The sequence below is a fragment of the Juglans regia genome, chromosome 1, assembly GCF_001411555.2.
Source record: "Juglans regia cultivar Chandler chromosome 1, Walnut 2.0, whole genome shotgun sequence".
Taxonomy (NCBI): domain Eukaryota; kingdom Viridiplantae; phylum Streptophyta; class Magnoliopsida; order Fagales; family Juglandaceae; genus Juglans; species Juglans regia.
Genome location: NC_049901.1, coordinates 5558675 through 5659905, shown reverse-complemented (window position 1 = coordinate 5659905; position 101231 = coordinate 5558675). Strand labels below are relative to the sequence as shown.

Below are 101231 nucleotides of genomic sequence, written 5' to 3'. Positions count from 1 at the left end.
CATGGTGATTTTTGTAAAACCATCACTTTCTTCCGAACAATTTTTAAGCTGTGAATCTGCTTGTATTACGCGTGTCTTTCGGGAGTTACTAGAAAGCTGTAAATCTATTTTTTTCCGACTTTGAAGAAAGTAAAATAAGACTAAGTAAAATAAATTTTGATAGACAATATAAGTGAATAGAAAAATAAGGGAAGAAGATAGACTCCGGCAAAAATAGATTGGCTGCGTTTGGATCATAAAATACTCTCAACTCATCTCAATTCATCATTACAATTTTTTCAAATCTCAACATAAAATATAATAAATAATTCAACTTTTTCAAATCTCAAAATAATAATAATATTAAAAAATAATATTCTAACAATATTTTATTATCTCAACTCAATTAAACTCAACTCACTTCAACATCCAAACTCACGAATCCTTAATTTTTTTATGAGAGAGAGAAGGGAAATGAGGCGCTTAGGATTTTTTTTTAATTGCCCTAATTGAAAAACGATAAACTAATATCTTTTTGACATGTTTTTAGTAGGAGATTATTTTTAGAGCTTGTATTAATTAATGCACAGCTGACAATACCACTTTCAATCGTGATAAATGTAGAGTTGAGGAAATCTGATCCATTATTTTTTTTTAAAAAAAGAAAAGAAGTAAAAATCTAAACAAAATCGAAACGGACTCTTAACTATAGGAAATTCCGAGAATTCTAGTCTATCCCGATGGACAGCATAAATCCATTTTAATTGAGACTCTTACCAAATTCAGATTCCTCGTAATTATATTTGAATCTCTCCTATTACTAAGCAAAATGACGTTGAGTTTTAAAGGACAGCTAGCTAGGGCTAGGCAAGCCGCAATACGTGACCAAAAAGGATATTATTAATAATAATTATTATTATTATGGTAAGAAAACATTAATATTACCGTATGGCATGGAGAACCCATTTTTAATATTACCGTATTGAGAACACAGAAAAAAGGGAAAAGACAAAAATTACTGATAAAGTAAGTAAAATGATATATAGAAATGCAAAAAGAAATTCAAGCTGTGCAATTGACATGTATGGCTGTGCTCGTAAAGGCTAGCTTAAACTTTTCAGCCTCTAAACGACTTTTTCAATATCCTAAAGTGAAAGCGACAATTGATTGATTAATGGGGGAAGGTGTCCAAGTGGTGTACTATGTGAGGGTTTTGCGACCCTTTCATGTCCATACTACGTAAGTCAACAATGGACTTTAATCATTGAGAAAAATGTTGCACTTGCATGGAATTTTCCTTATCCAAATTTATCATACCAAACATGCTTGCTTGGCCCAATCAAGAAAACAAGCACGGAGTCATGTAGGATTTAAAAGCTAATTAAGTCCATTATAATTAAATGAGATGAAAGGTTAAAGTTAAATAAAATATTATTTTTATTTTAAAATTTAAAAAAATTAAATTATTTATTATATTTTATGTTGAAATTTAAAAAAATTATAATTATTAAATGAGATGAAATAATGTGGTTTGTAAAAATAAACAAGGCCAATTTCTTTTGGATGTATGACCAAAAATAAAATAGTTTGGGATGAACCCGAGTTTTTCTTAGATTAATTTTATTTATTTTAGTTATCAATTTATCTTAAATCCAAGAATTTTTTTTTTTTTTTAGAAGAGTAGTACTATATATATTTATAATTTTTACTTACAAAATTCATTTTGTCAATTTTGTTTTTAAATTCAAATTTTAAATTTTAAATTTAGAATTTAAAATTTAATAATTTTTAATATATCAATAATTGATACGTAAAATTTTTTATAAATTATTTTTTTAAATATAAATAGCATTTTGCTTTTGAGAATTATCCTAAATTCACTAAACTCCCGTGCCAAGTGTCAAGTCCAACTAAATAAAAAATAAAAATAAAAATAAAAATAAAAACGTTTTTTCTCAAGTATATCCAAATCAAAACTACCTTATCTTGTAAAACCCCATTAATTACGCCAACCTATACACTATACAGAGCAGGCTTTCACTGTAAACCCTTCAAATTTTCACCACTCCCCTCAGGCTGAGATCCTAAATTGCTTTCTTTCCACAAAAATGGCCACGAAATCACATGGAATAGAAGAAGAACGTACACACGAGATCATAAAGATCGAAGAAGGTGTTCATGTCGAGCCTTCCACCACAGCCAAAACCAAAGCAGACATCTCTTTTTGCTCATCGGCTTCAGTGGTAACAATCACGCAAAAGGTTTGTGCGTGTTTATTAATTTGTATTCAATTAGATATATCATCCATATATCCTCGATATTGATGGGGGACCAAATGAATATGGCTGTGCATATATATCCACTGGAATTTCTTTGAATGCGATTTTCGAAATAAGTATTGTTGGGTACGTTATTTGCAGTTGATAGCAGAAGTCATTGGTACGTATTTCGTGATATTTGCTGGCTGTGGCTCAGTTGCTGTGAATAAGATTTATGGGTCGATCACGTTTCCGGGCATATGTGTGACATGGGGATTGATTGTCACGGTCATGATTTACACTGTTGGTCATATTTCTGGAGCCCACTTCAATCCCGCTGTGACCATTACTTCCTCAATCTTTCGCCGGTTTCCTTACAAACAGGTCGGATTCATGAGCCAACAATAAGACTCATTTTATTTGTTCATCTCTTAGCAATCTTGACCATTACTTTCTCCCATAAATATGATTATACACACACACACACGACACGCATATATATATATATATATATATATAGGAATGATGATAAATGTTATGCCACGAGTGGTCATGATATTTGCTGATTAATGTCTATAACTTGACGCTTTATAAGTATCCATTTTTCCATTAACGTTGCACAGGTTCCTTTGTACGTAGCAGCTCAACTAATGGGATCGATTCTTGCCAGTTGCACGTTAGCTCTAGTGCTTGATGTTACCCCGAATGCTTACTTCGGAACTGTACCGGTTGGATCCAACACCCAATCCTTAGTTCTGGAGATTGTCATCACCTTCCTTTTGATGTTTGTCATCTCCGGCACTGGCACAGATAATAGAGCGGTATGTAATCCAGATCATAAACCTTAAAATTTGTCACTTACACACTTACCTATTTAATTAAGAGCATCGAAAAAAACCATATATTGCTTGTCACTTTCTCATTATAACTCTTTGTATTGATATATCGAATATATGTTTTGTTCGACTGCATCAAGAAAACAATTAATTTGTGGGATATGCACAACTAATGATCAGCACGAAATGTAGTTGAGGACGACACAATAGCACTAGACTCTAGTACTTAGAAAAGGGCTTGATGGATGATCTTTTGGTTTCTGTCAATTAAAATTAGTGACTAGTTGTATAAAAAAATCATATATGATCTTTTATTAATTTATTTGGTATATATATAGGATAATAAATCTGATTTAGTTACCATTTTTTCTATTTTGACAGATTGGAGAACTATCGGGACTTGCCGTTGGAATGACTATACTATTAAATGTCTTTGTTGCTGGGTAGTTCTCTGTTATGTGTCTATGCTAATATTATATATACATGGCATCTCAAGTCGAAGCGCTCGTTATTCTTCTCTGCTAAACACTGTTCAAATATAATACTTAAATACTTACATGATCAATTGCAGGCCGATTTCAGGAGCTTCGATGAATCCGGCAAGGAGCATAGGGCCTGCAATTGTAAAGCATGTCTATAAAGGATTATGGGTGTATATAGTAGGGCCAATTATTGGAGCGATTGCTGGAGCTTTTGCCTATAATCTAATCAGATTCACACACAAACCTCTCAAGGACTTAGCCCGAGGTGGATTATTTCTGAGAGCTTCTGCAGCCTAATATATATAGTACTTGCAGTTACTGGCCAGTTTCGATCAGGAGCCTTCAATTTTCCGCAACAAGCTTGCAATATTGGGCTATCTACTCATGTTTTCAATTTCTTCATTTTTTTTTTTGTTTTGAGATTGCGCTGATCAGTTTAAATTTCAATCTTATCAAAAGAAACATTCATCGGAGATCTTGCTTTGCTTATGAGATATTTTGCTAAGATTGGCGTTAGGTGCAGTACTACAGATTAGTGTACTATATACAGTTCTTTTTTTATTTTATTTTATTATCTATCTAAGCAAGCTTATCATAGATAAATTAAACGGTTACAGTATATAAGATTCAATGAAGTGGGAGTCTTCATTGGCATTGTCCTCTCACAGAATGAAGTACGTATATACGAGGATTTCATTTTTAGGTTTTGTAAAGAGTTTACGTAAACTCATCACTCTTGTCGAAATGTACGCATGCTGCATGAAGCACATATTAATTTGGCTGGCACTTAAATTCGAAGAAGAAGAAGAAAAAAACAAAAAGCTTAGATTAAGGGACGAGGGAGTCGAGGACCTCGCCTTGCAGTTTCGTGCATTAATCGACATATTTTTTTGCTGTCGTTTCTCTTTAATCACAAAAAATTATATAAAAATAAATTTACAAGTTTAGTGAGAATTGTCTTCTCATTATATTGGTTGCCATAATTAGGCGAAGCAAAGGGTGTAAGCAACTTTTCTGTAGTGGGGAAGAAATTTCGATGATTGATTGATACACATGATATGATACTTTATTCAAAGCTTGTTTTGGATTTTAGGTAAAATGCAATGGTCAAAGTCGCGATCAGACCTTGAATCTCGTAAAGGGCCTGCTGCACATGTCACATGAGTCTCCTGGAAAATTATAATTTATGGATCGATTGGCTGCTTCTGGTTTTTTTATTTTTTGGGACCAAGCAATAAGCAGTTACCACCTTTTTTTTTTTTATTACCTGTTATATAACAGTCAGAATGATTTTATTTTAATTTTAAATTTGGGACATTCAAAATTTCGATGGCAAATAGTGTAAAATAGTGATATAAAATCTTTTTTTTTTCTTAAAATGTTCATCATTATGAGCAAATTACTGTAACTTTATTACATTGGATTCCCTTGTCGGGCAAGTTTCTCGAGTACTGGAAAAATATAAGATCTCATTTATTTTTATAAATCATCTCATCAATTATAATTATTATAAGTTTTTAAATTTTTATATAAAATATAATAAATAATTTATTTTTTTAAATATTAAAATAAAAATAATATTCTAATAATATTTTATTTAACTTTTAATTTTTTTATACAAACGAAACTTATTTATTTAAATACAAAAATAAGATAAAATACTTCATCTTATTTCATCTAATTTTAATTAATCATTTTATTATTATTTATAAATCATTTCAACTCATTTATTTTATCTTATAGTAGGGCTATACAAGAAACCGAAGAACCGATCGAGATCGACTCAGACCAGTCAGCCGAGCTCGGAACCGGCCGAAACTGGCAGAGAACCGATCGACGGGTAGTGTAATTTTATCAAAACCGGCGTCGGCCGATTCGGTATCGATTCGAACCAGAAGAAAACTGCTAAACCGGTCGACGTCTTAAACCTATTATATATATAATCCATTCTAAAACGACGTTGTTTCAATTAAATAAGTGAAACGACGTCGTTTTTCTTATGCAGTTTAAAAGAGAGAGAGAGAGAGAGAAAATGTCATCGTTTGTGCCTAAGGTTTAAACAACCCTCCTCTCAATCTCTTCTCATTTAGAGCGGCCCCTCACTCCCTTAGCACTCCTCCCATCCCTTCCAACATTTGCAGCGACGCAACCTTCCTCTCAATCTCCACTCTCCAGCGGTAATGGCATAAGCGACAGCAGCCCAGCTTCCACTCCAGTCTCCAGTCTCCACTCTCTAGTGTCTGCAGCCCTCCTCTAGTCTCCACTCTCCAGCGGCATCAGCATCGCAGTGGTAGCGGCCCAGCCTCCATGACGTCCACATCCCTCCTGCAAACGGTGCATCCCACGCCTACAGCGACGCAACCTTCCTCTCAATCTCCACTCTCCAGCGGTAATGGCATAAGCGACAGCAGCCCAGCTTCCACTCCAGTCTCCAGTCTCCACTCTCTAGTGTCTGCAGCCCTCCTCTAGTCTCCACTCTCCAGCGGCATCAGCATCGCAGTGGTAGCGGCCCAGCCTCCATGACGTCCACATCCCTCCTGCAAACGGTGCATCCCACGCCTACAGAGTTTTGTAATCCATTTTTTTCTTTTTTTTTTTGTTTATTTTCAATCCGAAATTTTTTTTGTTTATTTTCTTGATTCTATTTTTTTTTTTGTCTATGCCCATCCAGTTCTGTAATTCTAGTAATCTAGCTCCTTGGATGTTGCTGGATTCTTAGATGATTATGCTTTTCTAATTTTGGATTTGCTGTATATTTTGAATTTAGTGGTGAGATTGAATGGCTAATTGAATTATTGAACTGCAAGACACACCGTGAAGATCTGATTTCCAACAAACCGATCATGAACCGGCCGACAATTGAGAAGGCCAGTTTTATCCCTTACACGGCCGGTTCCAAAATAGTAGTTTTCGGTCGGTTTCGATTTTTGGACAAAACCGAACCAAGGGGTCGGTTTTTCACCCCTATCTTATAGAGGCCCCTAATTCCCGCATCGACTAGATGGTGCTAGCCCTCCTCCTTTCTCATTTCTCCAAAAGTGAAATAAAAAGTCTTGGTATCAGTCACTGTTTAGCATCAACCAAAGCACACCTTATGTGTAAAGGTGATCCAATTTTTTTTATTTCTTTTTCCTCCTTCTCCTTCTCCCCATAGCCCGTTCCTCTCTCACCCAGTGCATTACTTTGACAGATATGGTGATCTAAAGAGGATTCAGAGGTTGAAATTTTGGCCACTTGATCGATCAAATGAGCAGGACGAAAATGCATCATGTTAATAAATACTTTTCGATTTATTCCATCACTTGAATCCTAACTTGAAGCTTTGCTATTCTATAAAGCACGAATGCAAGCAATTAAATATCTAAATTTACACTCAGTCAGTTCATCTTCATTACAAAGCTTGAAAAGAACTGCTAAAAGTCGACGACCAAGCCCCATCTCCCAACCCCACTCTCATTCTCCCTCTGTCGCTCATAATTACAGTGTAGTTTCACGCACAGACCTTGAAACCATTACTAGTGGCCTTCTGTTTTTAGCCACTCAATTCTTCGCACTAGCAGCTGCCTCCACGTTCAGAAAGCAACCTAAGCCACCTTGACGTGGACCCAAGCCTTCGCCCAAGACCATCATCACCAAGTCACCAGAAACCATTACTAGTGGCCCTCTATTTTTAGCCTCCAAAAACAGAGCAAGTATTTTTATTTTTTATTTTTACTCTGCACCTTCGTCGCCAGTGACGCAAGTTGCCAGCCACTTGCCACCATCCATCTTGCCTCAATCGTGGGACGCTTCCCCACAGACTTGCACCAACCACCATCATTGCAGCTCCTAATCTCTATTGTACCAGCCACCAAAAATTTATAGAGGGAGTGTTATGTGTTTCTCCATCGAAACAGAGAAACATACTCACGTTGCCACCAGTTGATCCTGCTCTAGACCCACGACGGAGCAGTCGTGAATCACTAACGTAACCAGAAGATGCCGTTGGTACACCCTAGGCTCGTCGTTTCTTCTCATGGTAAACTCTCACCAATTGTGTTTCCCGATTTCTCTACCTCTCACGTCGAGGTATAAAAGAAGATGGGTGGATGACAAGGATGTAAGAGAACTGGGCGACGAGCTGTGTAGACAAAAAAACATCGCTCGGTGTTGCTGGATAGAGAGACGGCGTCACTGCCACTCACTGGTGGCAGTGGGCAGAGAAAAGATGCGATGCAGGTGAGGAAGGAGTTTTTTTGTGCGGTGAAAATTGAAATTAGGGAAGAAAACATAATCGTAAAACTAGCAAAACGCATGTTTTATATTTAAAAAAAAATAAAAAACAAAAAAAACGGATTGCCACGTATGGTGTCCAATTTACGGTGGCCGATCCTATCAAAACCCAAAGCGAAAAGCTTCATTGCTCACTCAAAACCAGCCTCGTAGTCAGACTTCAGCCGAACGAAAGCGGAAAGCCCCAACGGACAGACAACACACGCGCGCGCATATTAAATCCTGTCTCTTTCTCCGTCCCCTCCTCTCAACTTCCCCACGCAACTGAAGGCGACTCAAGCAGACTCCTCCCCACGCCCTAAAACCCTAAACTCTCTCACACTTTTCAGAGAAAGCTCCACAAAAAGAAGAATCGGCGAGCGTAATCTTGACTGTGTTAATGGGGGATCCGTTGGAGAGGCTGGGATCGGAGGCGATGGGGCTCGTGGATGGGGCCAGCACCGTGAAGGATGAACTGTGCATGGAGATCGACCCTCCTTTTCGTGAGAACGTGGCCACCGCCGAGGACTGGAGGAAGGCACTTAGCAAGGTGGTCCCTGCCGTGGTCGTTCTCCGCACCACTGCCTGCCGCGCCTTTGACACTGAGTCCGCCGGTGCCAGCTACGCCACCGGCTTCGTCGTCGACAAGCGCCGTGGGATCATTCTTACCAACCGGCATGTTGTCAAGCCCGGTACTCATATATTCCATTTCTTTGCTTAGAAGATTAAAAAAAGGATTTTTGAATATGGTAGCTCTTCTTTTCTTCGTTGGGAAAAATGTGGAAAAAGTAAGAAATTGAAGCACTTTAGACCAGATACCCGTTGCAATTTATATGCGCGGAGACGAAGCAGAATTTTGTGTTTTGTTTACTCAATTGTTCCCATGGCTGGTTTTATTTTTCTATGTTTTTTCACTTCTTATCTATTATTTTTTGTAGGACCTGTAGTTGCAGAGGCCATGTTTGTGAACCGTGAAGAAATCCCGGTGCATCCTATATACAGAGATCCCGTAAGAAGACTCGTTCTTGGATTGCTTCTAATTTCAATTGCACAAATTTTGGTCTGATAGCAGCTTAATTAGAATTTATGGTTGAATATATTGCCTTTGCGATATCTTATCTGGTTGGGATATATCTAAATGATTGCAACAGTTTTCTGGTGGCTGGTTATATTGGTGAGTTCGTTGTTCATGCTTAAATTTCCAGAGATGACCCATGAGGTCTATTTTCTTGAAGCCACGAATGGGATATGGTCTATTTTACAGCAAATGAAGCAATAAGCGAAATATTATGTCTACCAATACGCTCATTAGTCTTGTAACCATTTAGAAGGAGATGACTTTTGTTTTTAATTTCTTGAAGAAAATCGTTAGAATATTAATAAAAAACCACAATGGGACTAAGTATTTTTCTCATGGAAATGAAGAGATCAAGGTTGGAAGATGAAGCACCATACTAGGGAGAAAAGGAACTCTCCTCTCGATGGAACTTATGGAAATTCGTATGGCCGTTATCACTACCCATGGTATTGTCCTTTTGACAGTACTTGAAAACCCCAAGAGGAGTTGGATTTCTCACCGCAACTTTGCTAAAGATTGAAACATTTGTCTGATTGCTCTCTCAAGGGCTTTATAGTGTCTCAAATAGGAGTTATGAGGTGATCTGTAACCCTGCTTTATCCATCTTGTACCAATAATACTAAGTGCTTACTTGGGGAACATACTCACACATTGGTTAAGTCAAAGATACTTGGTCGACATTAACAAGGAATATTGCCACCCAAGTCATGGAAGGAAAAAAAAAAAAAGACTAGTGAATCCCTTCTGTAAATTATATCAATGACTTAGGCCTCGTTTGGATAGCTATCTCAACCCATCTTGTCCTACCCCATTTCATCTCATCTAATCTCATTTCTTTGCCAAACATCACTCAAACTCAAACACTTTTCAATTTCAAATTTTCAAAATTTTTATCTAATCATTACTTAACCATTATAACTTTTCCAAACTTCCAAACAAAACATAAAAAAAAAATTCAAAATTTTAAATTCCAAAACAAAAATAATATTAAAAAATTAAAAAAAAAATTAAAAAAAAATATTCTAATAATATTTTAACTTTATAATATTTTTATTCAACTTTTTTTTCTCTTATTTTTCAAAATCCAATAAAACATCTTAACTCAAACCATTTCACTAATATTCATAGATTTCTCATCTCATCTCAACATCCAAACGGGCCTTAGGGAATTTTTAATGGAAACTAATTTGATCTTTAGGTGTGAAACTTGAGGAGGTAACAGGTTGGTCTGCAAGTTGTTTGTGCTAAAGAAGCTCCTTAGCTTCTTTTTCTATTTTCCTGCTTTCATTTTGTTTATTTTACTGATGTCTTAGAAGCTATATGGCCCACTTCATCTAACATAATAAGAACCTGAGAATCTGATCTCGCCTGGCAAAACTCTAGCCTTTATGCTATATCTTGCTAGTTCGAACCTTTAATCTTCTAGTCTTATTTAATCACCAAATGGAGGGAAGAGGATTCCTTCGTTACTTGGCCAGGATCCATGTTTTTTATGTGATGTCGCCCATATTTTTGTTATAATAATTAAAAATATGCTTTTTTCATTTTCGTATTTGTAGTATTATTTTTTTATGCTCCCTCTCTGGCACTTCTAGCCTGGTTTCTAGTTCCCTGTTATTTTGCCTATACTTTGATGTTTTGTTTTCTCCAAGGCTCCCATGTTTATTAACAGTGATACCACAAACACTTGTAAAAAAAAAAAAAGTTATACCACAAACAGGTGCAGAGCACTTTTGGTTGTTAATATATTTCTGTTTTTTTCTTTCCATACCTTTATTATCATTTCGCATTACTTTTAAAATGGTGTGAGGGTTTAAGTGCTATTACACTTGGAGATTTAAACTTCTTTGGTTTTAACATGATACACACTCTAGTTCTGGTTTGAAGTGTATAGATGATGTATTTTGCCAGGTTTGCGTGAATGTGCATGTCTTCTCTTCCTCATGATGACATAGATTAGAGAGAGATTATTCTAGTTTCAACAATTTATTCTTTCCTCTGTACTTGTCAGTGGTGCTAACTTTGTGTGAATGATCTTCTAGGTGCATGATTTTGGCTTCTTTCGTTATGATCCTGGTGCAATTCAGTTTCTGAATTATGAGGAGATTCCTCTTTCCCCTGAGGCTGCCTGTGTTGGACTGGAGATCAGAGTTGTTGGTAATGACAGTGGTGAAAAGGTATTGCTCATTGGTTGATTATAATAGACTTTAATGGCATGAACGTACATGATTTCCCTGTATCTTTAGACACTCATGCATAGGTTTGCTTTTGTATATTCCCGTGTACTTGGCTTCACCTATAAAATTCTTATTTACTGATAAAAAAAAGAAAAGGTATTCACATCAGATTTGGACTGGACATCACTCGTAGAACCCAATTAGCTTTTTAACATTGGGAGAGTTTAATGCAACAACATGGTTTGACAGACTTCAGTCCTTGATCTATGACATCATCGTTATGCCTGACCATACAAACACACCTGCCAATGTGTGTGTGTGAGTGGTAGAACTAGTCACCCACTAATCCAAGCCTCGATGGCAAGTTGATGTCATGTCCAACTTAACTGCTGCCTTACTGCAAAGTTATCTTTAAAGCCAATGTATACTCAATTTTGCTAGGGCAGGTTTGGGCCATGGGATGAGACGTAAAATTCTCATCTAATCTCATCCCATCTTATTCCAAACATAATTCAAATACAAAATTTTCAAACTAATCATTACAGTCTTTTCAATTTTTCAAATAAAAATAAAAAACAATTTCAACTTTTTCAAATCTCAAACAAAAATAATATTATAAAACTATATTCTTACAATATTTTAACTTTATAATATTTTTTATTTAACTTTTTTTACTCCTTTTCTAAAACCCAAAAATACTCAACTCAAACTCTCATTACTATTCATAAACTATCTTACTACTACTCACAAAATTCTTATCTCATCTCACTCCCCAAACTTGGCTAGTCCTTTCCTTTCACTAAGATGACACAATTATCTTTCATTCCTCTCAAAGCAGTTTTTTAAGGGAGGGGGGGGGGGGGTGTTAAGCTTGTGTTAACGTCAAGAGAAAAGGAACCTACTACAATATTGCCTTTTATTTTGGTGAATCTTCCTTCATTAATTTGGCTTTGTTACAGGTTTCCATTTTGGCTGGCACTCTTGCTCGATTAGATAGAGATGCTCCTCATTATAAAAAGTATGTGTGGCTTTACTAAATTTCTATTTGATTTCCTTTACTCTTTTCGAAGAAATGCATATTTCTACACAGAATTAAATGATATTAACTCCCTATTAATCTTCTGTACTCTTTCGTATCCGCACACATTTGCTCTAGATCTATTACCCATAAAAAATTAAATGACGTTAACTTGTAACAACTTGATCATATTAGAAATTCTTTTCCCTTGGGAAATTCTGGTTTTATTTTATTTTATAAGTAAACGATTGTCTTAATGAGGAATAGGCATAGCCCAGGTACACAATATGGTATACAAGAGGAAACACTTATCTAGGAAAACGAGGCCATTAAAATCTACAGCTATGGTCCATAGAAATAAATTCTGGTTTTGTTTCTCTTATATAATTGTATGCGTGTGCAACTTCTATACATCTATTGCTTATGGGATGATACATAGGTCTGTGAAACTGAGTTAGTGATTTTGATTTTCCTGTTGTCATAAAACTTTTAAAAACGTGATGCTTGCTAGGTGTTGGTCATGGCTTCTTGTCAACCTTATACAGGAACTGTAAATCAAACCAAGCTAGGAGTCACATGTTTGTGTACCTTTGATATTTTGAACAGCTTTCCGTGTTGATCAATGATTCCACAGTCTCACTAGTTACTAGAAAAAAAAGAAGAGATCTGTTCAGTATTGCTATATAATGATTTGTTTTTGGAGCAGGGATGGCTACAATGACTTCAATACATTCTACATGCAAGTAAGTATCTTAATCGTTTGTACTTGCAACATGATAGTTTTGTTTCAAAGTAAACTAGCCTATTATAATGTGATAGTCGTCTAATATGGCATATCCCTTGATGATCTTTAGCAGGGTATGGAGTAACTTGGTTTAAATGAGAAAGCGGAATATAATTTTTAATAATAGTGAAATCTAATAGAAACATAAGTCAAACATGTTTAAAGTTGTTGTGAAGCTATTATAGACACTTGTAGGCATTGATTGCATGGAAATGGCTGATATTCTGATTGGTTTGGTTAGACCAAGTGAATGAATGATAGACAGGGTTCTACTTATGAAATATTAAAGAGTGTCTCCATACACATTCTATTGTTCACCAATATTTCTTACTTATCAATAAAGTTTAACGATCTCATCAAAGAAAAACAATGTCCACTAATATTCCTGTCTCATTTCTCTTAAGAAGATGTACCTATAAAGAATTTTTTTAAAAAAAAAAAAAGGAAAACAATTGTGATACCTCATAATAAGTGAGCATAGGTGGTGAATGAAATCCCACACAACTTGGGAGGGAGAAATTATTGCTCTTTATAATGATTTTAATGAGCTCTAATTATACCATTGCCCAGTCTTTTGGAGTATGGGACCTGATGCGGCTTGGGCCTCCATTGAGGTGTTACAAATAGTATCAAAGCCAATCCTAACCAAAAGTGTGGTACTTGAGCCATGCTATTTAGACAAGAACTTTGGGAGTTTAAAGCGAGAGATTATGATACCTCGCACTGGGGAAGTATAGGTGGTGAATTGGATCCCATATGGCTTGGGAGAGGAAGCTTTTGCTCTTTATAATGATTTCCTATGGGCTCCAATTGTACCATTGATTAGTTCTTTTAGGGTATAAGCCTATATGTGGCTTGGTATGTACCTATAAAAAATTACTCTTGATATGTGTGCCTTGGGGCCTGTCAAATTTTTTACGCATTTGGTCATTTGATGGTCTTGCCAAATAACCAATCTGCTTTGTTGCAGCTTGTACCGAATGTTCTCATTTCTTCTTTATTGAATGTTCCTTTGCCGATCTCCTTAGTTATTGATTTGTTTGCTTACAGGCTGCATCTGGGACTAAAGGTGGTTCTAGTGGTTCCCCTGTTATTGATTGGCAGGGCAGGGCAGTGGCTTTGAATGCTGGGAGCAAGTCATCTAGTGCATCAGCATTTTTTTTGCCTTTAGAACGAGTGAGTGATTCTTATAACTTTGCTGCTTATTCCTTGATGGGCACCGCGGGTTCATATAATTCCTTGCTTCCAGTATTAATTGAGAGCATCTAGTTAAAATGTTGGCAACCCCTAGGGGTTGGCTCAAGCGGTAAAGGCCTTGGTCTTGGTGGTATGCCCCCTCCAGGTCTAAGGTTCAAATCCTCCTAGGTGCAAACAATTTCTAGGGGCCATCGGACTGGGGGAGCTTCCCCTTGAATTACCCGAGGTACACTTGCAGGAAACTCCTTGCCGAGGGCCTGTGGACCCTCGAGATTAGTCGGGACATTGTTTCGGATACTCGGTGCCAATAAAAAAATGTTGGCATAAAAACATGGCATGACTTAATGGCAGGTTGTGAGGGCATTGGAGTTTCTTCAAAGGAGCAATGATTCTTATGTAAATAAATGGGAGGCAGTTTCTATACCTCGTGGTACGCTTCAGGTTTGTTGTTGATATTATCCTTGCAGAACTTCCTCACCTTTGATTTTCTTAATATTACTCTTTTATTGGAACTGCATTAGACAGAAGATTCAACATGTTTTATTGAGTTGGGCAGAATACCTTTATTATGTCATTTTCATGTTAAATTATGGTTTTATGCTGGTCTTCTAAACTATGCTGCAAATGTCACTATTTATTTCAGCACATAACTAGATAGGGTCTTAAGGTTAGGGAGGCTATAATACATCAGATAAAACTTGAGAACATTTATTGTTGAGGTTTGGAACTTAAAGTAACCAGCACCAAGAATATTGATTAGTACTAATGGTACATTAACTAATGCACTAATTGCAATATGCAATTACATCAGGTACTTACCTCACTTCAGTGTCAATGTTTTCTTTTCCTATCTTTGTTTTACTTCTGTTGTTCCTTTAGATTGTTCTTTGTGGGCTGGTTTTTGATTTGGTAGATGGGCTGGTTTTTTATTCGATTGATCAACCAAGTGCGGCTTGGTTGGAGAGACCGTTTGAAGAGGATAAAGTGCTTAGCTTGCTAAAATGGATGGACAAAGACAAAGCCTCGGGCCCAGATGGTTTCACAATGGCTTTCTTCTAGGCTAGTTGGGACATTGTCAAGGAGGACATCATGAAGGTTTTTCTCGAATTTCACTCATTAATGAAATTTGAGAAAAGCCTTAATGCCTCATTTATCACCCTGATTGCAAAAAGGGCGAGGTCAGTGGAGTGCAAGACTTCTGTCCCATAAGTTTGGTGAGTGGAGTTTATAAGATCATCTCAAAAGTTCTAGCCAAGCGGTTGAGCTAAGTTATGGGGAAGACCATCTTGAAGTCACAACCGCCTTTGTAAAAGGAAGGCAAATGCTAGACTCGGTCCTCATTGCTAACGAATGCTTTGAGAGTAGAGTTAGAGCCGGCATCCTAGGTATCTTATGTAAACTGGATATGGAGAAAGTTTTTGATCATATAAATTGGGATTCTTGGTGTATATACTTGGTAGGTATGACTTTGGGGAATGATGGTGTCGGTGGATGAAACTTTGCATTACAATCGTCAAATTCTCAATTTTGGTCAATGGCACTCTTGAAGGCTCTTCTTTAATAGCTCTGGGCTTGAGACAATGGGACCTTTTATCGTCTCTTTTATTCATTTTAGTAATGGATGTATTGAGTAGAATGTTGAAGGGGATGACGGATAGGTGCTTCATCTCGGGTTTCTCGGTGGGTAGTTCCTCTCATGGTAGTCTATCAATCTCTCACCTACTATTTGTCGATGACACGCTGATTTTTTGTGAGCCGGATCCTGATCAGATTTGTTTTTTGAGAGCCCTCCTGCTTTGCTCTTTGCTTTGAGCTGTCTCCGGTCTTAAGGTGAATCTATCAAAATCTGAAATGGTTCTATTTGGCTTGGTTAATAACTTAAGGCTGCCATTTTGGGCTGCAAGGTGTCATCCTTGCCATGAAGTATCTTGGACTTCCTTTGGGGGACCCTCATAAATCCAAGGCAATGTGGGATGGGATTGTTGAGAAGATCGAATGTAAATTGGTGGGTTGTAAGAGAATTTACTTGTCTAAAGGCGGTAGAATCACATTAGTCAAGAGCACATTATCCAATCTCCCAACATACTTTCTATCTTTATTTCCTTTGCCCGCAAGGGTGGTGAATAGACTTGAGAAGCTTTTCGGGGTTTCTTATGGGGAGGTTTAGAGGACGTAAAAAAATTCCATTTGATTGAGTCAGATCAAGTTTGCGCACCTTTGTCTTGTGGTGGATTGGGGGTTAGAAAATTGAGAACCTTCAATATGGCCCTTCAAGGAAAATTGTTATGGCGGTATCATTGGGAAGGCGATGCTCTTTGGAGGAACGTTATCGATGTTAAGTATGGGGGGATGATTGTGCTCTAATGAAGTAAGAGTTGCTTATAGTGTGGGTGTTAGGAAATTTATTCGTAATGGCTGGGAAGATTTACTTGTTAATTGCAGATTTTTGGTGGGTAGGGCTTGCAAATCAGATTTTGGCATGATAGTTGGTGTGGTGATGTTGCTTTGAAGAACGCTTTCCCCTCTCTTTATAGGATTGTGTTAGATAAGGGTGCCTCAGTGGCTGATAACATGGACATCTCTACTGATTCCTCTCAATGGTCCATGAGATTTATTAGAGCTGTACAAGATTGGGAGGTGGGAGACATTGTTGAATTTTACATCGCGTTATACACACTGAATTTACAAGCAGGAGGGGAGGACAAATTGCTTTGGACACCTACGAACAAGAACTTCTTAGTCAAATCCTACTACAAGGTATGGTTGATCCACTCTTCCAATGCCTTCCCTTGGAAGTGCATTTGGAGGAGTAATGCTCCCCTCAAGGTTGCTTTCTTCAGTTGGCTGGCATCTCATGGGAAAATATTGACTATTGATAAGCTGAGAAAGCGTGGCCTCTACATAATAGACTGGTGCTTCATGCGCAAGCACAATAGTGAATTAGCGGATTACCTTCTTCTTTACTGTGAAGTAGTTAAAACTTTATGGGATGAAATATTCACCAGGCTCGGTATTGTATGGCTAATGCCTAGGAGGGTGATAGATTTATTGTCATGTTGGAGAGGAATCCAGGGCAATCGTCAGATTGCAGTTGTTTGGAAGATGGTGCCTCTATGCTTAGGCCCCGTTTGGATTCAAAAAGTGTTTCATCTCATCTTATTTTATCTCATCATTACAACTTTTATACAAAATATAATAAATAATTCAACTTTTTTAAATCTTAATTCAACTTTTTCAAATATCAAAATAATAATAATAATATTAAAAAATAATATTCTAATAATATTTTTTTCAACGTTCATCTTTCATCTAAAACCATCTTATCTCATCTCTGAATCCAAACCAGCTCTTAATGTGGTGCACTTGGAACGAGAGGAATGGTCGTTGTTTTGAGGATAGAGAGCGCTTACTGGAAGGGTTTAGGGATTTTTTCTTTCATACATTGTTGCTTTGGGCATCATCTATTGCATTGAATGGAACGAGTTTTAATGACTTTTATGCTGCATTTCGCAGCGCTTAACTTGTAATTAGGCTTATCTTGTATACTTCCTGTGCACCTGGGCCTTGCCTAATTACGTGGATTAATAAAATCTCTTCTTACTTGTAAAAAAAAAAAGATTGTTCTTTGGTTTCTTATTTTTCACTTTTCTTTAATTTTTTTGGGGAGGGGCGAATGGAGGCGGGGACTGTGAATTTTTGTGCATTCTCTTGCTTTTGATCACTGGTTTAATTTTCTTATTTGGGAACAAGTAAATGGAATATACATGGTGTGGAATGAGGATTTATTGTTGTTTTTCCTTTTACTTGTATAAAAAAAATTTATTGTTCTTTGATTTGGTTTTTGTAACCCTTTTTATAGGCAACTTTTCTCCATAAAGGATTTGACGAGACACGCCGCCTTGGTCTACAGAGTGAAACAGAGCAGGTCTTTAGTTCCCTTCTTTACGTGTCGTTGATAGTGATGATCGTTTTTATAAAATTGGGGTTCCTCAATACTGTGCTTCTGACTTGTTTAGATAGTACGTCATGCATCTCCACTAGGGGAAACTGGAATGCTTGTTGTTGACTCTGTGGTAAGTACAATCATGCAATGTTTTACCTACAAAAGAGAGTACGTTTGTGTTTTTAATGTTATATTGTATGTTAATTTTCTTATTATTTCGAAGGTAATAATATGTTGATTTTTACGACTTCTATGGTCCTTAACTTGTTTTAGGTGCCTGGTGGCCCTGCTCATAAGCATTTGGAGCCAGGAGATGTGCTTGTTCGTGTGAATGGGGAAGTAAGTTATGCTTTGAATTACTCCCGACTTCATTGATATATTTCAGATACTATTATTGTAGGACTTCTATTTTTTACTGTAGTTGTTGGGCTTCAGCTACATCGTAATTTTGAAACAAGTACCATTATTGTAATTCCCTAAAACCCTTCTGGAAGCATTTCTCACTGGAGAACAAGATTTTCAGAAACATGATGTCTCTTAAGGATTTTATTTTTTTCCTGTGCCGGGTGTATAGGTAGAATAGAAAATATCATCTTTTTTTTTTCGTTGGGGATAAGGGGAGGGGGACAGCTTACTGTTTAGTGTTTACTGGGAGTATAGTCGCTGAAAACTGTTTCCATTTCATTCTCGACATCCTGTGATTGCTTTATTCGCACTTTGGTATTAAGCCACACGTACTGGGCAACAATCTGAGTGTGGAGTTGTGCAATATCATTTGGGCATTATCTCCTACAGAACAAATTGTAAAAATGACTTCCAATAATCATCGTCTTAATTTTTACCAAGAATAATCTAGCCTATGTTTTCTACTAGTTGAGCTACTACTTGCATGTGTTTGAACGGAAATCCTAATGCAGGTATTTCTTTAATGAATGGAAAACCTAATGCAGGTAATTACTCAATTCCTGAAGTTGGAGACTTTACTTGATGACAGTGTCAACCAGAACATTGAATTGCAAACTGAGAGGGGTGGCACATCATTGACTGTCAACTTGGTGGTAAGAGTTACTGTTGCTTGATGTTTTGTCTTTCCAATGTTCAAGTAATTCTTGGCTACTGCCTTCTACTTTCTCTAGAGAAAAGTATATGCCAGGTCTTCTGGAATTTAGCTTGCTGCAAGAAAATAATGACCTAGATTCTCTTGAGAGTTGCTTCGAAACCATTTTCTGAATGTTGGGATGGTTTAAAATCTTTGTGAGATCCATTTTCTGCATGGCTATGAAAGTATCGAACCCATATCATAGGGGTTGGAGGTCTTACAGTGAACACCCAGAAAAGCAGTGGTAAGTGACAATTGAAGAGTTGTTTATAGTTGAGCGGCTACAGTGGCGTGGAGAAGATTCCAATGGAGGTTGACAGTAGAAACTATGTACTGAAATCTTTTGCCCAAGGACCAATTTTATCAAATACAACCCAAGATTCAGTCACTTGTCAATGTTCAGAAGTGGGGTTTAGATCCTTGAGCAAGGGCTCAAAAGTGAACCTTGGCACTTTGAAATAAACAAGGAGGGGGGAAAACTTAGTTTGTCCTTCCAAAACTCTAAATTGAATTCCCAGTCACAGTAATATGAATGTGCTTTGCTACGTTTATCCAATATCAGCTCTAGATCTTAGAAAAATATTTGCAAATGAGCTCCATCAATATTGAACTAATTAGATGATGTAAGAATCTCCTTGAGGTAATACTTTAAGAAAACCTACATAAATTATATTGTTAAGTTTTATCTTGGACCACCCTATGTTCACTTGCGTAAAAAAGATTGTCTTGGTTGCATGAAAAGTTCTATGATATAGATGGTTGATGAAGCAATGTTATGACTAGTCGTTTTGAAGTATAGCCTTGATATAAATTGGGGTTTCCTTGGATTTGGTTAAATTCATTACAAATGTTATGTAACAATCCAGAGAAAGCACTAGCTACATTTGCGTGATAACCCAAAAAGACTAATCAATCTGAAGTTTCACTAGGACCACTTATAAAGACCAATTTCATCTTGTAAGTAACCAATGTGGGACTTGGCACCCATGACTACTTTTGTAACTTACCCACTCTATGTGGGTTGATCTGTTCCCAATGTAGGACTGGGGTGTTATATCCAATTCATTAGAGGTCAACCTTGGGTGAAGAAAAATCGCCCAACTGTTCCTTAGGGGCCTAAACCTCAGGTATTTTAGGCCTATTAGTCTGGTGAATGGTATTTATAAAATTATCTCTAAGATGCTGGCAAATCGTTTGAGTAGGGTGATGGAGAGGATTATTTCACCATCTCAAAATGCTTTTGTGAGAGGAAGACAGATCTTAGATTCTGTTTTAATTGCTAATGAATGTTTGGAGAGTAGGTTGAAGGTGGGGAAAGCTGGGATTCTTATTAAATTGGATATGGAAAAGGCTTACGATCATGTAAGCTGGGATTTTCTTGTTTATTTACTGATGAGTTTTGGTTTTGGTGCTAAATGGAGCTCGTGGATTAAGTATTGTGTTTCGACTTCAAAATTTTCTATATTGGTGAATGGTGAACCGGCTGGTTTCTTTTGTAGTTCTCGCGGTTTGAGGCAAGGCTATCCCATTTCCCCCTTTCTTTTTGTTATGGTTATGGAAGCTTTGAGTAGAATGATTGAGAGGGCTGTGGAGGGTAATCTGCTGTCCAGTTTTGTGGTGGGTAATGAGACTAGGAATTTTTTAATGATCTCTCATTTGTTATTTGCTGACGATACCTTGATTTTTTGTGAGCCTGATTCGGATAATTTTTGTGTTTTAAGAGCACTTTTGCTATGTTTCGAAGCTGCTTCGGGGTTAAGAGTTAATTTGTCGAAGTCTGAAATTGTTCCTGTGGGTATGTTCAGAATTTATCAGACCTGGCGAATTTACTGGGGTGCAGAATCTCTTCTTTGCCTTTGAGGTATCTTGGGCTTCCTTTGGGATCCTCTTTTAAAGCTGTCAATATATGGGATGGGGTGATTGAAAAAATTGAAAGGAGGTTAGCGGGTTGGAAGAGGATCTACTTGTCTAGGGGGGAAGACTAACTCTTATAAAAAGTACTTTGTCCAACCTTCCCACCTTTTTCCTTTCTCTGTTTCCTCTTCCGGCAAGTGTGGAAAAGAGGATTGGGAGTTTATTTCGAAATTTCTTATGGGGAGGCTATGGTGAGGAAAAGAAGTTTCACTTGGTTAGTTGGAAGAAGGTTTGTCAACCACTGGATCGTGGTGGTTTGGGGATAAAAGATTTAAGGGTTTATAATAGAGCTTTATTTGGAAAATGGCTTTGGAGATATCATTTGGAGAGTAAAGCCCTGTGAAAAGATGTGATAGAAGTGAAATATGGAAGTTTGTGGGGCGGTTGGTGTTCTAAAGCTGCCAGTGGTGCTTATGGGGTTAGTTTGTGGAAATTTATTAGAAAATGTTGGGATTCCTTCTCCAATAATTTCAGATTGAAGGTGGGAGATGGTAAGAGGATTCTCCTTTGGCATGATTTGTGGTGCGGGGATACTGTTCTCAAGCTGGTTTTTCCTTCAATTTTCAGAATTGCCAGGGATCATAATGCATCTATTTATGATTCTTACTGCAGTAATAATAACTAGGTTGAATGGAATATCACTTTTAAAAGGGATGTCAATGATTGGGAGGTGGATGAAGTTAAGGCTCTGCTGGTTAAACTCTACAGTTCAAAGTTGGTGCTTGAAAGAGAGGATAGTATGGTGTGGATCCCTGCTGGAAATGCTAAGTTTTCAATCTCATCTTATTACAGATTTTTGTCAAGTCATAGTAGTTGTGTTTTTCCTTGGAAAAGTATATGGAAAGTGAAAGTTCCCAGTAAGGTTGCTTTTGGTGGCATCTTTGGATAAAGTATTGACTACTGATAATCTTAGAAGGAGAGGTCTGTTTATAGCTGATTGGTGTGTCATGTGTAAAAGGGCAGGAGAATCTGTAAATCATCTTTTTCTTCACTGCGAAGTGTCAAGATTCTTGTGGACTGAGGTTTTGAGTTGGACATGTTTACATTGGGTAATGCCTAGAGAAGTGGTGGATTTATTGGAAGGGTGGAAGGGTTTGAAGGGCTGTAAGAAGACGGTGAGAGTTTGGAAGATGATACCTCTTTGTCTTATGTGGTGCATATGGATTGAAAGAAATGGGAGATGCTTCGAAGATAAAGAATGCTCATTGGGAGATCTTAGGGATTTTTCTTGAGTACTTTTGAGTTCTTGGGTTAAAGTGTTTGTAATGGAGGATAATTTTCTGCACTTGTTTTAGTTTTCTGGCATTTAGTTTCTTTTCGTTTGTGGAAGTTGTAGGTGTTTCCTTTGTATACGTCCTATGTACTTGGGCTTATGCCTATTTCTTGAATAAATTATTACTTATAAAAGAAAAAAAAAACCTCAGGTATGAGCCTTGAGAGGTTTTGGTTGGTCTGGGCTGGCTTTTAGACCACCCAATCCATGGACACCCCTAAATGCTAGGTATGTGCTAGCTCTCAGATTTAACTGCATGTTAGAAGTTTTTGTTAAGATTTGTTTTATATGCATTGACTACTTGGTTATACTTGGATTCTTTCTATTAGCTTTTGATTTTACTTTAAAAAATTTAAACTTCTTATTACCTATAAACAAAATCTTTTGATTTTACTTTATCTAATTATTGCAATATTTAATATCTTCAATATATATATATCAGGTGCAAGATTTAATATCACCAATTTATATTTCAGGTGCAGGATTTACATTTAATAACTCCTGATCACTTCTTAGAAGTAAGTGGAGCAGTGATTCACCCTCTTTCTTATCAACAGGTAGGCTGGACTCGGCATGTATTGCTTGATTCTTAAGATTGACAACTTTTTAATTTCCATTTTGTTTACTGCTATTGTGCTCTCCATCGTTGCTTCTCTTTGACCATGATTGGATGTGCATTACATGCATTGCATGTTGTTGGAAAGGCAAGCTGCAACCTACTGATCAAAGGGTGGGTTTGGGATGAGTTCTGGGCGTTAACATCTTGGGTTCTAAACTGTGTAAAATGGTAGGCATCACAAGGCTAATATCAAGCAGTGATGATATTACTCGCAGAAAAAAAAAAGTTGTGATATTGACATTCTAAACATTGATTATGTGTGCATGTTACATGCTTAACAATTGTCCCCATTACACTTAACATTCCAATGGTGGTTGCGGGCGTTTGATGGCTTGTTTCTAACTATATTATCCAAGGTGTTTGAGGTGATAAGGGAAGGATGTTATGTGCTTTTAACTGAAAAAAGGATGGAAAGTTGTGAAAGATATGAGCTTGGGGCTAGCTACGGTGTGATGGTTTACTAAAGCTTTGGAGGAGTGTCTGAAGGCTGGGAGAAAGGAGTTTTACATCGCTCATCGGGAAGGGGACAGGGGCTTCATTGCACAGCATTGCTCCAACTCCCAAGGCTTTTACATGGCACTGGTGGATTATGGTGGGGGAGGTCGTAGGAGTTTCACCTTCATACTAGGGGATTGGGATGGCATAGGCTGGAGGAAGCTATGGTGGGGGAGGTCGCCGGAGTTTCATCTTCATACCAGGGGATAGGGATGTCATGGGCTGGAGGAAGCTAGTAGAGGTATTGAAGGAAGCTGAAAGAGAAGGTGGTCTTGCTCATTTGTCACCGCTAGTGACGACGGTAGCCACTTCTGATACTCGGTCGTATAGGAAAGTACTCCAACAACCGTGGGTTTCGGAGCTGGCTCGTGAACATGTCATACTAGGAGCGGTAGGTCTGCAAAGGTCAGGTGGTGCCACCGTTTCTGCAAGTGCCCAGAGACGCGAGGGGGGTGGCAGGGGTGTTGTTGGTCTGAATGAGGAAATGGTGCATCAAGTGTTGACTGTAATGAAGAGCCAGTTGGGTGAAATGACTGATAAAGTTAACTGGCTAATACGGTGCATTAAGGAGAAAAATGGGGTGGGCTTGGGCCTGGGCCTGGGTGGTGGTTTGAATGTAGAAAACAACAGGAGTGTCATTTCAGGCTCTCTTGATCAAACAGGTCAGGGTTAGCCTAAAGGGAAGGAAAAGGTACTAGGCCCAGGTGTTGGGCTTCAGCCCATGGGTATGCAGCCTTCCAAACAACAGGCAGGCTTTGTTTGGAGGAGAAGAATGCTGGTTGGAGCTTGCCCATCGGTGAGTGGGTATGAGCCATCGTCGCCAGCGAAGACTCAGGTGACCTTGCCGAAGGTTGCAAATGCGGAACCATCGACGAATGGTACGCTGGCGACGGTAGAATTCACAGAGCACGAAGGTGCGAGATCGAGCAACACTGACATCCCCCTAGCCCTCGACATGTTGGAACCAACAAAGACTAGCTCGACGGTGGTTGCCAGTGCACCTACGATGACAACCCCGTTGACTAGACTGCTGGGGGTTGAAGTTATAGTAGAAGGGGCTACAAGTATACTTGACTGTCCCATTTCCTTGGTTGGGCAGTCATAGAGAGTAGTGTCGGAGGCCACTGCCCCTACCAATGGTGTCCTAGCACTGGAAATCTAGTCGGAAACTAGAGGAGTGGGCCCTCGAGGTAGTCACATGGAGTTGGACAAGGACTTGAGGAAAGAGGCGCTCTTTTTGGGGGTGCCAGATGGATCGGATCTGCAATTGATTATCTGCGACGAAGAATGCTTTGATGGAGGAGCTACAGGAGTTAGAGGGGTGAGAATTGACGAAAGACACCTCGGAGGAGGCATTGTTGAGGAAGAGTTCGTTTGTGAATGAACTAGAGAGGGTATTGTTGATGGAGGAGATCTCGTGGTAACAAAAATCCAGGGCTCTTTGGTTAAAAGAAGGTGATAAATGCATGAAGTTCTTTCATAAAGTGGCTAATTCACATAGGCGCAACAATGCTATTGAGACACTCCATTCAGGTAATCAAGTGCTCTCTTCCCCCTCCGAAATAGAGAACCATATTGTGCATTATTATGAGAACCTTCTCATGGAGCCAACCTGTTGGAGACCGAAGCTCGATGATTTGTTTTTTGAGTCTATTGATCCGAAGAATGCGAGCTAGTTGGAAAGACCTATTGACGAAGATGAAATTTATAAGGTCATTAGTGGTATGGCTAAAGACAAAGCGCTGGGTCTGGATGGCTTTTTGTTGGGATTCTTTCAAGCTTGTTGGGAGATTGTGAAATGTGATATTATGCAGGTTTTTCTTGAATTCCACTCTTTCAAAAAGTTTGAGAAATACCTTAATGCGATGTTCACTTCTCTCATACTGAAGAAACATGGGGCTATGAAAGTTGAGGATTTTTGCCCTATAAGCTCGGTGAGTGGGGTATACAAGATTATTTCGAAGGTTCTTGCTAATCGGCTAAACTTGGTAATGGAACAAATTATTTCTAAGCCTCAAAATGCTTTTGTTCGGGGGAGACATACTTGATTCAGTTCTCATTGCCAATGAGTGCTTGAATCATAGGTTGAAGGAGGGAGTACCAGGCATTCTATGCAAGCTTAACATGGAAAAAGCATATGACTCTGTGAATTGGGAATCTCTCTTTTATTTGCTCGAGAGGTGTAGCTTTGGTGATAGGTGGATTTCATGGATTCAACATTGTGTTACTACCGCTCGCTTCTCAATGCTAGTTAATGGCACCCGTGGATTGCGATAAGGGGATCCATTGTCTCATTTTCTTTTTCTTTTTGTTATTGGGGCACTTGGTTGGATGGTGAAAGCTGCTATTGAAGGAGGTCTTTTAGCCGGTTTTTCGGTGGGTAATGGTACTAATGGCTCTATCATAATCTCACATCTCTTATTTGCAGATGACACTCACCTCTTTTGTGAAGCGGATCTTGGCCAGATTCAAGTTTTACGTGCATTCTTGTTATGCTTTGAAGCCGCGTTGGGGCTTAAGGTGAACCTTGGTAAGTCCGAGATGGTGGCGGTGGGTGTGGTGCCTAGAATCAACAGTCTGGCAAGTCTCTTGGGTTGTAAAGTGTCTTCTTTGCCTATGAAATATTTGGGTCTTCCGTTGGGGGCAACCTTTAAAGCTAGAGCTATTTGGGATGTGGTTATTAAGAAAGTTGAGAAAATGTTGGCTAGTTGGAAACAGTTGTATTTATCGAAAGGGGGTCAACTCACACTAATTATGGGCACTTTATCTAATATTCTGACCTATTTTTTCTCTATTTCCGTTGTCTACAGAGTTGTCGAATAGGATTGAGAATATATTTCAGCTTTTTTTGAGAGGTGGAGTGGGGGAGGAAACAAAATTCCATATTGTTAATTGGAATAAAGTTTGCTTCCCAATCTCGATTGGCGGATTGGGAGTGCGCAACTTGAGAACTTTCAATAAAGCTCTATTGGGGAAAGACTATGGAGGTACCACTTAGAGGGGGACTTATTGTGGAAGGAAGTTATTGACTTTAGATACGGAAGTGCTTGGGGGGCTGGTGTTCCAATGTAGTGAAGGGGGAGGGGTATGGCGTGGGCTTGTGGAAATTTATTAGGAGGGGTTGGCATTGTTTCGAAAACCATATCTGTTTGTGGTTGGAGTGGGTACCAGAATCAGGTTTTGGCATGATGTTTGGTGTGAAGATCGTGCTTTTGATAAGGCCTTCCCAACTCTCTATAGTATTGCAGTTAACAGGGATGCTTCTGTGGCGGATCTGCTTGCATTTTCTCATGATTCTCACTTGTGGAATGTCCTATTTAATAGGGATATTCATGATTGAGAATTGCATACCGTTTCAGAATTTTTCAGATTGATATACTCCACAAGAAGTATAACAGTACAGGGGGATAGGATACAATGGAGGTCCATTGGCAGCAAGAAGTTTATAATCAAGGCATATTACAAAATATTGGCATCACAAGGTAATGTACCCTTCCCGTGGAGAAGTATTTGGAGGTCTGGCGTGCCTTCCAAAGTAGCTTTTTTGGGATGGACCGCTGCTCTTGTGAATATTCTGACCACGGACAACTTAAGGAAGATGGGATTTATTGTGATGGATTGGTGCTATTTGTGCAAAAAACATGGAGAATCAATGGATCACTTATTATTGCATTGTGAGGTGACGAGTGTTGTGGAATGAGATCTTTAGAAGAGTTGATGTCGCTTGGGTAATGCCATTGAGGGTGGTTGATTTACTTGCTTGCTGGAAGGAAATTCAAGGCTGTCCCCAAGTGGCGGCAATATGGAAGATGATTCCGTTGTGCATTATGTGGTGTACTTGGTCGGAAAGGAATGCGCGGTGCTTTGAAGATAGGGAGCGCACAATGACGAAGCTTGAGAATTTTTTTTGTACTCAATTTAATGCTTTGGTTTTCAGCCATTGTGCTTAATGGAAACAATGTTTATGACTTCTTATCCTTAATTTAGCGATTCTAGAATGTATTTAGGCATTCTTTTGTATATCTCGTGTACATAGGTATGCCTATTTCATTCATATCAATAAAATTTACTTCTTATAACAAAAAACATCTTGGGTTCTGTCACTCTAGGAGTTCCTCTGTATTATCAAATATTATGTGGTTATGGTGGATGATGATGTATATGGATGGGGAGCGGTGCTAGTTTGCCGCCTGAGTAGCACCGCTCTATTTGACCGCTAGGCCAAATTGGTGTATTTATTTTTTTCCAATTTTTTTTTATCATTTTAAAACATTTTTAAAAAATATAAAAAAAAAATCAATACACTAATAGTCGTTTCCTTAACTATCAAGTAAAGAAGAAAATTAAAAAAAAATTAAAATTCATGAGGTGTCAAAATGAGAGGGCAAATTGAGTGGGCAAAGTAGCATTTTTCTATGGATGAGTGACGTCATATGTGGGTGGGTTCGAAGGGTTCTATCATGCTGAGGTTCCATGTCACAAAAAACTTTTACTATTTTTATTATTATATTTAATTTGGGTCTTTGTCAACGAATGGCATTAACTAGGGCATGTTTGGACACTTGGAGTATCTTAGAATTTTACGAATAGTAGTGAAATGATTTGAGTGAAGATGTTTTTATTGAGTTTTGAGAAAGGAGAGAGAAAAAAGTTAGAATAAAAATATTATAAAGTTAAAAAATTGTTTGAATATTATTTTTTAATATATTTTTTTTAAGTTTGTTAAAGTTGTATTGATTTTTGTGTTTGAATAATAATTAAGTAATTATTAGATGAAAATTTTGAAAATTTAAAAATTTGAAATTGAAAATTGTTGTGTTTGAGTGATGTTTAGGAATCAAATTTTGAGTAGGGCTGTAAGTTTACTGGTCCAGACCGGTAAGGTCTGGTCAGGTTTTCTGGACCGGACAGATAAGATATTGGTAATTTTCGGTCCATATAATTTTAGGGTTTCGGCTTTTGGTCTGGTTGCGGAGTGTGTTTTTTTCACCCTAGACCAGATCGATAATTATACTGGTCAGTTTTGGTTCAAATAATTTTAGGATTTCGGTTTTTGGTTTGGTCGCAAGGTGTGGTTTTTTCACCCCAGATTGGACCGACCGAGTAGTATATATAGTTTTTTAAAATATTATTTTATATAGTAGTTGTATAAGTTAATTATATAATTTTCATCTAACCTATCACCATTGACCATATAAAATCTTTTGGTTTTTATTTATTTATTTGGAGTTTGGATGAAAAAATCCTTGTCAAGGGCATGTGCACTCTCGGGATTAGTCGGGACGTTCCTGGACACCCGGTGCCAATTAAAAAAAAAAAACTGTTTACGAGTTTAAAAAAAAAAATCAGCTATTAGCTTGAACTTTTCAAGAATTAACCAACGAGGCTTCACATGTTACATCGAATATCAATTTCTTGTTTTACCGGACACTTTCTTTTCTAGTTTTCTAGTCTCTCTTTTTTTAATCTGAACTCTAATTAATGTGAATCCAGACTTTTTGAATCTAGATGTGTTAAATTATAGTGTACTAAATGTCGCTTTTTGCTAGTTATTTATCTTATGTAACTCTAATTACTATAGCAGACATTGTAATTCTTTTAGTTGACTTAATGCAGGCCAGAAATTTCCGTTTCCATTGTGGTCTTGTATATGTTACGGAACCAGGGTAAGTTTTATTAGATTTAATATGAAGTTCTTACACTTTTTATATGGGAACAAAAATTTTATTGCTAAAATGAGATAATATTGTACAAGAAAATTCTTTAGGAATTTACAGTCTGAAATTCTTGTAATAAGTGAATAATAAAAGTAAAAAAAAGAAAGAAAGAAAGAAGTTAAAAGAAAAAAGACTATAAAGAGCACACACCCCATCATACAATCCTCTCAAAACGTATATTGAAGTGATAAAACTGAGTGCCCTAACCCTCAAGAGCCCAAATATTGGGTTCCTTTTAGTAGTTCACGTAAGGCATAATGGAAAAACCATCCAAATATTAAAACTATTATGTTGTCCATACTTTCCTTTCCAACAACCAAAAAGCTTGAAACCATCTCATTTACAGTCTCCAAATTAAGAGAACACTAGGGACAAAATCTTCAGCAACTGGACAATGCAGAAGTAGATAAGTAACTGTTTCCCGAGTTCTCACAACTCTCAAAATTTTCCTGAGCCTATGACTTTTGGCCTCTCTGAAGCGGGCTCACGGCATAAATTAAACTCTCTCCATTTGTTGTAACATTTTTTATTTGCTACTCCATCGCCATCTGGCACACATTTGGAGATCATCTAAGCCTTACGTGATGAGAACCCAGTTATAATACCTTTTACCTCCTGTCCCACTGTACAAGCAGGTTTTTAAATTTGGTATCATCGTCCCAAAGTCCTTGCCACATTGGCCAACGTTAACTTAATGCTATGTCTTTTTTGCATAAAATTCAATCATTTGATTGACATCGGTTTGATTTGTGTTTGCTATTTGTACTTTGACACTATATGCCTTCTTAACATAAGGGAGTATTGATTTATATTGCAGATATATGCTCTTTCGAGCAGGAGTTCCTCGTCATGCCATCATTAAGAAATTTGCTGGTGAAGAAATATCCTGTCTTGAGGAACTAATTGCCGTTCTGTTCAAGCTGTCCAGGGGTGTTCGGGTGCCATTGGAATATATAAGTTACACGGATCGTCACCGCAGGAAGGTATGTGATTTAAACAACTTGGATAAGGGTTACTAGTGGATCACATCGTATTTTATCAGCATGGTGAACTGGTACTTACCATTGATGTCTCTTTTTGGTTTAGTTTAGTCATGTTATGGACCTGTTGATGCCTACCAGTTCATTAAGCTTGTGTGGGTCTGCAGCCTGTATCCTCCCCCCTTTCTTCATTTCTAGTTTCTTCTGACCCTTTTTGTGGCTGCAGTCTGTACTTGTCACAGTAGATCGCCATGAATGGTATGCCCCTCCACAGATATACACCCGTGATGATAGTACTGGTCTGTGGACTGCAAAGCCTGCTTTTCAACCTGACTCTCATCTTCTATCCACTGGTCTCAATGATGTCGGGGGTCTGGGAGTCCAGGCCTTTTCAGTGAGTGGTGGGGCTAACTGCATGGACCATTTACATCAGAGTAACAACCAGGAGTTGACTGATAGTGTTACTAGTATGGAAACAAATTGTGAAGATGCTTCTGACGATGCACGACCGCAGGATGACTCTGCTGGGTCTAAGAAACGACGAGTTGAAGAGGATTTGTCTGCTGATGGAAATGTTGTTTCTGATTATTCCTTGCATGAAACAAGAGAAGTTAAGTTGGAGGATCCTAATACTGTGCAAAATGCTATTTTAAGAGATTTTCAAGGTGCAACAGCAACAACAGCCAATGCTTCATTTTCTGAACGAGTGATAGAGCCGACTCTTGTAATGTTTGAGGTAATTTTCTTTGAAATATTAAGGACTCGTTTGTTTACACAGATGAGATGAAAATTGAATAAAATATTGTTAGAATATAATTTTTTTAATATTATTTTTGTTTTGAAATTTGAAAAAGTTGAATTGTTTATTGTATATTGTGTGGGAGTTTGAGAAAGTTGTATTGATTAGATCAGATGAGATAAAATGAGATGAGATGATTTGTGAAAACAAACAATGTCAAATCTAATTGTCTTCTATCAACTGTGTATAGTTGACTGACCAGGCGGGCTTTTTCCCAACTAGTTTGTTGTGCATTTTGTTTTATTTTTATCATGTCAAATATCAAATGTTTTCATGCTTTACCCTCCATACCCTTTGAACTTTGTTTTGAAGTATGTTCCTTGTTAAGTTGTACGAGTGTGTCAATGTGGTTCGTTATGATAGCTATCCATAATTTTCTAGGAAGGGAACCACCTTTCATGTGAAAATTTATGTTTATAATGTTATGCATACTGCCCAACATGCTATTGACTACTCACTTTTTTGGCTTAAGCCCACCTCTTGTGGCCCCTCCAATTCAGGGCGCCTCCTTATCTTTATTTGTGTGATTTGTTTAGTTGGTTGCATCAGGGAATGTGGTTGGTCAGTGTTTGGATCATATCTCAGAAATCTATAGTAGTAGGCTTATGTTTTCCTTATTTATTTATTGGTCTTGAAGCCTCTTTTCCATCTTATATCAATGTTGTTGCTATATTTGGTTCACAATCATTTCCCCATGGTTTCACTTTTTATGGAACTATTTGTTTCCAGAGCTTAGATTTTGTTAGCAAGATGGTCTTTATGCTTGCAGGTCCATGTGCCACCATCGTGTATGCTTGATGGTGTCCATTCACAACATTTTTTTGGCACTGGTGTCATCATATATCATTCTCAAAGCATGGGACTTGTGGTGGTTGACAAGAACACAGTTGCAATATCTGCTTCTGACGTGATGCTGTCCTTTGCTGCTTTTCCAATTGAAATTCCTGGGGAGGTGAGTTTTTAGGGTACGTTTGGATAATGTGATGAGATGAGAAATTCTCAAAACTTCATTCCCAGACATCACTCAAACACAGAACACTTTTCAATTTTAAATCTTCAACTTTTTCATTTAATCATTACCTAATTATTACAAATTTTACAAACTTAAAAACAAAACACAAATATCAATACTTTTTCAAACTTCAAAACAAAAATATATTCAAATAATTTTTTAACTGTATAATATTTTTATTCAACTTTTTCTCTCTCATTTTTCAAAACCCAATAAAACATCTTAACTCAAACCATTTCACTACTACAAACCATTTCACTACTATTCACAGACAATTTCACTACTATTCACATAATTATGAGATACTTCAAGTGTCCAAACGAGCCCTTAATGTCAATAGATGTTAGAAAACATTGTCTGTTATTCAGCTTAAGTTGTCCACTTTCTTTATAGGTGGTTTTTCTCCATCCCGTTCACAATTATGCTCTTGTTGCATATGACCCCTCTGCTTTGGGAGCTAATGGTGCCTCAGTTCGTGCTGCTGAGTTACTTCCTGGTAGCTTTGACTTTTTCGCATTAGTTCTTCAACTGCTTTTTGTTGATTTAATTTTACTTTGTTAGATTCCATATTCCACAAGTCTAATTTTGCTGTTTCACACCTTTCACGACTAGTCATATTTTAGTAGGCATATTGCATATATCAGGTCTTCTTTCACATCTGCGAATGATATTTTAATTTTGTTATTCCTAGATTGACGGGTCTTTTACCTAAAAGAGGCATTTTAAGAAGGATTTATGTATATATATATTATTTATTTATTTACTCTATGAGACAGAGCCTGCATTACGTCGTGGTGACTCGGTTTATCTCGTGGGGTTAAGTAGAAGCCTACAAGCAACATCCAGAAAATCCATTGTGACCAATCCCTGCGCTGCATTGAACATTGGCTCAGCTGATTGTCCACGATACAGAGCAACCAATATGGAAGTCATTGAGCTTGATACTGGTAACTGCACTTGCAGTTGTTAAAGCAGATCTTGCTTGTCCAGATTTTTACTTTGACGCATATATGATGTCTTCTGTTGTCAGATTTTGGTAGTTCATTTTCGGGGGTGTTAACTGATGAGCATGGAAGGGTCCAAGCTATCTGGGGAAGCTTTTCAACCCAGGTTTCCATTTTTATATCGCTTCTGATATGCCTCATGCCTTATTATAGCATAGCTCTGATGCATATATTCTTGATTGCAGCTGAAATTTGGTTGCAATACGTCTGAGGATCATCAATTTGTCAGGGGTATTCCAATATATGCAATCAGCCAAGTCCTTGACAAAATCATATCTGGTGCAAAAGGGACACCTCTTCTCATAAATGGTGTCAAAAGGCCAATGCCGCTTGTTAGAATTTTAGAGGTTGAACTTTATCCTACATTGCTATCAAAGGCTCGGAGTTTTGGACTCAGCGACGATTGGGTGCAAGTACATATTCTTCCTAAGAAAATATTTATTGTTCATTTGCCCCTTTTTCATTATAAATGCATTGGTCTCTTGAATAAGCCTTGAGACATTCATTATTTTCATGATGAAGAAAGTGGCTTTGTTTCTTTGTATATGTTTTTATTTTGAGTTTGTATTGCTTATGCTATCTTTAATGGATAGAAAATTCTGATATTGATATAATATTGTGGTTCCTGAAAGATGCAGAGGAAATAGCCTGTATGATGGAGCTTGGTGATAGAAAACGAAGTCTCTCTTTAAGTTTTGGAGATTTCAATAAGGACTTTCTTTACGTGTGTGTTGTTTTTTTCCCTGCTTTACTTTTAGAGTCGGACTATTTTAAAATTCAACTTTGTGGTGTCTGTGGAAACCTATCAGAACTGGAATGAGAGCGTGAAAAAAGAACGTAAACAGATCCGATGAAAAATAAATAGCTCTTGCTGTCCTATCAATGCCCATGCCTTGCAAGTGCATTTAGATTATCTGTTTTAAAGAACCTTATTAACTGATGTTTCAGTGAGTGTAATGTTATGCCTACTTTTGGTAAAAGCATGCTTAAGCACGAAGCATCAAGGTCAAAGCACTTCGCTTGGCACTTTAGTCAGCTTAAAGCTCAAAAAGCACGCTTTTATAGTTTTTAAAAAAAATATTATATATCATATTTAACCATTAATGTTTGTCTGAACAATTTATTTGGGGACAATAAACGAGGATTGTATACTTTAAGATGGCATTTTACTGCCTGTTTTATCATAGAAATCAATACCTACAATTCCATGCTTTTTTGTTCGTTACCTTGTGCGTATATTTTAATTCAACCTTTTTATTGATTTTGGCTATCAAATATCTTGGTTATGCACATTCTTTTAAACACAAGAATTATATAAAATGCTATGTTGAATTTTATGTCATGCTGGATAATTCTCTAACAAACTGAGTTACTAGGCTAAAGATGCTAATATCTTACCTTTTAAAATTTTATTTAAGTTATTAGCTGAAATAGTGCCTACTTTCTCTCTCTAAAACTTTTCTCTCCGTACAACTTCCCTACGTAAACTTTCTGCTTCATCTCAATGGAGTTGGTGGGAGTTTGATAGTTCAAAGGGAAGGAATATGGATCATCGGAGAGTAATAAACATAGAACTAAAGTCTTTTGAGGTGGTAAGGGATGGGTGTAGGATTCTCATTACCGAAAAGGGGTGGAAGCTGGTGAAGAAAATGAGTCTGGAGTTGGTTACAGTGCACTGGTTCACTAAAGCTTTGGAAGATTGTTTAATGGCTGGAAGAAAGGAGTTCTATACAGGGCATAGGGAAGGTGACAGGGGCTTCATAGCACAGAGGTGTTCTAATCTCCAGGGAGTTTTCATGGCTTTGGTGGAATACGGGAGAGGTGGCCGTCGAAACTGCATTTTTATTCCGGAAGATAGGGATGGAAGGGGTTGGAGGCGGATGGTGGAGGTCTTGAAGGAGGCTGGGCGTGGTGGTTACAAAGGGCCGTCGACGACGGGAAGGATGGCAGCTCAGCCTTCATACCTGGAGGCTTTCAAAAACCCGAGGGTTTTGAACCCATCACGTCAACTTGCTGGGGTGGGTGGAGCAGTGCCGTTGCAAAAGTCTGTAAGCAACGTTGTTCATGTAGGGGAGCAGAGCAGTGAGGGTGGTGGCAGAGATTGTGTCGGGCAAATAAGGAAGAAATCTTTCGGGCAGTGATGGATATGCAGAGACAAGTGGATGTTTTACAGCTTAATATAAATGCCTTAAAACGCTGCGTTCAAGAGGATAAAGAGGAGAGGGGCACGGGTCTGGGTGAGGGGGGTATGGGTCAAGGGAATTATGGGTTTAACAATAAACTGAGTAAGGCCTCTGGGCTAGCGGGTTAGGAGCTGTTGGGGCCCAGAAACATCAAGCATGCTGAAGCATTAGAAGGGATGGGCCGTGCTGTTGGGCCTGGGTGTCAAATGCAGCCCACGGGCTCGTATGCATGGAGGAGACGCTCTCCGTCTGTCTCGGTGATGCCGTCGGTTCCATCCCTGCCGGTGACGAATCAGATGGCCCCGGCGAGCTCGGTGAACATGGCGACACCATCGGCGATGGCGATACCACCGGCAGATGGTTTCGGCGAACATGGCAACACCATCATTATGCTACAGCCTACGGTGAAACTGGGTCTCTCTCAACTCACGGTGAGAGATGACGGAGTACACGGCGACACCATTGTTTTGCCGGCGTCCCCTCTGCATCAGGCAGAGGTTCCGAACCTGGAGTCCCCTCTTTGTCCTGCGACGGGGGGGTTACCAGGTATCTCGCGGGGAGTAAACCAGCCACCGAGCGTAGCTGCTGTAGATCTAAACAGTCAGACAGTGCCGAGGAACCTAGGGGGAGGCTCCTCCTCCTTGCCGGAACTTCAGATCCACTCCGAGGATCATATTGAGCTGATAAGAAACGACGATGGTACTGAAGCTAGAGTTTTCGGGGCAGAGGGGACTGGGCTGGAGGTGGTGGATGTTGGGCTCATTGGGAGTGAGGTTGTGTTAGTTCCTGAGACTCAATTTCCATCTAGTGATGCTGTGGTTGAATGGGAGAGTAGAAATTTATTTGGGGAGGAAGAAAAGAGGGAGATACATTCTACGCAGTGGGCTTATAGTGTAGGGGAGCCTATCCCATTGAAACATTTACTTCCAAATGAATCAACTACACCGGATTGGATGCTAAAAAAGGTGAAAGAATTGCAATACTTGATAGGTATGGACTGTGTGGGTTATGAAGAGCAGTTTTTTGCGCTACTTACTGCAATAGAAGCGGGCCACTCACAAGCTAAGAAATCAGGGGCGAAAAAACAGCGGGAGCTCAAGCGCCTTACTTGGTCGTTAAATTATGAAGGAAGTTCAAGCCGAGAAAGATCAAAAGGGAAGGGGCTTGCTTCTCCTTTATGAAGCCAAAAATCATATCTTGGAACGTCCGGGGGTTAAATGAGGCAAATAAGAGGCTTCAAATAAAAAATCTGCTGAGAGAATGGAGGGCGGACATAGTATGTTTACAAGAAACTAAATTGAAAACTATTTCTAGAAGACTAGTTCGAAGTGTTTGGAGCTGTACTTATGCAGATTGGGTGTATCTAGCTTCAAACGGGGCTTCAGGAGGTATTTTAGTAATGTGGGATAAAAGAGTTGTTGACAAAATGGAGGAGTTTGTGGGGGAATATACAGTGGCATGCTCTTTTAAGAGTGTGATAGATGATTTTGCGTGGGCCTTTGCTGGGATGTATGGTCCAAATGTGGACAATGACAGAAGATTGTTATGGGAGGAACTTGCCGGGCTACACAGTTGGTGGGAACTTCCGTGGTGTATAGGAGGGGATTTTAATGTCATTAGATCAACAAGTGAACGGTTGGGTGAGAGTAGGATGCGACCTGCAATGATAGAGTTCTCTGATTGTATTTTTGAGTTAAACTTGTTGGATATACCTCTATTGGGGGGTGCTTTCACTTGGTCGAATAATCAGACATGGTCCCGGCTGGACAGATTTCTCATCTCACCGGAATGGGAGGTGCACTATCCGGAGGTGTGCCAAAAGAGATTGCCTCGTCTTTGCTCAGATCATTTTCTTATCTTATTGGACTGTGGGGGCATTCGAAGTGGGTGCCGTTATTTTAAGTTTGAAAACATTTGGCTGAAAAGTGAAGGTTTTGTGGATAAGGTGAGGCAATGGTGGTCTTCTTATCAGTTTCATGGTAACCCCTCTTTCATTTTAGCCAGTAAACTGAAAGCTTTGAAAAATGACCTTAAGTTTTGGAACATACAATCCTTTGGAGATTTAGGGGAGCGTAAGAAATGCATGGTGGATGAATTACAATAGCTCGAGTATATACTTGAGGTTAGAGCTCTCGCACCGCAGGAAATATCGAGGAAGACTGAGTTGGTTTCAGAATTAGAGAGAGTACTATCATTAGAAGAGATTTCTTGGCGCCAGAAGTCGAGAGCATTGTGGCTGAAAGAAGGGGATCGGAGTACAAAGTTCTTCCATAGAGTTGCCAACTCTCATAGAAGAAATAATACCATTGAAATGTTGAATATAAATGGTATGGTATGTAATGATGCCCCTGTGATTAGTGAACATGTGGTAGATTTCTATGAACAACTACTTACAGAAAGAGAAGGATGGAGGCCAAAGATGGATGGCCTTGGTTTTGATACTATTGAGCCTCTAGAAGCGGCGTGGTTAGAAAGGCCCTTTGAAGAAGGGGAAGTGTATGAAGTAGTGAGACGTATGGTCAAAGATAAAACTCCTGGTCCAGATGGTTTCTCGATGGGCTTTTTTCACTCTTGTTGGGAAGTGGTGAAAGAAGATTTAATGAATGTGTTTCAGGAAGTTTCTTTGGTTGGGAAGTTTGAGAAAAGCATAAATGCCACTTTTATTGCGTTGATCCCTAAGAAGATTGGGGCGGTGGAGATTAAGGATTTTCGACCCATCAGCCTGGTGAATGGAGTGTATAAAATTATCTCAAAGGTTCTGGCTAACAGATTGGGGGTGGTATTGGGGAAGATTATCACGAAAACACAAAATGCTTTTGTTAAGGGGCGACAAATCTTGGATTCAGTTCTTATTGCAAATGAGGGATTAGATAGCAGATTGAAGGCTGGATCCACAGGGATTCTGTGCAAATTAGATATGGAGAAGGCATATGACCATGTAAACTGGGATTTCCTTTGGTATGTGTTGGGTAGATGCGGCTTTGGGGTGAGATGGTGTAGTTGGATCAGGTGGTGTATTTCTACGGCCAGATTTTCAGTCTTGATAAATGGCTGCCCGACTGGCTTCTTTAGCAGCTCTCGTGGTCTCAGACAAGGAGATCCTCTGTCCCCATTTCTTTTCGTTATCGTTATGGAGGCATTGAGTATGATGATATTGGCGGTGGTCACGCATGGGTTGGTGGCTGGTTTTCCGATTGGTGTCCCCAATAGGGGCACTATCATGTTGTCTCACTTACTACTTGCAGATGACACCCTTTTATTTTGCGAGGCGGATCACAACCAGTTGAGGACACTGAAGGCTCTGTTATTATGTTTTGAAGCAGCGTCAGGCCTGAAAATTAATTTTGACAAGTCAGAGTTAGTACCAGTGGGGAATGTGAGCAATACTAGGCAGTTAGCTAGCATTCTTGGGTGTAAGATAGCTTCTCTTCCCATTATCTATTTGGGATTACCTTTGGGGGTTGATGCTAGGGCCTCATCCATTTGGGATTCTGTTATTGAAAAGATAGGAAGGAAATTGGCAGGATGGAAGAGATTGTATTTATCGAAAGGTGGCCGGGTTACTCTCATTAAGAGTACCCTTTCTAACTTACCTACATACTTTCTATCTTTGTTTCAATTGCCTGTCAGTGTAGCAGCTCGGATTGAGAAACTATATCGTGATTTTCTATGGAGTGGGATAGGGGATGAATTCAAATTTCATTTAGTTAGCTGGGACAAGGTATGTAGACCAATCTCGTCAGGTGGGTTGGGCATAAAGAATGTGAGAACATTCAATTGGGCATTGCTTGGGAAGTGGTTATGGCGGTATGATTTGGAAACCGAAGCTCTATGGAAACTGGTGATTGAGTATAAACATGGAAGCTTATGGGGGGGCTGGTGCACAAAAGAGGTAAATGGGGCAAGTGGAGTGGGGATATGGAAACACATTAGGCATGGGTGGGGGGACTTTATTACTCATTCTAAAATGGTGTTGGGGAGGGGATCCCGTATTAAGTTTTGGGAGGACATTTGGTGTGGGAGTGAGGCCCTAAAGGATGCATTTCCAGTTGTTTTTCGTGTGGCTCGCAACCAGGAAGCATCCATTGAGGACCTTATGATTATATCAGGGGATCATGTGCAGTGGAACGTGACATTTAGTAGAGCGGCACAAGATTGGGAAGTAGACATTTTTGAAGCCTTTTTCAGCCTCATATATTCTGTGAAGCCGAATAGACAGCAAGCTGATAGCTTATGGTGGAACCCGACGGGTAAGGGCATCTTCTCAGTTAGATCCTTCTATAAGTCCCTTTCCCACACCACAACCATTCAGTTCCCATGGAAGAGACTTCGGAGAAATAAGGCGCCTCCGAAAGCGGTTTTCTTTACATGGACAGTAGCAAGGGGGAAGATTCTGACCACTGACAACCTGAGGAAGCGACGGTTAGTTGTACTAGACTGGTGTTGCTTGTGTAAGAGATCAGGTGAGACAATGGATCATCTATTGTTACATTGCGAGATAATGAGAGCCTTGTGGGTGGAAGTTTTCAGTCGAGTAGAGCTACCCTTCGTGATGCCAGAAACCGTGGTTGATCTGTTGGCTAGTTGGACACTTCCGAGAGGAGTCCAACAAATTAAGGAGGTGTGGAAAATGATCCCGATCTGTATCATGTGGTGTATTTGGAAAGAGCGCAATGATCGGACTTTTGAAAACAAGGAGCGGTCGCCGGGGGAACTTAGAGCTTTACTTTTCAGTACTTTAATGTTATGGGCCATTGCTATAGATTTTAATGGCTTGAATGTACATGACTTTTTAGCTTCCCTTTCGTTGACCTAGATAGGTTTTATCTCTTGTATTCATCTTGTGTACTTGGGTTTTTGCCTATCTCTATTTATAATATTATCGATTACTTATCAAAAAAAAAAAAAATTATTTATTTATTTTTTACTATTTTTTATTGTACATTATTATTTTTAAAAATTTGTGCTTGTGCTTTGTGCCTAGGCTATATTTGTTGTTTGTGCTTGAGTGCCCCCGATATTTTCACCAACAGTGGTTTTGCCTAGACATCAACTATTTTTCCAGGTTTAGATATTTTTCCAGGTTTTTCCTAGACATCAACATTATGATAAGTTGATCTATATAATGTTGCTTTGGTGCCTTTCTTTGCTGTGCTTCTTCGATGATATTGTTGTAATACGAATATCATGGTTTTAAACTCAGTAATTGGTGAGCTTTCCTTGTAGGCTCTTGTCAATAAAGATCCAATCAGACGGCAGGTTTTACGTGTGAAGGGTTGTTTAGCTGGATCAAAAGCTGAAAATTTATTGGAACAAGGAGACATGATTTTGGCAATCAACAAAGAGCCCGTTACATGTTTCCGTGACATAGAAAATGCTTGCCAAGCATTAGACAAATATGATAACAATGATCAGAAGCTTAACATGACCGTTCTCCGGCAGGTGAGCAAATAATGTCTCCCATGTAGATTTTCAATTTTTTTTCCTTTTAATATTTTCTTTTTGGAGAAGGGATTGAAGAAAGGCCTGCCTCAGTTTATTCATCTGCTTCCATATTCTTGTGCATTAATTTTTTTTTTTTATATAAGAAAGCTCTAGTGAATGAATCATTGCTCATACTTTGATCTGCATGGTTTGCCAGGGACTTGAAATTGAGATTCTTGTGGGGACAGATGTTAGGGATGGGAATGGCACAACTCGTGTGATAAATTGGTGTGGGTGCATTGTTCAGGATCCTCATCCAGCAGTACGTGCTCTTGGATTTCTTCCTGAAGAAGGTCATGGTGTGTATGTGGCAAGGTATGAAATTCAATCGTTACCATATATCTTGTGCTTTTTTTCTTTACATGGAGGTAACAGAAACCTCCGTGCAATACCTGCTCCATTAGCATCATTCTCGCTAACAATTGCACGGCCAAATGTTTTTAAACTGCTAGTTTCTGGATGTTGAGGGAAATTGTACCAACAAAATTTGGGTGGGGAATGATAATATGTCACCAAACATCAACTTTGATTGTGCTTTTTACACTGTTGACACCAGTCCAGGCCAATCCTAGCTTATTGCCTCCCTACTCTTTTTACATTTCTAATAAAACTTCAGTGCTTGCCCTTCCAAAGTTTCAACTTATTATGTTTGGCAATTTGTCAAATTTACCAGGTGGTGCCATGGCAGTCCAGTGCATAGGTATGGTCTATATGCACTTCAGTGGATACTTGAAGTTAATGGAAAACCGACTCCTGATTTAGATGCTTTTGTTAATGTGACAAAGGTATATCTGCTACCTCTCTTCTTCCTCCTCTCTCTTTGTACATGCCTACATGTGCACGCATGTACGCATTAACATGAACTGGCATGCGTTTGTGACTTGAAAATTCAACAAGAATCTCCTACCCCCTTAACTCGCCATTTTCTTTTGTTTCTTGTTTCTTTTTCTTTCCATTTCATTTAGATATTAGATTTTGGTAGCCAATTGGAAAACGTTATGACATGGTTTTCCGGTTTCAAGGGAAGCTACATGCTGAGTATTAAATGCTAAACATGAAGAACAAAAGGAAATAAAAGTATTTCTTTTGAGGTTTCTCTTTTTTTTTTTTTTCTTTTTCTTTTTTAAATGATAAACTGATTTTAACATAATGTGGATTTTTTAAGCCTCACTTTGACTTCAGGGCCTCCAAGATCTTTCATATCTTGTGGCTATATGACCTAACTTAATCATTTGCGAGACTAACAAGAACACCGAACGGACAATCTTGTAGCTGCATTATTACTTTTATATTTTCATAGAGAATGGTCCTTTTTATAAGATGCTATTTTCAGCGCACGTGAATTATCAATCACGATATGCTTGTTTTTGCTTCCAACTTAATCAAGCGCCTCGCCAGCTGTATATGATAGTCAAACAAAGGCATGGTATGCAATTTCAATTTACTTTTGGCTAGTTTTATGATGCAACTCTAAACATTAATTCAGGAAATAGAACATGGGGAGTTTGTCCGCGTGAGGACAGTCCACCTGAATGGGAAGCCTCGGGTGCTAACGTTGAAGCAGGATTTGCACTACTGGCCTACATGGGAGGTGAGATTTGATCCTGACACATCAATATGGAGCCGAAAGACGATCAAGGCTTTGGGCTGCGCTAATGTATGAAAGAAACACGCAGAATCGAACTAGACTCCTGACACTTTCTCCTTGGGGAAATAGCACCTTAAAAGCATAAAAGAATTTCTGGAATTGTTAGTTCGGACACGAATTGGAGCTTCAGGCTTCAGTTTGGACAAAGTCATCATGGGAAATGTCCGGATTTCTTGGGTTTCGACAGGCATTTTGTTTAGGGGATTGAGAATTGGGTATTGAGAGACAGCTAATTTAAAATATATTGAAGCAGTATATGTAAGGTTTCTTTCATTGTAATACTGAAAATATTCATACAAGTGAATTATTAGATGAAAAAGGAAATAAATCTTTTTCTCTCCCTGTATTTTGTTTATTTCCCTGTATTGGAAACATGTATTTTGGCTATTGTGCATGTATGAATGCCGTTTTTATTTTTAGCTGTATATCTTATTTATCGATACATTTTGCATCTCAATTATCCCATCCCCAAGAGAGCAAATGTTTTTCTCTAGCATATTAATTAATTTTTGAGGGGCTGCTTTCGGAATGGGCATCGGCTTTGTATTTAATGGGCTTCAACTACCTCTCTCTCTCTCTCTCTCTCTCGGGCAGAATTGAGAAAACTGGACTTTAGAGGTGGCAAGAATTTCTGCTAGAACCCCAGAAAACATTTTAAAACCAGTAAACTCAACCTCTACTTGGGCATTTTACAAAAATATTTTTATATATAATATGTTGTATGATTACTCTTTTGTGATACTCTGAGCCTGAATCAAGCCATGATGGGGCGGACAGAGCTTCATTTACTACTCTTCATGTGGGAGTTAGCAGTGAGTCACTGACAGCTAGAAACTGCCACGATGGTGTCGTAAGTGAATGAGATTTTAATTTGATTAGGACGGATCAATTTTTGCAGAAATCTGTCAGATCAATATGAACAACGAGAAAGTACAACACGACACACTCGTAAAGGCTGAGGAAGCAACAGGCCGTTCGGTTTTATATCGATGAATGTACGTACGTTGCATCCTCCCTCACTCAGACTATGACACTACTGCATATATAGCTCAATGGGTCCCAGAGACTGACTTCAAGTTTCAAGTCATAAGTTGGCATAAATAATCGAATAATCATAGGTTTATAACCTTATTATTACCTATCTATTATTTTTTTATTTATTTTTTTTTAAGTGAGTATTAATAAAATTATATATATATTTTAATTTTTTCTAAATAATCACGACTTTCTCATAACTAGTGAGCATCACTAATAGAATAAAATCCTACACTACACTTTGAAATAAAAGCATCCTCTCTGCATTTTCTGTCTCACTCGGAATTCAAGCACTCACTTTCTGATCATTTTTAGTCACCCGAGTGTAAGTAGAAAAGCATACCCGAGTGTAAGTAGAAAAGCATACTTTTATCTTTGATGTGCTCCCCAAATGCAGAGTCTATATGGTTTATATATTCTATAGAAAGATACTAATTGCTTTTATTTTTAATAAAACTGGAAGTTCAAAATAAAAAAGATTAACAGCTTATTTCAATCTCCATAATGGACCACCAATTATATATATGTTAGAGAAGAGACAAGTACATGAATAGCATATATAGGAATTAAAACCCGAATATATAGCTCATGTTAGAGCATTAATGAGATAAAAGCTAAGAACGTAACTGATTGATCATGATCCATCTCCTCCAACCCGACGAATTATTTGACAGAGCAGTTATGCTCTACATCTGCCACCCGATCACTATCAGTTCTACAACTCCACAAACAACCAAAAGCAGCAACCTCATGATCCCAATCACGTTCTGTCCAGCACCCGAGTAATACACCCAAGTATTATATGGATCAGTCTCGTACAAATTCCCCGGCACACCTGTGACATAAATGAATCTTGGTGGCGGTGGTGGTAGTGGCGGTGCCAGAGGAGTGCAATACTGTGTGGAAGGATTCTTTGGAGGTGCCGGCGGCGGTGGTGGTGGTGGTAAAGGCATCTGCTGCTGGGCACAGGGGTTCACACAAGGGCATGTTCCGCACTTTATTTCAGCATTTGCTTCCTGAGGCACCGATGTTTGGTCCAACTTCTGTGGAAGGGTAATACTCATTGCTAACGAAAATGACATGAACAGAAAAGGCAGCAGCATGAGAAGTTTCTGAGGGCTCGAGCAATGTGTTGGTGACATCATTTCCCGGGGAAAAGGACGCGCGTGTGACTGATTCTTCGTTTGTTTATGGATGCAGAGGGGTCAGAGAGAAAGAGAGCCGAGCCAGAGAGGGAGATTACATGAAGAGAAAAGGAGAGCTACTGGATGTGAGGAGTGAATCGTAGCTTAATCGGTGTATATGACTATATGGCTTTAGTACCTTTGGTGCATGGGGAATGTTCAACTCCAAAGGGTGTTAATTTAGTTTTGTGCAAAAATGCATAGGTGAGTGCTGAGAGGGACTCGTTATAATGAGCCTGTTTGAAGGGGGATGCAATGGCTTTGAAAACGAATTGCATGTGGCTGCTGTAAATGTTGGGGGACCTTTGTGTCGATGGCCTTTTGATATGGGCATTAGGGCATGGATATGCTGCATTTTCGAGGGTTAATAGGGCTTAGAAAAATGGTAATATATATTGTAGACAGTACTGTTACTACAAGTTGCACAAGAAGATTATCAACAGCCCTTAATCACTACAAAAATACTAAGAATTGTCGGAGTTTATAATATCGGCAATTGCTTATGTACGGGTAAAAATATATTATTGTTGGCGCTTAAATTTTACATCGGTAAATAAATAAATTTTTCGGCATTTATATTAATATGCTAGTAATAATATATAATTTTGGCGGCGATTAAAAAAAATTACCTAGAATAAGTCTTTTCCATCTTGATTTCTTCCAAGCTAGCTTTCGTGAGGCTGCAAGATTGCCTTTAATGAGCCTCTTTAGCTGATGAGACAATAGGTATATATTCCCTTTGCCACATGCGGTACCAATAACTTTCTGCTTAATTTACTGTCTCAGAAAGAATATATACCTTTCAGTAAGAATATATATATATATATATATATATATAAAATATGCGTTTTAATGTCTAGCTATGAACTTATAAAGATGGTGGAGATATTTATTATGAAAAAATTAACATGATGAAAGAGCTAAGTAAGTAGGGAAATAAACCATCCCCAAAAATGATGACCTTATAAGAACGATGGATATCTGCATGATCTATTGTTTTACAATGATTAGCTCCGGTACTGTGTACTCCTTTGTTAAAAGACTAGGACGCAGAAAGATCGGTCTTGACTACTGATCGAATCATCCAGCAGCTAATTATCAATAAAGAAAATGAAGAAACATATCAGATCGAATTGAACTACTTTTGCACCATAATATTATATATAGAGCGAGCGAGCTGGAACCAGCTTCAATTAAACTTGAGGATGTATAAAATTTGTTTTTATTTGCTTGATTCCGAGATCTAGCTAAGAGATTCGGGCACACGGGTTAAGCTTACTTTGCATGGGTCTCATCACCAACTAGATCAGATCAATGCAGCATCCTAGCTAGCTAAGCTAGCCTGCACTTTGCATAAAGTGTAACTCTGGCATTATTCTTCCACTTGGGCTTTCAATAATGTAATGCCAGGCCAATATCACAGTACTGGAATAATTTATAACCGATCTCGATTGAGCATCTTATAATTGCATCATGATCAAGTACGAATACTAGAGGATTGATCGAGCACTTTTTGTTTGTGGTCCTTGATCGTGTTAGATGATCTCTCTCTCTCTCTCAGAGCTCTCTGATCAATTTCTTTTAATCAAATTTTTTTTTTGCTAATCAATGCAATATATTCCTCTGTCGTAGGAATTGCCTGTTAATTAAAGTGCGTGACGACAAATAATTAAATATTTGTGGATGGTTTATTCCTGATGCTATATAGGGTGGAGATCAAATAAAGTTTTAAATTGAAGATATAGTTTCTATACACAGTCATGCAGTCGGCTGACGTGGCATCACATCAACTGATATAAAAAAAAAAAAGAAGGAAAACGAGAGAAAACGGACTTGAAAGCAGATTAAACCCATTTCATTTTGTATTTCTCGCTTTTGCTCTGCATGCGAGACCAAAGCCGATTGAACCCATTTGCCAAGTTTTCTTCTTCAATTGAAACCCATATGCAGATTGAAACCCATCTCTTTGGATTTCTACCTCGATCCAATTCCGTTGGGTGCCCATTTCCTCTCCACCTTGTTCCCATCTGCCTTTCTAGTTTCTTTCGTCTCGAAATTGCTCTCAACTAGTCACAAATTTTTTATGTTAGGTTTTTTTTTTTTTTAAGAGCGTGAATCTGGGTTTGATTGCAAAGAGATTTTCGGACTAGTGAGTTCATTTTTAGTCTAAAAAGCTTGCTATTTGAGGTAAGAATCATGGGTTTTGTTATTCTTAGATATCTGATTTGAGCTTGAGAATTATGGCTTTTTCTCTTTGTTTGATATGAATAAATCTTGAAATTTTTCTATTGTTGAGATTTCAATAAATGAAACAGAAAAATTAATTGAAATTGAAAAGAGATTGGTTCTGTTAAGGTTAATGAATTTGTTAGTTTGAATATTCCAAGATGATCGTAGGAAGAAACCTTTTATACCTAATAGTGAAAAAATGGAAACTTTGGAGTAGGATTCATGGTGTTTTCTGTATTTAGAAGTTGATTCAAAGAAATGTAAGGGCTTCGAATGAGAGAAATTACATTTTGGAAATATAAGAATAGATGGGGCAGCTGGAGAGAAATTTCTTGAGGGTCTTCGAAACACAGTGAGAACGGATGGGGCAGATGGGTAGAGAAAGGGGGAGAGGGGTCGAAGAAATTACACAGAGAAGTCTCAGGGTCTTTAAAAAATAGAGAGAGGTCAAAACACAAAGAGAAGGAGGGAGAGATGGGGAAATGGGGCAAATGAAAAAAAATGAAAACGATGTCGTTTTGTTTTGACCACATCAGTGCCGTTTACCCAGTGCTTGCACCAACCGACCGCCTCTATCATTTTCGAACTATATATATGGTTTCAAAAAAAGAGACATTGATATTGTACAAGTACGTATTCTTTTTACAATAAATCTGATCAATATTCCAAATTAGGATCGAATGGGAATATATATCGGGTTCATGAGTAGTGTGTAAGGAATTACACGTAAATCTTACCATATATTTCATTAATTAATTATCAGAAGATTGTGGTGATATTTGATTAGTAAAGTACTTTGGTGATCCAACGTACTACTAATTAATAACTTAGAAGGAATCATATACCCTGTCCTGCTGGGAAAAAGATAAAAAAAAAAATAATAAAAAAATAAAAAAAATAAAAAAAAAGCATAAGCTATATATCGACCATGCAGGGAGGGATGGCTGGTGGGTATTGAAGGAACAAATTAGAAAAAACAGGACAAAAAGATAGGAATAAGGAGTCCTGCATGCTTATTGATGAGTGATTGAGAAGCTTCACTATATATCCACAACCTCCACTGTCTTGATCCCCACGTACATATTAAATTAACAATATCATCATCATCATCATCTTCGATCCTTTTCTATACTTACTACACCCCCATGCCAGCGATAAAATTAATTAATTAATTAATTAATTAATGCCTTTTATGTTTGTAATTGCCACCTATTATTGGGGCTGTAACTGAACCGACAGTTCCAAAAGTAACCGTCTATAAATATCTTCTTGAAAGAGCATCTGTCCAAAGAGAAACTGTACATAAATATCCTATTGAAAGAAACATCTGTCCAAAGAGTAACTGTACATAAATATCCTCTTCAGAGAAACATCTGTCCAACCCTTCCTCCTCTGGAAACACGTGTGCAACTAACTACCTCCATATGGTGACACGTAGCACCCTTCATGATCACAGCCAATAAAAACCATCTCTCTCGAGCTCCCACAGCTTCACATCGTCCTATAAAACTCAAAGGTCCCAGCACCATTATTTGATCACAGAAATCTCTCTTCATAGATCATATACAAGATATATTCCCTCCTGCAGGTATTGATTCTGTTCCTCACTTTTAACAGTACTAGCTGATTGCAAATTTGGTGCGACCATTAATTATTATATCATGACTGGGATTGGATTTCCGGCGTGCATTCAATGTGGCACGAGAAGCAACCCTTGCCGGTGCAAGGTGGTCGGCCCAACTCTTGGGTTCCTGGCTTTTGTCGTGGCTGGTGTTGTGGAATGGCCGGTGGGGGCTTTGGTCTATTGCTTTCGCCACATGAAGGGCCGCCGCATCATGGCTCATCCTGCCCACGTTGTTTACCCTCGCGTCTCCAATGCCATACCTATTTGATCATTTCTTGAGGCCAAAGCTTGTCATGTTGCTCTTTTCTTTTTCCTTTTTACTAGCAGCTTGTAATAATGTCTTAAACTTATCTGAAAGTTGTGCGTTTTTGTTTTGCTTAATCCGCCTATGAAAAAATATATTATGTTAGTTTTTACTATGTAAATACTGCACGTTTTGATGACAATGTTTTGTATCGTGTTTTACTAATTACATCATGTTAATGAATAAACATCCACTTGTACGTGCAACCTATTACTCAAAATACTAAGAACCTTCTTTTTTTGTCTAGACATCGTGTTAATCTTGCCCATTAAGCTTCAGATTAATGGAAACTCTGAGGCGATCGAGAGACGTGTGGAACTCTTTCAATATTTCTCATGAGTAATATTGAAGACATTCCGCAGACCACTGAAGATCACCAACGGCTACAAAGCCATCCATATATGGCAACCGAGACATAAAATATTCCCATATCCCATTAATCCTTCCTCTGTAACGTTACAATCCAGCTTGTATTTTTCTTACTCATTTATGTACATAGTCTATATATAATGGAAGACTCATGCATGTTCTCACGGTGTGTGAGACATTTACACAAACACTTGGTTCTCAATTGTCTTTGTGGTATTAGAGCCAGGTTTGTGAACGAATTGCCCGAGGCCTTCTCCAAACTCGGCATGTTTCAGCATCACTTCAACTTGCAAATATCTTCACCAAACCTCTTAGGCAACCTACTCTTTCTTCTCTACGTACTAAACTTGGCCTTCTACCTCGGCACAGTTTGCAGGAGAGTATTGAAGACATTCAGCAGACCACTGAAGATCACCCAAAGGCTACAAAGACATATATGGCAACCGAGCCACATAAAGACCAAACGGCTAAAAAGCCATATATGGAAACCGAGACCTAAAATCTTTCCATATTCCGTTAATCCTTCCACTGTAACGTTACAATCCAGCTTGTATTTTCCTTGCTCATTTCTGTACATAGTCTATATATAATGGGAGACTCTCATGCATGTTCTCACGGTGTGTGAGACATTTACACAAACACTTGGTTCTCAATACCATAAAGGCAATTGAGAACCGAGTTGCCCTAGGCCTTCTCCAAACTTGCGGCATCACTTTAACTTGAATTTCAATAAGGATCATGGAGTAAGAGTACGCAAAAGCTATGTCCCCCCAGTGCTTGGAAACTCCTCCATATCTTTTGTGTTTGAGTCACAGTGCCAATGCTTATTCCAGTCAGACTTCCCCTGAACTTCCCAGTTTCTGGTGATTGAGCAAGTAAAGAACAAAATCCAAGTTAATAAATATGTCAAGTGTCTGGAAAATGAAAAAGTGAAAAAATTGATATAAAGGAAGTTAATATGTACCTGCAACTTTGGCCACACCAAGGCCAAGACCAATTGTTGAATAAGTGAATGCCAAGGCCACAATGGAGAGCCACCACAACCGATCGAAGTCTGGAATTTGAGAGGAAAGTATTTCAACAACGTCAAAAGCAATCATGTATGGGTTGCTGTTGATTTGGCATGGATCATTACCTTGACTGTTGTGGAAGCAATTAGACCTTTAGATTGCCGTTTGATCAAAACCAAAATGACCCATTAAACGTGCCCTATAGAGTTCCAAACACCACTATTAACAACAACTGGAAATCCCATTTCCACATGATTTCAAACTTGCATCATGCTTATGGACGATGCTATGGTCTAGCCAATGTTTGGAGTTCAAGTACTGAACTAGCCCACATATCGTGACCTTTGCTCCACCTAGAATATTAAAAAAACTACAAACAGATTAAGATTTAAAACTTCAAAAGCAATCACCTTTGTTAGTTTAAGCCAAAAAGAAAAAGATTAAAACACTGGAAAATTCACCAAGGTTTGATAGCACAGCAGCCATGTAGGTATAGTTTCTCTTGCCAGTGTGAGGATCCTCAGAACGATAACATGAAGAGAGGACTGTGGAAGTGTAGTAAGTACTAAGTGACAAAAGAAAACAAGAACATGACTGCAGGGCAGCAATTCATCCCAGCTGAACAATGGCCCAAGCCAAGGACAAAACCCCAGACCCAATCACAGCTGTTATTATGTGAGCACTGGTAGTCCAAACCGTCCTTGGATGAAAAAATCACATGGAAAACAACAGTGAGATAAAATAAGATGAGATGTGATGAAAGTTAAAAGTTAAATAAAATATTATTTTTTAATATTATCATTGTTTTGAAATTTAAAAAAATTAAATTAGAATTTGAAAAAAATAGAATTATTTATTGTATTTTATGTAAAAATTAAAAAAAATTATAATGATGAGATGAATTGAGATTGTTTCTCAATCAAACGGGCTCTTAGTAACAAACACATTCAAGCTAGAACTATTTTTGGTTAGCATTTATGGGAGGTACTTTTGCTGCTCCAAAGAAAGAGCCCAAATCTTTAAAATTACTGAAGATTGTGCAATGGAAATTTACTCGTTCGCTTGAGACGACCATCGTCGTCGAAGCACTTGGAGCCGTCTTGTGGATTGACGTCGACCGAGACATCGAAAACTTGGTGGTGAGAAAGCTGGTTTTTTGCTGCAATGTTCTGACCCATCTTTGTCTAGGAAAGGAAACCAACACAAAACAAGCCTCTTGTGTGAGATACAAAAGAAGCTCCAACGTCCCTCTTTTTCTTTTATCTCTAAAGTAACCTCAATAAAAGTCCGTGCACTGCTTAATATGCAAGTGTGAGAGAGAGAGAGAGAGAGAGCAGAGACAGTTAGCAGTGTATGTATGAATTTAACTCTTCTCTTGCAGATATCTTCACCAAACCTCTTGGGCGACCTGCTCTTTCTTCTCTAAGTACCAAACTTGGCCTTCTACCTCGGCACAGTTTGCAGGGGAGTATTGAAGACATTCACCAGACTACTGAAGATCACCCAACGGCTACAAAGCCATATATGGCAACCAAGCCACACAAAGACCGATTGGCTACAAACCTAAAGTCTTCCCATATCCCGTTAATCCTTCCTCTGTAACATTACAATCCAGCTTGTATTTTCCTAACTCATTTTTGTACATAGTCTATATATAATGGAAGACTCTCGTGCATTTTCTCACGGTATGTGAGACATTTACACAAACACTTGGTTCTCAATTGTCATTAAATAGTACTGTTAGTTTTCAGTCATGTGCTGCATGCATCCTAACTATGAAATGGAAGTACGCGGGGCAGGTATCTGGTAGTCCAGCCTGCCTAGTACTGTCACAACAACTTAACAACAGAGAGCTCAAATAATTAATTAGACGGTGGCCGAGGTTTAAAATGGCCTCGAATCACAACATGTGCATGCGTATATATGCTTATATGGATGCTTGAATAGTACTGCACAGTAATTTTAAAGTTTAAAAAGAACCAAATAATTCTGTTTTGGGTGCCGCAGCCTCATGAATTTCTCCCTCAAATTTACCACCACTGCAAAATAGCCCCTTTTTTCATTTCCTTTCAAATATTTTTTAAAGATTCTTAACTATAAAGAAAAAAAAAAATCAAAACTCCACTAATATTTATTTTCTTAATTATTAAGAAAAAAAAATCAAAACACTCAAAAGGTAATTTTGAAGGAACAAATTCATAGGACTAAGTATAATTTTACTTCCGTTTTGTGTCAACAATTAATATCGATCCCTCGATAATTTATTAGTGCAATTAAAAATATTCGTTCACGTTTAATTCTCTTGATGATTTCTATTTGATCTTCTAATTATCTCCTTTATTTCTTGGTTTCGGGTTCTACCGTATCAATTGGTGAGCAAGAAAATAAACAGAACTTGTGAGTTTATGAAGACAAGAAAAGATAAATAAATGGCAAGATAGGAATAACGAGTATTGTTAAATATAATCTCAGAGTGTGCAAATTTCATGAGACTTATTTGAATAAAAATATGATCTACTATTAAAAAATAAATTTTTTTATGTAAATTTCAAATTTATTAACTTTTTTTCAAAAGGAATGCGGGAGACGTACCCATTTTAAAACTACAAATATTATTTTCCATTTAAAAATTCTACCGATCATATTGATTTTCCAATTATTGAATCAACACAACTTGGTGCTTTACTTCGTACATACATACATACATATCTATATATATAAAAAAAAATGTTATACATCAGTTACGATTCATTCCCATATTTTATACTTATAACTTTTTTTTTCATAAGATGTGAGATTATTTTTCATAAAATATGGGATGTTGGGACTTGGATAGTAAATAGTGACTGATTAGAAGAATTTTTTAAACAAATATATATTTATGAGAATTAATATGTTTTTAAGTAAGCAGTAGGTACAAGGAAAGGTTGTCTTTCAATAACTAATTGGTGTCTTCTCCAACTTAGGTTTAATTTTATGTGTTGTAACATCCAAGATATATTGTGACTTAATTCTCACAGCTTTTTCCTTATTATAATATACCGATCTCTATTAATCCAACCTTTAATGACGGACGTACGTTGTGTCACGAATTTGTTTGAAAATATATTCTTACGTACAATATACGTTCTACAGAAATTTGTTCAATTCTAAGTTGTATGTGATCCCAAAACAAACACGCGTTCGTTTGGGTCGTCTCGATCAAAAGCTAGCACGCGGAGTACTGCTCCAAGATATGGACGATCGATAAAAGAACGTAAGCTTTGCCCTCGTCTTGAGGGCGTGAAATTAATTCACAACCAAAGAAAAATACAGTATATAGTGGACCGCCCTAAGCAAACCTCCCAATCCCTACACTAACCTGCAGAAACAGTGACCTTTCACGAGCTATCCCAATCCATTAATTAATCAAGTTTTGCTTGCTTATATATACATATATCAGGCAGATCAAATATTAGAAAAACAGAGTTCCATCATAAATAAAATGGTATCAGATATTCACGAGATCATTGTTCTGAAAGTGGTTATAAATTTCAGCCTCGATCAGTTACCATTTTGTCTTTGCTTAGAAGTCTCTCTAATTAATTTTTGGAAAATAATATTTGTAATTTTAGAATATGCAAGTCTCACGTATTCTTTTTAAAAAAAATAAATAAATTTAGAACGGATATGAAAAGAATACAAGAAATTTACAAGGGTGATATTTGTAGTCTTTTAAAATTGTATCTAGTATCATTTTTTTTTAAAAAAAATACACAAAAATTGCACACTTAAAATCTGTAATTTTTTTCAAAATACTTTTATTTTTTTTCACGTTCAAAGCACGCAAAGTTAAGGCTTTAAACAATTTAATGATATATATGTATGTGTATATATATATATATATATATAAGTTTGAATTAGCCGAATTCAATGCTTGATATTTTTCATTGGAATTTTAATATTATTAACAGGACTTAATGATAATTTATTGAAAAAAAAAAAGGAAAGGATTCAAATAAGCTGACGATAGTACTAATGACTATATACTATTGGTAACTGTTAATTAATACTTAATTTCCTTAGCAAATAAGTAATTAAAGGAGAAGAAAACAATGACTTGATAAAGTTGAAAGACGACTCAAGTCAATTAGTCAATTCTATGTAACTGGTCAAACACGGCGATCCAATTGACCCAATAATAGCATGCCACGTTTGCATCCACAGTGTATTCGAATCGAATGAATGTAATCCTGTGGTCCAGTCCTAATATTGACCAATTCTTACCATTGATACCAACTCCACTAGTCCTCTGATTCCATGTCCATAAAATGCAAGGAATTGATTATCATTTAACTGTCCAGCAAAACTCCATTTATAAAGACTCTACTCTCTCTCCCTCCACCTCGCTCTCTTCGATCTCTTCCTCCGAGTCTACAAGTATATATCTTTGCTCAATTCCCCCTTTGTCATGATGGCAAGGCTTCTAGCATTTATATCATGTGGTTCTAGCAGAAACAAGAAATCACTGAGACTGGGGAAAGATACATCTTTCCAGTCCAACGACAAGAAGCTTTTCTCAAAGTTGAACAGTAACATCAGCAGCAAAGCTCTCTCAATGGTCAAGATGATTTCTTGGAGGAAGGTGCAGGCAGAATCTGATGAAGATGTAGATGATGAAGTTGACAGTGATAAAGCAGTTTGGAGGAAGACAATCATGATGGGTGAGCGTTGTCGTCCTTTGGATTTTTCAGGTAAAATTATATACGATTCTCAAGGAAACCTTCTGCCAGATTCAGTAAATCATGACCAGAGAAATCATTATCACGTTCATTAGAAGGAGAAGAAAAAGATTTGAGTTCTTTTACTGTGCTATGTGTATGGGATGGCTAATCTGTTTTCCTTTTATTTTTTCCCTTTCTTTGAGTAGGAGATGGCTATTAGCTATAGCCAAACTCCCGAGTTTTTTTTTTTTTTTTTTGTCCTGTGGGGAAATCAGGAGTTAGTTTTGCACATAAAGTTGTTCAAAATTAAAGACGATGGAGAAAGAAGACAACAAAAAATACAAGAATGATCAAAGTCATGTAAATCCATGGAAAGTTGAGCTGGAATTTTCCTTTTAGACTTGTGAACTTAAAACTAGCCGCAGCAATTTACTATTTTCTTCATCGCATGCTTTAGTTCATGGAAACTTTTCCAGATTATCGAAATTCTCCACCAAACATTTACATGGGATTGCAGCTGAAATTATATGAAAACGTCGGTATCGATCGAGTTAGATTTAGGCGAGAATTTCGATCATTGATTTTTAATTTTCCATTCATTTTGACAATTAAATTTAATAAAATATATTTTTATCAATATTTAATTATTAAAAATTAAAAAAAAAAAAGTGGTACTGAATTAGTATTGAATGCGTACCGAAAAATGTAATTTTTTTTAAAATATTTTTTTAAAAAATAAAATTTACAAACTTATTTAAAAATAATTTTTTAACTATTAAGTAAACAAAAATTAAATACAAAAGAATAAATTTTCTCAACTTCTTAATACTTCACGCTCTATATTATTTTTTTCTTTTATCAAATATTTATTATATAAATAATGAATAGAAAATTTGAAATAATTTAAAAAAAAAAAATTTTAATTTTTAAAAAATATTAAAAATATTAAAAATTTTAAAAAAATATAGAATCAGAAGTGTGATAAAAGTTGTGCAACAAAACTCAATACAAAATATGTGGTCACTCTGTCATTTCTCTTTTTAAAAAAATATTGTATTTTCCTCCGCTATATATATCGCGCGAGGCTATTACGTAAACTCCTGAGGAGTGACGTCTTGTTGCCGGCCCAGCCGCCCGACTTGCGACTTGCAGCAGGGGAAGTCAGTTCGTGCACGGCTCATTCGGTGCTTAATGGGCTAATTTTGTACGTAATAAGAGTATATTATTAGCCCAATATCTCTTCACAAGCACACCATGTGAAAGCTGTTTTGTCTCCATTTTTTACAGACTATACGTAGCCCCACTTCACTTGGACCAATCGATGAGAGCTGTCGCTAACACCATGGTCTATGACTCCATGAATATCTGCCTATGCTTAAAAGTCGCTATAATGTTACTATTTATTATTGTTTATTATAAACAGTAAATTTAAATCAGTTACTTTTTTTTTTTTTTTGTTAATGTTAATGTGTGACGTAATACCGCAATCGTGCGTAGGAAATGAGAGAGATGAAGAAAGAAAAAGTGAAAAAATATTAATTTTTAAGTTTTAAATGATCAATAAAAAAGTTTTTTTTTTCGCATATCCTATTACTATTTATTATATCATATACTAAAAATCAACTTTAATTTATAAAATACTAATTTATTCATTACTGTTTATCGTGAACAGTAAATCTAAATCAGCCGCTTTTTTTTTTCATATCTTATTACTGTTCATCGACAGTATGACGAACAGTAATGAACAGTAAAATTTTTTTTTTTTTTATCCATGTGAATGCCAATGTGCGACGTAATACCGCAATCATGCGTAGGGAATGAGAGAGAGGAAGAAAGAAAAAGTGGAAAAAAAATATTGATTTTTGAGTTTTAAATGATCAATAAAGAAGCTGTTTTTTTTTTTTCTTCGCATGTTTTTTTCGCATATCCTATTACTGTTTATTATATCATACACTAAAAATCAACTTTAATTTATAAAATACTAATTTTTTATCATTAAATAAATGATGAAATTTTACTATACATTTTTAAGAGAAAAAAACTATCTAATTAATTTAAATTTTTAATATAATTTAAATTTCATAATAAATGATGAACATAAATAAATAATAATTTTATTCTTATACATTAGACTATTTTAATATTTGAAATTATACTTTATTTTTTTCTTCAATTTGACAGATGTGGCAAACGTGTTTTTTTTTTATCAATTAGAAAATCTTACGTCATACAGGATTTTACACAAGTACCAGTAATTTCAAAATAATCAAGCCATTTATAAAATACTAATATTTCATCATTAAATAAATAATAAAATTTTGTTAAATATTTTTAAAAAGTATAACTATATAAATAATTAGAGTCTTAACATAATTTAAATATAATAATATTCTTAATTAACTAAAGAGAACTGCTACAACTAATAAAAAAGTAACCTGAAAATATGTCATGAATGTGTATTTCATTTTTTTTATTTTTCTTTTCTTTTTTTCATGTATTTTTTTAATCATCATAAACATTTTTAAAAAAATAAAAAATTTACAACATCATTGGGTCAGGAGGGAATTGACAATCTATCTCTTCCCAAACAAAATTATTGAGTTCGAGGAAGAGATTAATAGATTCTTAGGTTTTCATAAACTTTTATATATTTTTAAAAATATTATTTAAATATAAAATATTATTTAATTTATTAATCTAATCATTACAATTTTCTTAAATATAAATTTTTTAAATTTTAAAACAAAAACTACATTAAAAAATTATATTCCAATAATATTTTAACTTTTATAATATTTTTATTTTAACTTTTTTTCTCTCATTTTCTAAAATCAAATAAAACATCTTAATCCAAATAATTTTATATATTACTATTCACAAACCATGTCACTACTATTAATAGATCGATCAAAATCATATCTAAGGATATGATGTCTACATGTGTTGTTTTTTGAAGGATGAGGTTGCTGCTGGTACATTAAAATTTTTAAGATTTAAATCTAACCCTTCATTTTACCGCTTCTCATTTTTTTTTCTTCGGTTGGATTGCTTCGATTTATGCAATGAAGTACTATGACTATCACAAAAATTCTCCACATCTCTTTTCACTTGTTAGGTGCAGAAATTGAGTTCATAAAAAATTCTCTATATACCACTTATTTTACTTATGATTACGTTTTTTTTTTTTTTTTAACCCAAAACATATTTATATTTTACAAAATAAGTTATTTTTCAACCGGGCAAATGTGCCTCACACATTGCCCAACCTCTAGTGTGTATATATATATATATATATATATAATTCTAAACATAAGACTTCAACATTTACAAGTTCGTTAATAATTATGATTTACTTTACTAATTTTAAGAATAAAGTTCTGCTCTGTTTTATCTTCAAAAAAATGTTTTTGCTATTTAATCTTAGATATTATAATTCTCATATTTCTTATTGACACCCTACCGAAATTTACAAGGCTGAATAAATTCTCCAAGTTTTGGCAAAATTTTGAAAGACATTTCAATTGATCATTTCCGGCCACGACACAGTACATGCATGACATGTTTTATTTCGTGTAAAATCACGATATCATGTTGTATTAAGGGCAAATGAAGCCGCCACGTACGCCTAGTAATAAAACGAACAACATCTTAAAGCTGGACTATCTGCATTAATTTGATGCCATTAAACTTGCATTGCTTTCTGAGAATGATCTGAGCGTGCAGTTGGTTCGATCTCTAAAACGTGTCTCTTTAGCATGCATGCATTCAACAAACAATATCTGCATAAAACAAAGCTACAGATCGATCGAGCATTTTATATATGCATGCCCCGACATATCCACGAAGCATGCACTTCTTGAAGTCTAGATCAGTTTGAAACGTTCTTTTTTGTAATTTTCTATACAAATTGATACTAAAGACTAGGGCTTCTCTTCGCATCTAGAGAACATGCAGTGAGACAGTACATTTCAGACTGCAACTCGATCCACGTCCTAAATTAGCCCGGCTATATATATACTTGAATATAACGTACAGCTGCCTAGCTATAGTCTATATATATTGCCTACAGCCTAATTAGAACAAAATAAGTGGCAAAATTAATATATGTATACTAGTCTGTAGATAGATAAAAAGGGGATCGCAAGAAAGAGGATCAGTTCTTGCATGCACATAATTTTGCCTCAGTACCCGATATTTAGACATAATCGATTTACTGCTCTATTAATTTGAGGCAGCATCTGGACAAATCTCCTCTTCTTCCACCCGAACAAAACTCACTCGCTTCTGCAGATTTAAATGGTCCAACAAAGAACGTTAGCATACATAGACAGTTAATGCCAAGCGTAAAAAATGGACTAATTTGGAATTGATAAGAAGGGCTCGTATCGAAACCAATCTTTCCCTGGAAATGGATGAAAAAAGACTCAGATATGCATGTGCTTGAGATATTGATGAATGCGTGTGCTTAGATTATCAGTAGAATCTTTGCTACTTTGCTTCAACAAAAATAACGTAGATAGCCATAAATATGCATGGCGGAAATTCAAAGAGCAAACCAGGAATAATTAAGCAAATATATATATATAGTTTGACAAAATGAACTGAGTTTTAGAACACTTGCTTGATGATCTGTCCTCTGTAGTTTAAAAGTTTATGGTAGTTAAGCACAGAATCAATTGTTAAAAAAGGTTTAAGTTCTTATAGAGTTCACTTGCATGATAACTGAACTTGGAATAGTTCTATACATAAACTAATAATTATAGTCAAATCTGTGGGTAACTGATAAGTGTTCAAGTCTATCTATTAATCTAGAACAATAGTACTACTGGGTCCAATTTTTGTATAAATTAGGAAACAAAATAATTTAAAATATTGAGGTCATGCATGCTGAAAATCGCTGTCTATTCATTCTGATGGTTTTCAAAAAAAAGGGTTGCTTTCGAAAGGAAAACGTATGCTAATCTTCACAAAAAATAAAAATAAAAATAAAAGACTGCAGCTAATTAGCCGTCCTACCGATGCTATTAAAACTTTAGAAAAATTTAATTAAAAGTAATTTTGTGCATTAATATGTATATTCATTCAATATAATTAACTAAAAAATAAATTTTATTAAAAATAATACTAATTTAAATTTTTAAAACTTAGATTAATACGCAAATTTACTTTTACGTAATAAAACTCTAAAACTTTAGTAGTTGGGACTGGATAAGCACAACGGCAAGTGGCCCAAGCCAAAGCTTAATCAGTACTAATTGAAGGGGTCCCTTGAATTACTCCGCGACTAATTCAATCGCAGTAGTCTGAAACAATCATCATGACTAATTGAAGCGGTCCCTGAATTAGTCGTATATGAAGTCAAGTACCTAGCTAAGATTTGTATTATTTTATTATTTTGGCTGAGTTCCTAGCTGCCTACCTACCAAATATATTTTCTTTCATCTCTCCATCATTGCATGTATGATCCATTTTCCCAGACCCAATTAATTTTGGTATTGGGAAAACTTCCGTACGTTATTGTTTGACCGTGATCAATTTCTGATATATATCATGGACATGATGCATTTTTTGATCATCCTCTCGATCGAAACCCTTTTGATCCCTCATGATTGCATGCAAGAACTAGCTAGATTAATGTTTCGTCGACCCTTTTAATTACCATATACTTGAAGCTAAATAGTATTAGCAATGGTAATTACGAAAGAGGCAAACATGATAACAAAAATATCAAGATATATGTAAGGGTCAAGTAGTACTTGTTATGATCATCCTGACCTGCAGCCAGCATGCAATATATATATATATATGTATGTATGTATGTAAGGTAGCTAAGCCTCCTTAATTTGAAGTAGTTGTGACTTAAAGATATATGCATGCATCCATAGACGTTATCCCTAATAGTACATTAACATGTGAGGGTCTAATTAAAAGTCAGATTTGGTCGACTCGTCTTCTTCTTCCTATTATACAAGCTAGGGATATCATGAAACTAGAAGGATTATGACTTTCAATAGACGTGCTTTAATTAAGAGGATAGGAAGTGTGTCATGATATTCTTAATTTCTTCTTGTTCCAATTTTGGGTTTATGCAAGTATACACGTCAGGTTCTAATATCTCATGTAATTGTTAATGGTTATCTCTTCCCCAGCCGTCACGTAGCAAACTATTCGGAAGAATTTAACTTCAAAAGCGCGCGTTCACATGACCATTTCAGCTGGTCTTTATCAATTTGACTTTGTTTTCATTTGTTCCCTATAATTAATTAACGTTTTGACTCCAAAATTAGCTTCTTCGTCTTCTTTGTTTTTCTTTTTTTCAATTATAATATTTAGTGAAAAATTAATTAGAATCGAATACAAATTCTTTCCTATTCTTTTGGTTACCAATCATCCATTTGTTTTTATTTTTTCATAATACTATGTATGTACAATAAAAACAAATATTTATGATAAATTATTTACAACGATAACGATTATTTATAATAGAAATAGATCACTCATTTTAACATAAAATAATTATTTTTATTAAAAATAATTTATCATAAATAAATAATTTTCTTATAAAGCCGTCTATCGAAATTTATCGCTTTTAACATTCTTGAGCATTAATGTGGTCTCTATGTCCGTCCAAACGGCCGACAGCGTCTAATAAACCCAAGGGCCCTTCAACATTCTTATGCACATAATCATGATCAGCAATTATTGATAAAACTCATCTTATATGTTCAATATCAATAGCTTAATCTTCCTAACAAGTCATATTTCAAGCATTAACATGAAGAAATTAATCATGAAAGTAGCTTGGGACAAATTCAAAAAACAAAAAAAAGCAAACGACGCACCTTATGTGCCTTATTGTTCTCCCCAATACTCCCAAGAACCGGTTTCCATGGCGTTTCCCTGTGCTCCAACAGGCCATTTTTTGCCTCCGGCACATCGCCGTTAACCTCTCCGGCTTGTTCCATATAAAGATCTAAGATCTTCTCGGCCACCTCCACCCCGTCTTTGCTTTCAGCCACCAATCTGGCTACTTGAGCACTCGGCAACCTTATCTTCACCTTCAATGGCCCAGAACGATCAGACACAACACTAGACGATGGTCTGCTATTGGAAAGGTCAGAAACCGTTCTTCGAGATAGCATCAAACACTCGAGCCTATCCTTGGCACTCATGTGTATGCCAGCGGACTGAGACCTTATGGGCATCTTTTCCTCAGGAAACTTGGGTAGTTCTACTAAGAAGTAAATTTTCTTGGGCTTGAGCTCTTGCTGGGGTTCCAATGGCTTGGCTCGGATGCCATAACGCTTTACAGCCTCAGATTCCAACAAGACATGACCAGGATGGTCCTTAACAACGTCCCATGCTCGCATGGGGGTCTTGAACTTGAAGGTTTCCCCGTTGATCTTCATCACCTTAGCCTTTTTCCTTCCTCCTAGACTGTTCCCCATCTCTCTCTAGATTAAGCTCCTTGGCCCTTAGAAAGGATCTCTTCCACCAAGCGTACCTGAATATGCCAGTACTTTTGAACACGATTTATATACTCGGGTTAATTTAATAGGGCTTTGTCTCGGAATACAATTAGCAGTCGAAAGTTGAAAAGATCAGCGATGGTGCATGTGAGCTGAACGGTCTGAAATGTGGGAATTCTTTGAAGATTCCTTTTTTGTCTTTGTAAAATAGTAGTGGGAACTAAACCCATTTGAACATTGATGACATGAATACACTCTTTTAAGCCTAGTTTGTTTTTATCGATTTGATGAGTTAAAATTAAAATTAAATAATTAAATAAAAAATTATTAAAATATATTTTTTAATATTATTTTTATTTTAAAATTTAAAAAAATTAAATTATTTATTTTATTTTATATAAAAATTTTAAAAAAATTATAATAATTAGATAAAATAAATTAAAATGAAGTATGAAAAGAAACGAAAGTAAATGATTAATAATATTTTGGTAACATAAAGCTGAACTTGTGAGCTGTATTTTAACGAAAAGCAGAGGGCTACCTAGATTCTTTTCATACCTTTTTGTAATAAAAGTTAAGGCCTCTTTAGGGACAAAATTGATTGCATCAGGTGCAACCTTTGAAAGGGATAAGGAACGTCGAAGATCAGGGGCTGAGCAGCTTTCATCTGCAGATTACCTGTACGCAACCTTAATGTCATACACGTGATTGCAAAGTGATGCTGTCAATTGGGAAATCAATAATTTTGTACTATGATATCGTTAATTAACTAATGATCATGTTCATTATCAGCATGACATGAGCACCTACCTAGCTATATCATGTGTGTTAAAAATGTTCACATCTTTCACAATGGAAAACGGGCCTCTCCCTTTCCTTAAACCCTTCTCTCCGTATGTTATAAACAACCTTCGATCTCATATTTCCGACTTTGAGAGATTTTTCCGATTAAACCAACTCAAGAGATTTGTCATTTATATTTATTAACAATCAATATTTTAACATTTATTTTTTAAAAATTGATATTTGTAGTTGTAGGATGACAAATCTCGCGCACCCTTTTTTAAAAAAAAAAATAGATAAATCTAATATTAAAATAAATATATATTTTTTAATAATAGACCTTTTCAAAAAAAACTATGCGAAATTTATACAGTTTAAAACAGTATTTTTTTTTTTATATATTTCTTAAAAATACAACCAATATATTTTTGGCATTTCAGGACCGAACAATGCATGACAGAGACCAATATAAATGAGATTCCAAAAATAGGGTGGGTTAGGTTGGGCTCTATCTAAGTAACCTGATTCTGGGCTGAGACATACAATTAATAGAATAGGCCTGGTTAGGTTGAACTCTAAGCAACATAATGAATGCAATGCAATTGGACGGCCTGACATAATTAATGGCCAACTACTTATGAACGAAGGAATAACTCAGACCATTATTATAACAAATGGAAATCCAATCCATGATTTCTGTGACTCTTTTAAAACAAAATAATATTCAATTTCTTTTCGGGAAATTTATATTTTGTATTTTCAAAATACGATTGGTTTTATAATTTGCATATATACAAACTATCAAAATTGGTGATTGCGACTCTAACCTATCAAACTCTTACAATGTGTATATATATGTACAATCAATGAAGATCACATGACTGTTAAGATCAACGAAAATAGAAATATAATATTAATTAATTAGATGCATGGGACACAATTAATTTTCTTACCATTTTTTAGCCATATATTCGATATTTACTTGTCAAATTAGATAAAGAGTACATTTATATATATTTTATTTGCTCAATATCATGCATTTTATATAAGAGAAAACCTTGAAGCTGATAAGATTAATTTCACACCGGCCAATCAACAAATGCCATGTACGCATTCCAAAAAAAAAAAATTTGAAATGAACCCGCATACATAAAACCTCTCACTCTCCTTCTTTATCTCTCTCTCCTCCTCTCCATCTGCACTCAAGATGTGGCTATCAGACATTTCTACCTCTATTGCCATATTCTTCTCTAACATTTTCTCGTTGATTTTTTTTTTTTAATGTGCATGATTTTACTCTGCTCACTTTTACCAACCAGACCCCAAAGGCCACACACTCTCCACTCTCCACTCTCCGCTCATAAACCTCGTCTACAGCAAAACCCAACATGTCTAGCTAGGTTTTGAGCATAAGTCTGATTACCAATCACTTCTAAAAGCAAACCTAGATGGCCTATTGCTTCCAAAAGCAAAATCCAGATCGTCAACGAGGGTTCTTGCTCATCAATGAACTCAAAAAAGTAAACGATATTCTATAAAAATGATCGTAATGAACTGATTAATTAACTTAAAAAAAATGATTATACCTACACATGAGGTTTATCCATGAACACATGAAATAACAAAAATTAAGAAAAGGAAGAGGATTAAGAGGAAGAAGGAAAGGCACAGTCGGCATCTTGAATGCAAGTGAGGGAGGGAGAGGAAGAAAAAGAGAGGTTTTGAATGTATGCAAGTTCATTTTAATTCTTTTTTAAATGTCTACGTGGCAATTATTGATTAACCGGTGTGAAATTAATCTTTACACCCAACTGTCCTGGAGCGTCTCTCTTTATACAATTCTAGTATAGTCTATGTTACCTCCACACGAGTATACATACGTATTATAATTAATATATATATATATATGTATATAATAGTTTGCAAATTTAGACCAAGACAATGTGAAGGCCGGCCGGCCGTGGCGGGCCTGGTAAGTTGTCACGCTAAGACCGGAATATTAATTTCCTTGATTACAGGCCAGTACACCAATTTTTACGTTGAAATATCATATTCCAAACTAATTATAACTTGTAAGATATCCTAGCTATCTAGTCTCTGATCAGGTGCTTATAATGAATTAATTAACTAATTAATTAATTCTCTCTGGCCGTTCAAACCTGGCCGCTCAATCCAAATTCATTAATTAAGGCCATCCCAATCTATCTAGCTAGCTACTTTCATTAATGTCTCAGTGCTATATATTACACACGTACACATGACGCACATACATGAGTGAGTTCAAATAGTACTGGGGCTTTATAGTTTTTACCTCTTTGAAAACCCTCAAAAGGATTGGAGAAATAGGGGAGAAACTAAGATTTGGTCTTTGGGGCGATAGGTAAAATGTGTCGTATATGTCAGCATAAGTAATATGTATTTTTTATACGTGATTATATAAAAAAAGTAATTATACGTCATAAAATTATATAATTATTCTCGATTTACTTATATTTATATAAATTTTAAGAAAAATTTATAGATCAAGAATAAATCTAAAAAAGTTTCTAATAATATAAAAGTCATTAGATTTTTATTGTATAATTGAATTACTATTAATAAGTGAAAATATATATATATATATATATGTGAATAACTAATAAACTCTTCACAAAAGAAAATAAATTCTTCACATACTCTCTCTATGTCTCTAGAAACATTTCATCAATCATCTAGCTAAATAAATCTACTACCTCCCATATGCAAGAATCTTCCAGATTTGTTTTAACTATTAGATAAACTCTCTAGAAACTTCTAACTAGTTAACTGATTAATATGTAGTTAGAAAAATCTCAAAGGTTGTAAAGAAAAATTATGTACAGGTGATAGGCAATAAACTCAATAAAGTCGAGAATGACCTAGATGAGAAAATAAAAATAAAAAAATTCATATAACTATGTAAGCTCAGAAAGACAAGAAAAACTTATATGATATCATTGAGATGAAACTAAACAAACAGTATAATATACACCAAGGGTAAATAAAGAGAGATAGAGATGTCAAATCAAAACTATTATATTAATGGATTTAATGATATTTGACTGATATATGTTTGAGTGTTGGGTAGCAATCTTAAATATTTTAAGAATATTTACACTTAAAATTGTAATTATACAATATATAAGACTAAATTTTAAAACTTTTGGGCGCCCCCAATCTATAACACAGTTTCGCCCCTGTGGAGAAGTACTTAGTACTAGTAACCTAATTAGGTTATCAACGGGTCATACATTAGATAGATACCGCATTTTCTTTGACTCGTGCCTTGGACCTAGTTCTTAATTTGTTTGGGTTCGAAGTTGTTTCCTTGCGGCGGAAGCCACCGGGTGAGACCTAATAATTTCTCTCCTTAATTTGTTATAATATATTTCCATATGGTCTTATTAATTATATATACAGTGGGTAATTAGTTAATCAGAATGACGTTGTAAAGAAAAATATGGGATATCATGATGAAGTCAGAGCAAATATTTAGGCCCGACCAAATAGATCATTCCAAAAGTACTGTTCACATACGTAATCTTGAGTTGTCATGTGGTCGTAGTACTATACCATCCAGCTTACTGTTGGCCACTAAATCAGTATTGTCATGAGGTATATGCCCCGCCGTCCAACCGTCCAATGAGATCAAGGAAATCAAATCTATCATACATTTGAGTGTGCTGCGGCTACAGGAGGCTAGGCTAATACAAATAATTTCTCTCAGATCTATCTAGAGGTTTGATAGGCATTCGCCACTGTAGCGGTGTGCAATTTTGCACACCCTATGTGGCAATTTTTTTTTTAAATGCAAAACGCACCGTTTTGCACAGTATGTGTTTTCAATTCCCATTTCGATTTCAGTTTTGATACCCATCCCCCCACGTCGAAATTCCTCTCCGCCCGCTCTCCTCTTCTCCTCGCCTGCGTCCAACCTCCTCTGCCCACCGCCACTCACGACGCTGTCTCTCTTTCAAGCTACACCAAGCCCATCTACACAGCGCCGCCACACCCCGCGTCGCCCAGCTTTCCTCCCTCCCCGTCACCCTCATCGTCCCAAGTGCATGTGTGCGTGAGTGTCTCTTTCATTCTTATTTTCTTTGCTCCATCGCATGGTTGCTAACTCTCTCATCTTCCCTGCTTCAGAATCCTCATCAATGATCCCTAGAGTCCCTGCTTCAGAATCGACAGCAACGAGCCTGTTCTCGGTAGCCAGGTGAGTGGTTTTTGCCCCTCTTAAATTGAATATTGTAGTAAGGGAATGTAAGGGATGTAGAATCTGTTGGTTTGAATGTTGTTTGAATGTAGTAAGGGAATGTTGTTAGCATCTATCCCTCTGCTACGGTAATAAGATCTAGAAAGAAGGTAAGCATAGCAAATGTGTGAAGAAAAGCTCAAATGAGCCACAATTCTATTACATTGGATTCTTCTTTCTTTCGTTTTTTCTCCTATATTTTTTAATACAAGTGAACTTCCATCCAACAGGTCTTCCAGATTTGACTCTTTCATTTGCAAACCATCTTGTATTTACAAGAACACTATACATCTGCTTCTTACTTTTCCTATAAAATGTATTTATAATTTCAACAAACCTTTTACCTTTATACAGGGTAAAAAAACTGAAGAGTACTCCAATAAATGTAAAACCACGGAAATGATCCTGGAAAGACAATTGACTCCATAACTGTGCAAGGAAAACTGCCCCATTACATTTTATCGGCTGAACTGCTAGAGGGAAGATTCAGTACTGCACTTCATCTCATGGTTTGTTCATTGTATACATACACGAGGAAGCTACACTGTTTGAGTTGGAATATCAGAATATGCATCTTTGGTTCTCTATTGATGCATGGACTACTAGTTAGATTTTTTATAAATGATATTGGATGTCTACAGTCATTAAACTTCCAAGTTCAAGAACATAAAATGTATTGTTTATGCTTTTTCTCTCCTCGATTGTATTTTGGAATTTGATTCTATCTTGTTTATGCAAACCTGCTTGTGGTCAATTGGAAGGATTCCTAAAGACAAAGCCCCTTCAATGTCTGGAATCTTGGTGCTTGAGACAGGGTTAGAACGCCCTCATGTATTTCACACATTTCAAGTGGCTTTTAGAATAATGGGTGTTGCCCTCTCTGGCTTGCAAATAGATAAATTGGATCTGAAAAATCTACCTAATCGCCCTTACAAAGGTTTTCGATCTCTTACACGAGCAGGGGAATGTTGAAGTTGGTCATGAGTCCAATTTGATGCACAAGATCAATTTTTGATGTGTTTTGGAGTAAGATAGTTGTTGTTATGTATTTCAAGGTTTTGGTGTCATTAGAATTTTGAGCAATAACTTCATTTAACACTCAAGTTGATAAGATAGCATTTGGTGGTTAGATAGATTTAGACTAGTAGTTCTAGAAATGCATACAATATGTACTGTACGATTGTAAGAAATATTTGTTTAGTATTTTAGATCACGTGGGACACTACTTTTGAAACTGTATGCCATCTGTATCAATGAATGTGACTCCCGATTATATTGCATCCAATTCAAAGTGTTTTGGATGTATGACAATACCACCGCCAAAGCATCGCCACCATACTCATGGAATTACTCCCGAATCCAGATTTAACAAAGCATCAGTTTCTAATTCATCTCTGGAATTACTCCGACGAGTAATGCTCCTGATTTCTTCCCAAAATCAACTTCCTGAAAGTTTTCATGCTTTGTTTCTAGTTTAATAAATCATATTACATTTAGTAAAATGGAAAATATGTAATAGAGCTGAGTTTACAAAGTCAATTGAAATGGCATTTCCTTTTACATTCTAGCTGCTTGATAATTGACTCAACCTGGACATGTTTTCCAAACTACATAACTACACAAGTGAGCTGAGTTTACAAAGTTAATTGAAGTGCAAAAGTTGTTTTAATTACACAAGTTGCTTTCTCAAAATATGATTTACATACATGAGTTTTCATCAAACCATGTGCACAATTTGTTTCCATTCAAAACTCATCTAATCCATTTTCACCTCCTTCTTACATGGAATTTATCCGAACCAAGCAAAGAATATTACAAAAGTCACCACCCAGTACAAATACAATAATTTTTGCTTTTAAATTTTCAGATTCTTCGCTATTTCTCTCACTTTATCTTCCCTTCTCCGAACGTCATACTTGTACTGTAATACATCATCCCACATCTTCAAAGCCTTATTCTCTCTTTTGAAAAAGTTCTCCTCTAGCAACTGAAGTATATCCGCCCATACGAAGAATTTACATCTTGCATCTCCCTGCACACAGTACGAACACAAGAATTATCATTCTTTCTACACCCCGCAATGATAGGAACCAAGGTGGGCCTACTCTTAAAGATCCTTTGCAAGTTTCAGATGGGCCAATTACAAGATCAAGGGCCAAGAAGATCAAGGAAGCAATGCAAGGATTAGTGCAATCCACTTGGGATGAAACCAACAAGAGCCCAACACTGAAGATGGGTCTGAAAGAAGAAGAACCAGCTTTGATCCACTTTATTCAAGCTGTAGAAAACATGACTTAGAGATACGGCCTATTGTTATTGGAGGCTTTTAATTTGGTTAAATGATTTATTTTATTAGTTTAGAATAAGTGGGCTTGAAGATGCTTGGCTCACATGTCTTATTTCTTTTGAACTATGTTTTTGGGAAGGCCTTGTATTTTGGCCAAGGGCTTATTTGGAAAGTTACATTTTAGGAACTAGGGTTTCATCAATTTATTGTAGGGGTTACTGTAGCCGCGCGTACTGTAGCCGGTACTGCTCATCAAGGGTAATTTTGGGTAAAATGGGCTTTATTTTGGTTAGGGTTTTGATTAGGTTTGGCTTTAAAAACTCTTTGTAGCCTCATTTGAGAGATTAGACAATATTGAATTTTATTTGTGAGTTGAGTTTTCTCCTCTTGTTCTTGATTGAACTCTTGAACTTATCAAAGGTAAATCACAACCTTTGTGGCGTTCCTCCTTTGTAATCTGGGTTCTTGAGATGGGTTCTTCAACGGGTCTAGATTTTAATATAATCTAGGTTCTTGAAACGAGTTCTCATCGGGTCTAGATTCTCCATCCTTGACTTGATTTTTTACTTTCTTGGAGAGTTTTCAAATTGATTGTGGGTTCAAGGGATTCCATTCCCGCGGGTTCATATAACGCAAATAAAGAACCGATATGCAAAATATAACAAATATAAAGTCATTTACCATATTATACGTTGGCCAGGCAAAAAATCTCCTTCTAGGATTTTTCTTAGTGTGAGATGTCTTGATTGGTGTTTTCAAACCATACCACCAAGTTGGTGATTCCATCACAAAATTATTAACTAAAAATGATGATTGGGATGATGTCATGCGTGATTTTGCAAAACCAAAGACAAATTCAGACTAAGCGAAGATCATCAGTGTGTATTATGTGTATAGAAACAAAATCAGAAACATCAAAATTAGAATGTTTTGTTTTCACTAAAAATCAAGATTTTGTAATAGATGTATTTCCAGTTTGTTGGGAGCAATAAAAAAACCAACCATCAATCCATTACATAAACTAATTAGGTACTAATAATTAGTACAAACATTTGTTTTTTTTTATAAGTCCAATATGGGTTTTAAAGAAAAATGTAATCCAGCTACATTGGAGCATATCATGAACTGTTTTGATAAGTATTGATATCCATTTATAGAAAAAAAAAAAAAAAAAAAAAAAAGGAAGAAGAAGAAGAAGAAAAGACAATGTTTCATGAGGAAGATGCAAAACCCAAAAATATTTCCATAACTCATCTATGCACAGCTTGGAAAAACAATCAGCCCATAAATCATGACAGTTAGGTAATAAATAAATGAACTAGGAAATAAAAATGTACAGTCTGAGGAAATTGTCGATAAGCCCAGTCACTAAACTACTTAAAGTGTTTCAATGTTAATTGCCAGGTTGAAGTGTTTACCCATATAGTTACCATAAAGAAGATAAATATTAAAAGGACATCATCTAGGTATAGTATCATAATCAACAGTGTAGCAGTAATAAGAAAATTCATAAAATTCACAAACTCGCGGCTATAAATGAGAAGAGAAGATGAATTGAACATGAGAACTTACACTGTAAATACCACATAAATTGAGTTTAAACTACCTCTCAACAAATCTCGCTTCCTACCATTTTGAAGAAATTCACCAAACTATTCAAAAACAAGAAGGATCTATCTTAGTAGGAAACTATTGAGACGAAAAACAATGTCCATGGAATCTGATTTCAAATATACAAAGGTAATAGATATCTCTACATCAAACAACAAACAAAATCACAAATTTTATATATCTACACGAACCTCTTTTATAAAGGGAAGAGAGTATCAGAGTGTGGGAGAGAGAGGGAAGCAAAGACTTTGACAGCCTTTCATCAAGATGTTTCCAAAATCAAATTGAATAAAAGAGGTCAATAAATTAGCATACCTTGGAGAAATTCGAAATCTGCGTAGTGAAGATGGCCAAGCTGAAGTTAGGGTTTCAAAATTTGGAAAAAATTACAAAGACATTTAAAATGTACAACCAATTCGTCTTAGTCACAGAGACATTCAAAATGTAAAACCAATAAATCAGTAGGAAAAAATCATAGAGAAGAGGACAGGACTTCATATAAAACCAAGAAATCATAGAGAAGAAATCACAGCAAACCAAGAAATCACATAGACAACGTCGGGTCGGGGGTTTGGACTAGAAGCTTCTTTGCTTGGAAACTTCGTCTTCCGTTGGGCTGAGGTCGAATGTTGGGGTTGGGGGCTTGGACTGGAGTAGCCTACGTGCTTGGGGTCAAGGTGAGGTTGAAGACGAAGCCTTGAGGTGGGGAACTGAGGGTCGAGCCTTGAGGCGAGGTGGGGTTTGAAGACGAAGGCGCTTGGGTTTTGCATGGGAAAGGAAAAAATTTTAGAAGGAATTTCGAATGAGAGAGGAACGATGTGATGGGGGAGAGCGCGAATGGGTGCCATGTCAGGTGTGCAAATGGCTGATGCCACCCAATGGCGGATGCCAACATTTTTCCAACTATTTATTAAATGGTTTGTACCACTATTTTTCTCCTCATTTTACTTTTTACTAATCCCTATTCTTTTGGGTTTTTTTTTAAAAAAAAATGATAATTACAGTCATGAATGCGTAAGCGTCGTATAGTCATTTTGAAAAAAATGAATAAATATGAGATTTACATGAAAAAAATTAATTTTTTAATAGTAGACTCTACTCTTTTTCAAAATGACTACATGTTATTTACATACTTTACGACTGTATATAATATTATTTTATTTTTATTTTTTTCGGGTTGGAACGGGTATGAATCGAAGCTGGGTGTTGACTTTCCTAAACCTAACGAACTGTCCACGACATTGCATGCATGAATGTGCATAACTAATTTGATTAATAAGTTTGTTGGCGCATGATAGCCCCCATATGAGGACCGTTTGGTAGAGAGATTATTTTGTCCGAGACTTCTTGTAGGGACAGCTTCAGCTGTTAGAAAGCGAAAGCTACCAGCATTATTTCTTCTTCTTTCTTCTTCTTTCTTGAGGTAACGTACGTAGGACTTCTTCTTTAAGAAATGGTTTCCTACCGTTTAAACCAGATTTTGAAAGATAAATTAACATGAGTATCTTTCCTGAAACCATTGCAAACTTCTCGTACTGACCGAAACTTTTAGAACAGTTAATAATTTTCTATCAAATTACTGGCCCGAACCAGCTTAGATTGACCCTAACTAGCTAGCTACTGTTTTGTTTATAGGAATCTCAAATATATTGACTTTCAGTACCTGATCCGTCGGTTCCTCCATATTTAGATATTAAAATATGTTTAAAACAAATCTAACTGAGATGAACTGAGTTCATTCTAGATCAAACGAAGCGTTATAAATATCAATATTTTTTTTTATAAAAAAAAAAAAAAATTATTTAAGTGCTGTATACAAAGGTAGCTAGCTAGCTAGGTACTAGATTTTCTTTTCCTTATTTCGTTTGCCTTTTTCTGTTTAGCTCTCTTATCTGGTAGATGGCCGGCCCATGAGTAGAATCCAGAATATAATCGCCAGCATTGATCTTGAGCTTAATTTTCAACCCCAACCACATCACGTACATCGGCCGAAACACCCACCTCGCTTGGAGAGTTGGGCTATATTCGTGAAAGAAATAGCTAGTCCTCCTCATACATACCAGTACGTATTAATTGAACGTCGTAACTTTTCTATTTTTTTTTTTTCCTTGTTCGTACGAATTCCGAACGATCGAGCTGATCTTGATCTTCAATACTGCAAAAACCTCTCCATTGCCGATGATCGAAAGATTCGAAACTAACTAATATAGATCGATAAGAAGGAGTAGATTGTCCTTAATTGTTCCCAGCAAGATCAATATATAGGGTTGGTTCTAAGATATTAAACTCATCTTCCTCACATATAAAGATGACTGACTCTTGACAGAAAGTGGTATGACGTTTAACCTTAATTTGTGTCGGTCATAAAGTCCTCACAAATCTTAATGCGTTTGTTGCTTTGACAACATTAATGGCCCTAATCTACCACAACAGAAAATTCATTCCTTAAGATACCATCATAAACACATGATTCTAAATTTTTACAATTCAAAATCATTCCCATTTCTTTTATGCATGATAAAATCTACTGGCACTGTATTTTTATTTTTTTATTATATATATATATTATATGTACTTATAATTTTATTTATAAAATTCATTTTATTAGTTTTTTTTTTAATTTTATAATTTTTATCATATTAATAATTGACATATGAAAAAATAAATTTTTTATAAATTTTTTTTTAAGTATATTTTCATACGTGTGTGTATATATAGAAAAATGCTGAATGGTAGATAGTCCAAAGCTTGTCGTTTATATTGATCTTTTTAATTCTTATCTAGGCATTGGTGCATCATGTTTGTGGCAATGTGTTATAGCCTACGTGTTTACACGTGTCTGTGTAGTTACACGTGTTTACACGTGTCATTCAAGAGAGCATGCAATGCAACACGTTGAAAGATGATCAATTTGCAGTTTACACTTGTACTAGATCTGTACAGGAGATGAAAATCTGGATTTATGTTGAAGATTTTGCATGAAGTAATTTCATTTTTTTAATGTATATATTAGTGATTAAAATGTATTTCATTTTCCACGTATCTCATGTTATTAATTAGAATGCTAGCTAGGTATAGCGCATGCAAGAACAGTACCCCACTCCGACCAAATGATTTAATGTGACAATTAAGCACTTTCTTTCTCCACAAGAAACGCCAGCTCGGTACAGCCTTAATTTTTCCTTTCATTAATGAAGCTGGCATTAATTTGCGCATGAGAAATAGCAGCATGGCCTTCGCCGCAGGAGCCACCATGTTTGGTTTTCCAATCAACATATGAATAGGAATTACTGCTCTGATCATGATCTGAGCTATCAGTAGTACGTAAATATTACTGCTCTACGTACAAATTTATAAATTGATTTTATTTTATGAAATTTTTTAAATTTATTTTATAATAAAAATAAATTAATTTATAATTTAATATATTATATTAAATCACGTCAATTTATAAATTTAATTTTATATAATAATTTTAGTCTTAGGACAATGTGTACGTGTACAGAAAAATAAACTTCATTCTATATATATATATATATATATATGTATATATTGATGATGTGATCTTTTGATCAGCTGGTTTGTGCGAGTAGGATATATACACATGATCAGGTCGATCGAATTAAGTACATTAATCTTTAGATAGATTTTCTAATTTATTGTAACAAAGACAGTATTAAAATCTCATCGATTTTTTTTCAAAACTGACAATTTGTGCTTTTCAGCTTAATTAATTACTTAATCCAGCTTACCGGTGATCTATTGAATTAAGTTGATGAAATATTGCAAGGTCTTGGCTAGCTTGGATCCATTTGGAACAATGAAAACTCTCGTCTCGCTGGAAGTGTTTTATTTTTTCAAATAATTCTGTACAGTTTTTCTATAGTACACATGAGATCTAAACGTAGCTCTTCAGGTTTATAGGAAAGACCTCATGGCAAACAATTGGATAAAATCCCCAGCTTTTTACTCATGAGATGCCACAGTACTACTCAAGCAAGCTAGCTCGCATGGTACTAGTACTTGCTATATAATGAAAACCAGTTATTGAGAAAATCCACTCTCGACGTTATTGAGAAAATCTGTATTAATTACTACTAATTACAGATGGAAGTTATTTTCAAAATTCTTCTGAGATAAGCCTTAGAAAAATATATATATATATATATATTTAGTAAAAAAGATTCAATTTGCTCTTTCCAATTAGATGACTAATTAAAAGTACTGTGTACTAGATCTAGCTTATTTGCTCAAGTAAACCATACATATAGATATATTATATATATATATATGCTAAGGGAAAAAATTATAAGACACATGAGGTCGACACTAAATAATTATTCAAATTCTGATCATGATAACGAAGTTCATCATTCAAATAAATATATAATTAACGAGTAGTTCTACAGATCAATAACATATACAGCATAGTCCAATGATCATCATCCTACATTAGTGATCTTGGCCCTCTGACAGATGGTGCCTTCCATACATCAATTTCTGATGATTGGAGTAGTACTACTTACTAGTCTACTACTCGATCCATCTCTCATTTAATTTATATGCTATTCTTCTGAGCTTTCATGTTCTGAGCTGTACAACTGAAACATTATCAACAATTTAGCCACGTATATATAATTAATTCATGTAATTCCATCCAGGACTTGGACGTACCGCGTTATAATCGCTGGCTAGTGTTTGCCGGCACCAAAATAAAATTCTCCATCCAAACAGTTTCTCCTCATGAATCTTTCTATCTCCGATTCCAGGACAGGAATATTTAGAACATGATTCAATTTGTCTATAAAATATAAAATAGCATATAATTAATCTTAAATCTAAAAAAGGATGAGGGTAGGAGCTGGTTCACTTTCCAATAATATTTCCCTTGTCCCAGTGGACTTGGAACTTTGCCGCTTCTCTTCCACGAGGGTAACAGGAGGAGAACTAGGAAAGGCAATGGTGAGATCAAGATTCAAGTCTAAAGAACCAGGCATTTCATCTTCGAGGCTACTACTGGCACCGTCAGAAACCGGCCTATCGATCTTGCCAAAGGATTTCAGCGGCTTACGCTCATTATTCATCGACTCAGAAGATGTTGCAGCTGCAGAAACGTCGCACTTAGGTTGAGGCCGAGAAGGAATCTGGTTTAGCCTATGGTTATTTGGATCAATACCCATGCTTATTAGTTTTCTCCGGATGTGAGAGTTCCAATAGTTCTTTACCTCATTGTCTGTCCGTCCTGGTAGCCTTCCGGCTATGAGTGACCACCTAACAGTCGCATAACCATTTGTTAGGAAATGACCGCTTACACGTACGTGTCCGCACATGCATAGGGACGCACATTTATATATACACTGAACAGACGTAGATATGTACGTATATATATACGTACATGCATGTCAAAGAAAGGCTGAGAGAAGATATATACCGATTGCCAAGGAGGGCATGGAGCTTGATGATGAGGTCCTCTTCATCTTGACCAAAGTTACCGCGTTTGATGTCTGGCCTGAGATAGTTTATCCATCTAAGCCTGCAACTTTTGCCGCAACGATCCAACCCTAGTCCAAGAGAAGAAAATAAATTAGGTGATGTTAAATAATAAAAGGAAGGAAAAAATAAAAATAAAAAAGTATTTAGGAATATAGTAAACCTCCTTTCCACCCAAAAGAACAAAAAGAGAAAAAAAAAAAATCATGAACATCGGCGCACACAGACACAGGTTATAATATTTTTCAACGGCGACAAACCTGCAGCCTTGGGGAGGGAACGCCAACAGCCTTCGCCGTGGTTTCGGATGTAGTCGATGAGCTTTTGGTCTTCTTGCTTGGACCAAGCGCCCTTGTTGGTGCCTTCTTTATCACAGCAAGGTTTTCTCATTAGTTCTCTGTGATTTGGTCTCCAATCTCCTTCTATTCAGAAACTCAAAGAAAATGCAGAAAGAAAGAGATCGAGAGAAATAGATAGAGACCCGATCCAAAAGCAGCGGATGGGGCGTAGATATACTTGTGAGGAAGTAGAGGATGAGAGAAGGTTGTTGACTTGGACCGGTGGTTTTGGCTGTAATTAGGTGGGTCATGCAGTCCTAGCAGCGGTTAAGTGGATAAGGCTCTGTTCTGGGTCTCTTGCTACGCTTACCGTTAAGTATATGTCATTTTCGTTGTTACAAGATATTGCAGCTTGCATATTCGTTCGAGTCCTCTTTATATCTATATCATCTTCCATCTTTCATAGGAGAAAATAATTTTTGTCAGAGGATAAGCCTTAGAAAAATATATATATATATATATATTATGAGGACATTAAGAAAATATCGACCGCCCAGGCCAACAATTGCATATGCGGGTGGTCGATCCTGTAATGATTATAATCCAAGAAACAGAGAGAATATTGTCCTCTAAGTACTATCAAACTCGTCACAATATATATTAATATATATAATTTGCCCTTTTCTTTGAAATCGATGTTTCCATCAAAAAAATAAAAATAAAAAGTCATGTCATCGATCATTTATCTTTAGATCAGATACTCACAAATCGAGAATAAATATATATAATTATTTATTTACGTTTTCCTTAACAAGTATATGCTATCGTAGTCCTTTTGGGGACATCAGATAAAATTGAAACGATACATAAAAGATTAACATGGCCTCTGCATAAGGATGATACTCATAAAGCGAGAAATATATTATATAGAGATGATGAGTAGAAAATTTTAATTAATTTAATAGAAATAAAATAAGTGTGATGTTACTAATCATTGAACCCGAGTTGTCGCAGATGGCACATGAAAGCAAACTAGGCAAGAGCAATAACAAAACAGGGTCATGTTTCTTCTGTTCACTTTTGTGGAGACGTTTGGATTCGAAGATGACTTGAGATGACTTGAGATGAGCTGAGATGACTTGAGATGTATTGTGAATAGTAATGAGATGAGTTGTGAATAGTAGTGAGATTTGTGAGTTAAAGTTGCTGAATAGTAATGAATAGTAATGAGATGAGTTGAGATGAATTGAGATGAGCTGAGATAACTTGCGAATCCAAACGTCTCCTAAACTGAAGACTTCAAATTAAATATTTACCATGAATAAGAGCCACACTAACCATATTATTATGCTGGCTCACATATGAAATAGGCCTAGACTTTGTTGAAAGTTACAAATTTAATTCAAATATTACCGTCAGATTTTCATTGTTTCGAATCTAAAGGTAAAATATAGGTTGTTCTTCTTTCTCCTTTTCCTTTTAAATATTCACCAACTCATAATCTATTACTCACAAGCATTGTTAAATTTCTTCTTAGAGGGTAGTTGTGTATACTTGAAATTATTTTTAATGAAGTGACGCAATTACACAATGTTTTGAATACCGAAACTGTATCGGTTAAGACATTGGAACGAAATATTTCGATACTGGTACCGTTTCGTGTATCATTTTGGGATAGTCAATATATGAATAAATTATATTCTAAAATAATAGTTTATATATGAATAAATTATATATAAATACATATATATATAAATTATAAATAGTCTAGTCTGAATTAGAAGTCAAAAAATAAGCTTGTAATTTGAAAAAATGAAAAAAAAAAATTTTGAAAGCCGAAATATAGGTCGGTACAGGCCGAAATTGAGGCCAGTACGACCGGTATTTGAGCCGGTACGAAATATATATGATACCTATACCGGCCTAGCGGCCGGTACGGCAAATATCTACCGTACCAGTCGGTACAGTACGAAATTGAAAACAGTACAATTACATCCATTAGTTGTAAATTGGGTTGCAAAATAGTGGTAGGTGCATCATTACCCTATATCTAATCTTACCTATAATATTTAATGAAGGTTTGGTTATAACTACTTTGATTATGTTGGTTTTGTTGTAGGGTACATTAGTCCAATATATCTTCTTTCCCATGCTGGTTTAAGATGTTTTGTTTGTTGGCTTGCAGCAGATTGTATGCCTTGGCAGCGTTCAAGTTTATGTTCAGCTAATATCTATGTTCTCTTACATTTTCTAATAATTTAGTCTTTCGAAGAAGTTAATTGTTTTGGGTGTCTGAACAGTCTATGGTGAGGCTTTTTTGGAACGCTTCCATTTTCAGACGCTATCTACATATTCCGGAGGTCACAGAAAAACCCAACTAGAAGCAGGACTTCTCTTGCATTCTCACCTGCCTCACAACGGTTCCATCATATTATTTGCAAGGCCTTGGAGAAACCCAACTAGAAAATACAATGAGTCGATGCAAGTCTGCGTAGTGTTATTATATCTCTTTCTTGCAGATAATTTGGCGAATCTGCTACTGAGGCATGTCATTGGACGAATTATTCATTAATCAATATTTTTTAAAAAAAAATCATATTATTTTTTCTATTTGTGCACATTACTAATTTGTACAAATTTATTTCACCAAGACTAGGCAAGCGGTCCTCGCCTAGTGTATATATATATGAAAAATTTTATTCATCATCTCTATATCATACAATATATATAATTTTTTAAATTTTTTTTATTAAATGTGTAATGTATAGATAATAAATAAAATAAATAAAATAAAATATGAATAAATGTGTTGTGTACGATGATGAGAAGCAAAATTATATATATACCAGCCATACTTGTAATTCATAATTTCATACAGACCATCAATTGGCAATTAGTAAGCAAAGTTGCAAGTTTATCTGCCCGTGATACGTGTACTCCATGCAAAAAGCTCATTCAATTCAACGTCGAAACAATCATATCACTCTCTCATGACGACTCCCTCCCACCTCAATATCCCAATTCATTTCTTTTGCTTTCAGCTCCAAATAAACTCAAAAGAAAAATATAAACATTGTTACAGACGTCATGTTTTTTAAACATTTTATATAATTATATTTTAAAATAAAGAAAAATCCTGCTAGCGTCATCGAGAGTCGTGTTAAAAAAATTTATCGAAAAGTGTAAACTATATTTTTTATTTTTTATTTTTTTATAAATTCTTTTAAAATTCTTTTAAACATTTAAAAAATTCATAAATTCATTTAAAAATAATTCTGTAATAATTAAGTAAAAAAATATAAAAAAAAATTAAATTAAATAAAAATCGGTAACTTTGTCTGGATGCATCCTCGGATATAACATTTTTCTTTTTATAAAATATTTTATAAAAATATAAATAAAACATATATTATTAAATATATTATATAAATATCATTACTTAAACTCAAATTTATGTACCATGTCAGACTACGTTTTTTAGACTTCTAATCAATGTTTTGAATACCGTACCGGACGTAGTACCGATCAAGGCACTAGAACGAAATATTTCGATATCGATACCGTTTCGGTATAGCATTTCGGAATAACGTTTCGAGATAATCGATATATAAATAAATTATATATATAAAAATTATATTCTAAAATAATAGTCTATATATAAATAAATTATATATAAATACATATATATAAATTATAAATAGTCTAGTCTGAATTGGGAGTTAAAAAATAAGTTTGTAGTTTGAAAAAAAAAAAAAACCCAAGCCAAAATTTAGTCCGGTATAGCCGGTACCGGCCAGTACGGCCGGTATTTTAACCAGTAAGGGACAGATATAGTACCTGTACTGACCGAACGGTCGAAACGAAAAATTTTAACCGTACCGGCCGGTATGGTACGAAATTTAAAACACTGCTTCTAACATCAGTACCGTGCTTCAGTGTGTCCAACAGTCAGCAGTCTGATCCTCTCAGCCTTCCATTTCGGTCTTTTTAAGGAAAAGAAAATAAGAAGATGTAATGATGTCCACCTAATACATTTCTTAATATATTTCATGAAAAGAACACCTCAAGCGTAACTACTGTGAGGATATCTACATGTTTATAGAGATATTTACAAATAAATGTTAACATTGTTACGTGTCAACGTTACAACAGAATAACTATTTGAATTTAAAAAGCTACTATACAAGTAGAGAATCAGCTTGATTGTCTCTAGATTCTCCTCTTTCGAATTTGTCTCCAGATTCTTTTCTAACGGATTCTCCTCTAATACCCCCTCAAAGTTGGCATGGTGGGATGTGAAAACACGCACAATTTGGCACTATCTAAGAGATATTGTAGTTTAACAACCCCTTTAGTGAAGACATATGCTAATTGTAGTTGAGAGGGAACGCCAAACTGAGAACCCGTTGAGCAACAAGCTCTCTAACAAAATGATAGTTGATGTCAATGTGCTTAGAGTGAGATTTGGTAACAGGATTGGATGCTATAAATATGGCACTGTTATTGTCACATAGGAGTTTTGGAGGAGAGGAGAGTTGGATATGTAGTTCGTGTAATAGCTGAAGTGTCCAAGAGAGTTCGGCAGCTACGAATGCAAGAGCCCTGTATTCTGCATCAGTGTTGGAACGTGCGACGATGATTTGCTTCTTAGAACACCACGAAATTAAATTTCGACCAAAATAAACAGCAAAGCCTGTAGTAGACCATCAAGTATCAAGCCAACCCGCCCAATCGGCATCAGAGTAACCAACCAGAGTTGAATAAGGATCCCGTGACAGCTAAAGACCATAGTGATAAGTGCCTTTAACATATTGTAAAATACTCTTCAAGGCACGAAAGTGATCAATAGTAGGAGTATGCATATATTGACAGATGGAATTAACATTGTAAGACAAATCTAGACGTGTGAGAGTCAAGTATTGTAAGGTTCCAGCCAATGAGCGAAATTGTGTTGCATCTAAATATGTTGTACCATTTCCAAAAAGATGAGAACCGACCACAAAATGTGTGGAAATTGGTTTGCAATCCACCATTTCAGCGTGAGTCAAAAGATCTAGAGCATATTTCGCTTGACTAAAAAAAAAAAGGCTTTGTCATTTCGAATAACCTCAACACCAAGAAAATAATGGAGATCATCCAAATCTTTCATAGAAAATTCAGTGGCAAGATGGTCAATAAGAGTACGAAGCATAGTTGGATTGTTGCTAGTAATAACCATATCGTCAACGCACAAAATGAGATAAATAACACCATGTTGATCGTGATAGACAAAGAGAGATGAATCTGCATGGTTCGCAAGAAACCTGAGACCAAGCAAAAAATTGCTAAAACGCTGAAACCAAGCCCTTGGAGCTTGTTTAAGGCCGTAAAGGGCACGCTGCAAACGACAAACATGATTTGGTAATTGTGGATCAATATAACCTGGGGGTTGTTCCATATAGACTTCCTCTAAAAGAAAGTCATGGAGAAACGCATTTTTTACGTCAAGCTGATGAAGACGCCAACCATGCATGGCGGCAGGAGATAAGATAATCCGAATAGTAGCAGGGCGAACAACTAGACTAAAAGTCTCTTCAAAATCGATGCCATGCTTCTGAGAAAATCCTTGTGCAACAAGGCTAGCTTTATGACGCTCAATAGTTCCATTTGCTCGAAGTTTTGTTTTGAATATCCACCGACAACTGACAATATTATGATCAGAAGGACGAGGTACCAAGCGCCAAGTGTTATTTTGCTTAAGTGTGGTAATCTCATCATCCATGGCAGAGAGTCATTCTGGATGTTTTACAACTGATTTAAATCCGCACGGCTCTTTAATGGCAAGATGTACCTGAAACCATGGAGGAGTTGAAAAAGCAATTAACGAATGAATAGTGCGAGGCTTAAGAATACCGTCCTTTGCATGAGTAATCATTGGGTGTGTAGAGGAAGTTGGTTGGAAGGTTGAAGGAGGTGGTGGAGGTATGACTTCTGATGCCATCACAGGCGAGGAAGGCTAAGAAGAGGCAGCAGACGTGGAAGACGTTGCTACAATTGAAGGCAGCACAAGTGGCAGCAAATTGCTGTTGTTGTCTGCACAAAGAGCACAAAAGATAGGAGCCTTGCAATGGGTGGATCAAATAAAAGTAACGTAATCTGTAGAAACCAAAGTTGGTAAACTTGATGTTTAAGAAAAATAATTCTCAAAAAATTGCACATGACGAGAGACATATACTCTGTTAGTGTTTTTATCCAAACACTGAAAACATTTATGGAGAGGACTATAGCCTAAAAAAATACAAGGAATTGAATGAGGAGACAATTTATGAGGCATATAGTCACGCAAAAAAGGAAAGCAAAAGCAACCAAAAGTGCGAAGTGATGAGTACGAAGGAGCTTTACCATATAAAATCTCATAAGGAGTTTCCCCTTCAAGAATCGGTGATGGAAGGCGATTGATGAGATAACAAGTCGTTGAGAAGGACTCCACCCAAAGATGTAATGGAACACTAGAATGAAACATGAGGGTGAGACCAGTTTCAGTAATATAACGATGTTTTCTCTCAACAATATCGTTTTGACTAGGAGTGTAAGGACAAGCAATACATTGAACTATACCGCACTCATGAAGAAAAAAGGTAAAGCGATTATTGATAAATTCAGTGCCACCATCACATTGAAAGGATTTAATGTTTTTGTCAAATTGAGTATTGACATACTTACAAAAACGGAAAAAAATATCAAAGAAATCTGACTTAAGCTTTAAAGGAAAAATCCAACTAAAGCGAGAAAAGTCATCAATGAATACACAATAATATCTATATCCGGATGGAGAAGTGATTGGTGAACGACCTCATATTTCACAATGTATTCTTTCAAATAATGAGGGGCAACGTTGATCTAAATTGGAGAACGGTAAACGATGATTTTTTCCCAATTGGCAACCAAAACATGGTGCAGAATCAAACTTACTTTTATTAGAAATGGTAATATCCCCATGCTTATTTAAAAAATAAACAAGACGAGAAGAAAGATGTTCCGATCGGGCATGCCAAATATCAGATGTAGCATGAGAAGTACATAAAGAAAAAGTAGATAAAAAAATTGCATGGGCACAGTCAAGAATGTAGAGTCCTTTCTCACATTGGCTGACTCTCACCACCGTTCTTGTTGCTAGATCCTGTATAGTAAAGTCAGTAGAAAAAAGTTACCGAGCAGTTGTTCTCATGAGTAAGCTTATTGATAGACAAAAGATTTGTAGTAATGCTAAGAACAAAGAGAACATCAGATAATGATAAGGATTTGGAAGCAACAATGGATGAGATGGAGCCAATTCGAGAGATAGGCAATGAGTTACCATTACCAACAAACACCCATTGATTACCATTGTAAGGGATAGAATTATCCAGAGACACAGCATCATTTGTCATATGTGAAGTGGCTCCTATATCTGTATACCATTCAGAATCAGTGAGATTATCATGAGAGGTGGCAGAGAAAGCTTCAATTAAGCCACTAGCCTTGGCCTTTTTTAATAATTTGCCAAGTTTATAACACTTTTTGGCAGTGTGATTTTCTTTACCACACCACTGGCAAGCAACAATAGACCTTTTAGTGAAACCTTGTGTAGAATTGTCTTGTTTGGTGCGACCATTGGAGTTGGCAGAAGAACGACGTTGTGCAATGAAAGTCGACTGCTGAGAGGAATCACCAGGAAGGGATCGAGAGAAAATCTCGTGACTCAGAACTTTGGGAACCAAATTGGCGAAGGAAGGCAATGGCATTTGAGACAACATAGATGTCGAAAAAATTTTGAAATCTAATGCAAGGCCATGAAGAAACCAATGTACCTTATCAGTGTCATCAACCAATTTTTCAATAGCACCAAGTTGATACAAAGAGAGCGAAAAGAACGAGCATATTCAGCCACACTGCGAGAGCCACACTGCATTAACTGAAGTTCATCTTTTAATTGAATTTCTCTTCTCTTGGAGCTGTGAGAAAATGATGCTTTAAGAGTCAACCAAGCATCATGAGCAGTTGAGGAATTAACAACCTCGGCCATACATTCCTCTGTAAGATAAGCGTAAATGAGGCTGAGCAACATCTTATCTTGCGTATGCCATCTCTTGTAAGCTGGATTAGGAACTTGATTGGAATCCTCTCAAACTAAGTTGTGGGTGCAGGAGAAGACCCATCCAAGAAGCCCATGAGATATTGACTTTCAAGCAAGGAAACGAATTGGCTGCGCCACAGGAGGTAATTGGTAGAAGTGAGTTTGATGGTTACCATGTGAACCATCGTATTGAGTGGAAGCTGATTAGAGCTTGAATTGGCCATGGAAAAAAATATTAAGATTTTAACCGAATGGCTCTTGATACCATGAAAAGGCAACACCTCAAGCGTAACTGGTGTGAGGATATCTACATATTTATAGAGATATTTACAACTATATATGTTAACATTACTCTGTGTTAACGTTACAACAGAATAACTATTTGAAATTTAAAAAGCTGTTATACAAGTAGAGAATCTACTTGACTGTCTCTAGATTCTTCTATTCCGAATTTGTCTATGGATTCTTTTTTAACGGATTCTCTTCTAATATTTCCCAATATATATTATAAAATAAAGATATTTTTATAAAATAATATAATCTTTATAAGATAGTTTAAAAAAATAACCTTCACTTTAAAATATTATTATATAAAATATTATAAAAAATTACGATTCTAACAGAAATTTCAGTCCTTGTCAAGGTCTACACACTTTGGCGGAGAGAGGGACAGAAGAGTTAAAAAGGGCTAGTTAGTTCTCAAGAGAGTCTCAGCCATTAAGAGCATTTTTATTGGATTAGTTAAAAGTTAAATTCAATGAGAATTTAGCTATTAGGTCAATAAATTGTTCACATTGAATTAGCTATATTCTAAATATTTAGAATATAGCTACAGTAATATCCAAACTAATTTCCAAATTTAAAACACACTATTCATTCATCAAATCTTTTTTATATTATTTCTTTCTCTCCTTTTAATATTAATTATTTCTCTCTCCATTTTAAATGACAATTAAAAAAATATAATTAGAATACAATTACAAATTAATATATAATATTATGAATAGTAAAATATGATAAAATAAAATAAATTCATAATTAAAAAAATTAAAAAATTAAAAAATTATTAATTACTCATTACTGTATAATGAATAAATGGATAATTCAATTTGAAGATTTGATGTGAATAGTTAAAATTAAATTCATCTTATATTATTTTATTGTTATATAATGAAAAATAGCTATTTCAATGTGGAGATTTATATAAATGGAATAGCTAAAAGTTAAATTCATCTTACATTCATAAAAAATATATTTTAATTTAACTATTCCAATGAGAGTGCTCTAAAGAAACAGATAGACTTCAGAAAAAGACCAACCTGTTGTTCAAAGAAAAATAACACGAAATTAATCAACACTTGCATAATACAACAAAATCAAAACACTATAGCCCCAAGTGCATGACAGGAACAACAGCAAAATGTCAATTAGCATAAACAGGGAGCATCAAACAGCTAGGTTGCTAGCTAGTAAAAAACGAAACCACCATTTTGACAGCTAGGCTGTCAATTAGCATGACAGTAAACACAGACCTGGAAGCTTGTATTTTACCAAAACAAAACTCCAATCCTAGTCAAAGAAAGAAGCGATTAAGCAAATTAATTTTGGCCTTTTGGGTTTGGCTAGTTATCAAAGAATATTAGTTCATGAAATAAATATAAAAAGCAATGTTAAATAATTTCTTTAATTTTTATATATTATATTTTTTAAAATTTTTAATTTTTTTATTACGAGTTTATTCTTTTTAAATTAATTTAATTTTTTTTATTGATTATTTATATATTAAATATTTGATAAAATAATAATAATAATAAAAATTAAAAAAAATATGATATTTAAAGATTATATAAATAATAATAAATTATGTAAATTTTTTGAATATAAAAACAAGAAAATGTCACCATATTCGACGTACAGTCTCCCTTAAGTTTCTCCTGCTCCACGTTGCAAGTCCCAATAAATGCAAGAAATGAATGACCACAAACGTAAAAGGAAAATGCCATTCCTACAGAAGTTTTTCACCGAAAACTTTTACCGAAATTGTATTTTATTTTTTTTTAATTTTTTAATTTTTACTTAGTGATTAAGGAATGTTTTTAAATGAATTTATGATTTTTTTATATTTTTTAAAAATATTTAAAGTGTTTAAAAAAATAATTGAAAAAAAAGCAAAAAAAAAAAAAAAAAAATTTTGCCTTTCGGTAGAAGTTTTCGGTGAAAAACTTCTGTAGGAATAGCAGAAGCGTCAGAATGATTCATTATCAAGTTTAAGGGCAGGTTTGCGTACGAGATAAAATATAAAATTTTTATTTTATTTAATTTTATTATTATATATTTTTTAAAATTTTTATATAAAATATAATAAATAATTTTTTTTTTTAAATCTCAATATATATAATAATATTTTAAAATATAATATTTGAAATTTTAAAATAATAATAATATTAAAATATAATATTTTAAATTTTAAAATAAAACATACAATTTTTATCACACCTTTCAAATCAGTCCTAAGAGCTCTGCAGGACCCAGGTTTTGCCCGGTCAGAGTCTCTGAAAACTGGATTTGACGCCTGTATACGAAGCTGGCACCATTACTATTCTTGGAAATGCCAGCATCTTGAAAATTGACATAAATTATAAAGAGCATTGTTACACAACTTTCACTATACTTCATATTTCATATTTTTTTAAATTTTTTAAATTTTTTTAAATTTTTTTTTTAGTTTATTTTTTTTAAATTATTTCAAATTTTTTATTCATTATTTATATAATAAATATTTAATAAAAAATAATAATAATAAAAATTAAAAATAATCTAAAATGTGAAGTGTTAAGAGGTTGAGAAGATTTTTTGAATCACATACTCATCACTTCAATATCAGATTAGGAAAAATGATACTTTTGAATTTTGATCATTTAAGAGCATTGATTGATTAAATATATTTTTAAATTTTAATTAATATTATATAAATTTATATTTATCTATTTTATTTAAATTTAATTTTTATATTAAATTATTTATTTATTTACTATATAATAATAAAATATTATTATGTTAATAATTAATTAATTAATTTTAATTTGATCATATTTTGTAATTCTATTAATTAAATATTAATAATAATTATATTCTAAATATTAAATGTTAATTATATTCTAATTAATTTAATTTGTTTGCTTGGAGTGAGAAATTAATATTTTAATATTTGATGAAGTAATTGTAGTTAGTTATATTATGTAAAGCATTGTAACTAAAATTCAAATTATTTTGAAAATACCCAATCCGATGTAAAGTTTTTTTGATACATATTATTTAAATTTTAACCATCCTTCAACTTTTACCAAGCTTGGAGTGATAAGTTAATATTTTAATGTTTGATAAAGTAATTGTAGTTAGCTATATTTGGTAAAGTATTGTAGCTGAAATCCAAATTGTTTTAGAGATGCCTAATCTAATGTAAAAAAATTTTGACACATTATTTAAATTTTAGCTATCCTTCAACTTTAGCCAAACTTAGAGTGAAAAACTAATATTTTAATATTTGATGAAATAATTATAGTTAATTATATTTAGTGAAGCATTGTAACTGAAATCCAAATTGTTTTAAAAATGTCCAATCCACATATTATTTAAATTTTAACCCTCCTTCAACTTTTGGTAAAGTCGGTTCTCTCTTTACATTATGCACATGAGATTCTGCTCCCTCCCTACAAACTTGACTTACTAAAACAGGATATAAAAAAATCGTTTATAAAATGTTCCAGAACTCCCTTTACATACAATTTTACAGCATTACATAGTTATAAACAAATATAACTGCACGCTGACATGAGCCAGTATGCATCACGGGAAAAAACTAAAGAGTAGAACACTAATTTAGTAATTCTACAGATGAAGAAAAAATATGCCATAATTTCTACAAAAAGCTACTAAGATAAGGATATTTCCTCCAATAATATAACGGGTCACCAAAGGTGTTTCTGTTCCACCTTTTGATTTCATCCTGCAATACTGAAGGTTGTGTCTCCAAAATCGATGTTGAAAAGGCACGGTTGTGAAACACTCGTCAAATTGAAGCCTGCAAATCAGTTTCATTTGGACTGGTTGGTTATGACACCACATCCCTACCATCTAACAGTCATGCTTTCAGAGAGTCTAAACATAAAAAAGGAGAGACTTCATTGCAGATTGTGGAGCAAACAGCACATTCAGAATTGACATTCATCAACTGGTATAAATCACCCCACCTGCAGTCTTATGAAACAATTAGGTACCGTTTGGATAGTAAAAGTATTTTTCATCTCATCTTATTATTACAATTTTTTCAAATTCTCATATAAAATATAATAAATAATTCAACTTTTTCAAATTCTAAAATAATAATAATATTTAAAAATAATATTCTAAAAAATTTTATTCAACTTTTATCTAAAACCATCTCATCTCAATCCAAATGAACCTTAAATAAGCTTAATCAATAAATTAATACAAACAGATTCAAAGATTAGAAAAATACTACTATTCATCATCCTTTTAATCACTATATTTTCATCATCTCCTAATGCCAAATCAAATTATTGGCAAATAAGTGAGAAATAACAAATAATTTTTCAATTGCCACGTTAGAAGATGATGAATGAAATTTCACCAAAATTTCAGTATATTTAGCCTTTGAATTTCCCATTACCAAGTAACTACCATCCAGTTGACTAACAGTTGGCTGCCAACCAGTCTAATGTTTATCTTGCCCTCGGAATTTTCAATATGCTTTTTACTCAAGGGGGATGCATTAGGAATACTTAGCACACGTGTTTCAACCTTGATCAACAACCATTTCTGCTTCCTGTGGAATGATAAACTATCATAGGGCTAATGTCCTGGCTTCATAAAGCAAATTGTTGAGCACCAACGTTGGATATGACCTTAAATTATAAGGTTACCTAATTCATTATTTTCTTATTCCTCTTAAGATCAAATTCAGTTGTTTCAACTTCAATAACCAGTTTGGATAAATAGGATGTGTTAAAGAGTTATTTAGAGAATCCATAACAAAGAAAAAATAAAATAATATAGAAACTGAGGCTAAAGAGACTAATAACAATTATTAAGTTTACGGTATATGAGAATCTTAACAAAATTTTCTTTTGCTAGAATCCCAAACATAAAGACCATGAGAAGTGGCAGGGTCCCAACGTGGAAAGAAAGTTAGTAATAGAAGACAGTCTAACAAACGCATGTAGGAATCCTACATTTAAATGGACTTTTCCAGGGCACATACTCATGCACAATAGGACTTCTTTCTTCATGCAACTCAAATAAATAAACCAACTATCTTATGTCAAGAAGTTAGGAAACAGAGCATTTGAATTATGAAAGGGGATCTAAAGAACTGATTTCAAAATATAGATTGCAGTGTTCACAAAACCAGGACGTATATAACAAAGGGGGAGTGTCATTGCAAGAATAACCAGATTCGCCTCACTTTTATTGTTCAATCGCTAGCATGCTTTTGAATCAAGGAACTCTGAGCAACCTCTGTTTCACTGATATTTCCATAAACTAATTTCAAAAGGTAAAATCTGCAAGACCAAAATGACAACTAGCGCGGGTCCATCTTTCTGGTAAACTCAATCCAATAATGCTTTGGACAAGCTATATGGTGCCAAGACACTTGGAAATCCTTTTCAATTTTATATTACGATATAAATCTCTTAATGCTTTTTACACTTTGATGCACTGCCATACATTACATAAAACCATACGTCCATAATAAAAAAAGAAACAGAAAATCAAGCATAAGTTTTCCTCCAAAGTTCTAAATTCATTTTACCTCTCATTTTGGCCAAATTCACATTCATAGAGGCATCTTTGTCGGTAGCTCCACTGGTGCTGGCCAGGCAGTCAAGGATATGTGGCAACGGTAGCATCCTCCAGGAAGCTGATTTAATGCAGTACGGGTCCCCAACCAAACTGGCTTTTTGGAGGCCAGCAGAAAATAATGTCTAGTTATGGCATAGTCAACAGCATTTACTAGCAAAATACAGTGAGCTGACACCACACCACCAAGGAAGTCATGATTGATGATTCATACCTCGCATTTTACCTGGCAGTAAATAAGACATGATTGACCACCATATAATATATGGGTTAGGCATCAACTGAACTCAGTAAATGGAAATATTTGATCTTAATGGATTTCATTGGATATAGGAAGATGGCTAATGATGAGATTTCCTTAAACAGGGCCAAAGTATTTTTCCTTTTTTCTTACTTAATTATAGCGTTAACAAGGGTAAGACAATAGTATTCATAACAGTCACCGAGCACATGCACTGATATCAACATGCAAGAAAAAAAATTTTAAATGATAAAAAAGTTTAGCAGAACAAAAAGGAATGAATGATGGGGGAAAAAAAGAAAAAGAATTACCCAAAATGTAACAAAAAACTTCTCAATAAGAAGGATGCATTATCCTCCCACAAAATGAGTTAGCAATTTCAAAAGAAGGAAGTTTGAGAGCAGCTACTGCTTCGGAACTGTCCTAGCTGCAGGGAAAATAAGTGCTAAGATGAATTTAGAAAAGCATTATCAACCTACCATAAAATGCTAGATGCCGGTGTGTTATCTGAATGTTTTTCCCATGTGACCTACCGACCTTAGTCATAGTCAGGAGTTTAATGCTTCAAGGTAGGGCAGGAGGGGCTCATCATACAATTACATAATGTTCTTCATGAAACACTAATATCTTCACTTACTACCAGTTTCCACATTAGCTTTTTTTCTGATTGGTAAACAAAATTTTATAGATCATATAAGTAGGCAGGAGCCCAAGTATACAGGACATATACAAGACCTGTTTCCATATTAAATTAAAGAAAGCATAAGGCCCATGTACCAAAACCAGGAAATGGAAAACCAGGGTACATTTTTTTTTTTTTTTATAAGTATAGTGAACTGAAAAGAAGATAGAAACTCATGGACATTCTCACCCTTCAATACAATAGCAGAAAACTACTGTAAAAGAGAGTATAAAAAAATTCCAAATTTCCCCCACTGCACGCTCCTTGTTTTTAAAACACCTATCATTCCTTTCGGACCAGACACCACATTGAGCACAAAGGTATCATACGCCACGCTGCTGCCAATTGTGCACTGATATGCCTCCTGTTCCAGCACACTAGTAATTCCACCACACTCTTAGGCATTACCCAACTCAGTCCGGCTCTATCAAGTATACCAGCCCATAATTCCCCTGCCACCTCACAATGTAAAAGCAAATGATCTCTCGATTCTCCATTACTTTTGCACATGTAGCACCACTCCATTGCAAAGGGTTCTTTATATTTAATAAATAATAACCCCAAAGACACTCTGTTTGCCTGCCATCTTGGAGGATTAGGGAGATTTAAATAAGTCTACTCTCTGGAATTGTCTCCCTCTCTGCCACATTATACTGATACCTTTGTTTCCTTCTTACTTCATGTATTCCTTTATTTTGGGCAATATTTCAATCTCCTTGTCTCTCAAAAACTCACAGTATGAAGCAAGGCTCCATTTTGGTTCCACAAATACATTCCCTACCACTTCCGTGCATCAAGAAACTATAGCACACAGAGTGATTCATGTGACTTCTATTGATGACATCGACGACAGAAATGATTGCAATAATTGATTATACAACTTATTAAGCAATCGGCCATAATGAAATTGATTTGCCCTATATATACAACTTATGAAGCAAGAGGCAAGGCCGCATTTTGGTTCCATAAATACATTGGCTGCCACTTCCTTACATCAAGAAACTATAGCACACAGAGTGATTCATGCGACTTCTATTGATAACACCAAAGAAAACAATGTGTGTAGGAATTGACTATACAACTTATTAAGCAATCGAAACATGATGAAATTGATTTTCCCTTTCAAGATACTAAATAATTGTCATATCCATTGAGCATTATCCGCGTTTGAATATAATAGGACAACATATTCAGACACAAAATAAAAATAATAATATCAAAACTTCGAATGGTCCAAAAAAGTGCAGTTTGAGAGTAGATTTTCTCGTGCTTAAACAAAGAAAACAAGAGTTGCAATATTCTGGACTGAGATACTTTTTTGTAAGACAAAGGTATAAGGGAATTTCATTCGTTCCAGTTATCATATTACGAAGGTACACAAAATCCCAAGATTGTACTGATTAACATGTCACCAGGCTAAAATAACGGTATGGAAAGAAAAGTTTAGAATTACAGTCACAGGAATTCAGAAGGAGAATTGGCATCAGGCTTCCCGTTATCACTCAATCCTCCTGGATGCTGCAAACTCTGCAAGACTTGAGGCGGCAAGGCTCCCAACGCACCACCCAACCCATCACTCGCAGACCCAAAAAACTGACATACAAGCCGAGCCATCACCCCGAGAATCTGCATTTGGTTCTGGCATGCCTCCGCGTGCATTTGCATCATTTGCTTCTCATGCTCAATCTGCAACCCCACCATCCTCTCCCTCCACTCCATCTCCTCCTCCTCCCTCTCCTGCTCCATCCTCAGCTTCCTTCGCCGCTCATCGACAAAGTCTCTTTCCAACCTCCACCTTCTCTCAAATTCCCTCCTTGCCCATATCAACTCCCTCTCTTCCAACTCCAGTTCCCTATTCTCCAACCATTCTTTCGTCTCGTATCTCCTCGCCACCGCCCTCAAACGCGCTTCTTTCCTGTTTTCCTCCCTCTCTATCTCGCTCTTCTCCAGTTGAAACTGCCTCTCTCTTTTCCTCTCCTCCCTCTTCACCACCACATCCCTCAACTCTGAAACTTTTGTTCCCATCAATCTCAATCTCCGATTTACTCCGAAACCCTTCCTCGATTTCTTCCGAGCAAAACCCATTTCCCCATTACCCCTTCCATCCACAAATTGGCCATCAGACCTCACAATTTGTTCACCATCGCCACTGCAACCATTACCATCCTCACCGTCACCACCACCACCACCACCACAGTCATCATATTCCTCTTCTTCTTCTTCTTCTTCTTCATCATCGTCTTCCTCCTTTTCCTCCAAATCCTCACAATCAATCCCGAACCCCAAATCCCCACAATCCCCAAAAACATCCATATTCTCACACAGCCTCTTGCCCTTGGCATCAAGCTCCACATCCCCAAACACCTCCTTGTACTTCAAGAAATTTACCCAGTGATTTTCCCCATCTTTCCAGTTGAAGTCGTCCTTCGAGACCTGGATCTTCTGCTTCACACCCAAGTACTGGTGGCGCATGTTCTGGACCTTGATGGACACGTCCCGCCAGGTCCACTTGAAGGGAAAACTTGTTGAGTCCTGGAGATGGTGTACCGTATTAACGTGGTCCGCCACGGGCTTGAATTTCTTCTCTCGCGTCTTGAGCTTGGCCAAGGCTCCCGAGTTTCGAAGCTCCGAGTACTTGGTCAGGAGGGTTTGTTCTTCCATCTCCGACCATTTCTTTCGCTTCATGTGTAGAATGGAGTTCACAGTTTTGGGAGATACGGAAAAAGAGCGGTGTACGAATCAGTGACGAAGAAGGAAATGGAAAGATTGGGGTTATGGTGCTCACTTGGTACTTGCCATATGTCGGAGGCTCGGTCAAGTTTAATCAGTGCCATAAAATTTGCAACTTCCAAATTTATGATTTTTTTTTTCTTGGAGTTTGCTTAAAGCTAATATTTTTAGGTTGCGTTGAAATGAGTTGAGTTGAGATAATAAAATATTATTAGAATATTATTTATTATTATTATTATTATTTTGAGATTTGAAAAAATTGAATTATTTATTATATTTTATGTTGAAATTTGAAAAAATTGTAATGATGAGTTAAGATGAGTTGAGAGGAGTTTTAGTTCCAAACGCACCCTTATATGTTTGTCTTTTTTTTTTCTTTTTTTTTTTTTTTTTTTTTGGGAAGCAAACTCATTTCATTGATACCGAAACTAGTACATATTTCTTACATAGTTGGAGTTTCCTCCAACTTTACCATGCAATCAAAAATAAGAAGAGCATTTTTAGCAAGAATATAAACTATTACATTGCCCTCTCTATTAACATACTTAGTAATACAAACATCAAACATAATAGTTGTAGACCTTATGTTAGACGTGATCATCCCAAAATAGTTTTGATCTAGTGTTTGCTTCTGGATCCTTACTACTACTAACATCTATGTTTGGCAAGTGAGAGAAGTACTCTCACTATTATTCTTTATTTTATTATTATTTTTTATCTACTTTTTTACTATTAATTACTTTTCACCTATTTTTCACTACTATTTAATATTTTATTATTACTTTTTCACTACTATTCACAAACATTCACAACACTTCTCACTACCCAAACGTACCCTAAGAATCTCCCTTTAATATGATCTTGTTCATGCCCAGTTCTAGAGCAAAAGTAGTTGCTAACAATGCACCTACTGCTTCAACAATTAAAGGATCTGGATTCAGGTACTGATTCTTTCTCATGGTGGCTAAGTAATTACCTTCCCCATCTCTAACTGAAATGTCAATACCAATTTTGAAATGCTTTTTATCCACTGCCACATCTCAATTCACTTTGCAAAAACCTGAAGGGGGTGCTTTCCATGTTTGTGTCCTCAAAGAATTTCTGCTGTGATGTTGATTCTCAGTATTGGCTCCTATTACTGCAAGATCAAGTTGCATTTGTTGAACACGATGTTGAACTGTTTTAGGATCAATCATAACATTATTGAACACCTTATCATTTCTTCTTTTCCATAGGTTTCAAAGAGTCAAAGCTAATTCTTCAATTTCCTCCCGCTGTAATTTGCTGAACATATCTGCAAGAAGTTCTTTCATACTCTGACAAGTATTATTACACTTCTGAATCTTTTTTGAGCACTACTCCAAAATATCATTAGCAAAGATACATTAAAAGATAATCTTATTAAAAAACTCTAACCACCTCAATATATTTTATATCTTGAAGTTTCTTATGACAATTTGGTGAATTGTTAGAAAAAAAAAAATCTATTAACGAAGCGTTATGGCATACTTACATGAAAAATCTTTTGTTTCTTTTTTTTTTATGGTAATTATTTTTTTTCTTGTTTTATTTTTGAAAAATTAAATTAAAATATAATATTTGTATTAGATTATTTCTTTTTTAAAACTTGTAATTATTTGGATAAATCATATTTAACAAAAACTCTCGCGTTCACTGAAAAGTACCTACGCAGTATATAATTGTGCTAATTAAAAACTTTTTAAATATATATTACTGCTATATATTGTTCAGTGAAGTACAAAACTTAGATTATGGTTTACATATATTATGATATTACCTCTTTTATATAATTCTTGTATAGTCGTTTCCATAGTTCAATCTCACCTTTTGATTGCAATATATATAAAGTTTAAATGTAAAATTATCAATATTTATAAAAAAAGTATTCTTAAAAGATCTCAATTTATATATTTATTCCAAACCTAAATCACCTGGATGATACCCTTTAACCCGGCTTCATCCCTAGCTTATACCATTTTAAAGGATTTATTGGCTAAGGTTCTCGAGTTTCTTTAAAAATTCAGAACTTGTTGGTTTTCATCAACATTATTGAGAAAGTGGTTGTAGAGATATCACAATGAAATAAGATCATTATGGAGAATTATCATATAGTTAAAATATGGTGGAGTTTCTGGAAGATGGCGCTCGAATGAGGTGAGCAGACCATGTGGGGTGGGGCTTTGGACACACACAACAAGAGGCTAAATAAACTTCCATCGATACACACGTTGTGCATAAGGGATGGTTCCATACTTAAATTTTGGAATGATTTATGGTGTATAGATTGATTCCTTAAAAAAGTTTATCCAAAAATATATAGCATCGCATGGAAACAGAAAGCTTAAGTAGCAGAACTCATGGATTTATCTAGTGGCCCTCATCAATGGAATCTCATTTTCTTAGAGCTACCTAATATTGGGAAATTGACACATTTATAGATTTCATCAATCTTGTGTATAATTGTAGAGTGAATGGAGGGGCTGATACAATTTTATGGTCACCGTCTAAGAATGAGAGATTTACTGTACAATCGTACTATAAATCCTTTATTAGACATTTTACAAGAACGCTTGCGTGGAATGACATATGGAAGACTAATGCTCCTCTAAAAGCTTATTTTTTGTTTGGACAACGTTACTATGTAAGATTCTTATCTTAGATAATCTAAAGAAACACCAAATCATTGTGTTAGATTGGTGTTATATGTGCAAGAAAAATTGGGAGTCAATGGATCACCTATTATTGCATTGTGATGTAGTCATTAGTTTGTGGAATGATATATTTGCTAGAGCAGGGCTTCATTGGGTGATGTCACAAAGAGTTGTTGATTTTTTGGCTAGCTGACAAGGCATTTGGAGTAACTCTCAAATTGCAACCATGTGCAAGATGATAACAATATGTCTATGGTGGTGCATATTGATGGAGATGAGTGGTTAAAGTTTTGAGAATCATGAACGGACAATGGACAAAAATAAAGTTTATTTTCTTCAAATCTTAATCCAGTGGTCAATTGTAATAGACTTTAATTGTAACACTTGGGCCATCACGAAACCTGTGTTCCAATATCTTTTATGTTTGGGAAGCCCAGTTGAGATGTAGCAAGTATTTCTTAATAGGCTATAGGCCCAAAAATTATTTTGACGGAATATAGATTTTTATTGGGCTTGATATTTAGATTAAAATCTTTTAATAGACCAAGTGAAATCTATCTATTTGGAAATTGGTCCGAATAATTTACGAGATGAATTAGGCTATTTTAGCAGTTGAGTCGAGGCTCATTATCATGAAAGAAAAACGCTAAATGTACTTAAGAAAATTTAAAAAAAAAAACTTATTTGTTCACGTTAGTTATTGATACGTTGAAAATCATAAAATTTGAATTTCAAAAGAAAACTAACAAAACGAGTATTCTAAGAAAAAGTATAAGAAAAACTGGAAGTACATGTAGTACTACTCATTATGAAATGCTTGGCCCATAAAAAAAAAAAGGACAAACCAAAGAAATTATTTTGAACTGCTCTACCCAATCCGACCTAATTGTTAAGTTCATACGCTACACAAGACTTGGGTCCAAATATTTGAAATAATTCCTACCCAATTACCCCCAAGGCTTGCACCTGTTTGCTCTAAATTGGGAGATCAACGTGCAATTATTTCTTTAGAAACTCCCCACCACACACAACTCCACTCTTAAGCACATGCATGTTTCTCCTTCCCTAATCCTTAGGGTTTTCCAATAATCCGCACGCACGCACGCTTACTCACACATGGCAGATCCTTGCACGTACAACACACACACACTATAGATCCTTGCACGTAAATCATCTTCAACCTAAGATTAGGGTTGCCGCATCCCAAACCTCTTATCTTCTACACTCGAGCTTCGCCGGCTAGACCCTTGCACGTAAATCATCTTCAACCTAGGACTAAGGTTGCCGCATCCCAAACCTCTTCTCTTCTACACTTAAGAGCTTTGCCGCCTAGTCGCATCTTCCTCCCCAAAGCCAAGCCTCTCCCCTTGGCCAGCCACCCATCCAGCAATCCACCATGCAACCCACACCTAAGCTATTTCTCTATCACCAGTGGAAGCCATCTCAGCTGTAGTTGCATCGTGACATCCAAACCAATAGCCATGATAGAGCACAACCACGTATGACCACCACCTGATGCTATCGAGTTTTCTTCTACACGACGGAAGCCTGCTGGCTCATTGCTTCAAACCTCCAACGCATCCCACCGTATTCCGCCCTGAACCACGTGTAGGATTCTAGGAACCCCAGCACGCAAGCCTCCATCATCCTCTATTTCAGGCACCCAAATCAGAGCAAGAAACCCCCGTTCGTTCCTCGACTTTTAGCCCCGTTACAAGATTGAAACTACCGCACGTTGCCCCAGACCTGTCGCACGCCTCATCGCTGTCTCACGGTGAGCTCTCTCTCTCTCTCTCTCATGTCGTATTCTCTCTCTCTTTTTCTCCCTCTCACATCTCTCTCTCTCTCTCTCTCTCTCTCTCTCTCTCTCTTAGCACTTCCTTTCTCCCTTCCACAATGGTTTACCATCATGCCCAGCCGCTTACCGTCGCTCGTTGCTTCTCTCAATAAATCCTCCATTGCCCTCTACCCACAACGATGCTAGGTTGTTTTCAAATAAGATGAAAGTGTTTGTTTAACTTTTTCCTAAGACTTTTACGTAAAGTATAGTAAATTTGTAAGATTAAATTACATTTAGGCCCTTTTAGTCACAAACCAAGATAAATGTGTTTTGAACGAGTGATTTAGGTAGGGCATGATTTTACGATGGACCTCAATTTGATTATCGAAAATTATTATTTTATTTTATGTGGGTTTCGTCTCACTTTATGTTAGCCCAAAAAGTTTGTTTAACAATAAATAGTTAAGGATTTAAATTATATTAGTTGGTATTAAAGTTTTTATAGTTAGGTTTCTGTAGCAAATAATTCAAAGGTTATTGTTGTAGTAAGAAAAATTAAGTGAATATCGATTAATTGGAATGATGATATTTTAGGGTTACTAGAGTCTTAGAATGTTAGGAAATATGGGTTATTATAGTATTTTGGGCTTAAATATCAAAATATGTATTTAAGTAGATATTTAAGTAAATTATATGTCTATTTTATATGTGACAATTAATATTTGTTCAGTACTATTGTGAAAAAATTCAAAAAATTTAATAAGTTCATGTAAGCTGAGTTTCTATACTACACTTTTTAAAAGGATTGGATTGAGGTTGATTTTATGAAAAATGTGCATGTTTTGTTATGAAAAGAAATTTGAAATAACCTCAGTTATTTATTCTACATTACTCATAAAATATGTATAAAAGATAAAATATTTTCTGTCATGAATGGTGTAGACGTGAGCTATTTTTTATATTATATTTCTGAACTGTGAAAAAAATAGCGAATATGAAAATTTGTGCATAATTCTATGATTATGATCTGATTCTGTTGTGTTTTGAATATGTTATGTACTTTGATATGATATGATGTGACATTTGAAAACCTCTGGCATGACATTCTGTTTCTGTTATGTTCTAACCTTATTACAAGTATAAAACTGTGGCCTCTGTTCGGGTTGGTATCAACTTTTCTATCTCCGATGCACCTACTTTGGAAGCCAAAGTGGTTTTATGTTTGGTTTTTCATGTGTACACACTCGAGGCTCCGAGAATAAATAAGGGGAAGATTTCATATTTTGTTTTTGCTCAGTTGGCCGCCAGGGTCTGCACAACCCTATCACGGGAGTTAAACATGAAATTTTTGTTCTAATGTAATTTTTCAGTTATGTTATGCCAAATAAGTTTTGAATAAAAATATTTCTGAACTTTCGCTACGATCTTTTTTATAACATGTTATGATTCTACATTTTGAAAATAAAAAATATTTTATTATGCATTTTGAAATTTGTAAATGCTCATGTTTACATACTAGTATATGATGTTCTCTGCTTATTGAATTGTTGATAACTCATCTCTTATCTCCACAATATTTTTCAAATAAATTTGATGCCTCAGGTGGAAGTTAGGATTAGGAAGTGTTGTCAAAGTTTGATGATCATGGAGGAATAAGTGTCAAAATGTACAAGTATTTATTGGAGAGTCTTATTCAGTAGATTTATTATTTTATGTTATTTTGGTATTTTAAAACATGGATATTTTCGAATCTTTGTAGAGATTTTAATTTATTTCATTAAGGTGTTTCTTTGGTGTCTTGATGGAGGAACATATATATTTAGTTTGAATAAATGAATTTATATTTTATGAAAAATTTAGAGTATATAAATATGTTATGAGAGATGGTTTTAGTTTATAAGAGGTAACTTTTCAGACCTTCAGGAATGGAGCGTTTAATTAATGATATGAATGTAAGTAACTTTCTTATATCTTTAGACACTCATGCAAGGTGCTGATCTTGTATTTGTCTTGAATACTTAGTTTTATCTTTTTTAATAAAATTCTTATTTATTGATATAAAAAAAGTTTGTCACTTAATAACCAAATAAACAACATAAATGGCAATATACACACTCATTGAGACTTGTTTGTTAGGATAGACGAAAAACATCTAAGAGCATTCTCATTGATTTGGTCAAATATATTTTTAAAATTTAGTCAATATCATACTTTTTTATATTTGTCTATTCTATTTAAATTCAATCCCCACATTAACCATTTAATTTCTATA

General features: G+C 35.8%; 7 protein-coding genes and 1 non-coding gene across 10 annotated transcripts; 4 read left to right on the top strand and 4 right to left on the bottom strand.

Annotated features, from left to right (window-relative positions):
* The first annotated feature begins 2011 nt into the window (after positions 1 to 2011).
* On the top strand, positions 2012 to 4098 carry LOC108988062 (probable aquaporin NIP-type). Its single transcript, XM_018961162.2, has 5 exons — positions 2012 to 2240; positions 2400 to 2621; positions 2861 to 3058; positions 3455 to 3516; positions 3645 to 4098. The coding sequence occupies exons 1-5, from the start codon at positions 2088 to 2090 to the stop codon at positions 3850 to 3852; spliced, it is 843 nt and encodes a 280-aa protein (XP_018816707.1). The 5' UTR covers positions 2012 to 2087; the 3' UTR covers positions 3853 to 4098.
* Positions 4099 to 7976: 3878 nt separating this feature from the next.
* On the top strand, positions 7977 to 42655 carry LOC108988100 (protease Do-like 7). The gene is made up of 24 exons (XM_018961218.2): positions 7977 to 8498; positions 8745 to 8815; positions 10927 to 11061; positions 12021 to 12079; positions 12786 to 12822; positions 13914 to 14039; positions 14412 to 14501; positions 17920 to 17985; positions 18077 to 18133; positions 18277 to 18342; positions 18954 to 19061; positions 22766 to 22846; positions 29020 to 29069; positions 29938 to 30103; positions 30327 to 30836; positions 31669 to 31851; positions 32305 to 32407; positions 32688 to 32858; positions 32942 to 33021; positions 33101 to 33328; positions 40325 to 40540; positions 40740 to 40897; positions 41256 to 41367; positions 42069 to 42655. Exons 1-24 carry the CDS (start codon positions 8207 to 8209, stop codon positions 42243 to 42245), a joined length of 3342 nt encoding a protein of 1113 aa, XP_018816763.1. The 5' UTR covers positions 7977 to 8206; the 3' UTR covers positions 42246 to 42655.
* Positions 42656 to 43951: 1296 nt separating this feature from the next.
* Positions 43952 to 44329, bottom strand: LOC108987996 (probable pathogenesis-related protein ARB_02861). The gene has a single exon (XM_018961075.1). It carries the CDS (start codon positions 44327 to 44329, stop codon positions 43952 to 43954), a length of 378 nt encoding a protein of 125 aa, XP_018816620.1.
* Positions 44330 to 48150: 3821 nt separating this feature from the next.
* On the top strand, positions 48151 to 48850 carry LOC108988128. Its single transcript, XM_018961261.2, has one exon. The coding sequence runs from the start codon at positions 48340 to 48342 to the stop codon at positions 48568 to 48570; it is 231 nt and encodes a 76-aa protein (XP_018816806.1). The 5' UTR covers positions 48151 to 48339; the 3' UTR covers positions 48571 to 48850.
* A 9602-nt stretch (positions 48851 to 58452) lies between these two features.
* Positions 58453 to 62394, bottom strand: LOC108988127 (uncharacterized protein At1g66480). The gene is made up of 2 exons (XM_018961260.2): positions 61531 to 62394; positions 58453 to 58972 (listed from the first exon to the last, which is right to left on the bottom strand). Exons 1-2 carry the CDS (start codon positions 62134 to 62136, stop codon positions 58910 to 58912), a joined length of 669 nt encoding a protein of 222 aa, XP_018816805.1. The 5' UTR covers positions 62137 to 62394; the 3' UTR covers positions 58453 to 58909.
* Positions 62395 to 75448: 13054 nt separating this feature from the next.
* Positions 75449 to 77293, bottom strand: LOC108988219 (transcription repressor MYB6-like). Of its 2 annotated transcripts, XR_001995640.2 has the most exons (4): positions 76862 to 77293; positions 76543 to 76672; positions 75786 to 76382; positions 75449 to 75712 (listed from the first exon to the last, which is right to left on the bottom strand). XR_001995640.2 is itself a non-coding variant. In XM_018961402.2 (3 exons), the coding sequence occupies exons 1-3, from the start codon at positions 76989 to 76991 to the stop codon at positions 75950 to 75952; spliced, it is 693 nt and encodes a 230-aa protein (XP_018816947.1). In that variant the 5' UTR covers positions 76992 to 77293; the 3' UTR covers positions 75449 to 75949. The 2 variants fall into 2 exon arrangements, 1 of the variants encoding a protein (XP_018816947.1); XM_018961402.2 differs by having other exon boundaries at positions 75449 to 76382.
* Positions 77294 to 77708: 415 nt separating this feature from the next.
* On the top strand, positions 77709 to 77811 carry LOC118344422. Its single transcript, XR_004798197.1, has one exon. It is a non-coding gene; the product is annotated as a U6 spliceosomal RNA (small nuclear RNA).
* A 10954-nt stretch (positions 77812 to 88765) lies between these two features.
* Positions 88766 to 94609, bottom strand: LOC118349619 (stress response protein NST1-like). Of its 2 annotated transcripts, XR_004802636.1 has the most exons (3): positions 93231 to 94609; positions 90808 to 91080; positions 88766 to 89055 (listed from the first exon to the last, which is right to left on the bottom strand). XR_004802636.1 is itself a non-coding variant. In XM_035695099.1 (2 exons), the coding sequence occupies exon 1, from the start codon at positions 94460 to 94462 to the stop codon at positions 93233 to 93235; it is 1230 nt and encodes a 409-aa protein (XP_035550992.1). In that variant the 5' UTR covers positions 94463 to 94609; the 3' UTR covers positions 90337 to 91080; positions 93231 to 93232. The 2 variants fall into 2 exon arrangements, 1 of the variants encoding a protein (XP_035550992.1); XM_035695099.1 differs by lacking the exon at positions 88766 to 89055 and having other exon boundaries at positions 90337 to 91080.
* Between the last annotated feature and the right edge of the window lie 6622 nt (positions 94610 to 101231).

Bases quoted from the DNA above. Each gene is read 5' to 3' on its own strand.
- LOC108988219 (XM_018961402.2), bottom strand. From the start codon at position 76,991: ATGAGAAAACCTTGCTGTGATAAAGAAGGCACCAACAAGGGCGCTTGG. The intron at 76,673-76,861 runs GTTTGTCGCCGT...CTCTTGGACTAG, and splicing joins TTCCCTCCCCAAGGCTGCAG to GGTTGGATCGTTGCGGCAAA. The intron at 76,383-76,542 runs GTATATATCTTC...TGCGACTGTTAG, and splicing joins CATGCCCTCCTTGGCAATCG to GTGGTCACTCATAGCCGGAA.
- LOC108988128 (XM_018961261.2), top strand. From the start codon at position 48,340: ATGACTGGGATTGGATTTCCGGCGTGCATTCAATGTGGCACGAGAAGC.
- LOC108988062 (XM_018961162.2), top strand. From the start codon at position 2,088: ATGGCCACGAAATCACATGGAATAGAAGAAGAACGTACACACGAGATC. The intron at 3,059-3,454 runs GTATGTAATCCA...CTATTTTGACAG, and splicing joins CTGGCACAGATAATAGAGCG to ATTGGAGAACTATCGGGACT. The intron at 3,517-3,644 runs GTAGTTCTCTGT...GATCAATTGCAG, and splicing joins TTAAATGTCTTTGTTGCTGG to GCCGATTTCAGGAGCTTCGA.
- LOC108988127 (XM_018961260.2), bottom strand. From the start codon at position 62,136: ATGGGGAACAGTCTAGGAGGAAGGAAAAAGGCTAAGGTGATGAAGATC. The intron at 58,973-61,530 runs GTGCGTCGTTTG...TTAAATCTGCAG, and splicing joins AGAACAATAAGGCACATAAG to AAGCGAGTGAGTTTTGTTCG.
- LOC118349619 (XM_035695099.1), bottom strand. From the start codon at position 94,462: ATGAAGCGAAAGAAATGGTCGGAGATGGAAGAACAAACCCTCCTGACC.
- LOC108987996 (XM_018961075.1), bottom strand. From the start codon at position 44,329: ATGAGTATTACCCTTCCACAGAAGTTGGACCAAACATCGGTGCCTCAG.
- LOC108988100 (XM_018961218.2), top strand. From the start codon at position 8,207: ATGGGGGATCCGTTGGAGAGGCTGGGATCGGAGGCGATGGGGCTCGTG. The intron at 12,823-13,913 runs GTAAGTATCTTA...GTTTGCTTACAG, and splicing joins TCAATACATTCTACATGCAA to GCTGCATCTGGGACTAAAGG. The intron at 31,852-32,304 runs GTGAGTTTTTAG...CTTTCTTTATAG, and splicing joins CAATTGAAATTCCTGGGGAG to GTGGTTTTTCTCCATCCCGT.